At 42.9% G+C, this 119,637-nt stretch overlaps 4 protein-coding genes across 4 annotated transcripts in view; 3 read left to right on the top strand and 1 right to left on the bottom strand.

The window, feature by feature from the left end:
• Window positions 1–2,963: 2,963 nt before the first annotated feature.
• Window positions 2,964–60,628, top strand: LOC310774019 (zinc finger MYM-type protein 4-like). The gene is made up of 28 exons (XM_083634075.1): window positions 2,964–3,393; window positions 4,519–4,574; window positions 4,701–4,850; window positions 7,313–7,373; window positions 8,556–8,764; window positions 8,917–9,041; window positions 11,906–12,104; window positions 12,898–13,110; window positions 14,596–14,746; window positions 17,817–17,932; window positions 18,889–19,236; window positions 21,632–21,782; window positions 22,557–22,732; window positions 25,691–25,868; window positions 26,190–26,303; window positions 26,743–26,786; window positions 27,101–27,239; window positions 35,871–36,016; window positions 37,989–38,103; window positions 42,076–43,146; window positions 51,675–51,751; window positions 52,837–52,966; window positions 53,070–53,212; window positions 53,412–53,526; window positions 54,539–54,799; window positions 55,635–55,746; window positions 55,951–56,019; window positions 58,488–60,628. The coding sequence occupies exons 1-28, from the start codon at window positions 2,997–2,999 to the stop codon at window positions 58,642–58,644; spliced, it is 5,223 nt and encodes a 1,740-aa protein (XP_083490201.1). The 5' UTR covers window positions 2,964–2,996; the 3' UTR covers window positions 58,645–60,628.
• A 3,255-nt stretch (window positions 60,629–63,883) lies between these two features.
• Window positions 63,884–88,466, top strand: nrde2 (NRDE-2, necessary for RNA interference, domain containing; the record flags this gene model as incomplete). Its single annotated transcript, XM_083633364.1, has 19 exons — window positions 63,884–63,944; window positions 66,015–66,120; window positions 66,247–66,447; window positions 71,772–71,909; window positions 72,094–72,359; window positions 73,895–74,121; window positions 74,576–74,797; window positions 76,656–76,845; window positions 76,959–77,092; window positions 78,140–78,260; window positions 78,456–78,628; window positions 78,796–78,976; window positions 79,335–79,555; window positions 80,741–81,221; window positions 83,086–83,507; window positions 85,505–85,644; window positions 86,941–87,082; window positions 87,191–87,262; window positions 88,037–88,466. The coding sequence occupies 19 exons, from the start codon at window positions 63,884–63,886 to the stop codon at window positions 88,160–88,162; spliced, it is 3,624 nt and encodes a 1,207-aa protein (XP_083489490.1). The 3' UTR covers window positions 88,163–88,466.
• Window positions 88,467–95,204: 6,738 nt separating this feature from the next.
• LOC310772834 (calmodulin-1) lies at window positions 95,205–108,323 on the top strand. The gene is made up of 6 exons (XM_083632763.1): window positions 95,205–95,267; window positions 104,643–104,673; window positions 104,881–105,024; window positions 105,128–105,234; window positions 105,829–105,964; window positions 106,422–108,323. Exons 1-6 carry the CDS (start codon window positions 95,265–95,267, stop codon window positions 106,448–106,450), a joined length of 450 nt encoding a protein of 149 aa, XP_083488889.1. The 5' UTR covers window positions 95,205–95,264; the 3' UTR covers window positions 106,451–108,323.
• Window positions 108,324–115,094: 6,771 nt separating this feature from the next.
• Window positions 115,095–119,637, bottom strand: part of LOC310773095 (tetratricopeptide repeat protein 7B-like) — a 42,422-nt gene continuing 37,879 nt past the window's right edge. The window contains exon 16 of the mRNA XM_083633013.1: window positions 115,095–115,499. Within this exon, the coding sequence (XP_083489139.1) occupies window positions 115,352–115,499 (148 nt within the window). The 3' untranslated portion in view covers window positions 115,095–115,351. The remainder of the gene's footprint in view (window positions 115,500–119,637) is intronic.

Genomic DNA, 119,637 nt, shown 5'->3' with positions numbered 1-119,637 from the left:
CTACATCCACAACCCATAAAGGTGGGTGGGTGTTCGTGTTCCAGTTCCAAAGCGCGGCGTTTGGAACATAACGCTAATTAAAACATGGCGGAGTCGGAGGAATTTCGACTTAAACGATCAAAGGTACGTTAATGTAATGCAACTAACGCTAGCTACTGGTGGTGGATATTAAAACTATAAACCAGATATGCACAAAAAGTTTATGAGAAAATAACTAAGCTAAATAATGTAGATTTTCTTGTGATTTGCCGACTGAAATGTGCACATTTGAGCTAGCGGCAGCTAGCTCACAACCACATAGCTAGCGTTAGCTACCTTTAGCACTGATACATACTGATTACATGCGGCGTCGTCAATATGCCAAAATATATTTAAAAAAACTATCCATTGTGGTTTTGCTAATCGGCAAACGTAACGTTAAGTTGCCCACTATGTCTCAAGACGATGTTCAGATTGTAACGTTAAGGAGCCACTCTTTAAGTGAGTACACACGATACAAGGAGCACGTAACATTATTTGAACAAAATTTGAAGTTTTTAGAACGTCCCCCCCCCTGTTATTTACCATAAAGCCCTTCCATGAACACACCGGGAAGGGCGGTAAACTTTCAATCAATGCGAGGCCGTTCTAAAAACGGAGATTTTGTTGAAGTAAAGTTCTGCTTGGTCAAACTTGTATGCTGTATTTACAGGCACTATGCAATATAATCAAGGTATCCTCTATGAGGCACCTTACACATGAGCAAGAACACGTTCATTTGTCAGATTTTCGAATGGGGTTTGGTTGGACGGTCTCCAGAACGGAGAGCACTGAGGCTATGATTGCAAGAGATCTCTTCCAGTGTATGCTATTGTGTGTATTCGCACAAACAATGGAATCTTTGCTTCTAAATTTGAATATGGATTTTGGCAAAATGTAGGGAGCCAACTGCCAAGAATGAATCTGCCCATATCTCATTTGTTGAACGAATTTCCCACTGACTGGACCAGGGGGTGGCCTAGCCCCATAACGTGACGCTGCTACTGTACTCCGAGATATTCTCGTACAGCAGTCAGCATCACACAGCGTTCAAATCATCAATAGGTGGAAAACGCTGTTAAAAAAGCGCTCCTACCCGTATCTGACCTCCGATTGCAGATCCGAAGATATGATAGTCCGCCTAGTCAAGCCAGTAATTTAGCCGGCGCTGTTAAAACGATACTGCTTGCGTGAAACAACCGTTTAGAAGCAGTCTTTGCACAGCCTGTGCCATATTGAGGACAGGAGAAGCTTCCTAGTGCCGACAGGAACCTTGGGAGTTTGAGTATTTCATGACATGTTTTGCTTCCCAGGTGCGCTGGATTAGCGTTGATCACTGACAGCCGCATGTGTTTGCTCGCCGCGTGCAAGCGGTGCACCATGATAGTGAGATCAAACACACCCTGCTGTAAATTCAGTGCAGGCTGTGCAAAGACTGCTTCTAAACGGTTGTTTCACACAAGCAGTATCATTTTGACAGCGCCGGCTAAATTACTGGCTTCACTAGGCGGACTGTCATATCTTCGGATCTGCCAATCGGAGGTCGGATATGGGTAGGAGAGCTTTTTTAACAGCGTATTCCACCTATTGAGGATTCGAACGCGACTGCTGTACGAGAATATCTTGGAGTACAGTAGCAGTGTCACGTTATAGGGCTAGGGGTGGCCCAGATTGCTAACGTTAGCCTATAGGTTTCTGCAGTACTTTTGGTGGTACCCCCACCCCCACCACCCAATTTCAATTTTTTGCGAAATAGCTGAATATTCAGCTATACTATACCCCAGTGAAAAATCAAACATTCAACATCATTGGATTTAGATGCCCAAACAAAGCCAATGGATTGGCCAAGCTTGATGGGTGTAAACTTTAAAGTTGACTTCTGTGTCAGCTGACCATGTCTTTTTGTGTACATGTACATGAACAAGTGAATAAGTATGTAGTTGTTTTTTGCTTGATGTTACCTACTCTTTGTGTATTGTGATAGCAGCTATGAGGAACATTCATTGTGTTTATTTTAGCGGCCCCTGTGGACAAAAGCGCTAATGTTTTCTCCAGAATGGACACTGCATTTCCTGAACAACACCCAGCCTCTTCCCCTTGTCTCCACCCTGCCGGTGTCGGTGCAATCTCAGCTCGCCTACCAGATCGGCTCTGGCATGCATTGTGATTGGCTGTACGTTGGGCATGTGGAATTAACGTGGGCAGGCTCAAGGTGCTTTCCTGAATTCCATGTCGTCGTGAAAATATTTATGTATTGGAATTTTCAGATGAGATGAAGTTGAAAAATGAGAAAGTTTTGTGCTCTCTCTTCTCGTGCACTGCTTCGCTACCAGCTGAACCAGCCAATTGGAGAGATTTCTCTCACCAATTGCCCATCCCAACACCGAAAAAAGCCGCCAACAAGTACAACTAGAGTCAACTGTGCAGGGCACTGCAAAGACTAGGGTGACAGACGCTCACCGACGGCCATGAAGTTGCAGACGGCCGAAAATCGCCTTGGTGTGTCAGCCCTTAAAGATACAGTAGTTTCTGAACATGACAAAAGAATTGTGGAAGCCACGAGAAAAATGTAAAGTTTTGAGAGTCATAGTTAAGGTTAAGTATTCACAGCAAAGCCTTTGTTCCCTTATAGATACAGACACCACACCTGATATGTGGAAAATCTTTTTCTCAAAGGCTGCAAGCACAGATGAAGTGTAAAGGCGCACTGGTTTACAGGATTGCTGCCCTGAATTTGTTTCTTTGAAACACTTTTAATCAGTCTTTTGTGTCTCCAGCAGAATGAAGAGCGCCTGTCCAGGGTTTTTGACGAGGTGATGGGGCTGGGAGAGTTCGCTGACTCCTCCCAGGGCTCCACCACCTCCTCCAGGAGCAGCGTCCAGGAGGAGACAAAAGGAGCGGAGGAAACCTCTGGGCAGGAGGAGCAACCGCCGCCGGGCGAGGAGGATAGCAGCGGCAGTCGGCGAGAAGAAGAAAGGATGGACGAGGGGGCGGCAGAGTCGTCCTTTCCTCCCCTCGCCTCCCCTTCCCCTTCCCCCGAGCACTCCCCCTTTACCATGGGTACCAGCGGGGGGGGAGGCGGAGGGGCGGCGTTCGATGATGCGCTGGACGGCCTGCCTGTGTACGGGGCAGAAGAAGAGGACGAAGACTGGCACTTCGCCCTGCCGATGGGCACGTTGGAAGATGTCGACGTGGACAAGGCCAACAGGAAAAAACGCCTTCCGAATGACAGGAACACAGAAACCCGGGATGCCCCCTTTGCCAGCAAGCCGAGAGAGGAGGCGGAGCGAGAGAAAGAGGGAGAGAGAGAAGTGAGCAGTGGGTCTACAAACACCTCCCACTCCTCCCAGGACCACTCGCGGGAGAACAGCCGAGGTAAGGCTGCACACACGGGAATAGATATTTTAACGAGCAGGTATACAACCACAGTGTTGGCTTGATTTCAGTACCTGTTGCAGGTTGAGACACATACTGTATATTGAATAGATTTATATTCTCCTAACATATATCCTAGGTCTGATTTCTCTGTGGAAAAGGATGGAAAATGAAAATGCTGTGGAAAATGTCCTTAGGGTACATTGTCTGAGGCCACGTTTTAGACGACAACGGTCTCGGCATAAAACGGCAAACTGTCGTTGCATTCTGGCCTTTGATACCGTGTTCACCGAGGAAATCGATGCATCTGTCCATGAGTTGAGGGTCGTTCAATTATATACAGATCCTTTCCAAAAAAATTAGAATATCATGGAAATACCATGGATGACCGTGGGCTTCAGCGGATTGTCAAGCAAAGACGATTAAAAAATTTGGCGGAGATTCAGAGGGAGTGGACTGAGGCTGGAGTCAGTCATAACTGAGCAGTAACTGCTGATTTTCTTCACACTATTCTAATTTATTGAAATACTGTTTTGTGGGTTTTCTGGAGCTGTAGGCCAAAATTATGAAAAATGAAACAAAGGCTAGAAATATTTCACTTTGTGTGTAATGAATCTATAATCTATGAAAGTTTCACTTTTTGAAAGGAATTATGTAAAAAAACTAACTTTTCCATGATATTCTAATATTTTGGAAAGGATCTGTATGCACAAGCAATTAATTTAATAGCGGGCACTTATAGCAGATTAGCAACTCATTATCAGACTCTGATGTCATGATAGTTTGTTGAGTGCTAAATTGATAGGCTAGTTTTCACAAGAATTGCATTTTGCCACTTTGCACGGTGATGGTAAGGCCTGTGATTTCCACCCTGGAACGTGGTTTCACTTTTTTGTGTTTCAAGGCCCCAATAACGCCGTTGCCATGTTAATGGAAGGCCCAAACGCACAAAAGTTTGCCATTTTACGCAGGGTGCGTTGTTGTAAACTAGGCCTGAAACACTCGTCCCAGCACCCATTATGACCTGTTTTTGTGTTGGCCTAGTCAGAGCCCAAGCCATTTGCATAGAGTTGGTAGAAATGCAGAGTGGTTTTTACAGCATTTATTTTCTCTTTCGTCTCTCAGATGGACCCATCCTGAACCACCAGACAGGGGTGATGGAAAACAGTCAGCAGGGAGAGGTGGGGATCTGCTTTGCAAATGAGATGTTAAATGAAGTTGTGGTTGGATAACTGGATGTTAAGGCATTTTTAAGTCCCTTGCGTCCCATGCCCATTCATGAATCAATAATAGTTGTATTATTTTAGAGGACAGAGGCAGCGCCGGTGGAGGACCGCAACCCCCCCACGCCTCCAAGCATCAACATTAAAGACGAGCCCATAGACGAGGGCTATGATGCTGCACTGCTGCCTCAGACCTCCATCAGGCAAATCAAAGAGGAACTTGAGCATCAAGAGGTAGGCATACCAAAATGTACGCACACACACACACACATTACATTACGTCATTTGGCAGACGCTTTTATCCAAAGCGACTTACAATATCACACATTTTGTCAACAGTAGAGAAATCAACTTTGCAACACAATCTAAGACAGCTACAACTTTTGAAGGAATAGAGTAGCACCTCTAGAAAGTAGATTGAGGAGGATTTTTTTTTTTTTTTTAGAAAGCGAGAGATGTTAGTTCAAGAAGGGCCCAGGTAGAGCCTGAAAAGGTGTGATTTTAGTCTTCGCCAAAAGATGGACACTGATTCAGCCGTCTTGACCGAAGGGGGGAGCTCGTTCCATTGTGGTGCCAGGTACGAGAAGAGTCGCGATCGGGATGAGCGACTTTTGAGCCCCGTAGCGGAGGAGGGGCAAGGCGATGCATTGGTGCAGGTGTGGTGGGAGGTTTGGAACCTGACCATAGATTGTAGATACGGAGGAGCTGTCTGGTGTACTGCCCTGTAGGCCAGTACCAGTGTCTTGAATTTGATGCGTGCTGCTGAGATGGGAAGCTAGTGAACGTCCCGGAAGAGGAGAGTGACATGAGAGAATTTGGGTTGGTTGAATACCAGACGGGCTGCAGCGTTCTGAATGAGCTGGAGCAGCCGGATGTCAGAGGCAGGTAGGCCGGCCAGAAGAACGTTGCAGTAGTCCAGGCGGGAGATGACAAGTGACTGGATCAGGAGTTGTGTCGCTTCTCTCATGAGCAACGGACGGATTTTGCGGATGTTGTACAAGGAGAACCTACAGGAGCCTGCTGTCGCTGTGATGTAGGCTGAGCAGGACAGCTGGTTGTCAAGGGTCACCCCGAGGTTCTTAGCTGAGAGGGAAGCACAGTAGTGTTGTCAATGGAGATGGAGAGGTCAGTGAGAGGGCAGTCTTTCCCTGGGAGGAAAAATAACACACACACACAGAGTGGAGAATTTTGTTTAACAAAAGATGCCAGGACAAGATAGATAGATGGAGATAGATAGAGCACACACAAAAAGAAAAACTCCGGTAACGTTGTGCTTCTCGGCTGTGGCGATGACGCTGTGTGGTGCCTATCACTTATCAGACAACAGCAGCGCTGTGACACACAGCAGGCAACACACTACAGCCAGAGGAACAAACAAACAAGTAGGCTACCCACATTGGGTTGAAAGTAGGAGCTCAGCACCGTCCACGACTCATAGTAAACTTTCTTCTAGGCTTACAAACTTGTGACAAAAAGCTCCTCGTCTGTCCTGATTTTCATCCAACTGCTCTTAGTCCGACGCAGCCTTCAAAGTAGCGTTAGACACAGAGTGCGGATATTATTTTTTTGCCACGAAATGTTAATTTATTCAGGTGGGCTCAACACGGAATTCCAAGCACCAAGCAGAGCTACATGTATCTGTCACTGCTGCTATTTCATAACGTTATAAACAAACGAGTTGAATTTAATTAACTTAAACACTTGTAACCTTACCCACACTGGGTTGAAATTAGGAAAGAATTGTACGTTAGTTTCATGTTTACAACACAAGCTCTTTCAGGTCCACAGCTCACTGTCTGTGGCTGCTGTCTGGCTGGTGCCTGCTGGCCGTTTGAAAGCAAGGTGCGTATGCGTTTTTTTGTACGCACGGCGCGCGCTCGTGTGGAGTAAAGTTCCCCGTGTTAAAAACAGTGTTGGCCCGAAGGACCTCGCCCAACCAGAAAACTAGAGACTGTCTCACGAGTCACGAAGTTACACCTCATGTTAGACGGCTGTGCATATGGAGAGAGAAAGAGCTAGGGGAGTAGAGGAGGGGGGGGAAAGCATCAATTGCTGAGTTGAGCGTCGATTTCCATGGCAATGATTGAAGCTTCGAAACACGGATTTTTTTGGGGCGTCAGCCCTATGTGGCACCCTTTACATACAAATTTGCAGTCTGCAATCCTTGACATTACAGTTATTTAACTTGATCGATCAAAGTAATTATTAAAGGAACACCAAAATAAGACAACAATATGGTGAAATGCCTTCGGTCACTGTGCTTTTGGCAGTTTTTTGCAGGTGCAGACAAAATGTCAGTAACTAATGGTATATTTAAAACACTAAAGGTCTTTGCACACACAGTCTGATTGTTTTCGTATGCGTGTTTTTTAATCCATCATCTGAAAACACAGACGGGTCCCAGCTCGCAAAAATCTATTGACTGATGCGAAAAACGCAGAAAATCGAACCTCGTTCGAAAACTTAAATGACGGACGTAATTGTCGGACTCGGTGTGTCAATCATGATTGACACAAATGAGGTCGTATTCTTTTTTTTTCCCGTGCGTCAATTTCGGACGAAAATACGGACTTGGTGTGCAAAAGCCTTAACACACACACACACACACACACACACACACACAATGTTTTAGGCTAATCCTCCATGTAGCTTAACAAACGCATGTGGAGAGTTTTTATTGTGTGTCGTTGTTCCAGGACGAGCTGAGGATCAGCTCTGTCTACTCTGTCGGAGGGAACACCTTTTCGTCGCCTACCGGTGAGTTGACGCATTTATCTGTTAATTCATTATAACATGTCACATCACAGCAGTCGGTTTTGCAGCGGCAATATGGTGTACCTGACTAAGGAGTCACCGGCTTCTACCCTTGCACACACTGTGTAGCATGTAAATATTCAAAGAAAATGAACACATTCAAAAGTGCAGTGACTAACAAACAATACACTATCAGACAATTTGTCAATTGTAGTTCATCTAATGTAGTCTACATGATTTCCTGTAAATGTAATCTCCAGTATGTAGGCAAAACTTCCAGACCAGTTCGCACACGTATTATAGAACATATGAGTGCCATCAGACGTAAGGACATTAAGTCTCCCATTGCCAGACATTTCATGGAAGCCGGTCACTCCAGAGCAGATCTGTCTTTCATAATAATTGAACAAGTTAAGAAATCTAGAAGAGGTGGTGATCTAGAAACTAAACTCCTTCAAACTGAATCTAGATGGATATATCATTTGCAGTCTGTTAACCCAGGGGGCATGAATGAAGATCTCTCCCTCCAATGCTACCTATAGGACCTTTGTATACTTATTCATGATGACTATGTTTTTGTACTAAGAATATGAACTTATCAATGTAAAACTTCCTGTTGAAATGTGTTTTGTGTATTAAGAATGTGAACACATATACATGTACAATTTATTTCATGATTTGTATAGCCTGGGTCAAAAACTGCATAGCTTTAGTCTCTTTGCAATTAGTCCACACCCCATCTCCATGGTGATGATTTTGATTAATGATTCTCAGCACCTGAGCTGAGTCTACCTAGAACTCTACAAGAGCCATTGTCTGTCTGTGATCCACATACCAAGCACTGACGAAGGTCCCAGGACCGAAACGTTTGCTTTTTTATTTTCACTATGAGCACCGAGCACTTTATGGGTAAATAAAAGAAAATTATATTCTTGCAAGTCTCAGTCTAAGGAGTCTTCCTTAAATTATTATGCAGTGAGCGAGTCCATTCTGTCAGCTTTCCTACATATTCTCTGGACCACCGCACCTGCAGCCAAACTAGAACAAGGGACAAACAAAGGCGCAACAGTTTTCTCCAAAGTCTAGTGTACCTGACTAAGCACACATTTCATAAATGTCAAATACTACGGTGATCCGTAAACAGACTATCTTGCCCTCATAAGCTCTTCATCTTGCCCACTAAAGTGCCACCTCCAGGCCCGGTGCCTCAGCCAACGGCCATCTTCATCCCAGGTAGAAGTGCTTTGCTGCAGGCTACCGCAATGGCTCCCCTCGCTCTCAGACCTCAAGCTCCAATCCCAGGTTCACTCCCAACTCTGGCTCCGGCTCCATTGGCACCACCGCCGCCTCAGCCCGCCATCCCCGGCAGTGTCCGCTGCAGTGGCTGCTCCAAGGTACCGTTGTAATTCAGTGCTTCAGTTTTTCATACTTTTATGCAAGACACTGAGGGTTTGTTGTCTTTTATATGAATACATTAGCTTTTTTTCAGTTAATTAAATGAATTCAACCAGTCAAATTAAACATGCAATCCATGGATGTACTGTAGGTTCTGCTGAAAGGCCAGACGGCGTTCCAGAGAAAAGGTTCCACACAACTCTTCTGTTCCACAGTCTGTCTGACCGGCCACCTGCCTCCAGCCTCCAAAGCCCGATCCTGCTTCCAGTGCAACAAGTACGTCTCCGTGGCCTTCTGTCCGTCCACCTGACATTAACATGCATCTTACCTGGATTACATTTACACCTGACATAAACTATTTCTGGCATACACATTAAGATCAGATATGTTTCCCCCATCAAAACAGATTGGAGCACACGTCACTTGAAAGTGATGCCCCGTCTACTGATCATGAGTTAAAATGAGGAAAAATGTTATATTGCACAATTCACCTTATTCACCACGCCCACTTTTTCTCTCTTCTGCGTTCGACGCAACGTATTTGTTCTTCCGGTTCAGCGCTAGTTGATGGCCATTTTCAAAATAAAACGTCAGTATGAATGAAGTTTGGCAACATTCAGAATTAAAGCCCCAATCAGTAATTTTTTTGAAATTTTTTACTGTAATATAAGATCTTTTTAGTCATAGGACGTGGTAGATTGACTTGTAATAGGGAGACTCTCGCCTTTATTTATCCCACACCGCCCTCCATTGGCCAGCCCTGGGACTAAGCAGTTTGTCTACCACGTCCCGTGGCAAGATGCGCGCATGTGCTCTACAGCGGCAGCGTTGAGTTAGTAACTCAATTTGGATTTGCTACGAAAATGATGTTTCACGGAACTATGGATTATTATTTCATCACGTGGTGAGTACCCGATCTCACAACATGTACATAGAGCTTTCTGGCGCTGTGTTTTGTTGACTTTGAACGGCGATATCGTTATCGATACTATTGCATGCAGAGGGCGCAGTTTCTCCAATAGCAAAACTTGGAAAAGTTGCTGAATGGGGCTTTAAGCTACACTGCGGCCAACTTCAGTTACATGTTCATAACGTTACTGCTGCGAGGAGCCGATGGCTGTACCCGGTCGGCATTTAACGTTAGTTACAAAAGAACGTCGACAATGTTTTCTCACTGCCAGTAGTAGCTGGGTTGACAGATAGCTAGTCCGACCGGTGTCAGCACAGTCTCCCGGTCCTCGCTGCTCGTTAAGGATTTCCAATAGCCGTTATTCTGATAAACTGGTCACTATGTTACGTTCTTCTCACCCGACAAATATTAAAACTTTAAAACAGTTTGGGTTTTTTTTTTAGCTTGAAAAAAGCTTTTTGGCTAGTCTAAATGACTGCGGTAGGCGTACTCTACTTCCGTGTTTAAAACCGGAAAGACGATTACGAAATGACGTCATGCAGAATGTTGTATGGGCAAAGAACAAGGTGAATAAAGTGCACTAAGTAAAGTTAGATTACTTGTCTCTTCTTTGCTGACTGACCATTTCCTGCAAATGGCTCCACAATTGACCTATCGCTAAGCCCCACCCCCCGTGCTCACTCGGACAAACACAGGGCACGCTGACTAGAATAAATGGCAGCCGTCACTGTCAGTTATATCCCAAGATGCTCTTCACAACTTTTTCAGGTCTGATATCGTCTAGAAGCCATCAGAAAGTACTTATAAAAATAAATGCGATACGTGCATGGAAACGGCTTTAGCGAATTTGTAATGAAACTCTGAGGAAGACAGCGGGATAACCAGTGGGGATAACAGGCGACTCACATCCAGAATTGACGGGCCAAACAATATTAAGCGCGGCAGTTTTCGCGGCAAAATTTTTTGACCAGAAAACCCTTGTGCCATCAAAAGTTTAATTTCTACCTAAATAAATATATGACACATAGTTTATTGATGTGCTCACCTATTACAATGGGTATTTCTGTATGTTTTTCAAATTTTCTTTTCCTGTGCCAACAGGTTAAGACAGATAATTTAACATAACAGTATTAAACATTCATTCAGTATTTTCTTTTTTTTTAATAAATAGACAAGGTCAGGGTACTCAAGTATAACCCATTTTCACTGGTTTTAAATTGAAAAAAAATTATATATATGCCGAAGAGGAGAGATTTTTTACCCCCTTTTTTTCTCTCTTTTCAATATTTTATTTAAAAAATGTCAAATGTTCAAACAATGCACAAGTAAGACAAACGAACACGCTCAGACACGAGAAAAGAAGAAGAGGAAGAAAAAGAAAAAAAACAATACATACCGGTATATTATTGACATTCAATATTACGAGATTACCAGCCGCATAAGGTGCTCTGGTACTCTGTAGCACTCTGAGATTCTTTCTGAATGAAGAGTGCACTACAAATAAAATGAATTATTATTATGTGCTTGTGAGAGATATTGTTCCTGTGGTCTCACAAAGGGGGCCACACCTTGCAACTCCAGACAGACGGACAGACAGACAGCTCTCCAATTATAGTAGTAGGATCCCCCCCATCATTAGAGATGGGCCGATACCGATACTGGTATCGGTACTCGGCGCCGATACCGTACTCAAGTACTCGTATCGGTATCGGGAGAACGTCCCGATACTCTGGCCCGAGTACTGTGTAATTTACAATTAATACAAAAACTCAGAGAGTTACAGAGAGAGTTACAGAGAGTGACCACTAAGCATTTATTTGACTGTTTACTATTATTTAACATACTGTTGTACTCAATTCTGTTTTGGGTTTTGGCTGTGCTGGTGTGTGCTGCTTAAAGAAGGTAAAGAAACAGTAAACAAATAAACAGTATCTTAAGAATCAGCAGTGTTATTATTTTCATTGTGGTAATTGAACATTACAGTATCATTAAAAGTACAAGGCATGACAATGAAACGAAATTGGGGGAAAAAAGGGGGTAAAATAAGTGGTTACTCAACAAAAACAAAAAGTACTCGTATCGGTACTCGGTATCGGCGAGTACCCAAAATTAAGTACTCGTACTCGTACTCGGTCTGAAAAAAATGGTATCGGCCCATCTCTACCCATCATCATCATTTTGTGTTTTTACAATTGTGTTGTTTTTGTTCTTTCTGTCATTCTGTGTGCAGGGAGATTGCAAATCCTAAGGATATGATCATGATTCCAATAGACGCTACCAACTACATGCACTTCTGTGGCCAGTTCTGTCTGTCTGTGTTCAGACACAAAAGGAAACTGCCGGAGAAAAAGGCAGAGAAACGCCCGGAGAAGAAGCCAGACAAACCCCCCGAAAAGCCCTGCTGCATTGTCTGTAGAGCCAGCAGCAAGGTAAGAAACAACAGTTTTTAGGTCAGTTTCTGCTAAACCAGGCATGTCCAAAGTCCGGCCCAGGGAGCAATTGCAGCTTATCTCTGAAAATATACTATATGTGGCCCTCCACACAGTATTGGTTAATCAAGCAAGTTCCCTTTGTGTTATTTCCGTTCACCTAACGATGACAGCAGTAGATGACCACCAAGTAGGAACAACGCAGGTGGAACTAATGTTTTCAGATGGTAAACAAAATCCTTAGAGTACAATTGTATTTGTAAGTTATTATTATTATTATTATTATTATTATTATTATTTTTTTTTTTTTACCCATATGATGCAAGAAGCAGCTTCCCCCTCCCCTGGTATTTTCACATGATCTAATCTGGCCCCCAATCAAAAAAGTTTGGACACGCTTGTGCTAAACCAATTCAGCAGTCTTCTTTCAGAATACAAAGAGCATTCTCAGTCAATACTGTGTACATTTCAGTTATATCATGTTATGTACACATTAGTACATGAATAAATTGAATGGTATTGTAATGTCCTTGCCAAAGCCAACATTTCCCCTCCCCTCTCTACTTGCTGTCTAAAGAGATTCCCTCTCCCTTTAGGTCTGACTCTATTTCTTTTCCTCGTAACTCAGTCTTGCTTGACAGGAATATTTCCAAAACACTTTGGTTGCTTGTCATTTTTGATGATCTAGGAATTGAAGCTTATTCTACTGTTGCACTGATTGTAAGTTGCTCGAGATAAGCACCTGTGCTGCACGCCTAAATTGTAAACATTTAAATGTTTCCCTCTCCATCAGATTGAACACGAGGTCACCCATCAGGGTCGTCTGCACAGACTCTGTAGTGATGCCTGTTTCCTGACATGGCGCAAGACGCGACAGCTAGCCATGAACTGCTGTGAAGGCTGTGGCCTTTACTGTAATAGCAACTCAGGCTCCTGCCAGACGCTCACCATCGACAGATCCCAGCTCAACTTCTGTAGTCCTACCTGCATCAGCACTTACAAACAGGTAGGCAGTGTTGTGCAAGTTCACACTTCACAAGAGCTATCTTAAGGTTCAGTTCACACAGCTTAAAATTAACTAGTTCACCTTCGTAGATGACAATTTGGAACTTAGTTCACAGTCCCAGAAAATGAGCAGTTCATCCCCACCCCCCAATTTCTTTTAGCTGCTCCAGCAATAGAATCACCAATGTCACTGTTTTCAAATCAAGTCCGGCCTCGTTCAGGTTAATTGGCCCTCGTCTCTCCAGGAACTCACCGGAGCTGTGGAGTTTTGGATTTGAAACCAAGTCTGTTTGTGGAAGACATCCTCGTAGCATTATCACACACACCGCTGTGTGTCTCCCTCACACTGTCGCTCGCTGTGTGTGTGTTTGTATCAGCAACGAAGAGAGAAGGATGAGCAGTGCGGCGAATTGACAGCAAAACCAGTTTTCTCTTATGTAAATTACCACACGCATGTAATCACAATGGGCAATTATCAAGGTCAGAAAAGAGCGAGAAACGAACGCAGTTAAATCTCGCAGGAGTTAACAACGCTCACTGTCACATTCATTAGCTGTAAATGGAATGTGCTCAGCTCACCGTTCAACTCTGGGCATCAGAACATCTACAGCAGTGGTTCTCAAACCTTTTTGGTTTCAGTACCCCCTTTCCCTGATTTCTGAATCCCAAGTACCACCTTTACAACATTTTGCTCAGAAGACTGCAAGAAAAAACTAGCATATGATGGAATGAATGATAACTCACCTTTTGAAGAATATAACATTATAAATAAATAATAAATAAAAAGAGTTGCAATCCGTGCCTCCTGAGCAGATTTATTTTAACGTTTAATTTATTTTCATGATTTATTCTTACATTTTTAAGTGTACCATAATTACCATCTGTAGTACCTCAACGTATCCCTAGGGGTACGCGTAGCCCAGTTTGGGAACCACTGTCCTACAAGAAAGTATCCTTCTAAAACATGTCAAACAATAGATTCATAAAAGCAGACCAGTTGAAAACTGTGGTCACTGTTGTGAGGCAGCAATCCCAAAGTGGAAAGGTGGTGCAAAGTATAAACAGGATATCCATGGGTCTTGAAAAGTAATAAAAGTTGATAAATAAATTTAGACAAAATTAAGGCCTTTAAAAAGTCTTAATCGCCATTTGATGAGGTATAAAATGTTGTAGCTATCATGCCGATTGTGTTAAATGGGCATATGATATCTCATATCGATCAGACTCCTGATTTGCATCAAAATCGTATCGTGGCAGACTTTGTGATATCTGCAAATATTGTATCGTCGTCCAAAGAATCTATATATGGTAATATCGTATCCTGATGAAACTTGTGACCTCAAAGTGCCGTTGAGGTCTTAAAATATCGTGAAACGGTCTCAAGAAAGCTCTTAAAAAGCATTGAATTGAACTTTGAGATTCCTGCATATACCCTGACAAACATCTATTCTGTTTATTCTAAGTTATTGCTTGTGTTTTCTCCCAGTCCTGCAGAAAGATGATTGAGTGCGTCAACTGTCATAAGACGGTTACAGTGTCCGGCACGATCATGGAGCGAGACCAAAAGGGCAAAGTTCAGCTCTACTGTTCGCCTGGCTGCATCGAAGAGAGCCGACCATTCAGACACCTGCTCACTGGTAGGGCAGCCCACTGTAGTCTAGAAACTCATAAATGCACAATTGCATACTCATGCATTTGCAACTTATTATGATCATATGCAGGGGTTCCCAAACTTTTCAGACCAAGTACCACTATTAGGGATGGTATCGTTAAGGAATTAATGATACTACTACTCTTATCAGTACTGCTTATTGATCCGGTACTTTAACGGTAGTTTAACCGGTTCTTTTTGTTCTTTTTAAGAGAGAGAGAAAAAAACTAAACAAGTGGGACTGAGTTAGGCTCATTGTAGCTGCAGCTTTAGCACACACAAAAACAGCAAAATCTTTGGGTGTGTTTTTATTATTCATTAAAATATCCAGCATTATATAAGAATTAAAATCTCATTCTACCACTGCCAATATAAACATTCAGTTAGAAAAAGCATATAAACAGTGGTGTAGTGGTAAATACAGAGGTTGGTAAACTATCCAAAGTGAGCAGTTTACCTATACCTTGTTTCCCCTCATTAATTGATACGAGACGATATTGAGATGATTTATTTCAGCTGGATATTTACTCTTAATCCATGTTCGCATTTAGTTAACTCCGTATGTGGCTGCTAGGCTGCTCGCTGACATAACATTAAGATACCTGAGGAGGTGAAATGGGTAACCGGGTCGCGTATTGACAGATGAAATGCGAGTACCGGTAGCTTGTGGAAAACCGTACATTTCTCAGTTTGTATTTGATGGGCTTTCGCTAAGACAGATTGCTCTTGATTCCACCCTTACTAGCGAACAATTTGTTGCACTTGTGATAACAAGCATCGTAAGCATCAAGTCTAGTGAAGTAATCCACACTTTTGATAGCTTCGTTCTCTGCCATCTCTTTCTTTTCACTGTGACTCGTTTGAGTGAAGAGGGGCAGGGCGGGCACACACACACATGCTGCATTGAAGGCAGGGCAGCTGCAAGTAACACAGGGAGACTCTCGCTGTTGTCTCGTCTCGAGATGGAGAGAAAGCGAGCGATCACTTTATAGGCATATCTTACCGAGTTGGTGAGATCAAATGTGCGAGATAACGTTTATAGCAATTCTAGGAAATCAATTTTCTTAATTTCTCCAGTACCGATAAGAGAACCGTTAACGTTAAACTAAAGCTTATTGATCCTCCAGTGTTTACAAATTTGGCCCCGGGGCCCGTTTGATACCGGGTTTTGGTACTCATCCCTAACCAACCACTATGTACCAAACCAAATTTCGGAGGGACCACCTCCACTGCGGATACCAACATTTTTCCCTGTTAAATTAAAATTGCAGATTTAACCATACAATAGCACACACACACACACACACACACACACACACACACACACACACACACACACACACACACACACACACCTTCTAACATCAGGCTGTGAAAAAGAGGACCCCTTTGGAAGAAAAAAAATCCCATGCCAAAATTTAGCCACCTTCCTGACAAGCTAGCATGACATGGTTGGTACCAATCGATACCTTATGTCTTCTAGTTTCATATGGTAACAGACACTTCACTCTGGCTTAAAACTGAGCCCGCTACAGCCATTGAAAGCAAATTTTTTAAATCATGATATTCCCAAAATATCATGATATTTCCAAAAATCGGCCCAAGCCTACCCTCAGGATTATGGGTTATTGTGTATATATAAAAACGGTTGTCTGTATTTATTTATTATTATTTTTTGCAAGGCCCTGGCCGACACAGTTTGGGGACCAATGATCTAGTGTTTTCCTTGTATTTCTTCACCAAGGGCATCCTATCACACACACATGTTCATGGCGTTGAGGGGAAAAAAAACTCTGTGATTTCCTGATTAGCGAAAGTATGTGTGATGGCCCAAACTGTTGTGACGGACCTAATTTGTGTTACACATGAGACCCCAAATGATTAAAGGATAACTTGCCAGTGATGTCATTTGTGCATGACTGACATCACTGGCATCAACTTGAACTCAAATCAACTCTCAATAACTGTCAAACTAAAGGAATGACTACAAAACTGTTAACAGTTTTCAGTTATGTGTGAGATCATGTGCACAATAAATCAGTATTGTTTTTCGGGAAAGTTCTCCTTTTAACACGTTCACTGCCATTGACGAGTTGACTCGTCAAGCAGAAACCAACGGTTGACTGCCAATGACGAGTCAACTCGTCAAAAAAAAAAAACGTGTACAACCCATTCCACCGACCCACTAAGTGGCGACAGTGCTCTCCAGACTAGAAAAAGCCGAGCCAAAACTGCAGGGGAACACGCGATGAAACCATTCTCATACTGTAAAATGGATTGGCGAAAACGCTTTCGCTTTCGCGCTGGTTGCTGGCGGTGGGGGATTGCAAATTTGCATAATAGATTATGGGTGCAACACACTTTGAAACACGCAGCATAAATAAGACCAGAATCGCAAAAGCTTCATCAAAGCTCTCAACCGAAACCCCAAGAAACGAGCGAGCCCATCCAGACTCGCCCAGCGGCCGCCAGCAGACAGGAGCAGCAGCAGCAGCAGCAGCAGAAACTCGCTTGTGACACGCCCGCTGCAGCCAAGAAGAACACACACGGAGGGAGGAGTTTGAAGGAGAGGGGGGTTTCCTGCTGTTATGGAGGAAATTACTGTTCAAAACTATTGTTTAGATGTCTGACGTCTTACTGATGCCAAAAATGAATGGTTAAAGTGACTGTTCTATCGAATTTCACAAAAAGCTATTTATCTCAGCTTAAATTTTCAGACGCTGAAACCATGCTGTATTCAAGTGCTAATGCCTACATAACTACTAACTCTACAAACTAACTCTTTTAGACAGAGAAAGCACACATTCTATTAGTTCTTTTGAGATATTTTGTGTTCACAAAATCTTAGCAGAAAAGAATCCTCGGGTCTTGAAAGATGAGCCAGAATCCTCAAAAAAACCCTTTGGCAGAAGCTACCTACAGTAAAAAAAAAACGGCTAGCAGTGAATGTGTTAAGTTTAACTGCACATGCATGCAACACACAGAGAAACATGAATGTACACCTCACCTTCTCAACTTTTTTTTTTAACCCTTGTCTCCTGCACTCTGCTCCTCAGGTACACCATTCCCCTGCAGCTTGTGCAAAGTTTCCGCTGTTCCCCAGTACCATCTGGCCATGGTGGACGGCACCATTCGTAACTTCTGCTCCTATGACTGTGTCTCCATATACAGGGTAAAGGAAGCACCAGGATGGGAAAATAGTATGAATTCAGGATCTATGGTCTGAAATATATGTGACTCTTTTCTGTCAAAATGGAGTAGGAAATGTGAAAGTATAAAATTGGAATAACAGAGACATCTAATTTACAGTACTCACTCCTCACTCACGTGGATTATATTGTCACTCGCAAAGACATTCCATAGATTAGCATACTGTATATTATTCATTCTTAATTTTTAGGTAATATTATTACCTACGGTTTTAATTACCATATTACCTAAAAATGAAGAATGAATAATATATAATAAGCCATTTTGAATAGTTTACGTTCAAAATTGCATATAGCCAGGGCCCTTTTATCATATCTTGATATTTTGGGGAGTAGGGATGATTGTGCTGCATAATGGAATACAGCAGAGCATGGATTAAAAGAAAAAAAATGTCTTCCTTCCATATCTATGTGAAAGTACACAGGGTGCACAAAGAAATTTAACAGAAAAAAACGACTGAAAACCAATTGTACAAAAAGTCAAGGGATTGAATAGCTGCTGTAGATGAATGGGAACAGAGGCTGTAGGTAAGAGGCTACACTTCCCCATGGTCATGTCATTCCTGGAATATCATGGAATTTTGAGGTGTAATCCAGACAGGGAAAGGTAGGGAATTTGATGAATATTCTGTGGAAGTCAGGAAATATCTGAATCTTGCAAATATGTCACTATACAGTGATACAAACAAATGTATTTTTATGCTTCCGCCGGCAATAGCCAGGCCAGATGCATAAAAACCTCCGGCCTGGAAGGAATAACCTTTTCAGGTCATAGAATTGCATTGACTTAGTTATGGAAAAGTCATGGGATTTTACATCAGGGCCATGAGATGGTAATTCTGGCAGTTTTACCACATTTGTCTCGAACTTGCCGTCTCTTAGATTAACCATGCTGTAACTTTCCCTGTGCGTCTTCCAGAAAACGACAGACCTGACCAACGGAGCCTCCGATGTCAGGGAGCCCTCCCTCCGAGACGCCCCCAGACCAGGGCCCACCACCGGGGCCAGCTCAGTCCCTCCCGTCCCTCAGGAGAGCTCGTCTCCTGTTCCCTACCATGGCCACCACCCTAGTCACAGCTCAGTGCCCCCCCTGCTGCCTCACTACCCCACCCTGTCCTCTCCTTCAGTCCCAGGCCAAGCCCAGGCCAAAGCCCCTCGTGGGCAACAGCCGAAGCCAGGTGAGGGCGTGCACAGTGACCCCTCCAAACTGGGCTGTCACCAGTGCAGCACACAGTTCAGCACCAAGCCCCTGCTATTCAGTTACCAGGTAAGGATCAGAAGTGACACACACACACACACACACACACACGCACAGTAAATTCAGCTATTTCTGTACTACTGTACATTTGTTTATTCAATGTTAATTCCCTAACTGTAACCCTCCCGCTACCCACCTAACCCTACTGCTACACTAAAGCCCCTTCTAAACATGCAGTGAAATCTGGATTATAACCAGCTGCTAGCCGGTCGGCCTGCATGTTTAGAAACAATTAGCCGCCTTATGCGCACTCCCGCAAGTGCGGATCATTACCATCTGAGCCCCTAGTACAGGATCCGCATTATTGGAAAAACGGCTGTTGTTTAACTCATTGAGTGCCAGCCACTTTTGGAGAACGGACGCTCCCAGTGCCAGAGTTTCAGAGCTTTTTTCAGTGATTTCTCGAGGCCCACAGAATATTGTGTGATATTACTATGTAAACAATGAACACGCAAAAAGAACGATGAGACTCTTTTCTATCATCAGCAAAAACAGGTTTATTGATATCATTTTCCGTTCTTTAGTTATCAGCCGGAGAAGATAGCTTGATTTAACAAAAAAGAGCAGTTTTTTTCTAGAAGCTGAGATAATGGCCCTTTTGTGAAATTAAACATTTCAAACACATCACTGACTCTGAAGCTAATTTTCTGATGTAGTCACACCTCAAAAATAATTTCCTTCAATAAAACAGTGAAGGCCAGGGAATTTTGTTTGGCAGAATAATATTTTTAGCTGCAACCAGCAGCGCTGGCCCCTGCGTGCGCTGCTGGTTGCAGCTTCTTTGCTTTCTTGATTTGCTGCTGGTGGGCATCGGATATTCTGGCTTGCGTTTGCCAACCCTGTCCTGCTGCCTGGGTCTGTCTGCGTGTTGTGTGCTGCTCTGCGTGCCCCCCCCCCGCCCCGCCCCGCCTCGCCTCAACTGCACACTCCTCCTGTATGGGAGGTGGCTCTCTGCTGAATTTGCTCTGCACTGTGAAGGGTGCGCGACATCCAGCTTTTTTACAGCCTTCCGCGTGTGCTTGTCACCGGCTCCTATGCTTCCAGTTGAGAATAATAACTCCACGGCTGATCATGCGAATGGCCTGGGCTGTCGCAGCGGACATGGAGGAGCTCAATTGTGGGAGCAGATTGGCTGCTGCGGGCACATCTAACGTTAAAACGCTTCATGCATATCGATGCATACGGATGCGATGCGATTTCCGTTTCCCCAACGACTTATTCTCTGTTTTTCTCTGCCTTTCTGTTAACCTGGAGAGCACTGTCGCCACCTAAGGGTTCTGTAAAATAGGTTATAGACCTCCAATAGCTACAATAGTTGTACAGGAAATGCGGAAGGCTTTGATCGACGTCCCACCGTCAAAAAACGCATTGGACGTCGAAAGACGTCCGTGGCACTCTACGTCACTATTTAATTGGACGTCGAAAGACGTCCATGGCACTCAATGAGTTAACACCGGAAGCTCATGTTCCGGATCATGTATGTCTGAGTGGGCCACTGGGCGGGTGGTTATATGGCACTTTACAAACCATTAATGTCCCGGTTATCATTATTTTCATGAATGGACTTAGCGTTAGTTACGTGGCTGGATTATTTGGAAGAGAGCCAAATTAGGTGAGTAAACAAGTAAAAGTTGAATCGTTTCTTTCTCCCCCATCTGCCAGTTTAAAAATACAACAAGGAGATGATAGCCTACTACTTAGCCTACTACATAGGCTAAAGTACCCGCTAACATTCACGTAGCCTATTAATGAATTAATCGTTCAGGCAATGCTTATATCAACGAATTAAACGAGCAAACTCACGGTTTCCTCAAGTGCTGCAAACGGCTTGAATGGTTTATTTTCCTCCCGACCTGTCTGTCTTGTAGGCTATGTAAAAATGCAAGAGTTGCATCAGCCTATATCGAGACATATAGCCTAACTTTTGTGGGGAGAAATAAATCGAAAACTATAGTCAGATATGACTTGAATGCCACTTGTAAAATCATCCACAGTGTAATGTTAGTGTGACAGTGCGACCACTATTTTGACTGGCGGCTTTTGGGCCATGTAACAAAGGCAAGCGCTCACTTTTTCTGGCACATTGCCACCCCACGTTGTCGCCTGAATGCGTCGGAATGCATCTTCCGTTAAAACTGCATGTTTTTTAATCGAGTTTGGTTACAGATTCGCTAAAGCCGTTTCCACATCACATTTCTTTTTATTGATACACCCTACCGCACCCCCTCCCCCCGCCCACTCTACTCGCCATCGGCAGAGAGAATACGGACCAGGTAAAATCGGAAAATATCCTGCTCTGGCTAGCCGGACATGGTCCAGACTTCATGTTTAGAAGTGGCTTATATTAACCCCAAACTTAACTGCTAACAATGATCACAATACCAAGAATAACTTTCCCCTCCAGGGTCGTATATCTATGTTCTGCAGTAAGGCGTGCTGTGAGCAGTATAAAACCCAGAGAGATATCCTGGTGCTGTGTGAGTACTGTAAAGTGGAGAAAGTGCACTGTGACGTACTCCGCTACAATCAACAGGACCTGTGCTTTTGCAGCGAGAGTGAGTAACACCACACTGAACTGAGCTATTGCACATTATTTTCCTCAGGACTCACCAGAATACCTTGATTTTGCTTGTTATTATATCCAAATGATCATTTCAGGTCTCAAGCCAATGTTTTTTTAAGGTGTGTAGACTTTAGTTAGCCACTGTATGTTTTTAACCAACGAGCCACCAGCCTGGTGCCTTTTCTCCAGCCTTGTGACAGAAATAAGTGTGTGATTGAAAAGTTTCTGGTTTGAACCCCTAGATCTGTAAGGAAATGTGGGATTTTGAGTAAAATTTGGAACCTGGGGATTTGCTTCTGTTGCTCTGTAACAATCAGCTCATTTATGACTATGGGCAAAGTAGGGACGCTTCAGTCTATAAATCCATCAGATCAGCACTAGCAACTATGGGAAGACTAGCCCAGTCATAACACCGCAGAATACCGCAGGTGATTGGAATAGGGCAGATTTCTTTTTTGTAGATGTTTATAGTTTTTATAGTTTTCTTTCTTTATGTTGGAAAATCTAAATCAATAAAAAAAGGGAATAGGGCACATTTCATTCTGCTTCTATTCCAACCTTTTAAAATATAGTTAATTCACATTTTGAGAGATTATTTCATGTAATGTACTAAGCCAGTCTTTTTAGTTGTCCATAATTAAAATTGTAACGACTTGAAACCCCCAAAGTTAATATTTCATAGCGTGGGCTGAATTGTACACTTATCCGATCTTCTTAAACCAACTACTGATTCTTCCCTCGCCCATCCTGTCCGTCTCTTCCCTAGGCTGTAAGCTACTCTTCAAACACGACCTGACGTCTCGTAACAAGGATCAGCCATGGCGTCACTGCAGCTACTGCTTTGGCATCGGGCAGAAGATGCTGCACAGCCACTACGGTGGCAAGATGGAGGAGTTCTGCACACCCCACTGCATGTCCCAGTACACTGTACTCTACTATGGGGTAGGCAGATACACAACCTAGTAGGGCTGCACCAAATAGGCTATTGTTTCAGCATCGTCATCATCACGATGTGCGCATGCGCAATAGAGACACTGCGCAGCGCGTCAGTTTGAAAGCCACGCCCACCGTTGGGGTAACCTGGATCGCTAGTTCACAGGCAAAAGCGGCCGTCGGGCGCAAATCTGAACAGATATGACAGCCTGACAAGGTTTTTCCTGTTTTCAAGTAGACAAATCTGTCAAAGAATTATTTCACCACGCTGCCTCTGTCAGAGAGGAGAATGTATATTGGGGGAAAAAATTATTAAAATCTTATTGGCCTCCATCAATGTCCTTTTTCATTAATGTTACTCCAATAAAGCTGTGAACTACAGGTACTGTACTCCCTTAGCATCCTGCAACTCACTCTGGCTCCAGCTAAAAACACACTCACTTCCTACTATGTCACCCACACAGGTTACCCACAAGGCCACCTTCTTAAAGGGGCAAGGCTTGGTAGAGCTATTAAATTCATTTGGTGAAAATTCCAGTATTTTTTCATATTGCAAATATATCACAATAAAATATATTAGGGATCGACCGATATGGGTTTTTCAGGGCCGATATCGATATCGATTATCGGCAATGAAAGACACCGATAACCGATATTTTGGAACCGATATATGTTTGCAGTAAAAATTTAAATCTTGGTGTCAAAATTTAGAATAACACGACCCGTTGTTGAAATTCATTTTCTTCAGTTTATCCAACTACAATATTATTTGAAAATATTCACTCTATTAATATTGATATGAATCAAAGTGTATGTGTGTGTGTGTGTTTGTTCAATCTAGTGGAGACTTGGGCACATTATCAAGATAAAGCTGTGTAGGCTACTTTAAACAAACTAACAGCTCACCACAGAAACAAAATAATAAAGAGGGTTTCCCTCAGCTTACACTACTTGACACTAACCTCGCACCAGGCTCTTTCAAAGGAGAACACAGACAGGTTCATGCGGGCATCTGCTGACCAATGTCTCATCCTAGTTTATTCGGTTCCCTTTTTATTGCAAACGAGTCCGCTGACGTACTAATGTCTCATCCTACTTTATTCGGTTCCTTCTTCCTCCTCCGCTCTGAAAAGTGGTTGCCTGCAGCAGTCTGCTTGCGCTGCGTTACACATGCGAGTGGATTGGAGATATATATTTTCAGGACGCTACAGGACTATTGATTAATAAAACAGCTTCGCGCTTGACAACCATGGCCATTTGATTCAAAAAGAGCGACGCTACACCGTGGACGCTATGGAATTAAAATCTTGTGTCCTGCCCCAGTTTACAAGGTACACCAATCGTATCGGACTTTCTCCAACACACACGGACAGACACAGACAGACACGGACGGACTGCTATGGCACACCAAACGAACATTTGCGAACAATCTGCGTTTGTGTGTGTCTGTCCGTGTTGTTGGAGAAAGTCTAGTGAAGGCAGTCACACTCGCTCACACAGCCGCACCAGGCAGAGTCCACTCGCTTATCAACGAGCTTTGTGGGGCAGGCAGCGTCTCAACTTTCATCTCTGAGGAGCCCTCTGATAGGCTCTTGCTCAATATGTAACCAATCAGATAGCGCTGTGGGCGGGACATTGCCACAGGGCAGACAGGGGCTGCAGCAGAGAGTCACACAGGCTTCTGCAGCGCTTCATGGCGAAAGTAAATAATTTTTTAATAAATGTATTATATCGGCAAACAGCCAATGAAAATGCCGATGCAGATAATCGGCAAAATGCTGAATATCGGCCATAATAATCGGCCAAACCGATAATCGGTCGACCCCTAAAATATATATATATATATCAATGTCAGTTTTTCCAATTTCGTGCAACACCGTACAACCAAGTACACTTTACTATGGAGTGGGTAGACAGATGGCAAAATGTGTGCTCCTGGTGCGTCTGTGCCAACACAGTCAACTGAGAGACAGTTTGAAATGTAGTCTTAAATATAGCCGCAAGCGGCGATGGGTGGGGTTCAAGCCTTGCGCAGATGACAAAGCTTCTGATTCTGACTAGGACATCCTCCTTGATATATCTGACAAGTTTCGCGATCATTGGACAAACAGGTGTGGAGTTACAGCCTTTTTTATGTTAAGCCACGCCCATTTCTGGTGTTTATGGCGCCCCCTTTTGGTCAAATTGCACAAAATTTGACACACATGGTCTAGGATGGTCTCCGAAGACCTCCTGCAAGTTTCGTGAAGATTCCTTAATCGGTCATGAAGTTATGACAATTTAGCTGTGAGGCCACGCCCTCTCACAACTTTAACGATCAATATCTCCGAAACTAAAGTAGATTTCAAAAATCCACCAATCACGATTGTAGAGCTTGCTCCATAGATGCTTCCTGTCGATTCTAGTGGAAATCGGTCCAACGGTCTAGGAGGAGAAGCAAAAAATGTGTTTTCCAAACTTTTCCAAATATCTCAAAAACTTTCCAGGCGGACATTGAGGGTCCTTATGGCAAATTTGTAGAGCAGGTCCACCTGAACATCTGGAAAAAAAAAGTTTGAAAATCGGACCAACGGCGTGGAAGTTATGGCCTTTAACGTAAAACTGTCGATTATAGCGCCACCTTCAGGCCGATTCGAAAAATCTTTTTTGAGCACCTACCAGCCAACAATATCTGTCATTGGGCCAAATGTCAGGTCTCTACCATTTACCAACTCACGGGAATTTGCGTCGGGGCAGATGGAAAACGACAACGATAATAATAATAAACCAGAGCAAAAACAATAGGGTTTCAGCCCCTTCGGGGCTTGAACCCCTAATAATTAGTTGGAAGTGTAATAGCTAATGTTGCAATGCAATTAACCTACACTACATTAACTAGTCGCACACACTACACGTTTCTGTTCAGCATGAATGGTTTATCTCCCTTTGTGTCTCATTTGTTTGTTCCTCCTCTCATCTCCTGTACAGATGGCTCGGTGTGACAGTTGTAGGAAGCAGGGCTACATGGCTGAGAAGCTGCAGTGTTTGGGGTCAATCCGTAACTTCTGCACCCTGCCCTGCCTGGTGCAGTACTGCTACCTGCATTTTCAAGCCAGCCAACGGATCAGCAGCAACGGGACTGGACCCATACCGCTAACACCATATGGTAAATGCATAGTATGAAATTGTCACATCACTGCCATTTTCAATCATAATACTGTATATTTACGCAACTGGAAAAACATCATCCCTGGCCGAGGATGAATCAGTGAAGATTTATGATAAATTACTGAGTGGAGTCCTTGACGTCTGTCCCTATTTTGTTCATGTTTTTATCATCAAGAGCTCAGCCAGTCAGTTTGAGAGTTTTTAATCCATTTTAAATTAGCATAAATAAGTCAGCTGTGGGCCAGTCTTGGTGCCACAGTTGGAACTCTACTTAAAATCTGGATTGGGTGGTTAAACAATTATTTTCTCTCCTTCCCAGCTCCAACCCAGCCCCACCACTCCTCAAAGATGAATCCTGCCATTGCTGATGTTGTGTCATTGACCAGCGGCTCTGCCACTCAGCCTCATGTTACTGCAGACACTGCTCTCACTGGTCAGGTTAAACTCTGAGCATAGGATTTTGTTTATTTATTTTTTAAGTTCTGTGTTACTGTGAGGCGGATGACATGCGACAAAGCTCCTGGGTCAGACTTGAACCCAGCACATCATGTTACATGGCATGTGCCTCAGACCACTGAGCCACCCGGACACACCATAATGAAATATTCTAGGACCGTAGGACCTTTGGGTCTAGTTGCCTGCATCACAGTAACTGACCCATGAAATCCTATTAAAATGCTGTTTGCTGAGGGCGGTTTACCCTGTCCCAGATTGAAAACTGCTAGCCGTAGCCTGAAGTTCCATCTCTTTATATACATTTCCATCCCTGTATTTTCTCTGTATTATCTATATATAGATAAACCACCCAATATATAAATATTATTTGTCAGTGGGGTTGCCTGTATTGCTGTAATATTTTTGTCTCTTTGTAGGTGCGCTTCCAACCTCCAACACCTATGGCAAGAACCTCGACAATGTAAGTGCAAATCTCAGTTCACACACACACAAATGTGTGTGAACTGAGATTTTAATTTTTTAAAGTATGATGCAGTAACAGCCTCGTTATTTAAACTCTGGGTCGGGACTCCTATGTTTCACAGGACGGTGGTGGGTCCCACATGACAGGAGTCATTATTCTTTAGTGAGCCTGGATCCCAGGATGACTGACTAAATATCTGATTAGCAATGTGTGTATAATTATCTGGACTTTGGAAGAAGATGCTATGAAATCTATTTTAGTGTACTTGTCTTCATTGTAGTACAACACATCATGTTTGTGTGTATGTCCAGGCCAGTACCCAGACTGACAGCATGCGTGGGCCTGTGTCCCGTCGACGTCAAATGAAGAACAAGGCAATTCTGTGTCGCCCCTTCACTATGGACCAGGAAAGCCTGTGCCAGCTGCCAATACAGGCCGTTGAATCAGCAGGTAACGGCAACAATTATTTTAACAAGCCCGGCCCATGCACTTTGGCCATGTTAAGTCCTCTATCTGGCATCTCTCTTACATAGCATTACATCAGCCACAGAGAATAGGCATATTGTAAAAAAAAATCTTTCAAACCAGCCTAACTTGCCCTTTATGCAGGCTGAAAAATGAGAAGCAGCTCTTGGAACAGTGGTCTTTTTCCTCTGAAATATATCCAGGAAAAACTTACTTTGTACAGCTACAGTCTCTGAACTCTTCACATTACCCACATTAAGAAACAATCAATGAAAAATGAAAAACATAGGAGGCTGGAAAGGATGGTTGTTTTGGCTGCCATAAAACCTTGGACTGTGTTATCAAGGAAATAAGAATTGGTTTGCTATATGAGAATCAGAAGGTTGGGGCGTCCGGGTAGTGAATCCCTGCCTACCAACACGAGGGTCACAGGTTCGAGCCCCCGTGTTACCTTCGGCTTGGTCGGGCATCCACACAGGCACAATTGGCCGTGTCTACGCGTTGGAAGCCGGATTAAAGGTATGAATCCTGATCGCTGTACTAGTGCCTCCTCTGGTTTGTCAGGGTGCCTGTCCGGGGGGAGGGGAACTGGGGAGAATAGTGTGATCCCACGCACTACGTCCTGCTGGTTAAACTCCTCGCTTTCAGGTGAAAAGCCTGGCGACTTAGCATGTATCAGAGGAAGCATGTGCTAGTCTACCCAGATCTGCAGAGAGGGTGGAGCAACGACCGGGACAGCAGGGAGAATTGGCCAAGTACAAGTAGGGAGAAAACGAGGGGGAAATCAGAAAAAAAAATCTATAAAAAGAGAATCGGAAGTTTGATTTGTTTCCACAGCAAACGCAACATTTCACAGAACAGGGCTCCAGACTAACTTTTTACCTTGGGTGCACTGGTGCACCTTACTTTTTAATTTAGGTACACCAGCACATCATTTAGGTGCACCCAAAATTTTACACCGTGCCTTTTGCCGCCGCAAAATACATTTTAAGCGTTACCTTTTTTTTGTCAGTTCCCACATTGGTCAATCTTACCAATCTTAACACCTTGTGTAAATGACTGTAAACAGGAATAAAGCTGCCACACTGTTACCCGAGAGCAGTGAATGCCTTTTTTGTTGTATTTTTTCTTTTTCTTCTTTTTTTAATCTGTGTAACACATTCAGCTCAACAGCCTAAAACCAGGTTTCAGATAGTAGTCATTATCTATACTCCACATTAAAACTGAAAATTATCATGAACAAATAAAACAGAATAATAAATGATAACAGATTCTATAGTCAGGCCCCTATACAAGACATGCAACAAATTGTAATATTCCGATTGATTCAATCGATCTGAATAGCTTAATAACTATTTGAATTTGTTGCATGTTTTATTTATGCTTAAAATATCATTACCCCAATAATAACGTTATTGTATTGTACCTTGTGCATGCGCAATTTGAAGAGACGTCCTCTTTTTTTTAGAATGTCTGAAATGACTCCAATGAATTGGGCACAATCCCAGTGTCAAGATTACTGTAGGTTGGATTGACGTCTAACCCACTTTTCTTCAAGAGGGATTTGACACTTATACTTTGTAAACGGCAGCTCCTCTTCTTTGCCTATATAATAAGCCATGTTAAATTTGAGAATCATTTCAGCCTCCTCGCTGGCTCTGTTTGCTGCTGCCTGGCGCTGAAACGCTGCGGGGATGGGAGTGGCTGGGCGTGCCACACACCTGTCATGGCATGTGATGTGTTTTTGGGAGGAATTGTGTTGCTTCAATGACTCGATTCGGAACGCCGTTGCTCCGACAGTGACAGGCACCGCGGCACCCTTCGTAACGAAAAAATTGTCTATAGGTCTCTTCATTTTTGAAGTATGGTGTTGCTGGAGGAGGAGTGGGCTGGGCACTGTCTGCGTCACGTTTCACACACGCGGTATCGTTTTCCTTGGCAGAGTGTTAGAGCCAATCAGAGGCGGGGCGGGTTTGTGCAGAATGGACATCCTTTGGCATTCAATAGGAATATGAGACAGAGCGGGGCGGATCTTTGCACATGCCAAAGCACATGGCTTAGGAGGGGGGGGAAATACGCTATAAATTCCAGGGCGCACTGGTGTGTGTTCTAAAAATATTTACAGGCACTGGCCAAATTTAAGGTGGGAAAATGTGTATATTTTCACGCACTCTGGAGCCCTGCAGAATGCACCTAATGTTGCCAACTTTCAGATTCCTACGTCCACACTGGTGTTATTAGGCCAAGATCGACCTTGTTTTAAAGTCAATGTCATCCGCTGTTATTATGATGGAGACTCCTCCCTGATCAACCCACAACCAGTCTTCAGGGTGTCAGGTTTTAAAATCAGCAATGAAACCTGCATCCCCACGTTTTGAGAAATTGTTAACCTGCCTACAACATTTCTATTAGCCTTTTTCACTTCCCACCCAATTCACCCATTTTTGTGTCTAAAATGCAAGAAGTAACACAGGTGCAACCATACCAGTAACAAGGGCCCCGTCACTGGATCACCAAATGGATTGGAAGTTGGAAACCCTCATTAATGTTCTACTTGCACCTGTTTTACTTCCGCATCCGCACCCCTCCTACGAGTGAGCTTAGCACTACAATGGTAGCCAACGTTACAGCATCATACCCCCGTTCAGTCACCAAAAATACACATTCCAACAGCGCCAAAATGCTCATATGTACATGTTGTTCTTTCCAAACATGGACACCTGGCGCAGTGATATGCATACAGCGCCCCAAAAGCCGTAGACTAGCAGCATGCTTCCTCTTGACACATGTGCGCAGTTGCCAGCCACTTCTTTTCACCTGACAGCGGGGAGCTTCACCGGCAGGACTTAGCACGTGGGAGGATCACGCTATTCCCACCAGTTCCCTTCCACCCCGAACCAGAGATGGGGACTTGGACTTGAGAGTTTGACGCAAGTCGCACTTAAGTCGCACACACAGTGACTTGAGACTTGACTTGAGGCTCATCCTCAAAGCCTTGAGACTTGACTTGGACTTGAGATTTGAGACTTGTGAACAATCAATTTTTTTTGTGTGTGCATTAACATTAAGGGAATGTCTACTAATAATGTCAACTAATCAATGCTACTGTATGCTAATAAAGGAGTGAGCTTTAGCTCTGCAGTGTTCTAAGCAGACCAGATGGCATCCAACAGATGATAGAAGGCTCATGTCCATAAGAGACTTGAGACTTGACTTGGACTTGTGACCAAAGACTTGAACCTGCGACCCTCTTGTTGGTAGGCAGACAATCTACCGCTACACTAGTAATGATAATGTACTGCACAGTAGCAGCATCTCTTTGTTTTTAGTCTCAGTTAAGAGCAGACATGTAGAGATTTTCTTTGTTTATCGGCCAGGAATCAGCAGATGCTGACCTAGAAATGGCTACAAAATGGCATTAATCGGCCGACTGATTAATCGGGCTATCACAATTTTTTTATAAAACGACAACAACAACAAACATTACAGTAAAAGGTATTGAATTTTGGCACAAAATATCTGACATTGGCCACATACATGCAAAAAGTTATTGGTATGAGGTTCATAAATCCATATCTATCGACTTACCCTAGAATAGATTAATGCGTCAAGCAACACTCATTCCCACACTATTATCAGAAATACTATGGCAGCCATTTTAGTTGCACTGAAAGAGCTAGCCAGGCTGTTCCAGTCAGTACCAAACCTATCCCCATTTTAGATCTTAGTCATAACCCTCACCAACATTTCTTCCTCCATTAATTACTCATGAGTCATGACCCACTATTTCAACGATTGCTCCAGCTCAGCTAGCTAGCCCCTCGCAGCCTGACCAGCCATCTTCTGAAGCTTGCACTTCTACATCGCCATCACCAAAACCTCAGGCAGACACCCAACCATGGGATGGCATACCATCACGCCTAACTGGACGCCATTTCCTGGGCAAGAGGGAGATGGGCAACTCTGACTGTAAGGTCTGCTCGCAATATAAGAGGAAGAGAGTAGAGGAAACGGAGGAGGAGAAGAAGAGGAGGGAACTGGAGGAGGAGGTTGGGGAGAATGAGGATCAAGAGAAGGAAACGGAAGCGGAGGAGATGAATGGGGTGAACTCAGATGGGGAGAAGAAAGAAGGAGAGAACCCTATAACCAAGAGAGACTCTGAGCAGGAGGTCGAGACGGCGAGGAGGCAGACATCTTATTACTGTAAGACGTGTCCAGGAGACCCTGGCCTCTGTCCCGTCCCCTGCTTTGAGCTTTACCATACCAGACTGATCTACAGGTTGGCTCCTGGACTGGAAACGCAAGGTGAGCTTTCTAAATAATACTATGCAATAGTAATAATTCCATTAATAGTCTCACCTTAGAATAGCAAGATGAAAAACTAAATGTCACTGTTCTTAGCACAGCAGTATGTCTGCAGTGTGTGTATGAGCATGATTGTGTCTACCACAATATTAAATGCAATCAAAATCTTAACTTTGACATCTATGTGATTTATGGAAATTTCTGTGCATTTTCACTTGAATGTGACTCTTAAAAAGGGTCGAGTTTATCACCAAGTGTTTCTCTCCACAGCCTCCTGATGTCCTGACATGAGGAGTAAAAATCTACCATCACCCTGGATAAAGACATCAGGGTTAATTGATTGTGTCCCCACAACCACACCCCTTTATTGACCTCAACTGCCTTTTTGTAGTAGTTTACTAAGTTGACCTAAACCTCATTCTTTATTTATATAAAAGTGAGCAATGTTTGTCTGTTTAAATTTTTGTCCCACTGATGTCACACTCTCAATGACATCACCAGTGATCTCATCAGTGCCATCATTATGGACCAAAATCATCTCATGACATGGCCTTGTGACATCAGTGACAGTGATGTCATCAGTGATGCGAAGTTGAGCAATTGTGCGCTGCTCATGCCAATAGAGCAGGCGAGGCCACGCAGCAGCCGAGCTATGTGTGGCGTGCCTGTGCACTGTGCAGCGGGCGAGCCTAGGGTTTTGGCCCAGTGGGGGCCGATACATTAGTTTTTGACAAGGGGTGAATGATCAGATCTGCAGAATCGACCAGAATTGGAAAGTTAAAATCAGACAGTGTGGAAGTTATGGCCTTTCAAAGTTTGACATTTTAACCTTTAGTTATAGTGCCCCCATCCGGCCTAGCCAAATTTCATATCTCTGCGATGTACCAACTGATGGGAATTGGCATCTCAGAAGAAAAATAACGACGATATTAAACCAGCACAAAAACAATAGGCTTCAAACTTTCATCTTCTGATGATGGTCATTTATGGGATTATGGATTTATTTTGTGTTCATGTATTACAATGGAAAAAGTGAACAGTGAGCACACTCCCCAAAAAAAAAAATAACTTTGGTGCAGGTCACAAACAATATCAAGTCACAGCAGGAAACGCCAGCACAGAAAAAAGTATTTTTGAAGGTTTAATACCTGTAGTCTGGGTAGGGCAGCAGCACAGCACAAACAGTTTCGGCACACAGGCCTTCCTCATGACATGTATTACAATAGCTCAATAACCACAAGGACTGAAAGACAGAAGGGCCGACAGTCCTAGTCACAGTTGCGAGATGCTTCCCCAGGGGCTGTCTTTGACCTGCACAGAAAGTGCTGTAACAGACAATAAGAAAATAAAGTGGACCTCAAGGATCAATATCTACATGTTGATATACCTGAAGAAAGAAAACGCTGATTCAATACAGCACATGTGCCATTTAATGGCTTTTAGTCAAATATTGTTAGTAATTCTGTATGCTGTATACATTAATTGACAAATGAGGTTCATTGAATTTATGCCACTTAAACTGTTGTTCAGGACCTGGAATGGGTTGCCACCTTATTTCTGGTGGAGCAGATTGAAGAGAGACATAATATATTGATTTGTAGGAGGCCACTTCTTCCCCAATTATACAGATTAATACCAGATGGCACTAAATTCATGGTCAGAAATATCCAGAACACAAGCTTCAGAGAATGTAAACACCACTACTTCGGCTGCTATTACTTCTTTTTAACAAGGCACACCACGGCCATTAGTGTTTCGGTGGTATACGCGTGCAATCACGGCACACAATCACAAATGCTCACATCACTGTAGGCACCTACATAGTTGCTACAACAGCAATTTGATGTAGAAATATAATTTTCCTGTAACTCACTATTCATCCATTTCACTAGAAATAACAAACCAGATCATCTATGCAGATCATGCAACTTGATTTCTTCTTTGTATGAAGGTTACTTGTGCCTTGCTGCTTGCCTGGATGCAGCCCACTGAATCATTTTTGCTCAACAATTTTGGTTTGTAAAGACAATGCATTTCATTTTGAAATTCACATAACTCATTAGTCTGTTTAAGCTTGTGATGAGGAGGCGAACATTGGGATTGGACCAGTTTCCCACTAGTATCACAATAACTATGGGTTGATACATTTCACAGAAAGCAGCTCCAAATTAACCTTGCAAGCCAGCTGGATTCTCTCGCGAGATCGGGATGAGATCGTGTTTTGTGAAAACAAACCAGCCATCTGGCAGCTTCTGGATAGCTCCAAATACCACCAGGGAAAACCCATGAATTACTCAATTCACAAATGTGGTTTAAAATCAAATGCAAGTTCATGGGGCTGGATCCAGACAATCTTGCTGCTGAATTTGTTTTTACTTGAATGAAGGGCTTATGTAAAAGTACTGAGTTAGCAGTAAATTATTTCATTGGAAGTCTTTATCAAAATGATGGCCCTATTTATACTGTTACAAATAAAATATGCAATATGGGGATCCATGTTGCATTTCATTATTTGGTTAAAGATTCTGTGTATTCGGACAGGAAAAAAGTGAGAAGACTAGTGAAAAGTTAAATTAATGTGTTTGCGAAGGCAGTTTATGACCACAGTCATAGTAGCTCCAGCATGGACAGAGAGCGATATTGGCTGGGTAACCTGAGTGAATTTGTTTTCGGTTATATGATCAAATTGATATGGGTCAGGTCAATATTTGGTTTCTGTATGGGTTTTTTTCTTTTTCCAAAGAATATTGTCCCCACCTTGTGAAAGACATTGTTCTGTTAAATGCAAAAAGGTGTAAATAAATGTAATTTGTGAATCATTGTCTTGATGGTTGACTGTTTTTATTTAAACATACATTTCACATGACTAGCTTAATATAACTCAACATAATGCGCATGGGAATAGCGTAATAGTAAATGCATTTACATGTATACAGCACATGGCAGAGAAAATTCAGGTCAGCTTTTTTCTATCTTTCATATACCATGGATGAATACATTCATAACTAATGCCATAGAAAAGGAACGGACTACAAGAACCAACAAGACAAAGTTTTTATGTATGTATGTCAGTATCTTGATTGTTATTAGGTAATATAAAAATTGGTTTCTCATCATTTGAATAAGAGCATTTGATGCATATGACTTGACAAAGCCTGTGTCCTCAAAAAGCTGACTACTAGACCTGGCCAGTGCAGTTGGCATTTGGAACCGACCACTGTTTTTAATCCAGTGCTCAGTGGGGTGGTAAAGCTTTCACTGGCGACATACTTCCCTTTCCTAGTGACTTTACATCTAGTCTGCAGTTTCCACAAAGTCAAACAAAGCATGTAATTAGAAAACATGAAGGGTAGCTATGAATGTAAATGTATTAACAGAAGAGGAATAATATGAGAAACAAACATTCAAAGTTCATAATGACTGATACCTTTCATGCATGCACACATTTTCTGGTAGGTGAACAATTACAAAAGGATAGGCAACTATCATTAAAGCAGTGGTTCTCAATGTGGGGTCCGAGGGACCACCAGGGGTCCTTGAAGGGCGTTCTGGGGAGGTCTCCAGCAAATTGATGAATTGTTAACCGTCACCATTGTTTAATTTTCAAGAAGTTAACACAACTAGAGAATGTAGAACTGTTTTGATCATAGTTTCACTGTTCTCTCTGCTTACAATACAGATATTCATGGAATCTGGACAAAATCATATCGAACAATAAAAAAAATCCTCAAATTTGGGTCTGAGAGACAAAATCTCATCAAATGGGGGTCTGTGGGTCTTATGTGGACTAAATTATGAAAAGGGTTGTGAATCATATAGTGAAAGTTTCAATTGTTTACTGCTGTAGATGATGCTTCCATGACATGACATCCAATATCAGAAATGTGTGGATTTCTTTGATCTGCTCCAATTGTCTTACCTCATTTCAATATCACAAATTAAGATGAGTGTTAATATTCTTGTTAACATACTCACATTTTACCTTTGATTTTATTCTCTGCGTTAGGTCTATTTAATTTCCCTAATTTGTCATTAATGCACTTTCTATTCTACCATTTATTAACACAATGGGATTGTTGGTAAACATCTCTGTGAATTATTGGCCTGTAATTTTGAATTAATTTGTCATTGAAAATGCTTGAAAAGGCCTTGAAATCTCTCATTACAAAAGAGTGGCAGGCTGGCAGCCCTGTTATGTTCTCTTGCTATTTTTGTCTCCTTGTCTTTCTCTCTTCCTCTTCTTGCGCTCTGCCTCTCTCCATCTTTCTCCTAATTGTCCCTCCTTTGTCTTCTGTTGCTCTTTTCCTGCAGGTCTTCCTCGGATCTCGTACACCACCTCAGAAGAAGGGGAGAAGGTGAAGGTGGTAATGGTGCCATTCCCAGTACCAGTCTTCATTCCAGTGCCCATGAACATGTACTCTCAGCTCACGCCTGTTCCAGTCCCTATGCCTGTGCCGGTACATCCCATTAGATCATATTGCCTTATAATACTGCATGAAAGTTTAATGATTAGATTAAACTTTGATTGGGTTCATTGCAGCAGCACATAACAGGATATAGCAAAGCAAACTGGGACGTATCAGACACTGGTAACAAAAAGATTACGGTATTGCATCTGTGGTTTACTTGGGTGCGTCTGTTGAGGAATTCAGCATTATGTGAATAAAAAGTGCTCACACACCATCTACCTCTACCTTGGGCAATAAAGCCTAAATGAATGAGTACGGTACATATCCTGAGATGTAAGCAAAATGATTACCGTATTTTAGTTTGACCTAAGTGGCAAAAATCAGAAAATGCTTGGATGCACATACTTGAGACATTTTCAAGAAGCACTGAAACACTGAAGAAGTAAATCTCACTTGGAGACACACACGGGCTGGCCGGCTGAGTTCCCCAGTCTTTTTAAACAGAGTGGAAAAAGTCCAAGATAGACTGGGGCCTAGTTTATGATTGGGGTACTGAGTAGGGATTTCTAATTGTGAAGTATGTGCAATGTATTGTCATCACAGTTCCTATGGAGCCAGAACAGTCTCATATAGAGTGAACTCTCGCAGGGTTTTTCACGAATGCACATGCTTTGTTTCGCAGTTGTATTTCGGACTCAGTAATGCACACGATCTGTTTTACAAATGCACATTCTCTGGTTCGCAGTTGTATTTCGGACTCACTAATGCACACGATCTGTTTTACAAATGTACATTCTCTGGTTTGCAGTTGTATTTCGGACTCACTAATGCACACAATCTGTTTCGCAAATGCACATGCTCTGGTTCACAAATATAATTTTTATGCAAACTTGTAATATAAATTCGGAAATGCACACGCGCTGCTTCACAAATATAATTTTTATGCAAACTTGTAATATAAATTCGGAAATGCACACGCTCTGCTTCACAAATATATATTTTTTTTTTTCAATGATTTTTATTGAAGGACAGACATGGCAAACATGAACAGTCAACATTAATTATTTCCTTCAGATTTTCTTTTTTGACAGCAGATGCCCCTTCCCTCCTCCCACCCATTCCCTCCCACCCCTACCTTGAAAAACCTGACTTGTACAGGTTCAGCGAGTGTACATTCAATTCTGATTCCGAACAGCAAAGTAAAGCACATCAATAAATCACAACAGCAAAATGTATGCATACACACCATAGCAAAGGATAAGAAAAATAAATACAGTTATACAAGTAAAAGTTATTTTCTCATTCCGGGGGGAGTGTTTGAAGGTCAATAAAGTAGTCTATCAGGCATTGCCATTTCTTAAAGAAACGGTCTACGGAGCCCCTGAGAGTGAATTTAATTTTTTCAAGCTTAAGAAAAAAGACAAGGTCTCTAAGCCAAATAGTGGATGATGGAGGCTTAGGGGACTTCCAATCTAACAGTATTCTGCGACGAGCCAATAGTGATGCATAGGCCACAATATCAGCTTATTTAACGGTTTGAGTAGTGTGGTCTTCTGGAGCTCACAAATATTATTTTGAGGCACACTTGTAATATAAATTCACAGATCATGCGAATTGCTGAATGTGCATTTACAAACTGCTTCTCATTTGTGAACCTCTTTCTACATTTGTGAGAGAAATCTGTGTGGTGAATTTTGAGACTCCCCTGACGTCGCAGGTCAACGAACGTCACCATTGGCCGATAAAGCTGTCAATCAAATGTATGATTCTGATTCACAGATTCATCAGCCAATCAGGTGTGATTGGCTGAAAGCAATCTAATAAAAAATAAAAATAAAGTTGATTGAAAAAAGTTTTCTCATTTACAATGAAACAATACAATTTATTTTTTAACAGAAAATGAATGCAGATGTGTACATTATGTAAATATATGCACGGACCCTATTTTTGCCACATTTGCCTGATGGAGTATTGTTCAGGATACAATTAAATCCCACCAATTATTTATATTCTTCTGCAGGTTCCAGTACCTCTGCTGATACCGCCACCGAAGGAAGTGAAAGATGTCGCTGTCCAATCAGAGCCCTTGGCTGAGGAGGAAGAAGTAGAGAAGGATAAGCCGGTTTCCCATGCAGGTGAGACATTGAAAAAGTTGTAGACTTGGGTCAAGGTCAAGAAAAAGTAAATTATTACAAGAGCAGGAAGTATTCAGCCAGGTTTGTCTAAAAACAAGAACAGGTTGTCGAATCTGCATTCATAAATCACTTGGAAATGTATATATGAAATTGTGTGACATTTATTACAATTGTTTGGCATTTGTGAGACTCACAGTAGAGCTGCTGCTCCTTGGCATAGAAAGGAGCCAGTTGAGGTGGTCTGGGCATCTAGTAAGGATGCCCCCTGGTCGCGTCCCCAGGGAGGTTTTCCAGACATGTCCTCCTGGGAGGAGGCCATGGGGCAGACGCAAGACCAGGTGGACTGATTACATCTCCACACTGGCCTGGGAATGCCTTGCCCCAGTCAGAGCTGGTTATTGAGTGCCAAGGACGTCTGTGGACGTCCTAAAAAAAAGTAACGAGAAGTGCCAAGGACGTCTGTGGACGTCCCAATATCATAATTCATATTATTCCATAATTCTGCTGTTTAAGGTCGTACCCAGCCAGTGAGCATGAATCCCTTCAAGGGATCACACGGCGCCACCTTAAAAATCTACACGGGAGCTGCGCCACCCTAAAACCTTGGCGCTCAGATCCTTTACTTTGTGCAGGAGAAAGCCGTGATCAAAGAGACACCGATGCATGCTGCAGCCAGAGCCATATAGATTGCTCTGTCTGCAGCTGACAGTTGGCTGCGATCCGCGCCCACAACTGAGCTCCTCTGCCTCTGTCTATCTGTCTGCATATAGTTTCTCCACACGATTCCCTGCCAGAAAGGCAGCACCCGACGCCGAACAGCCAAACCTTTTCCTTCAGTCCTGTTTGGCATTTCCTTGTCGCGCTGGGATCCGCCCGGGAGCCGCTCGGCGCAAAAACGGAGGCTGCGAAAATAGACTGTGTGCGTGTGGGGAGGAGTTTGCAGCTCAGGGGGGGGGGGGGAGGGGGGTGGGGCACGCAGGCTGCACAGAACTACACCACGTCACTACATCAGAAAATATTAGCTAGAGTCAGTGAATGTGCTTGAAATTAGAGTGCAAAAAGTATTCATAAAAGTGACTTTATCTTGAAAAGTAAAAAAAGACAGCAGAAAACCCTTGAAAGTGCTCTTCTTTCAGAGGCTGTCATTTCATAATGGAACTGTCTAGAAACAAAATTTCTTCTTTGAAAGAAGCAGGAGTGTCCAATGTTTCATTAGAGTCCAGCCCTGTCCATATAGCCCTAATAGAAAAAATTCTATAGCTGTTTTCAACTGAATGGAAGTGAATCTGGCACAGGCTCCAGACAATTTTACTGAAGCGCTGTGGCACTCAATGTGTTAATGTGGGCAGGGAAAGGGACATTTGGGGTCCCCTGCTGGATCTGCTACCTCCATGGCCCGACTCCGGATAAGCGGCTGAGGATGGATGGATGGTTGCGTTTGTTTGTGGACAGGAAAATACATCTGTCATCATTCCTGTTTATTTATGATGAGTTGTGATATACATTTGTAAAACTTTTTTTGTTTTGTTTTACAATTCTGACTACATAATGAAAAGTTTCAGACAGATCAAACACAACCCTGGAATGTTCTACCTAGCCTTTAACGCATTCACTGCCAGCCGTTTTTCAATACTGTAGTTAGCTTCTGCCAAGTTTTTTTTTGAGGATTCTGGCTCATCTTTCAAGAGCCAAGGATTCGTTTCTGTTAGGATTTTGTGAACACACAATATCTCAAAAGAACTAATAGAATGTGTGCTTTCTCTGTCTAAAAGAGTTAGTTTGTAGAGTTAGTAGTTATGTAAGCATTAGCAGTTGAATACAGCATGGTTTCAGCATCTAAAAATTTATTCTGAGATAAACGGCTTTTTGTGAAATTCGATAGAACAGTCACTTTAACCATTCATTTTTGGCATCAGTAAGACGTCAGACATCTAAACAATAGTTTTGAACAGTCATTTCCTCCATAACAGCAGGAAACACCCCTCTCCTTCAAACTCCTCCCTCCGTGTGTGTTCTTCTTGGCTGCAGCGGGCGTGTCACAAGCTTGTTTCTGTTGCTGCTGTAACCTCGCATCACCAGGCTCACTGCTTTGCTGCTACTGTGCCTGTCTGCTGGCGGCCGCTGTGCAAGTCTGGATGGGCTCGCTCGTTTCTTGGAGTTTCGGTTGAGAGCTTTGATGAAGCTTTTGCGATTCTGGTCATATTTATGCTGCGTGTTTCAAAGTGTGTTCCACCCGTAATCTATTATGCAAATTTGCAATCCCGCACCGCCAGCAATCAGCGCGAAAACGAAAGCGTTTTCGCCAATCCATTTTCATGAGAATGGCTTCCTCACACTGCTTTTTGCTTGCCTTCCTCTAGTCAGGAGAGCACTGTCGCCACTTAGTGGGTCGGTGGAATGGGTTGTACACGTTCGGTGGCTCCAATATTTATATAAGAGATGTAAAAGGGTTAGATGCACATCCCACGGTAAAAAAAAAAAAAATCTTTTTTTGACGTAAAAACACGTCATTGGCAGTCAATCGTTGGATTTTGTTTGACGTAAAAACACGTCATTGGCAGTGAACGTGTTAAAAGTACATATTTCAGGGATTCAGTCTACTATGAGAGTCTCTGGTTCTGTATCTGCACCCAAATTTCATCTCATCCAAGGCTTTCAAACCTAATACACTTGGCTAAAGTCGAGCTGAAATGAAAAATTACTTTTTTCTCTCTCTTTTAGACATTAGATCACATCCCTGGTTCTACAGTGCACCTATTTAACAATGTAACAAAAATCAAATTTCTTGGGTTTTTCCACATTTTCCCCACATCAAAAGTTAATTCAAGAGTTAATTCATAAGTCATCTACAGTTTGCTAATGTCAGGTACTATCACATTTCTACCCCATTTCAACCAATCATATCACGACATGACATCTGTCAATCAATCTTCATGGCTCAGAGAAAATTCTGAGCAGGCAAGATGGTAGCCCCTTTCAGAACTGCTTCCGGGTTATGACTTCATCATCTCCCCTCCACAGTCCCTTATCCGTCAATAGACTTCCCCGCCACTCTCACTCCCAAGCAGTCTAAATCAGCGATACGCACGTATTTACAAGTGTCACAGAAACATTTCAAAGACGCCTACTAGAGCAGACGGGTTCATTGCTTCTCTGCGGCGGGGTTTGAAAGCTCGATGCTGCTAATAAATGCTTCTTATCCGAATTCTGTGCTGGTGATATTATTTTTTCACAAATGCCAAGATGGCCGCCGTGCCTTCTCTATGTGTTCTTCCGTCTGCTTGCGACCGGAGGGGTGCTGTGGAGTGCTATGATGGCTGGGCGCAGCAGCACAAGACAGAATGATTGGTATATTAAAGTTATTTATTAGCAGCATCGAGCAAACCCCGCCGTCGAGAAGCAATAAACCCTTCTGCTCTAGTAGGTGGCTTTGAAATGTTTCTGTGACACTTATACGTGCGTATCGCTGATTTAGACTGCTTGGGCCTCAGAGTGGCGGGGAAGTCTATTGACTGATGAGGAACTGTGGTCCGGCAGATGATGAAATCATATGTGGACAAAGTTACGAAAGGAGCAAGCAAGATGGCTGCCTAGCAGACTGGCAGACTTTTCTAGCCCATAAATGTTAATATACCTGGCCAATAAGTATGTAACATACAAAATAAACAGCAATGTCTTAATTTTAAGGGATACTCCACTTTTTCGGGAATTTAGCTCAATTTAGGAGTTTAGCTCATCCAGAGGTAGCTGGCACTACTTTCCAAACATGGCTGCCGACCTCTTTTCCTTCCAAAAAGACTGATTATGTGCATTTTGGATGAATATTTCATCGTGTGCCGCATATGGTTCATATGTCCAAACCTGAGCTTGCCACCTGGTTGCAATGTATTGAAACTTTGGCGTCACTAATTGCTATACAATATACAGAATGCTATAACAGTATTTTCGTGTTCCTTTATGTGTTCCTTCCAGACCAGGGCAGTTCTTACAGTGGAGATGTGGAGTCAGAAGCGCTCACGCCTATAAGCTGGGAGTATGAGGAGACTCACAGAGAAGGTTGCACAAGTCAAGCCGATCTGCCGGTTACTGTTGAAGGGAGCACGGAGTCAGCAGAACATTTAATGACATCCCGGAAAGAGGGGAGAACAGAGTCAACTGAACCTTTGATAGCATCCCGGACAGAGGGGACAATGGAGTCAACTGAACCTTTGATGACATCCCGGACAGAGGGGACAACGGAGTCAACTGAACCTATGATGACATCCCGGACAGAGGGGACAATGGAGTCAAATGAACCTTTGATGACATCCCGGACAGAGGGGACAACGGAGTCAACTGAACCTTTGATGACATCCCGGACAGAGGGGACAACGGAGTCAACTGAACCTTTGATGACATCCCGGACCGAGGGGACAATAGAGTCAACTGACCCTTTGATGACATCCAGGACAGAGGGGACAATAGAGTCAACTGAACCTTTGATGACATCCCGGACAGAAGGGACAACGGGGTCAACTGAACCTTTGATGACATCCAGGACAGAGGGGACAACGGAGTCAACTGAGCCTTTGATGACATCCAGGACAGAGGGGACAACGGAGTCAACTGAGCCTTTGATGACATCCAGGACAGAGGGGACAACGGAGTCAACTGAACCTTTGATGACATCCCGGACAGAGGGGACAACGGAGTCAACTGAGCCTTTGATGACATCCAGGACCGAGGGGACAATGGAGTCAACTGAACCTTTGATGACATCCCGGACAGAAGGGACAACGGAGTCAACTGAACCATTGATGACATCCCGGACAGAAGGGACAACGGAGTCAACTGAACCTTTGATGACATCCCGGACAGAGGGGAACACGGATTCAACTGAACCTTTGATGACATCCCGGACAGAGGGGAGCACGGAGTCAACTGAACCCCAAATTAGCATTCAGAAAGAGGGGAACATGGGTACATGCGAACTACCTAGCACCAGTGCGGAAGATCAACCTCCCTGCTCTCCTATGATGGACTTGGAGACTGACTTCCCTCCAGGTGAGACACAAAAAATGTATACTGTAACTGGATAAAATCCCTGGAACCTCAAAATTTGATCAATTTGAATATTGAAGCTAAATTCTAGTTTTATATTTCTAGTTAAAGGTTCTAATTAAACATCAAGATATCATTGTCAGATTAATTGGTGTAATTATCAACAAGAGGTAGTCAACCATGTGCTATGGAGAGCCAAGAGTATGTACATTTTCAATCCAATATAAGACTACACCATATAAAACTAGAAGCAGTGAAAAGAAGCAGCTGGCTACTGCCCATGTCTCGGAGGAAGCATTGAGCCAGTTTCGGCTCTCCCCAGATCGGCAGAGGGTGGAGCAGCAACCAGGATAAATAAATGAATTAAAAATAGCACTAATGGGGGATAAAAATGGGATAAAAAAATCGGCTTTAACCAATTTAGACTTTAACCAGGTCTGGTGTTTGGAGCCAAATAGACTCTTGGTTCCCAGATTGCCCCATGAGTTACGAGGGCGATGGCAAGAGTGGTGGATAGATAATCAATGGTATGTTGTATCTGCTACATGAGAGCAGGTTACAGCAGTGGGTGTATCTCAAAACATGTCAATTCATTTACGCTGACATCACCCCACTGTGCCAATAGGTGGAACTAGACGAAAAAACAAGAATGCTGCAAACTCTCGAATATGAAACCCTAACGACAATACTAAAGTAAAAAAGTAACAAAAAAGGCCATACATTGTTAGTTTTATTTTAAAATGAATGCAAATTCTCTGACATTTCTACTTTTTTGCTGTATTGAAAACGCATAGACCCATGACACCACTGTGTTGTATCGAACTGTGAATTTTGGGAACCGTTACACACCACTAATGCTTACACACCACTAGAGTTTAAGATTACTAATATTAGCTTGCTGCATCCAGATCAAGTAGCTAGTTAGCTAGTATTGAACTTACCCCTGCAACTAGCTTGCTAGCATTAGCTAGCTTGCTAGCATTAGCTAGCTTGCTAGCATTAGCTAGTTAGTTACTAGAGATGCACCGATCGATCGGCCGAAAATTGCAATCGGTGCATCTACTAGTTACAGAATTAAACAGAGACATTACATTACTACTTTACAGAATGTCAAAAAGAGAAATTAAAAAGAAAGAAGAGAGATGGGCAAAATGCAGCCAGAGGCAGCTTCTCACTGAGTAGTTGGCTCCAAAGGTACAAGGCAGGAGATGAAGAAGATAAAGGTATGGTTGCAATTGAGGTCAAAAACCTGTGATGGCAAACCCCTGTAATAAATGAACTACTGTAACATAGTATGTACAGTGTTCATGGAGATCTATTAAAACTGCTATCTTGTCATCTTTATGAGCATTCTACTTATGCCCTCCCCATCCCACATCCCCTCAACCCAGGTGGATTAGGGTTGGTGCCTTTGGAAGAGGTGCCCCTTTTGCATTGTTTTGCCCTTGCCCTTGCTTAGAGAGTCTGCATGCCACTGCGTTACAGTTTGCTTTAAGTTAAAGTGTAACTTACCCCCAAAACACTTTTTTTCAGCTTTTAACCAATATATATGACTTTGGGGGTGGTGTGTGAAGAATTCTGGTCAGAATTTCCACATTTGAGACCAAACTGTTACTATTGTACCATTTGTATCATTTTCAGCAGCATAAGTTCCCTCTATGGGTCCTGCTTTTTTTTGTGCCCTCAAATGAATGGGAGATTTGGTACATCGTGACGTCACGGTGCGCGTGCCCCACTCATGTGAAAAATTGTTTTTTTCCCCATGTGATTATTACTAGGGGTGCACCGATCACGTTTTTTGCCACCGATTGCCGATCGCCTATGGGAAATATCTGCCCAACCGATAATCGACCGATCACCGATTACCGATCACCGATATATAAACTCCTCAAAAAAAGTTTGGAAACGTTATTTTAGGTTGATGATTTCTTCCCTTTAATAATACCAATTGGCATTGTATTTTATATCGTTGGAAAGCCTGATTAGTGATAGGGCTTTATAAAAAAAATATATATATATATATATATATATATATAAATATATATATATATATATATAAAATATCGGCAATCAGCCAAAATATCGGCAATCAGCCGATCACATATTTGAGGTCAAAATCGGCCGATACAGATTGCTTGCCGATCGATCGGTGCACCCCTAATTATTACTGTAGTTCACGCGGCGCGAGCCCTTTAAGAGCAATGCATCCATGGGTAATCGCCTACTGTGGCTAATATTAGCCACTAGTTATGTTACATGGCAGTAAAACGCCACTGAATGACCAAATTGATATAACTTTTAACCATTTCGAGTAACACTGTTTCCATACGGATCACCAGCGTTAGTTTGTTGTTTATAACGTGGCTGTATTGATCATTTATCGTTCTCTGTCTGATACACTGAAAATACTGGGAGGCGGGCCTCTGTCGATTATTTGATAGTTCTGGGCGTTGGCGTTGGCCAATCCTGGCGTGTTCCACCCCCAAATCGATTGTGTTCTGGCACAAAGCGAGTGCGTTTCAGGACGAAACAGTCTCGAGCCACTTCCGTTATCTTTAGAGCAGCGCAGTAAATACAATATTCCTGGAATGCGAGTTTAACTAAACATTTACATGTCCTCTGGATTCTACAACAAATAACGACATTACAATTTGTTTTATTTTGTATCTTACATACTTATTGGCCAAGTTATGATAGTTTATTCTGCCAGGGTACAGAAGGGAGTATAGGCGGCCATCTTGCCTGCAGAGTTTTCAAATCAAGTAGAATACCGTTTTGCAAGAAATCTGGGGGGGTCAGTCCCCCTTTAAGGACAATTTTGGATTTTTCCAACCTGGACGCTATTTCCGTTCACTTTTTTGTCTAACTGACTAATATGAACTACAAATTCTGAATTTGGTCTAGTATAGAGGGACAGCGCCTCAGCTGCAAGGGCTGCAATGTAATCAAATGGGGCACACAGAACTGTCAATGTAGGTCCACGAAACCAGCTGTTTGTTTTTGCCACTGAGAGGCTCACATTGTTATTTGAAGAGAGGGGGGAGATTTTTAACGTGACTGAGATGAGCCAGGAGAGGTTTGTTGTGTTGGAGTACAGAAAGCGTAGCTTATTGTTATCTGAGCAATTTTGTACGTAATGGCTGAATATTTAGGTGATTTCGAGAATATGGACGAGGCCTTGGAATTCGATGGCCATCTGTATTTGTTTGAGCCAGAATATATGGATGGAGAGCTCCTACAAATTGAAGAGAGGACATACAGTCTATGGCGCGGACAAGGAGAGGAAGGACCAACAGGCAGAGAGAGGGTGAACAAGCTGCTGCAAGGTAAATACGAGCATACATTTTATCTCTATGTGGCAAATGCAACCTTATTTAATTAACCTACATGGATGCTTTGCGCATGCCCCGCCTCCCTCCACTTCAGCCTGTTGCGTGGCTGCGAGCTGAAGTGTTCTTGGTCAATATTGGACCACTTAGACACAAAAAGTTAGTACCGTAGTAAGAAAATATGGTTGACAAATACAGACATTTTCCTTGAACTTTCCTAGCTATGATAGCTTACTAGATCATTTATTATTTCTACATTGCAATTGACATAATCATATCATATTATGCAAGACAACATTAATAAATCACATTCGATCTTTCCATAACATTAGCTAATGTTATCGCCTGAGTTGATTTCATCTGGGTTTTAATAGCCTCTTACTGTTAGCTAGCTACCTACAGTGTATGACATGTTACAGTACTAGATAGCTACTTGGCTGAAGAAACCTAGCAAGCTATAATATTAGTTAATTAAAATGTATTTGACTGACATACAAGTATTTTAGATTAGATTACTATTGTTATCTTTTTCATCATTATATTTACTGATGTTTGCTTGTTCGCTCTCCAAATTTGCTCACTCGCCAAAGACACATTCTGTGTTAACAGTAGGTGGCGCTATGACTATGTGCGTGTCCACATTGCACCAAGTTTGACACTTCCTCAGGTTCCCAGAAACACACTCACCAAGTATGAAGTCAATCGGACAAACGGTTCTTGAGATATGCGAAGGAAACACGTACTAACTACACCACAGCTGTTACTGTCGTGATGTTCAGGAATGTTTCAGTCATGCTCTCTAAACATTTAGGCTACATTTTCTATTTAATACACAGTAACTAATCAGATTACAAAAGAGGAATTTGACTTAGTGCAAGTAAGCAGCACAGCATTCACATCAATACTAGTAGAGGAAGCAATCACAAATTATACAGTGCAATAATATAAAGTACTTTAAAGTGGCATATGACCTCATGTTTGACCTCAGGTACTCCCTTTGTATAACTTTAGACCATACTTTTGGGAAAAAAAAGGGCCCATATGAATTCAATCTTGGGTGGAATTTGATCAAAGGCAGAGAGAACCTTTTGAATTTGTGAAGTAACTTGGAGGTAAAATCTTGGGCTGCTCCATAAACAATGGGGAACTGACGTGGAGCTATAAAATGTTTGTGTGGGATCTTACACCCAAATGAGGTTTAAATTCTGGTTCAAAGCCATTATCATTACTAGAACATAAACCTCATTTGTGCATAAAGCAGTGAAGCACTCTACAAAATAAGTGCCCTTCATTGTTATAGAGCAGCACCAGGTTTTACATCCACGTGACATACATTTTAGGGTTCTCTCTTGTTTTTATAACTTTAGTACAGAGGGGTGCATATATCACCAATATTGACTGAACTGTCTTGGGGCACAGGAATAATATGCAATCATATAATGTACATTGTCTTTCTTATTTAAATATCCCTAAAATCAATTCTTAAAATGAAAATGTGTGAGGTAGGATTGTATATAGGTATCGTTATTTTTTATTTATTCCAGTAGAATACAGCTTGATATATTGTGCAATTTTAGCAAATGTATCTATGGTGGGCATGTCGCACACTGTTGTAAAGTTTGTAAACCACTGTTTATGAGAAACACTAAAGTCTTAACACATCTCTACTCCAGCAGGTGACTGGTGGCGTTTTCCAGCTAGACGAAGGGCAGGAGAGAAAGCTGGTTTAGGGTGGTACCAGTGTAACGACTGGAGGAGGAAGACGAAAGCCCAGTCCTCAGACATGTACACATCAAAGCAGTCAGTCACCAAGTCATCAGACCAGTCTAATGTGGAGAGGCTGAGAGACTTGGCAAACACTGCGGCTAAGATGAGGAGCATTGCTAAGGAAAATGGAGCAGTCCATGGCATCAAGCTGAAGGATGGAGTTGCCAACAACGGAGCAGGAGACTGCAGCCTCGAGACTGTGCTTGACCAAATTCACTTGCGGCCAGCGCTGTCTTCAGTCCCAACACGAGATCCTGACAGAGACCCCGTCTACTGGAGGCAGCGTCTAGTCTCTGTTTTGGAGCAGACTGAGGTGGCTCAAGAAATGCTGGGCTACACAGAACAGGAGTGGAGGCAAGTGCTTGAACCTCTCCGGCAGTCTGGAGTTTACGCCATAGAAGGAGGAGACCTAATCCTACCAGGCCTGGCACATCTTCATAGGGTCAACATCCTCATCTTCAACACAAGGCCCGGCCTGGGCCATGGACAACCCATCACAGTGCAACCTGCAGATGTCTTTGGCGCTCAGCCCTGTACTCAAGTCCCTGTCGTGCTTGCTTATGACGGAAACCACTATGAAGGCATGATCCCTGTGGGTGAAGATGATGTCAGGAGAACCATTGAGTTGGTGGATGAGTGGAGGAGCTACGCCTATAACCTCACCATCCATGACATCCCCAGCCTGCACATGCAGTTACAGGTGGCAAATGTAGAGACAATGGGGAAGGCGGATGTCGACGCACAAGAAGCCAGCATAGAGGAGACTCAGCAACACACAGTGAATGGTCCTAAAAGCTGGACTGTAGAGCAGGATCTCCTGCCTCACCAGTGCAAGGGATGCAAGAACACATATGCCCGTCTCACATCACACCTCAACTGTAAAACTGCATGCAGACAATATTATCGTGAGGATGAAATTGAAGCCCACAAAACATCTTTACAAATTCTACGAGAAAATAGGTATTGCATCAAATTAATTAGCAGTCCTGAGAGGAAACACAGAAAAATGCTTAAAGATGTAGCAGCAAGTAGAAAGCGTAGAGCTAATCCAGAATTAAAAGCCAAGATTGCAGCCCAGAATAAAGCAGCAAGTAAAAGGAGGAGACAAAATCCAGAACTGAAAGCCAGGATTCTAGCTCAAAATAGAGCTGCAAGTAGGAGGAGGAGACAAAATCCAGAACTGAAAGCCAAGATTCTAGCCCAAAATAGAGTAGCAAAGAAAAGGAAGAGAGGAAATCCAGAACTGAAAGCCAGGAGTCGAGGCAAAAATAGAGCAGCAAAGAAAAGGGGGAGGGAAAATCCAGAACTGGCAGAAAAGATTACAACCCGAAATAATGCAGCAAAGAAAAAGAGGGAAGCAAATCCAGAAATGCCAGACATCATTTCAGTCCAAAATCAAGTAGCATAAAGAAAGGCAAGAGCAATCTCTAAATCAGAGGTTTTCAGTGGGAGGCGGGTCTCCAATTATTTTCAGGGGGGGCTCAGTGAATGGAAATGAAAGAATATTACATTAGTTATTATTAAAATGACATCTCATAGAATAGCTTAAATGTGTGTGATTTGGTTAAAGGGGTAGTTCAGAGATACAGTAGTTGACAGTGTTTCCCACTTTCCAGGAGTCAAAAACAAAGCAATGCCTTCAGACAGACTTTTTATGTATTTGGTGTAGTCTGAAGTATGTCAAAGAGCAAAATCAGGCTTTGGTTTGACTCTGAGGAAGACACTTATATCAGGCTATCTTGGCTGAATTGTTGGGTGTCTATGGGATCAAATAACATAATCAGGATCCGGTTGGCCAGTGATTCTCAAACTTTTTCACGTCAAGGACTGCTAAAACCTCCAAACGACACAAATTAGACCACGTACCCCCATTTGATAAGATGTCCCAGGGACCCTCATCTGATACGATTTTTCCTTTTAGAGGTTTTATTGCAGAAATTGTATGAAATCCATTCACCAAAATACATGACATTCTGTCATTGTGTTACTTATGAATGGAATTATAGTGAAAATAAATTATTATTCTTTTTGCTGGAGACCCCCTGGAATCCCCTCTCTCTCTTGCCTGTCTGACAGTGTGTGTATCTGCAGCTGTTGCCAGGTTATGGAGCTGCAAGTGTATTGCCTAATACAGTATTTCCTTCCCTATTTTGATTTGTGTATCTTTCAACCATGCTCTCTCTCTATATATATATATTTATATATATATATACAGTATATATATATATACTGTGTATATATACACACACATACACAGTGTTGTGTTCTGCAGTGTTGTATATATATATATATAGATATAGATATATCTATATATATATATATATATATATATAGATAGATATTGTAGAATATGAGAGTTCAATACACTGCCTTTTCTGCAGTATTTCTATTGTGTATAACTTTTTTTCACCAGGTGACTCCAATCTCTTTTGCAAGGGTGCAAGAAAGCAGCAAGCTGATATTACAAAGGAAAAACTATACAAAACCACAATGTACAAATTTAAATGTTTACATAGTAAACGCATAGTAAATATCAGATAATAAAACGAGGTCCCATACACATTACACATTTTGATGATATGTAATACTCTTTGTCATTTTGGTATATTTTCTGGTATTCTGAATGCTTCCTTCTTTTTATTTTGCATTGTACTCTTGGGAGCTTACAAGTCCACCTTTCGTTGTACTTGTCCATTGTACAGTGACAATAAAATGTAATCGAATTGAACAGTACAGGCTCTTTGCTTGTTTTTGTAAGTTGCTGCAAATCATGAGATAAATTCATACTTTACATAATAGGAAGTTGTAACAAACTGATGTAAATTATATGATGTGATCCTTTTAAGGAAAAGAACAGCATACATGTTTTTCTAAAAATAAAAAATAACAGTTTTGTAGGTGGTCATTTTGACTTCCAATGATCACTGATTGAAAGTCATTGTTTCCCCACCTTTTTATTTAACCACTACATAACTGCTTACAATGTTGTTGTTTTTTCTGATAGCAGTACAATAGAATTTATGTTTTCTGATAGCAGTACAATAGAATGTATCAGTGTATTGGTAAGAGGCATTATGTTGTTGTGAGAGTTGTGTTGTACTAGTGCAACATATGCACTTTGCTTCACTAATTCCTTTTCTTCATTAGTATTGTTTAAAATAAATCGCCAGTGGTTTTGGGAGCTTGGCTAAAACAAGGTGTCTATCATTGGTGGAGGATGATGTGTTTTGTGAAATGTAAATGAATGTAATACTGCTTATAATGCTGTGCAAACCCTTGGTCTGGATATGGTTGTGTAAGAGATGGCTGCCCCAGTCCATGCAGGTTTGACGTAACAGTGGAGATGCTGATTATGAACCAGACACAGACACACACTCTCAGATAGATAAAGCACACACTTTATGTCACACCCAGGTGTTGTGTGTGTTGTTGCAGAGCTGATGGATCAGAAGTCACCTACCCCACAGCGAGGGGTGAAGAGACCCAGAGAAGGTTTCTCCAGCCGGAAACGGGTATGACAGCCCCGCCAGATAGGCAGTCTCATTCAAATAACCAATGCAAAATCATCTGCTGATTTTAACTTTTCTCCACTGAATCTGACTCCAGGCAGAGCAGTTTCTACCAAATCCAGATCCATTCAGGGATCCAGAGGAGAAAATTGTCCAAGGACACCCTCATAATCGTAACACTGATTATGCATGCGTACTACCACATTTGTAGGCTATCCTTACATGCCATTGGAACTATTTGAATTCTAAAACTTTTCAACCTAAATACTTCAGAACTGTTTCATGGTGATAAACGAAAACACATTACAATATGAATCATGTTAACACCACACAAGCGGGCAATTTTATTCAAATCGCATTTGGACTTAACTTGACAGCATTTATAGCCTACTCTTCACGTAATTGATCTCAAAAGCTTTCAGAAAAGCAACAGTAGCAAGACTGGCATAGTCCTAATAAACACACATTTAAAATGACCAGTCTAAAGGTGCTTCAACTTTAAAATAATGAACTTTTTGCTCCTTATTCAAATCATGTCAGAAAGCTCTGAACAAATCATAAGTTATCATAACCTTATTATAGTCAATAGGCCTGAGATTTTAAATGACTGCATGGGATTAGCATCAAGGGGGCATGTCTGTAATAGGGAAACTCGTGGGTACCCATAGAACCCATCCTCATTCAGATATCTTGAGGTGGGAGGTCAAGAGAGCCCTTTGAAAATGGCCATGCCAGTATTCCCTCGCCAAAGTTTAGCCCAACTTTGGAGCTATCTACCTTCCCATCAAGCTTAGCATTAGGCCTTCTAGTTTCATCATACACAAATCTTCACTCTAGCTTTAAAAATGAGCCTAGTATAGCCTCTGAAAGACACTAATGTCCACCGTGGATGTGGACAGCCGTTTCCATGTACCCCCGGTAAAATCGCAAGCACTATTAAATATATATATATATAATTTTTTTGTAATAATTTCAAGGACCCCCTGGACATGCCTCGTGGACTCCACTTTAGGAACCACTGGTCTAGATTCATGTGTATGTCCTTGTGTGTGTGTATGTGCATGTCGATCTTTTCTTCGTCCATCCAGAGTCGAAGGCGGACTGGTTCGTTGGACCGTAGTGCCGTGGTCCCTCCAGCCCATTCCGAACTGAACCACCAGTATGGGGTGAATGCCTGGAAGAGCTGGGTCCAACAACACAAAGCACAGCCACAGGACTGTGAGGCTCTATTTTGTCCTTGTTTTATTCTCCGGTGTCTCTTCTAGCCCATTCAGTAGTTCTATTGTATTCTCTTCTAATTGTATTCTCTGGTCTCATCCAGTGGCCCTGAAGGAAGACGTCCTTCAGTGTGACTCTACTGAACTGAGCTTTGCTCTGTGTCGCTTCATCAGAGAAGTACGACGGCCCAACGGAGAGACGTACTCACCGGACAGCATCTTCTACCTCTGTCTGGGGATACAGCAGGTACCCACACACACACACCATAGCCATCTTCTACAGATTGATAGACGTTTCCCAGTTTCTACTGGTGTCATTGATTGGTTTTTCAACTTTGTCAGTTTTACTTAGTTCTCCTCTTGTCTTCCATTTTGCTTTTCCATTCTCTTTGCCTCCCACTCTCTCCTTGTGTCACTTTCTCCTCTGTCTCCCTCTTTCTGGGCAGTATCTGTTTGAGAAGGGCCGCATAGAGAACATCTTCACAGATGAGCTGTACAGTCCCTTTGCCATTGAGATCACTGGGATGCTGCAGCACTGGAGGCCTAAACTACTACCCAATGGTATGATCACTGACATTCATTTATCAGGGTGTCTCCATGCTTCATAAAGTTACATTTATAATAAGACGTTTAAAACCCTTTTTAATGCCAGTCAGAATGAAATATAGAAACAAAACCAATTTTGCAGAGAATAAAAAGTCAGAGGCATCGATGAGCAGTGTGTACAGCCTTGGGTGCGAAGCCTGGGTGTGTTTAGCGCCCATGCACACAATGTACATCGGGTGCTGTTCCTTGCCAGAAATGACTGCTCCGCATGACGCAGGGCACAGGCAGAAGGCCCGGACCCTTTGGTGGGGGAATCCGGTGTAGCCCTGCCTAGATCGGAGAAGAGGTTTATCTAGGTGTTAGCCTAGACTGATACAAAACATGGCTCGTCGTTACATGTGAATTGGTTCTCCCGATTATAGTTGTTATTAGCTAACTACAACTGTGCTGGAGGAGAATAGCCCGCCGCAAAGCGAGTTATGCGATAGCTACGCTCCGGGAGTCAGTTAGCCAACAAGGATTTAATGTTAGCCAACCTGACTGGGCTCAGGTGTTAGCCTTAATCTTTAAGCTACGTAGTAAGCAAATATACGCAGTAGCCTGAAGGAATAGCTCACCACAATGTGGACGCTATTCCAAATGGAATTCTTCTTTACACAGCTAATCAGCACAAACCAAAGTCGTTGTCGGGCAATATGCTAGGCATTGTGGCTCCTGGACGGGACAGCTAGTTGGCAGGTATTCAACTTGTCTGGATGCACTGAACGAGCTTAGGTAATATCTCCACTCGTGAAGAAAGCGAGAATGGCCTTGTCAGGGCAGTCGACCGTGTTATAGAGGAGGGATGGGACCTTCCCACGGGTCGACCTGTCTGTCATTGTACATTGGCGCTTGCGTATTTGTCACAGCGAGAGTGATTCCCAGAGTGAAACACCAAACAAAGTTAGAAAAAGACTTGGTGTATTGAACTTGTAATATCATGATTGCTTTGATTTGATTCCGTCTCCATGCCTCCCTCCTCCTCCAGGTGGCGTCGCTTCCTCCCGTGTTGAGCTGGCCTACCTGTGGGAGTGTAAGCAGCTGGGTGCCTACTCCCCCAAAGTGCTGCTCAACACGCTGCTCTTCTTCTGCACCAAGACCTTCGGCCTCACCACGGTTGCACAGCACCAACGCCTCTCCTTCGCCAACTTCACCCGGCGCTCCAGACCCTGCGGCCGAGCCGGGGTCCGTGCCCTCTACCTCCGATACCAAAGAGCCGGCGCCGGCCCGTCCACCCGGGACGACACAGGTGGGTGTCCGAGGATTAAATTCCCTGTTTTCCCCAGAACAACCAAATCAGATTCCACTACCTATGTTTCATTCAGGTTTTGCACAAATTCTAAGTGAACTTTTGAAAAGTGGACAAACAAATTTCGAATCAGGTGCGTTTCCATTAACGGCTGTTAAACGAATAGCCGAAATAGATTGGGTGTGTGGGCCTGAGGGGTGAGACAAGATAGCAACAGAGAACTTTCCATTACTTGCCATAGGAGATGTAATAATTAGATTGTAATTGTAATTATGTTGTCTAATCTGCTTATGGCCGTATTTCTTTCTTTCTGGCGGTGATGCGCATTCTGCAACGCTCGCCATATATCTGGAAACAAGTCACACAAAACAGCTCTGCAATAGGCATTTTAGGGAAGGTGGGAGAGTCTTTGGGTGCAACACTTTAGGATCCAGAACAACATTTGATCTGCTGCAGGACTATCAGGCTGTTTATGCCGGTCGGGCGCCGGCTCCGCCAGCAGAACGCATCGACAAGATGCCAGCTGGACACAACACAGGGTCCAGCTAATCAGTCATGCGAGTTAAATGTTCACTACGTCAGAACTTATTTGGTATTTGGAAAAGGTGTTTCCATCTCCCATTTTGAGCATGAACTGTTTTTCAAAAAGGCAAAAAAATAAAATAAAATTAGGATGGTTCCCCAAACCTCCTTCCCCCCCCAGCCCCCGATTTTGATGTTTCCATCAACCTTTTCTAATGTGATACTTCAAAATGTGCCTCAAAATACGTTGATGGAAAATGATTATTGACTGTCAGTCAGTCTGTGACTTTCAGTTTCTTCCTGTTGTTTCTAGAGCGGCTCAGGAAGAAGCAGGAAGAGGAAGAGGGAGATGTGGAGATGCCAGAAAACATCACCAACCCTCTACACTGTCCTGTCAGACTCTATGAGTTCTACCTCTCTAGATGGTAAGACACACACACAGACACACAGACAAAAACACACAACCACACACTAAAACCAAGAATAGAATTATGCTCAAACTATCACAGATGAAGAGAAACACTAAAGTCTCACATCCAAACCATCTTTTACTTCTAAATTTAATTCTAAATACAGATCATAAAACTGAATAATAGACCCTTTTTCTTTGTCCTATTGCTCTCCTCCAGCCCAGAGACAGTGAAGAAGAGAACTGATGTGTTTTACCTGCAGCCTGAACAGACTGTCCACACAAACAGGTCAGAGGCAATCATTTGTCTTTAAAGGAGAATTGCTGTATGTATTTAATTCAACCTGGACCCTATATTCCTAACTGTTTGTGTCTTATGGCTCATTCCCACCACATGGAACTGCATAGTACGGCTCATCTCCACTCGGCTTTACTCGTCTCGCCCTGAAGTAGTCTCTGCTTCCACCGCAAGTAGTACTCGCTCAATCTGCCCTCCGCCCACAACTGGTTGTCATGATAGCGACATCACACATCTGCCCTCCGCCCTCTGTAACGTTAAAATTAAATCCCTACACAGAACATTTAAACTAGTTATGAAATACTTGCCCTTCCTCAGACAGTGTCTGAGGAAAGGCAAGGTGCTGCCCGAAACGCTGCCACCGGTGTGAAATAAAACACTCAAATTTGGAGCCCTGCAGTGTGCGAACTTCTTTTCCTTTCCAGTTTCTACCTCTAGCTCTGCACCTGCCCTATTCAGGTTAGGATGTGCGCGTCTCTACCTTTTCTCATGCCTGCGTACCGCACTGCATAGCGGAGGATGGGGGTTATGCTACAGGAAGAAGAGAAGCCGGCTTCCCGGCCAGTTGCCAGGAAAACCGCAGACTTTTCTCTCTCAAAACAATTGAAAACAACGCAACCGTCATGTTAAAGCTAAGCAAGGAGATCGGTTTTATTTCACCAGAGGCTGAAGGCAGCCAGACAAAACACTGCTGTAAATAAATAACAGGAGAGTTTAGGAAAAAATATTACACACAAGAGAAGGTAAGCGCCACTAAACTGGTATCCAGCATTGACAGTATCCAGAGACACAGTAAACACGATTCTGCCTGACCAATCAGTCGTCTGCAGTGTTTTCACGTCACCGTGTGGTACCGGGTCCACAGCTCTGGAACCTCGACAGAGGTGGTAATAGAAATAGTAGGACTCAACCTGGGTTGTCCCGGTTTTTGCCGGTGGAAAGCTACAAAAAAGGCGAGTCGAGCCAGGCGGAGCTGCGCCAATACCAGCGATGGAAATGGGCCATAAGTGACTAATCTGAACAACAATTTCTGAATTTGGTCTAGTATTGAGTGAGAACATGTCAGCTGGGCGGCAGCTGCACGGGCTGAAATGTAATCAAACGGGCCACACAGAACCATCAATAGGTCCAATAAACGAGCTTGTTTTTGCCACTGAGGCTCACATTGTTAGTAAAAGAGAGAGAGAGATGTTTACCTTTCGCTTGATCCAAGCATAGATATATATAAAGGCTAGATAGCTTACCCGCGCTGCCGGCCAATGGAGAGCGACGTCGTCGCATTGCGGCCATCTTGCTACAGGGAGCTCAGCTTTAAATATATCTATGGGTTAAAAAAACGCTAACATTTTATTATTATTTTTGGCTCCAAATTACACCAAACTTAAACCGAAGCATCATCATCATGAGATGAATTCACGCACCTAGTTTCATGCAGTTTCATCCATTTTCCTAAGAGTTATGAGCATCTGTTGTTGGGTTAGTATGGCAACATCAGATTATCATAACTCCTAGGAAAATGGATGAAACTGCATGAAACTTTGTGCCTGAATCCCTCTCATGGCATAGATGCTTCGGTTTAATTTTGGTGTAATTTGGAGCCCATCAAAAAAATAGTGTTTTTTTTTTTTTTTTTTTTTTTTTTTGGCCATATCTCGTGAACGGAATATGCTTGTAATAAACCAAACCGTTTGTAAATCCGTCAAGATTTCAGCGAGTTATGAGTATTTTTGTCTGTGCAGGTCACTCACCCTCCAACAGCTACCATAGAACGTACCAGAAAGCATACTGTAGCAAGATGGCGGCCGTTCAACGACGCTGGTGACTCCGCCTTAAGCCATCTAGCCTTTATATATATCTATGGATCCAAGTCCTGTGAGAGTTCCCTTTTTGCAGGAAGTCAGCTGCTTATTGTTATCTGAAAGATTTTGTAAGTAATGGCTGAATATTTAGCTAATTAAAAAAATATAGTAAAGTATATTATGTAGACTATACAGATTAACAGCTCCTACATACAGTCTATAGAGCGGGCGAGGAGAGAGGGAAGAGCAACAGGCAGAGAGAGGGTGATCAAGCTGCTGCAAGGCCTGCAATTTAAATAAGAGCATTCATTTTCTCTCTCTCTCTCTCTCCCTCTCTCTTACAATAACAATCTGAGCCTGTCCGTTCAAAATAACCTTTTTTAGTGGACGTACATGCATGCTTTACATATGCCCCGCCTGCCTCAGCTGCGCGGCTGCCAGCTGAAGTGATCTTGGTCAATACGGCACCAAATTCAGAAATTTTTGTTACTTAGACACAAAGTTAGGAAAATAGGGTCCAGGTTGAAAAATACCCAAATTATCCTTGAAGTAATATCAGATAAGGATTCACAGCGGGTTTCCCCATATAATCTTTTTTAAATACCAGAAGCCCCTGAGATTATAGTAATTGTATTAAATGTCCTTTTCTGACCCCAACAGTCTCCGCTGGTATACCTCCCAGCCACTGGAGGGCAGCACCTTACAGAATATGCTCACACGCATCCTGGCTGTGCGAGAGGTTCACCAGGAATGCGTAGTGGCCCAGCAGCAGCAGATCTCTACAAATGTGGCCTCCGACGACGACATCTTACAGTGACGTGGAGCTTCCAGCCCCGCTACATCTCTGTTAAAGAGCAGCGGGGGGGAAATCACAGAGTCGGTGATTTGAAGCTGTACTCGCACCCATCCAGCCACAGGCTTTCAAAGACAGAACAGAGTGGAGAAAGGATGACAGGATTTTTTTAATGCAGACTTTCAAAGGATGGGGTTGTTGTTAGCAGCCATCCCCTCGACACAAAGACAATGACTTTACATTCATCCAACACTGTCCAATCTGTAAAAGGGAGTGATATAAAAACAGGGATATAAAAAAAATTAAGCTATAATAACACCCATCCGGTCATCCCAGATTGATGTTAATGCCCATCAACTGTCTACATCAGACATGTGTTGGGTTTATTTTCAACCAGCGATGGTCCCCTCCAACCTTGTCAGGTGTCTGCTCCATTACCTACACAGACTTCCACAGTATTAGATTTAAGCAGCAAGCTCCCCTCATGCTGATCTAGATGATCAGAATTTACACCCATCCAGCACTTTCAGATTTGTCCAAGGAGTAATGTTAAAGATTGGGCGCTGTTTATCTGTGTCTTTTCTCCTTCCATATGCCCTTGTTTCTGAATCTGAATTCAAATGAAGTGGAAAAGGAACCGTTTCGATTTGCAGCATCCAGTTGCATACTTAGAGGCAATATAGGCCTCATAATTTGCCCCTTAATCATATTTTTTGTCTGAAATCCATATTCCAATTAAGAAGTATTAGATGAGTCATCAGCAAAGACAAAACCTAAGTTTAAAGGAATACACTAAGTTACCCCACATTCCATTTGCACTGGGAATTTCCCAGTTCACAGATGGGAACGTGACGTTACCTGATCTTTGATTTCATACTCCGAAACTCAGTGGAACCTCACCAACCCCCGACCTCAAAATCTAAGATCGCAGCTCCCGCATCAACGGTAGTGAAAGCTGTAAGTGGTTATTAGCCCTTCTGTATTAAATCAGTCATACACACAATACTGTATAACTTCTATCTGTGGACATGTTGCTATAGGGTTTGTATCTGCAAAATACCGTGAGAAGTGGTGTTATCAACTGATATTGCTAATATAATATAATATTGCTTGAGAGCTAACCCTTCCTGGTTTTCTGACTGTTTTAATGGAACGCGGTGAGTGCAGTGGTGTGTAGAGTAAAAAAAACTATTCAAGTGAAAGTACAGTTACTTTATAATATATTTACTCAATTAGAAGTAAAAGCTGCTCATAAAAGTAATTATTTGATTAAGAGTTTAAAAAAAAACTACAAAAAAAAACCTACTCAAGTAATGAGTAACTTCATGAGTAACTAGATTCAATTCGTTCCGGTAAGCAGTTAGAAATAAAATTTTACCACATGGGTCAAGAAATGTGGTCAAAACATGGCTCATTGTACTTGGCTACTTCTTCATTTAATTTCTCTTCCTGTCTCTCCCTGCAAAGCGGAGCAGTGCGGCACGGCGCGCTGCTAGAAAAATATGGCGACACGCGCTTACAGCTGCGGTGGCCTCGCCCCCACCGCCATGACGTCATATTGGCAGCACGGCCCTCGCAGTTGGAAGCGTGCGTGGACACTGCGCTGAGCCAGGCGTGGGGTGGGGTGGGGGGGCAAGGGCCGCGCACCAAAAATGACGTCAATGCCCTGGGCACGCCCGCCCTCCTCAACTGCACAGCACGTACCTGAAGATTTGAGCCAGGCAGCTGTGGAGTGGTGTCAGGACTGTCCCATTGTCTTTCAAATCGACTCATTCAAGTTTCAGAGTGGGGGGGTCTACACACTTCTCGCTACTCTACCTATTAATGGCCCAATGTAACTGAGTTAAAGTACATAATGGTATATTTTATCGAAAATGTACTTGAGTAAGAGTAAAACGTCTTCTGTAAAATCGAATCTTAAAAGTACAATTTATTTAACAAAAAATACTCAAGTACATGTAACTGATTAAATGTACTTGTCGTCACACCTGAGCAGAGCTGGGTAGTACCCCAGCTCTGCTCAGGTGTGACGACATTCAACTGGAAAATTCCTAGTTCCTCATTTGCAATTATGCTGTTCAAGTTAAAGTGATGAGAACATGGACACCAAATGTTCTCACTTTTGACATAGTGGCCTATTATCACTCTACATTTTGTATGCTCAAGTAGAGCATCAAAGACAATGATGTAGCAGGGACACATGGAGGATTTTAGTGTCCATGATCTCTCCACTTAATGGGTAAATTGACCAATTGCCCAATCCTCCAAAAACTTTGTGTATTCCTTTAAACTCAGCCCTAGAATATTTTGGACTGTATCCTTGACGGATACCACATGGGCACAATAACATTACATACTGCCATGGCCATTGGTGCTAATTGAATATTGCAATTGTTATGAATGTTGTTTTAAGATTAAATATTGTTCTGGAAAAAAGTGTTCATTGGCCCTAAGACAGTCATGCTTTATGATAAAATGCTGTACCACGTATTAACAGTTAATCTGATTTCTTATTTTCCTTGGTTAGAAGGCAATGAATATACGATGAAAGCATGATGGAAATGTATCTTTGAAAATGTAATCCAACTTTGTGTAGTTTTGAAAAATCACTTTTAACAAAATGTTGGTGTCCTCTGTGAATTTAAGCTTTTAGTGTGAAGGTGTGCGAGTGTGGATATTTCAGATTTATCAGTGTTATGTGTATTTATCCATATATCAGTGGTTTTCACAGGGCAGGAAATTGACCTGCCTTCAGCGATGTGATTTCTTTCATGATTTCCCATCCCAGAGATCCCGTGCCTGAGAGGCAGACCAACTCTGTTTCTCATGGGAGTATTTATTTGGCGGCAGTCCAATAAATATCACTAACGTTATTTGTTTCTGCGATTTCCAAAAAAGGTAAAAACAATAATTATACCTTTTCTGAGATACAAAAAGGGATAATATCAACTAGGCATCTCGTGCTCTACGCGCACTCGATTCCTAGGCTCGCCCGCCTGTATGCAGCTCAGCCACTGCGTGGCCTCGCCTGCTCTTTTGGCATGCGCAGCACACAATTGCTCAACTTCGCATCACTGATGACATCACAATTGCTCGAGTGACCATCACTGATCATCATGGGTTGCTCGAGTGACATCACTCAGTGCACAATTGCTCAACTTCGCATCACTGATGACGTCCGCATAGGTGATGTGACCACTGATGAAATCGAGTGCTGATGACATCACTTCCAGTTGAGTGACATCACTTCCGGGACAAAAATTGAAACAGCCCACTTCCTCCCTTTTATATACAGTATGATGATAATGCTGAAGGTTAATTTAAGAGGTTAAGTAAATAAATATTAAAATAAATTAATATACTGTATAATATAAAACTCGGTAGTCAGTAGAGTGCATGTCTCCGCCAACCTTTCTATGAAGTGTCGTGTTTTTTGTGTGAATCCTTTTGGAAGTGATTGACCACACCCATTACCATGCCCATGTTTGACCAGTGGGCATGGGAAGTTAATCAGGGGTGTGTTCAATCTGAAAACGGTGTGCTTTTGAGGTACGTAGGTTAATTTGGTGGGTATGTCAGAGGTGTTACCCATAATACCCAATCAGCAGTGACATGTATATCAACCCCACCGTTTAAAAAGGCAGTGTGCACAGTGGATCCCACAGATAGGTGCACGCTTGCATAATAACGGGGTGTTCAACGCTCCACTGTTTTCAGTTCGTGTTGTCTGGGCTGAACTCAGCCCTGTTCTAAGTGATCAATGATCTGCTTCTCTACCAAGTTTTGTGCAAAACCATAACTTCAAACGACTGAGCAGCAGTTTACTTTTTTGTTTTCAGTCATTGTTTTATTCCCCCCTAATTAATTTGCGCCAAGACTGGGATGGGTTTATTGATTCATTGCTTCATTTATTAATTTATTTAGCAAAATATCCATGTACAAACATCATAGCTTTGCATCTTTGCAACAAAAAACAAACAAATAGGATCAGGTGCATATCAAATAATAAAAGTAAAAACAGACAAGACATTGAAATAATAGATAACAAAAAATAAAAAGTAATTTAAAGGGCTAGGGCAAAAAAACTTAAAGGGCTACAGCTTTTCTTGTAAATCATAAACTTTTCAATGCATTGTTATTTTTCATGACTAAGGAGAGTGGGTTGGGCATGAGAAGTGATTATTGGCATGGAAGAGGGATGATTACAATATAAATTAAATATCAGGGCAAGGCAATCCACTAAAAGTGTCCTAAACGAATGCTGGGAATATAGTTTTTGGGGTAATAGTTTTGGATGGATGATAAAAGATAAGTCAGAATATGACATTAAAGAATTTAGGTTTAATTCCCCCACTCCGATAAGTAATGTTCCCCCATGGCTATTTCCTAAAGCTAAAGTTGATCTCAGTATAATGGAACTATACGTCCCACAATTTCAAATGCATATAGGAAAGAGAATTTCAGATAAATTATCGGTTTATACAGCTGAGATGATGGCAGCGATTATTGACCTTCAGTGGGTGGAAGAAGTGAGACCAGACAGGGTGCTGCTGTGTAGGCCTATTGACTGCACCAGTGAGTTTACACAGTCTATGGAATCAATCAGCAAAGATCTTTTGTTTGAAATGTTTCAATGTTTATTTCGAATTCAGATGTTGGGAATGATGTAGCATTTTGTTGGGTACCTGTACGTGGGGTTAAAGGGCAATGAAGCTGCAGACAGGATGGCAAAAAAAATCTATAAATATGAGGCACATGATGAATGGAATAGGGGAAGGTAAAGCTCTAATTAAAAATATATCAGCTTTGGTAGAAAAGGTGGGATGAGGACAGTAAGGGCAGAACAAGACACAATTAGAGTACAGTATAGAGTACAGCATCTTAAAGGGAGCTTCTCCCCTTCTGGGAGGAGGTAGTTCTCTGCAGAAAAGGTTGAGAGGCTGGGTGAGGATGAGATTTGGAAGGGATACTAGGAACAAAAGGACATAAGAGGTATGGAGTAGGATTACACAGAGAGGCAGAGGGGTAATAACATTCTTAAAAGACAGGGTTGTTTAATATAATTTAGTAGTTCATTAATTTTTATTTTATTTCTTTCCTAGACTAAACTTGGTCCTGTTCTACATACTCCGGTACTTTAGGTGGGGGTATACACCTAAAGTTGGATTGCAATCCGCCATAAAATGCAAAGAAGATAGCTGTCAGTGATGTCACATTCAGGCGACTGTTTACATGTTAGCTCTGTTAGCTACATTATATCAGTATGGCTCTGTTTCCAGCTTTTGCCGAAGTGACAAGTAACAAAGTCGATGATTCTTCTAAAGGTGACCATTGTTTCATATGACATTATCATCCGCTTTCTGTTGTTTTCAGTCTCATTTCGTGGATATCGTTACTGAAAACCGACAAAGCTTGCCAAAAGTCTAGTTAGCTAGCCTCGGCTACCAAACGGTTGCCCGTCGTTGAAGTTGAACCAGAGAGACAGTAAATTCCGTACTTCTTTGATTGATTTCTAACCATAGGGTTGAACGAAAGACATTTTTCTTAACTTACAATTTCAGTTTCTGAGATAACAACAAACAAAAAAGCGATTAGGACCTCTCAAATAGTAAGAAAATTGCTTACGAAAAATAAACAAGTGGCATAATATGTCTAATTTATTCCCTCCCTCTTCTCTCTCTCTCTCTCTATATATATATACCGTGTATATATGTGTGTGTGTGTGTGTGTGTGTGTGTGTGTGTGTGTGTATGTATGTATGTATATATATATATATATATATACCTATGTGTGTGTGTGTGTGTGTGTATATATATATATATGTGTGTGTGTGTGTGTGTGTGTGTGTGTGTGTGTGTGTGTGTGTGTGTGTGTGTATATGTATATGTATGTACTGTATGTGTGTGTGTGTGTGTGTGTGTGTGTGTGTCTGTGTTTATTACTGCTTATCTCACTTCAGTGTTGTGTCTTTAGAAAGCCAGGATATTAGCCGTTGGGCTTAGTTGTCCTTTCCTCTCTGATGTAAGGTTGTAGCACAGTGATCAAAACCCATTAGCCTACTTTGTGTTGAATAGTCGCTGTAGATTAACTAAACTGTAGACCAATTAACATTAGTCTTATCCAATCGACATAGCAAGCACTTGATCCAGTTACATTTCAACCTTTGCTACTGATTTGCCTCCCATAGTCTTCTCCTGTGCAGTATTAACTAATTGTAAAGATTAAAAATTGTTGAGATTATTTTGTGCTGCTTGTCAATCACTTGTATGCTGAAGTCCCAATCTGGGAACCCAGAGTTTATCAGTCTGACGACTAATATCACTGAGACAGACGACCCAATATTTCGGGGTTTCCTCTGTAGAGGGACGTCCTGCCCCTTCCGTCAGTGTTTACAGTCTGACAACATCTCATCTGCAGCTATAATTATTATTATTAGCCGAAATGTCGTCTGGAACTACAATCGATCAGCTCCAACTCCATTCTCGCGTCAATTGGACTGTAAACAATAATCGCAGTGGAAGTCTTGGACATCCACTATACAGCGGAAACCCCGAAATATGGTCTGTCTGTCCCAGGTGAGGTCATACAGTAGTAGTCATCAGACTGATGGACTCTGGGTGCCCAGATTGAGAAAGTCCCAACGATTTGTAAAAGGTCTTAAAGGAGAATTCCTCTTTTTTACAACCTGGACCTTATTTTCATCTTAGTTTATGTTATCCTACTCACCCAGAACATAACTTTCTGAAAAGGACTCTGCTTAAAGATATTTAAGTCACATTTGTTTGCCATAGCAAGGCCATAGTGAAGTGGCAGATGTTTTTTGAATGGCGTTTGGTCTGTGTTGTTCTCTCCATATCACAGAGAACAAAGTATGGAGCTTTGTAAAAAATATGGCAACTGCCGTCGATCTGGTTATTTCTGCTATATCATAGCAGACAGTTACTCAGTGATCATGTATAACATGAACCCTAAACCCTCTTGGTGACTATTCAAATTAGGGATGGGGCCGATCCGATCCAATATCGGTATCGGGTGCCGATATGGCACTAATTCACGGATCGGATCGGATCGGAATTGGAAAAAAAAAAAAAAAAAAAATTGCAATTCCAGCGCACAGCTGGCCATAATTTGTATAATAATGTATAATAGTATCCTTCTTTGCCTTGTATATTTTCTTAATTTTGTCTGCTTTTTGCAAGGTATATTAAAAAAAAAACTTTAATTGGCCAAATCTTTGCCTATACTGTATATTCAAGAAAAATATTGGTATCGGCATAATATCGGTATCGGCAGATATCCAAATTCAGGTATCGGAATCGGATCGGAAGTGAAAAAAGTGGATCGGTGCATCCCTAATTCAAATACTGTATGCTTTTTGCACCCTCTGCCCTCAGAATTAGACTGGCTGACCAATAAAAGTTTTGGCTCTGGTGATGCCCTCTCTCTTCACCACCGGGCTTTAGAGAAGACCAGCGAGAGGCACAACGAAAAAGAATCAAGGTACAATCTGAGCATTGTATTTCTCAACACTGCCTTCGCTAACTGCTGCCTTTTCTCTCTTGGTCCCTTGGCTGCTTGTTGAATCTGTAACTCTTTTGAACATTGACTCGACCCTCTAATCCTCAGTCAAGGCAGGGAGGCGAGCTCTGAGGAGGAGGAAGGTGAGGAAGAGGCTGATGTGCCACCCAAAAAGAAGAGAAAAAAGAAAGAGAAGAAGAGGAAGAAGAAGAAGCACAAGAAGAGGAGTGCGAGGTCTTCGGACAGCAGTGGGTCGGACTCTGAAACCGTCTACCCCAGTGACCTCAGAAGGGAACAGGAGGCAGATAGGTGCAGACAGTCGACACACACACGCGCTCACACACACACACACACACACACACACACACACACACACACACACACACACACACACACACACACACACTTGTACAGCTATCTTAGTGAGGACATTAATTGACATAATGCCCCTAATTCAGTGGTTCTCAAACTGTTTTGGCTTCAGTAGCCCCTTTTCCTGATTTCTGAGTCCAAGTAGCCCCTTTACTAGGGGTGGGAATCACCAGATGCCCACAATACGATACTAAAATGATACTTGAGTCACGATACGATAGTATTGCGATATTGCGATATGCTAGTATTGCGATATATTGAATATTGCGATATTTCGATATATTGTTCAACTCCTTTTCCTACCTTTTCCTTGACCTCACCAGAAGTAAAACATGCAGTGTTTTTGTTTTGTTTTGTTTTTGCCCCACACATAGGCTACATTATTAAGCTTCTCTGGACTCAATACGCCACTGCAGGCGCGGACTGCAACATCGGGCAGATGTCTGGTGGCCTGGCATGGCATGGCCTGCAAAAGAAAAAAGAAAGAAATTATATCGATACTTGGCGTCCAAATATCGATACAATATCGTCAGGCAAAATATCGCGATACTATGGTGTATTGATTTTTTCCCCCACCCCTACCCTTTACCTGACTACATGTTGCTGCAAAACTGCAATACAAAACTATATATAGCATATGATGCAATGAATGAATGATAACCCACATTTTGAACAATATAACATTACAAAATAAGAAATGGAGTGAAAGAGTTGCAATTAGTGCCTCCTGAGCATTTTTATTTTAACGTTTCATTTATTTTCATGATTTATTTTTACATTTTCCCATTTCTCTCAAGTACCATCTGTAGTACGCGTAGCCCAGTTTGGGAACCACTGCCCTAGCTCCTAACCTTAACCTAAACCCAATTCTAACCTACCCCTTAATTCTAACCTACCCCACATTCAGTCCCCCTTTTCTCCCTTTCTCTCTGTCTCTCTCTATTGTTATGATTGTTCAATCTTGTTATTAGGGGTTCAAGCCCTGAAGGGGCTGAAACCCTATTGTTTTTCCTCTGGTTTATTATTCTTCTTCTTCTTTTTCATCTGCCCCGACGCAAATTCCCGTGAGTTGGTAAATGGCAGAGACCTGAAATTTGGCCCAATGACAGATATTGTTGGCTGGTAGCTGCTCAAGAAAGATTTTTCGAATCGGCCTGAAGGTGGCGCTATAATCCACGGTTTTACGTTAAAGGCCATAACTTCCACGCCGTTGGTCCGATTTTCAAACGTTTTTTCCCCAGATGTTCAGGTGAACCTGCTCTACAAGTTTGCCATAAGGACCCTCAATGTCCGTCTGGAAAATTTTTGAGATATTTGGAAAAGTTTGGAAAACACATTTTTGACATCTCCTCCTAGACCGTTGGACCGATTTGCACCAAAAACGCCAGGAAGCATCTATGGAGCAAGCTCTACAATGGTGATTGGATTTTTGAAATCTACTTTAGTTTCGGAGATATTGATCGTTAAAGTTGTGAGAGGGCGTGGCCTCACAGCTAAATTGTCATAACTTCATGAGTGATGAATGAATCTCCACGAAACTTGCTGGAGATGTTCGGGGACCATCATAGACCATGCATGTCAAATCTTGTGCAATTCGACCAAAAGGGGGCGCCATAAACCCCAGAAATGGGCGTGGCTTAACACAAAAAAGGCCGTAACTCCGCACCTGTTTGTCCAATGATCGCGAAACTTGGCAGATATATCAAGGAGGATGTCCTAGTCAGAATCAGAAGCTTTGTCATCTGCGCAAGGCTTGAACCCCGCCCATCGCCGCTTGCGGCTATATTTACTACTGTAATTGTTACTGTTGTCAGTGTTGTGTCAGCTAGATTTTTAAATTGGGAAAACCTGATTAAATATACTGATTCCTGTCTCAATATTTTCCATGAACTGGCTCCACCTGTACTGAGACAGTTTGTAAACATTGGATCAACTGTATATAAATCTACACTGAGTGCAGTGAGAGAGGACTGCATTATCCCGTTAAGAAAAAGTGCTTTTAGCCAATCTGCCTTTTCAATTAAAGCTGCTCGTGAGTGAAACTTAATTCCAAAACACATTAGAGATTTGAAAACCTACGCTTCATTTAAGCTTAACTTAAAGAAGTGGATAACCAATAGTCAGCTCTGTCAATATTAAAGTACTTAATTATTATGCTGTCATCTCTGCTCTTCTCTGCCTGTCTGTGCTCATTGTGCTGTGTTTGTCATGTGGTCTGATAGTGCCATTTGTCTAGTTAGGCTGACATGTCTTGCCTGTTTGTTGCTTGTTGCAATGTTGTCTTCCTGCTATGTCTACTAACATCTGTGCTATTTGTGATTTGTCTGTCATGTGATGTGATAGATTGCTAATTGTTTAGCTAGGCTGAATCATTTTGTTGCTTGTTGCTGACTGCTGTCTCGTTTAACTGCAATACTGTCCTCATTTTATGTCAATTAACTTTTTATGCCTCCGCCGGCGAAGCCAGGCCGAAGGCATTATGGATCCGGGTTGTCCGTCCGTACGGCCGGCCGTCCGTACGGATGTTTGTTAACGCGATATCTGAGGAACGCCTTGACGGAATTTCATCAGATTCGCCTTAAACATTCACTTAGGCTCAAGGATGATCTGATTAGATTTTGGTGGTCAAAGGTCAAAGGTCAAGGTCACTGTGACCTCTCGAACACCATTTTCAAGCTTGTTAACGCGATATCTGAGGAACGCCTTGACGGAATTTCATCAGATTCGCCTTAAACATTCACTTAGGCTCAAGGATGATCTGATTAGATTTTGGTGGTCAAAGGTCAAAGGTCAAGGTCACTGTGACCTCTCGAACGCCATTTTCAAGCTTGTTAACGCAATATCTGAGGAACGCCTGGACGGAATTTCATCAGATTCGCCTTAAACATTCACTTAGGCTCAAGGATGATCTGATTACATTTTGGTGGTCAAAGGTCAAAGGTCAAGGTCACTGTGACCTCTCGAACGCCATTTTCAAGCTTGTTAACGCGATATCTGAGGAACGCCTGGACGGAATTTCATCAGATTCGCCTTAAACATTCACTTAGACTCAAGGATGATCTGATCAGATTTTGGTGGTCAAAGGTCAAAGGTCAAGGTCACTGTGACCTCTCGAACACCATTTTCAAGCTTGTTAACGCGATATCTGAGGAACGCCTGGACGGAATTTCATCAGATTCACCTTAAACATTCACTTAGGCTCAAGGATGATCTGATTATATTTTGGTGGTCAAAGGTCAAGGTCACTGTGACCTCTCGAACGCCATTTTCAAGCTTGTTAACGCGATATCTGAGGAACGCCTGGACGGAATTTCATCAGATTCGCCTTAAACATTCACTTAGGCTCAAGGATGATCTGATTACATTTTGGTGGTCAAAGGTCAAAGGTCAAGGTCACTGTGACCTCTCGAACGCCATTTTCAAGCTTGTTAACGCGATATCTGAGGAACGCCTGGACGGAATTTCATCAGATTCGCCTTAAACATTCACTTAGACTCAAGGATGATCTGATTAGATTTTGGTGGTCAAAGGTCAAAGGTCAAGGTCACTGTGACCTCTCGAACACCATTTTCAAGCTTGTTAACGCGATATCTGAGGAACGCCTGGACGGAATTTCATCAGATTCGCCTTAAACATTCACTTAGGCTCAAGGATGATCTGATTACATTTTGGTGGTCAAAGGTCAAGGTCACTGTGACCTCTCGAACGCCATTTTCAAGCTTGTTAACGCGATATCTGAGGAACGCCTGGACGGAATTTCATCAGATTCGCCTTAAACATTCACTTAGGCTCAAGGATGATCTGATTACATTTTGGTGGTCAAAGGTCAAAGGTCAAGGTCACTGTGACCTCTCGAACGCCATTTTCAAGCTTGTTAACGCGATATCTGAGGAACGCCTGGACGGAATTTCATCAGATTCGCCTTAAACATTCACTTAGACTCAAGGATGATCTGATTAGATTTTGGTGGTCAAAGGTCAAAGGTCAAGGTCACTGTGACCTCTCGAACACCATTTTCAAGCTTGTTCACGCGATATCTGAGGAACGCCTGGACGGAATTTCATCAGATTCGCCTTAAACATTCACTTAGGCTCAAGGATGATCTGATTAGATTTTGGTGGTCAAAGGTCAAGGTCACTGTGACCTCTCCAACGCCATTTTCAAGCTTGTTAACGCGATATCTGAGGAACGCCTGGACGGAATTTCATCACATTCACCTTAAACATTCAATTAGGCTCAAGGATGATCTGATTAGATTTTGGTGGTCAAAGGTCAAAGGTCAAGGTCACTGTGACCTCTCAAACCCCATTTTCAAGCTTGTTAACGCGATATCTGAGGAACGCCTGGACGGAATTTCATCAGATTCGCCTTAAACATTCACTTAGGCTCAAGGATGAACTGATTCCATTTTGGTTATCAAAGGTCAAAGGTCAAGGTCACAATGACCTAACAAATGCCATTTTCAAGCTCGGTAACGCCATATCTCAGTAACACCTTGACTAAATTTCTTCACATTTGGCTCAAATATCCAATTCTGCAAAGAAACGCCTTGATGCAATTTCTTCCAATTTGGCTCCAACATCCACTTGGACTCAAGAATGAACTAATGGCGGAGGCATAAGTCCGCGTTGCGGTCGTTCTAGTTTTTATAATAGCTCTTATATATATATCTATATTCCTAGAGTGTTCTTTTTTATACTGCATGTTTTGATGTTTCTCTTTATAGCTTTACCATTTTTTTTTATATTTTCAGGGTGACCTCTTAAGACCAGTCCAGGGACAGCAGATGTAAAATAGCCTTCTGGCTAACTCTGGCGCATTTACATTTTATGTTTATTAATGTGCATTGTCCCTGTTAAATAAACCTGAAATAAAATAAAATAAAATAAATTTAGCTAGACATATTATCTGTGAAGTCCTCTTAGACATGCTTGTAAATTAGGGCTATACAAATAAACTTGACTTGACTTGACTTAAAACCAAGTTTCAACCTTCAAACAGCCCTTTGAAGCTGTGTGAGAAAGTGAGGCCTGCCGAAAATGACCTCACTTTCCCACAATGTCCTCAACTCCCAGGTATAAAACTCAAATTGGTTCTCACTAACATATAGTAGCTGTTCAAGAACACACGTCATGCGCGCACGTACGCACACTGTTGGCTGAAGTGTGTGTGTGTGTGTGTGTGTGTGTGTGTGTGTGTGTGTGTGTGTGTGTGTGTGTGTGTGTGTGTGTGTGTGTGTGTGTGTGTGTGTGTGTCTTTAGTACCCCGGCTCCGTTAGCCAGTCGTTTCTCCTGGTTGGACGACGTCCAGTCTACCACAGAGCAGCCATTCTGTGTGGACCGAAAACCAGACCCAGCCAACTGGACATACAAGTCCCTGTACAGAGGAGACATAGCCAGGTAACAAACAACACACACAGTCTCTCTCGCTCTCTCTCTCTAGGGAAGTAACTCACACACATGCAAGCAGTTTGTCTTTCAACCTCTTTTCTTATATACTGACTCCTCCTCATGCTTGTGTGTGTGTGTGTGTGTGTGTGTGTGTGTGTGTGTGTGTGTGTGTGTGTGTGTGTGTGTGTTCCAGGTACAGGAGAAAAGGCAGCTCAGCCTTGGGCCTGGACCCTCGCAGCCAGGGCATCATCTGGGAGGAGTCTGAGCCAAACAAGAAGAAGAAAGGCGGGGACAAGAAGAGAGGCGCGGACCGATACTTCTCTCCAGCCAGTCGCCACCTATTGCGGTCTGAGCCCCCGGTTCAATCATTACCCCGAATCCCAGAGTGCGCTGACATCATCAGCCCCATCCCCTACCTGCCTCTGGGTGGCGAGCAGGGGGAGGGCAGGAGAGAGACTGGTAAGAGCCCAACATAAAGGAAGGTTTTGCCGATTCACAACCCGCTTTAATCTCTGCAATATCTGCAGATGGACAGTGTTTACCTTGTGTATATGTTTTCTCCATAGAGAAATCCACATTCGTCTGCCTGCAGAAACTCCGCTCCTGCCAGCTGGTATGGCTCATTAACGCTCGTTAAGGCTCTCCATGGGCCGTGGATGTGCACATACAGAAAGAAAAAGAAATAAACAACCTGTAGTTAGCAGAACAGTTGTACACTTCCGTGTCCAGAATAACACGTTTTGTGTCATTCTGGACATTCTAACACGGAAGTGCCTGAAATAAATTGCAGAACTCTTGGCCCAGGAAAACACGAAGACAAGGTAAAGGCTGTCCATTTACATATATTAGCGACATTATAATGGTACAAAGAGGGTTGAAAATCGGCAAAGCCTTCCTTTAAAGGAGAATTAATTTTTTTACAACCTGGACCTTATTTAATTAATTATGATTTTTAACTCACCCTGCAAAGTTCTTTTTTTATATCAATGCACCACAAAGCGATAATGCGCCGAGCAGTGACCTGGAAATGAGGCATGTGTAGGCTAATGCCTGTATTGACATCGTGTAATAGCTTATTTTCTGACATAGAGCGGCTCATATCCTTATTATATAATACTGACACAGAGCGGCTCATATCCTTATTATATAATACTGACACAGAGTGGCTCATATCCTTATTATATAATACTGACACAGAGTGGCTCATGTCCTTATTATATAATACTGACATAGAGCGGCTCATATCCTTATTATATAATACTGACATGAATGTGACCGTCTGTATTTACCTCTGCCAGCCATCCATTGCTCTGTTTCCATCCGAGGACTGATATCCGTGGACTCAGACCTCAGACTCAGTTGAGAGACCTTCCATGGCAGGCTAAACACACATAGGATGGCTGAATATTTATCTGATTTCGATAATATAGAGTAACATGATGCAGCAATTCGATGGCCACACGTATTTATTTGACCTGGTCCCGGACTAACGTCATTAGGATTACAAACTAAGGAGTGGGGAGAACGGGAGCTGCTATCTCTACCAATGTGACGGACAGCAAACCCCAGGGTGAACACGCTGCACCAAGGTAAATAGAGTCTTCATTTTCTCATTGTCTCTATGATATAATAAGGATATGAGCCGCTGCGTGTCAGAAAATAAGCTATTTACAGCACGTAAGTACATGGATTACACATGCCCCGTATTCCTAGTTTCCAGGCCGCTGCTCGGCACATTATAGCTTCGTACTAGTGCATCGATATATATTTTTTTTAAATCAGGTTGAGTTAAAAATCATAATTAAAGCTGGAAATAAGGTCCAAGTTGTAAAAAAACAGAATGTTCCTTTAACCTTATTTTTCTAAAGTCTACGACTCACTTCATAGAAACACCCTTGGCCACCGGTTGGTCCATAACGTCTCTGGTACATATCTTCATCTTATCCCCTTTTAATCCTCTCGCCTAACTTTGAACCTTCTACGCGTCGACCCAGGTGAGAACGTGCAGACATCGTCGGTGAACCCCCTTGGTGTGTACGACGCCTCCACGGCCCTCTGGCTGCAGGGGAAGGGGCAGCAGGAGCAGACAGACAGCCAGAAGCAGGAGACGCAGACGGGGCAGAGTGGCGCCCTTCTGGTTGGGAGGACCGAAGAGTTCAACAGGCGGCTCAGAGAACAGCCAGAAGACCCTCAGCTTTGGATTGAATTCATACGATACCAGGTAGGGAGACTCCCCTTTTACTCTAGTAGCAGTAAGCTATATAATCGAGATGCTGTTTTAATTATTTTAGTAATCATTGTCGCAAAGATTTATGTTTTGTCCCATTACTCAATGTACACTTTGTCCCTTTGCTCACCATGACAAATGTTTTCGCTAACCCTCTGACAATTGTAGGGCTTTTATATTTAGTGGGCAGCTGCATAGTTACGCTGCATTCCTGTCATATCATATGTGGGAATAATAGCTTCCTCCATGAAAATGCCATTCACCACAGCTTTCAGGTGCTGAGTGAATACTACTTGAAAAACTTCAATTGTGGCATATTGATGGCCTCAATGGAGTACGAATGCAAGAAACCGAACCAAGTCATTGCTTTTATATCATATTGTCAGTCCAACGGTTATTCCCATACGATGTGAATGCAGCATTATATCAAATATCCCTCACTCCCCAGGATGAGCAGAGTGTGGCAGCGTTTGGAGGCGAAGAGGAACAGCAGGGCAATTTCCCTGAGCGTCGTAAGTCCTCCTACCGGGCGGTGCTGGAGAAGAAGCTGAGTATCGCGGAGCGCGCCGTGGCCGCCAACCCCGGCTGCATTGCCCTGCTGCTGGAGAGACTCAGGATCTGCCAGGATCTCTGGGAGCCCTCGGCCCTGGCTAAAGAATGGAAGAAACTGGTCAGTTGAGAGAATTTTTTGTGTGTTTCCAGTCGTCGCTCAAAGTGCAGCCCTGCACACTCCGGCTAGGATCACACCTACTGTTTGTTTTCATTGGTCAGAAGAACCAGAGGGAAAGTTGACTTTGTTGCATTGTTGTATTTGGGTTCATACTGACAAGTGAACCAGGGCTTGTAAACAAAAGTCATATGGACTCACAAGTCGCTATCGTAATGGACAGAATCCACTAGTCATAATTGTTGTGAGAATTTGGAAAGTCTGTAGTTTGTATTCAATTCAGTGTAAAATGAAGTGATTAATGAATATTATGTATGAATTTTGCACTTTTCACACATATTTTTAAGAACTGGATTAATTCCTACACATCTTTCTTCTCCCATTCCATTACTTACATTTTTAACCATTTCATGCTATAGCCCGTTTCAACTTGACAACATAAACATTCTAAATGGACCCTAGCTTATTTCCTGTTGCAGTGTTTGCTGGCAGGAAATAAACTAGGGTCCAAAACTGTTCCCTATAGTAGCAACACAATTCTGTGAAAACTGTCTATAGACTGAAATTTCCAAGACCAACATTGTAATATCTATATTCAAATATATATATACACGGTATTTCTTTCTCATTGTTTAATCAAGATTTGAATGTATCATGTCCAATGCTAATATTGACTGTTTTTGCATTCGAGGGTTACTCTGTTATGCATTTATTTATCTATTAACACATTCACTGCCAGCCATTTTTTTTTTACTGTAGGTAGCTTCTGCCAGAGGTTTTTTTTGAGGATTCTGGCTCATCTTTCAAGACCCGAGGATTCTTTTCTGCTAAGATTTTGTGAACACAAAATATCTCAAAAGAACTAATAGAATGTGTGCTCTCTCTGTCTAAAAGAGTTAGTTTGTAGAGTTAGTAGTTATGTAGGCATTAGCACTTGAATACAGCATGGTTTCAGCGTCTGAAAATTTAAGCTGAGATAAATAGCTTTTTGTGAAATTCGATAGAACAGTCACTTTAACCATTCATTTTTGGCATCAGTAAGACGTCAGACATCTAAACAATAGTTTTGAACAGTAATTTCCTCCATAACAGCAGGAAACACCCCTCTACTTCAAACTCCTCCCTCCGTGTGTGTTCTTCTTGGCTGCAGCGGGCGTGTCACAAGCTCGTTGCTGCTGCCTGCTGCTGCTGCTCCTGTCTGCTGGCGGCCGCTGGGCAAGTCTGGATGGGCTCGCTCGTTTCTTGGGGTTTCGGTTGAGAAACCCCAAGAAACGGGGTTTCTTTTGCGATTCTGGTCTTATTTATGCTGCGTGTTTCAAAGTGTGTTGCACCCATAATCTATTATGCAAATTTGCAATCCCCTACCGCCAGCAATCAGCGCGAAAGCGAAAGCGTTTTCGCCAATCCATTTTACTGTTTGAGAATGGTTTCATCGCGCGTTCCCCTGCAGTTTTGGCTCGGCTTTTTCCTAGAATGGAGAGCACTGTCGCCACTTAGTGGGTCGGTGGAATGGGTTGTACACGTTCGGTGGCTCCAATATTTTTATAGGAGACGTGGGGGGCGTTGATCCACGTCCCACCGTCAAATTTATTTTTATTTTTTGTAAGCCGAGATATCTCGTCATTGGCAGTCAACCGTTGGATTTTGTAAGCCGAGATATCTCGTCAATGGCAGTGAACGTGTTAAGGTGGATTCTGATGGATTTTTCATTTTGTGGCTTTGTGACATGAGAATAGCGCACGTCACCAAAAAAACATGGATCCAGATAGAATCCAAAAGCGCTAAAATGACAGGAACACTTGAGAGGGCAATGTTCCAAAGTGGCTACAACTCTTGTTGTGTTTGATCTGTTGCATCTCAGGTGTTCCTCCACCCAAACAGCGCCCCCTTGTGGAGGGAGTACCTGCTATTCACCCAGAGCTACTTCAGCACATTCACTGTGTCAAAGGTCAACTCCGCCTATGGGAAGTGTCTGAGCACGCTCAGTGCAGTGCGCGACGGCGGAATGGTGTCTCATCCTGCCCTGCCAGGGACTGAGGAGGACATGCTGGGTAACAGAGATTTCTTGGTTTACAAGATGAACATTGGTTTATCCAGCAATGTCATGCTGTATGCGGGATATTTTGGTTTTCTGATTGTCCATTCTTCTTCTCTTTCTGTCCAGATATCTTCAACCAGCAGTGTCACTTCCTGCGTCAGTGTGGTCAGTCCGAGAAGGCGGTGTCTCTGTTCCAGGCTGTGATCGACTTTACATTCTATAAACCTGACAGCGTACAAGGACTTTCCACAAGGCAGCAGGTACACACACACACACACACACACACACACACACACACACACACACACACACACACACACACACACACACACATTTGCATTACTATATTTGTGAGGACCTACACTGGCCACATTTTCCTTAAACTATCATCTTAAAGGTATAGTTCACCCAAAAATTTAAATTCTGTCATCATCTACTCACCCTCATGCCAGTTGAAACACAGGTGAAGTTTGTCCATATAACACACAGAGAGCTTGCCAGCAGAACCCATAGCAGCCCTCTCTAAAACAACTGAAGTCAGTGAGGACCAGTTCTCAGAGTTCCAAAAGACCTATATTTACACTGTAGAAGGAGTCTCTTGTGTTTCAGCACCTCCAGAGAGGGAGGTCAGTGCTCTCAGAAGAGGACAGTATATATAAAAAAAACAGTTCAAAGGTCCACTTCTCAGTGACTGAACCCAAAGAAGATGACTGAACCCAAAGAGGATACTGGAGCACATGTTTCACAGGAAAAGGTTTAATAGGTACAATGACTAACAGTTTGACACACACAGCATCTTCATCAGAGTCAAACTGATGAAGATGCACACAGTGTCTTCATCAGTTTGACTCTGATGAAGATGCTGTGTGTGTCAAACTGTTAGTCATTGTACCTATTAAACCTTTTCCAGTGAAACATGTGCTCCAGTATCCTCTTTGGGTTGAGTTGCTGAGAAGTGGACCTTTTGAACTGTTTTTTTTTTACCTATATTTACACCATAATTTAGTTCAAATCTTAACTGTAGCTGATTAATTTGCAAATTGCAACAAATAATGGTGTATAGGTCTTTCTATTCACCGTGTGATTGTTTGGCTGTTTTTGTTTTGGAACTCTAAAGAACTGCTCCCCATTGACTTCAGTTGTTTTGGAGAAGGCTGCTTCAAAGTTATGCTGGCAACCTCCCTGTGTGTTATATGGACTAACACATTTCACCTGTGTTTCATTTGTGTGTGTGTGTGTGTGTGTGTGTGTGTGCGTGTGTGTGTGTGCGCGTGTGTGTGTGCGCGCGTGTGTGTGTGCGCCTGCAGGTGGAGTTCTTTGAGCCGTTCTGGGACAGTGGGGAGGCGAGGGTCGGTGAGGCAGGGGCCAGAGGTTGGAAAGCCTGGATGCTCCAACAGGAGAGAGGAGGGTGGCTCCAGCCTAATGCAGGTAGGTACCCTCTGATACAGCAGACCATCATGGGATGCTCAAACTCTCCATTGAAAACCAGACTAATGAAACTATTCTAGGTGTGTCAGCAGCTCCTTAAGGCAGGGTGAGGCAGGTTTTACACACTGTTCAATAAAATGCTCCCACAGCATTCCATCTGGAAACTGAGCTGAGTGTGTGTTTGTATGTCTTCAGAGGAGGACGACGAGGAGGAAGAGGAGGGGGAGGAGGTGAAGGATCGGAGCCAGCCCAGATGGACACTCTGGCTACATGTGGAGTCGTCCCGCGAAGCAGCTCAGTGGCTGCCCTGGAGGCCTGACAAGGCCAAGGGCCAGTCAGAGGAGGACTGTGATGACCCAGACAGACAGGTACTGGGTGGGTGGAGCGACAGATGGAGGGAGAGAGGGAGGGAGAGAGTAGAAGACAGCAATCCAACTTATCTTCCAAATTAGTTTGGAGCCCAATGAATGACAACTTTGTTTTACAACCGTCTTTCTCTCTCCCTCTCCCTCTCTCTGTGTCCCTCCTTCTCTAGGTGTTGTTTGATGACATTGGTCCATCTCTAATTTGTCTGTCAACACCAGACCTCCGTCTCCGTCTTCTCCTCCACTTCTTGTCATTCCTGGGTCTGCCTGTGGACTCCTTACTCTCTGCTGCCCCCTGTCATTCTGGCCTGCTGCTGGAGGACCTATCCCTGCTCACTCAGGGTAGACCAGGTAGACCTGATTCATCAGAATAATCAGAATTTAGAATTTATTGTAATTTTACTCAAAGTCAGTGGAATTTGTCTTTCAGCATCTAATAATAATAAAATAATAATCATAACAATAATAACAATGAGACATTCACATCATCTCCTTTTCTCTGTTCACCCCTTCCATTACTGAACATAATCGAACATTGATTGTTCAACACGGTAGCATACTTACCGTACTACCCAAAATAAAATAGAAATAAATCTTTGTAAATAATCACCATAATCCAACCAATATTGTACAACTTCAATATAATCAACTTGAAGCATATAATCAAGGTGAAGAAAGTCGGCGTTCTCACTCTTGTGTCATTTCCCAGGTAATGACCTTCAGTGGCCCTTGACCTCACATGGCCTACCTGAGACCGGGGTCAACTCAGTGGGTCACATGACCACTCTCCAGGAATCCAGGAAGTGGGCGGGGCTGGGGAAGCAGGGGGAGGGGTTTGTCACCAACGTGCTCAGTATGGTCCAGCCGCTCCTCTCCGCATGCCACCGAGCTGTGCTGTCACTCAGCTGGATGCAGTACGAGAAACTCAAGGTAGGCGTCTGTCTGTCCAAGTGTCTTGCAATTTCAGGTTGGGAGAGATTACAAGAAGCTTGGGATGGGAAAAGAGGACAGAAAGAATCATAGAAAACTTTCAGAGTTCCCACTGGTAATGGAATTCCTGGAATATCATGGAGCTTTGAGTTACTTTTTTTTTTTTTTAACCTCACCTCATTTGTACTTGGCCAATTCCCTCTGCCATTCCGGTCATTGCTCCACCTCGTCTGCTGATCTGGGGAGAGCTGTAGACTAGCACATTCTTCATCCGATACATGTGCAGTCGCTATTCCCCCCAGTTCCCCTCGCCCTCAAACAGGCACTCCAACCGACCAGAGGAGGCACTAGTGCAGCCACTAGGACTCATACCCCACCGACTTCCCACCTGCAGACACGGCCAATTGTATCTGTACGAACGTCTGACCAAGCCGGAAGTACCAGTAGGCGAGTGCTTTTACCTTGGAGCTTTGTGTTACTAATATTCATTGTTTAAGAATTTTTGAAACTCTCCAAACCTGCAGGTTCCATAAGTTTTCACAAGGCTTGGAGCGATTCTTGACATACTCGAGTCTGGTTTAGGTTCAAGGTTTTCACAACTGGGATGAAGCAAGTATGTTAAGACTAGGAGAAAAAGCAGTGAGGTCAGCTTGGTTTCGGCCCGGGTCAGTTTGAATGTTATAATGCAGTGGTTTTCAAAGTGGGGGGTGGGCCTCCCCAGGGGGGCTCCAAGCACTTTCAGGGGAGGCTCAGTGAATGGAAGTGAAAAAAAATATTACATTCGTTATCAAAAGGAGATCACATAGAATAGCCTAAATGTGTGTGATTTGGTTAAAGAGATAGAGTAGTTTGGGGGAATTCGACAATTTTCCCCTCTTTCCCAGTCAGAAACAAATAAATGCCTTCAGACTTTTTTTAATGTATTAGGTGTGTCTGAAGTATGTAAAACAGCAATATTAGGCTATCTTAGATCAATTGTTGAGTGTCTATGCTCTATGGGATCAAATAACATAATCATGATCCCATAGGCGATGGCATCCAGGAATTGAGCGAAGAGGGGGTGCCTTTTTCCAAGCTTTGTCTGGGGGGGAGGCCCACAGTCTCAGACTTCGAAAACCCCTGTTACAATGTTTTTCTCTCATCACCGCCAATTAATGTGTGTGTGTGTGTGTGTGTGTGTGTCAGGTCCTGCGCTGCTTGCGTGGTGGCAGCAAGAAGCTCCTGCGCTCTCAGGGTAAGAGCAGCAAGCGGGTGGCCAAGCGGCTGCTCAAGGAGTCTGACAATCGCTCGTCGCTGGAGCTGTGGCGGGAGTACGGCCATCTCGAGTGGCTGCTGGGGAACCTCGACGACGCTCGCAAGGTGTTCTCCACGGCGACGGGGATGGGGGGAGCCAAAGGGCTGAGTAGCCCCGCCCTCTGCGAGCTCTGTCTGCTGTGGGCCCAGCTAGAGGTGGAGGAGGGAGGGAGCGGAGGACAAACTGAAGCGACTGCCTCCCCTGCAGTGTGTGTGCTAACCAGGCTAGCAGAAGGAGCCTCCTCATGCTCCTCTTCATGGCAGTCCCTCTCCTCAGTCTCCATCCTAAAAGCCAGGAGGTCATATGAACAGGCTGTGACAGCCAGCCTGTCTGCTCTGGACCAAGACCACAGCTCTCAGGCCAACGGCAAAGGTACATTTTATCAGTAACTAACTTCTGTGTGCTTTTATCTGTCTGGATGTGAACAAAAGTACTAACTCTACTAGCGTTTTACCATTAATAAATCACTAGCACAATCATTTTTAGAGATTAGTATGAACAAACCTAAAGAAATAAACCTAAACAAACAAGGCTGCCCGACAGAAATGTTGTAGCCTCTACTGTGCATTTTTCATTGTGTGACACCATGTCCGATTTTGCTTATTGCTTTATGGCACAGGAATATTGCTTTTACAGCATAAAACAGGAAGAGGGCACTGTTCTTCCAGCACAAACTGAGCTAAAATGTTCAGAGTTTCTGGTAATAGCAGATGGTAAAACAGGGCAGTAGCAACATTGTCCCAGCCATGGTCTTGTTTCTTAACACCTTAATACTTCCCTAACACTGCTGCACAAGTGTTGCTGTAAAGTCTAAAAGAGAACAAAAGGCCAGCACTCAAAAAAGTCCTTTAGGTTTTTTTCTGTTGTGCTGTACAAGCTAAGTATTAAAAAAACCTAAAGGACTTTTTTGAGTGCTGGCCTTTTGTTATCTTTTGTACGTTTCTACCTTGGCCCTGCACCTTGACTGACTTCAATTTTGAAGTGTGCTCGCTACTGCTGTTTTTTTTTGCTGTAAAGTCTGACATGTCAAGCTAGAAAATTACACTACTGAAGTTATGAAATTATATTTTTGTTGTGCCTTTTTTTTAATTCCCATTTTAATGCAGTAGGACCACGCAGCAAGCTCAGGGATGGACAGATTATGCCTACTGTTATGCGGAAGTAATACAATCTGTAGCTCCTCGAATGGCCACTTGAGGCTGGCTCGAAAAAGGGAGTTGTTCCACGTTGTTAAAATGCCTGACTTTACAACAGGATTAAACGTGTTTACAACCTGGTTAAAAAACGGTTTTGGGCTCTATAGCTAATTTCACCTTTAATGACAACTGTACAGGGGGTGATTCTTATGCCTCCACCGGCTTCAGGTTGTCCGTCCGTCCGTCCGTCCGATGTTCGTTAACACGATATCTGAGGAACGCCTTGATGGAATTTCATCAAATTTGCCTCAAACGTCGACTTGGACTCAAGGATGAACTCATTAGATTTTGGTGGTCAAAGGACAAGGTCACTGTGACCTCTTGAACGCCATTTTCTAAGCTCATTAACGCGATATCTCAGGAACGCATTGACAGAATTTCTTCAAATTTGCCTCAAATGTCCACTTGGACTCAAGGATGAACTGATTAGATTTTGGTGGTCAAATGTCAAAGTTCAAGGTCACTGTGACCTCACGACCGCTCATTTCATGCACGTTAATGCGATATCTATGGAACACCTTGACGGAATTTCTTCTAATTTGCCTCAAACGTCCACTTGGACTACAGGATGAACTGATTACATTTTGGTGGTCAAAGTTCAAGGTCACTGTGACCTCACGAACACCATTTTCAAGCTCGGTAATGCTATAACTAATGCCTTGATGGAATTTCTTCACATTTTGGCATATATCCGTCGTGCGGTCGTTCTAGTTTTGACATAACTCACCCTTCTAGAATAAAATAGACAATAGAAAAGACTTTGGGCATGATTGACAGCTCGCCTGTCCAGTGATCGCGCAGCTCACCGATCATGGACCAATAGCAGGCAGTTCTGTGGGAAAACCCTGATCTCGCCCGAGCTGCACAAGAGCCAAGATGGCAGCAGCCAAAACGTCAGCAAACTGGCTTCAAAACACAAGTTCACAATGGGTGGCGTCACGGTGACTCAGTCCATATTTTTTATACGGTCTATGAGCAGGACCCAGCTGAATCTATTATTAGAGTATATTTCATCTCATTGCTCATCACTTCACCATCAGGTCAAGAAGACTTGGTAGGAGAGCTTCTGAGGCTGAGAGGGTTGGTGGGTTCCTGTGCTCTGTTCCAGTACCTCACCATGGGCGTCCATGCCGCCAACGTGGCCTACAGCCAGGCTAAGGACAGACTGGAGGGGCTGCACCGCACGCTAACGCTTGACCATGCTAAGCACCCAAACATTAGCGACAAAGCAAACCTTGCTAGCGTTGACGCAAACGACACCACAACTGACTCCAGCCATGCTAGCAGGCTCTATGCTAACTGGCTAGCTTGTGAGTGCGAGGCATTAGCAGTGCAGCACACAGCATTGTTAAGATACCATACCAGCATCAGTGTGTTTCCCCTGGCGATGCTGAGACAGACGCTGACCTCTGCCCTCTCCATCTGGTCCAGCAGCGCCCCCCTTTGGAGCATTTACATACAGGTAAGACTCAGGTAATTTACCAAAATTCAGTTCACTTTTTTTTTTTTTATCCAGTTTGTTTGTCTGTCTGTCAAGATTCACTCCTGTAGATCAGATGCTATCAAACTTGATGTTGTACAGTTGTACAGCAATTGAGAAAACCAGTAACAGCAATTTTCACATTGCTGGCATCTCCATATAGAGTGCCAAAGTCATGCCCCTATAATTATTATTATTATTATTATTATTATTATTATTATTATATATTTTTTCTTTTTTTAGGCGGACGTTTTTGAATGAATACAAACTACCAAATGAACCATACTTGACTAGAAAGTGTGAATAATACACTAACAAACTAGGTTAGACCACCCAAATCTTGGCGCTAATGGTGTTAGCATACTCCACCCACATACTGTACGTGAAACGGTTAACATTTGAGCTAACGCATTGTAACATTGTAACTGCAACATTACTAATGTGATTTGGGTGATGTACCCCAGCCTGCGAGCTTTCAAACCATGTCAGGCTAATTTGAATTCAATCTAGCTAAAAGCAAAGAAAATTGCACATTGTTTGGAGTTGGTAGGAAGTGAAATGCGTGTGCATTTTCTTTTCAAAGTCACCTGCCAAATCTCACTTTAACCCCTGTGCAGGCAAATATTTCTGATGAGTAAGGGGGAGAAAATGTTGGCAATCTGGATTTTGGGTATTTTGCCGAAATGTTTTGTATGTGGTGGATGGATTATTAATTTGCTGTATGCCCAAATTCACATGCTCTGTTAATGAAATAAAAATAAAAAGGGAAATCCATCATATTAGTCGTGTGCTGATCAGAGTTGTGATTAAAGGGTTTGGTGGGCCTCGGAAAAGATTTTGAGATTTCAAAGTGGGCCCTGGCATTCTTAAAGTCGAGCTGAACCCAAAAATGACTTATTTTCTTTTAGTTCAAATACCTGGGTATGCATGCAGTGCACCTATTTAATAATGTATGCAAAAAAATCACAACAATCTAATTTCTTTAGTTTTTCACACTTTTTCACATCAAAAGTTCATTTTTCAAGATTTCATTGATAACAGTAATGTACAGTTTACTGACGTCACCTAGTACTATCAAATATCTACCCCATTTCAACCAATCATATCACGACATGCAGCTGTCAATCAAATCTTCATTTCAGGATAATTTTCTCTTCCAAATGAAGTAGAAAATGGCACCTAGTGCCTGTCATCTGGCAGAATTCCTATCCCATAAACTAACTACTAACTTGGCCAATTGTTAGAAAGATGAACAAAAAACTAAAACTATAATCTCTAAGAATGCAAAGAAATGTAACTGGCTCGTTAAAACGCGCATTCCAGGGATATCATATTTACAGCACCGATAATGGCGCACGCATCCGAGAGCTTGGTTGTCAGGGGGTCACACTTCGGAGATTCCAGGCCGACGTACTGCACTCTCCGCTCGGCAACACGAAGGCAGCTGGCTGCCTGCGGCTCGCTGAGCTCCACTCAGCCACTAACCTCGCGTCACCAGGCTCTTCCCGAGGGGAGCGCCACAACACACTGAATCCCACTCGATTTTGAGGCGGAACACGCCAGGATTGGCCAAAGCCCAATCCAGTCCCCAGAATTGTCAAATAAAATCATCGACATGATACTATGACCCGCCTCTCAACCTGTCATCTTAGACAAACTATGTTTTCAGTCTGAAACGGACTCATATGCACGTGACGAACGGGTTCAGTTCGACTTTAACTTTGGAAACCCCTGTTCTATGGTTTCTCCTGATTCTGAATATAGCTAAACTTTTGATGATGATTTTTCGAAACATCTATGGGAAAATGAATGGCCGATGAAATCTCTTAGGTCCTCTGCTGAACCCGGAAGAGGGCATGACTTTGGCACATTATATGGTGTCTGCCTGTCCAGTTGCATCCCTCCCTCCCGTACAGAAGCTGTACTTGTTGTGCCAGTTTGATTTTGGCGTGCTGTCCTTCATACCAGCCCTTTTTCAGGTGGAGAAGCGTTACCACAGCGCCGGCCGGGCACGCCGCTTCTTTCACTCCGTAACCAGGGGTGACAGCAGCGTGGTGCCACGCCTCTTTGCCATCGTTGCCGAGCAACAGAGGAAGCAGCTGGTGGACGCTGCTCAGAGGTAGGAGCAGAAAGAATGATGGGTAGATGGATAGATACAGGGTTATACTGCATGCATGTCGCATTAGAAACGACACAGACATTTTCACATGGTCAAACTCTTTAAAGTCCTCAACATGCCATGATCTGTAGACTTTGGCTGCTTGTTCACACTTAACATACAGTACATGCACTTAGTGATGATGCATTTGATGTGCGTGTGTGTGTGTGTGTGTGTGTTTGTGTGTGTGTGTGTGTGTGTGTGTGTGTGTGTGTGTGTGTGTGTGTGTGTGTGTGTGTGTGTGTGCGCCTGCGTAGGAACTACCACAGAGGCGATTTTGAGTACTTTGCCAGGTGTTTATAGAGAACCAAAGTCACGCCCTCTACCGGTTTAGGCATACGCACCAAGAGATTCCATCCGCCATTTATTTTCCCATAGGCATTTCGTAAAATCCTTATAAAAATTTGACCAAGTACCAAACCAAGATATTCAGCTTATATTTAGAATCAGGAGAGACCATAGAACAGGGGTGAAAAAAGAGTTTCTTTTAAATCCGTTTTTTTTTTACGTTTTGGTCCGAGTGAAATTTTCTATGGTCTCTCCGTTTTCTAAATACCGTATAGCAGAATCGTTTGGTTTGACCAAGTAAAACTATTTTTATTAAATTTCTATGGGAAAATAAATGGCCCACATAAGTTTTAAGTCACAGGCATTGCGACTGGTGTGATCTCGTCGCGTGATGGTCTCTAGTTTGTTTTGGTTTTATTTGAAATGTATAGTGAAAAGTTAATTGAATACCAACCAATCATTATAGCATTATGCTGCATTATAATGTTATTGCTGCTATATTATTATTATATTGCTATATTCTTATTGTACTGCCTATCAATCTAGTGGTGCAATTTGGTGCTATTGATGAAACCTTACTCGACTCTACTTGAATTTGCCTGACCGACAATGTGAGGCCAATATTATGGCCGGTGTGAACTTTTACTTTTAACTTTTAGCTTTAATTTTCATTTTTAACTTTTATCATGTCTTGTTTGTCCCTACATGTGCAAATGTAGCCGCAGTCACAGCAGTGGCTGCGGCCCTAATTTCACTGCTCATTACTACTATGATGCTGTATGTGACCTTGAACACAAATATAAATCTGTAGCAAAATTCCTATGATGTATTAAAAATTGTAAGAAAAAGAAAAAAAAGGCACTAGAACTGTGCTGGTTAAAAACAATCAGAGCAAAGTCACAGTTAAGTTATAAATTAGCCATTAACATTACTACTAGAATGTTGCTCCTTCCTCTTGGGTCTCTGTAGGTCTGGTTGCCATGACGCTGCGCTGCCCGTCCTGCCAGAGAATGGCCTTAGCAACCGTATCCGTGGCCTGTTTGAAAGCACCATAGCAACAGAGATGGGTGCTCACTGTCCATTACTTTGGAGGATGTACATGCACTTCCTGGTGAGACAGGAAACACACACACACACACAGCCAGTCAATCTCTGCTTGCCTTTAAGCTGACATGATGAATATGAGTGGAAAATGACGAATTAACGTGTGTGTTTGTAGGTTTCAGGAGGGAACGTGGATAAGGCCAGAGGGATCTTCTACAAGGCTTTACAGAATATTCCCTGGGCCAAGGTGAGATGCACAGCTTTCACAGATAGCTTCCAATCAGATTATCACTGTTTATCCCCTTCCGCTGCATTTTTAAGTGGTACAGCCGCTTCTATACATGTGTGTCTGTCCATTTGTAGCATGAGATGTTTGTAGCATGAGACGAGGGGGCGGAGCTAGGGAAAAGGGACCATAGCTAGGGATAGGAAGGTGGTAGAGCGTTGGGATTCGAGGGGTGGCTACGGGGTGTGGATATGTGATGTGGGAGGGTCAAGGAAGGGGGTGGGGCTAGGGAAAAAGGGCCATAGCTAGGGAGGCATAGAGGTCATCATTTTTGCACAGATAAACGACACATATCGGAATTAATGTTTTTCTTTTTTTAATCAAGTCGGTTTTTCTCATATTTTCTCCCAATTGTACTTTGCTAATTACCCCTGCTGCCCTGGTCATTGCTCCGCCACCCCCTCTGCCGATCTGGGGTGGGGGTAGACTAGCACATTTTTGCTCCGATACATGTGCAGTCACCAGCCGCTTCTTTTCACCTGACAGCGAGGAGTTTAACCAGCAGGATGTAGCACACCTTGGGAAGATCACGCTATATCAGAAATAATGTGATTTCCCCAGATGACTGCTCCCAAACCTGCACCGCTTACACCTGGGTGTGATTTTTTTAAATCTGCAGTCAATTAATTTTGTGTGTGTTTGTCTCTCTCCCTCTCTCTTCTCTATGTACTCTATGTGTATTTGCATTCATACCTGTGCGTATGCATACATCTGCATTCATGTGTGTGTGGTCAGGGTCTGTACATGGACGCGGTGCAGCTGTTCCCTGAGCATTTGCAGGAGTTTGTAGATCTGATGACAGAGAAGGAACTACGGATCAGACTGCCTTTAGAAGAGCTGGATATACTGCTGGAGGACTGAACTCACACTCAGGGTCCAAAATTAACTTTTTGTCTTATCTGCCAATGGCAGGTGACCTGAGACAATGTACTGGCCAAAAATGTGTTTTACTACCCATAAAACTGCATCATGCATTATTTGACTAAAAATAATTACCTCAAATCAGACATCGGCCTCCCCTTCCTCCCGATAGCATGGACCGTGCTAAACATATTTTTCATTTTGGTTGCCGTTTGTTCTGTCATTGTTGTCAGACCTTCATAGCAGGGGACGATGACACAGGGTAAGCATGTAACATTGGCCTGTCTGTGCGAGGCAATTTTGGTGGCACCTTGATTTTTCGTGATCCTTGATGTTTTCAAGTTGTTAATGGTTTTAAAATAAATATGCTTTCTTAAACTGTAGTTTTGATTGTGAGAGATTTTTTTGCTTAGGTTTCACTGACTTTAATGATCCTCTTGTATTTCAAGGTTATCTGCGGCGATTATTAATGATCGCCCAACGAGTAACGCTGAATGTTAATTATTGCTGGACGCTGATTTTGGATGCTGTCGCTCATAAAAAGTATAAACACTAGGCCATAGGAGAACGCATCGCAGAGGCGCAGTTTCTTTTCATTTTCTTCATTTTCATTTTCTCTCAAGACATGGAGATAGAAAAACAAGAGCTAGCAGTACTTTCTTGAGCCAGCATTGGGGTCAAAGTTGAATCCAAATTAAGTCTTGGCGATGGTCGCAACCATCATTGCAAAGAGGCCATATCGCCTGTCGCTGTAAGTATAAACATACCGGTATATCGTTGCCACCGACAATGGAATATGATCATGGTTGGTCGCAACGACCATAAGTCGCTGTACTATAAACTGCCCTTAACAATACAAAAAAACAGTGTACTGCAATTGAAAATGGTGTGCATACATAATAAGCTTATATTGGTTTGCGATATTGTCTTTTCGTGTAATATTAGAGCCAGTCATATCTGCCTCTGATGTGATGGAGGTTCCAACAGGCTGTATAACCTGACATATTTTATTTTCTCTGTTTGTATTCTTTGTACTGCAATTATTAATTTAATTGTTTAGTTATGTAAATTAATTCTGTATTCAAAGTCCTGATGTATCAGAGTTGCCAGTGAATAAGTGCAGTGGGGAGTTTCCAATGATAATTCAGAGGCTTCTGGTGAAAAAACTTTAAATTTGGAATGTGGTTTTCAAAACTAAAGGCAGAGATTAGGAAGAGTCAGGTGAAGTAAAAAAAAAACATTCCCTCTTGTCTTTTTGGCCTGACAACATGCTGTAACATTATTTGTCCAGCAGATGGTGCGAGAAGCAAAACATCATTATGGCATTCTGTATCTTTATCTGGACCAGAACAATCCTATATGAAAATACTTAGAAGAACCAACTCATAATAATCAATCGATCGATTTGATCTCAGACTGCAAAAAAGAGGATTAGAAAGTCTGTGTAAATCTGATCCATATTCAAAGTAGCCTAAAATTAATGTGAAGTAATGGAGACTGTCTAAGTCAATCTGATATCATTATGCAAATGTAGAGGCATAACTGTTACTGGAATATATGAAGTAGGTGTATTGTAAATTGAATTGATCTTGTTTTATTCAAAATGTAATGCGATCTTTCAATCAGCTGAATGAGCATTTGATATCATCTCTCATTGGTCACAGGCCCCTGAATTGAATCAAATCAAAATCGTATCGTGGCAGACTTTGCGATATCATCAGAAAATATTCTATCGTCCAACGAATCGATAGAATATCGTATCATGATTAAACTTATGATTTACACCTAGACAGAAAACGAATAGGCCTCCAGATGTTTGTTTGATGCAGAGAGTAGGCTATCTAATGCTGCTGCAGGTGTCCCTAGTCAACCAAAGTTGAATTTGCCCAGCTGTCCAAAGCGACAAATCAACAGAGTAATTCTGCCTTGTTTCTGGATTGGAAACAAATTTAGGTAACACTCAGCAGGGTGGGTTATACCACTTTAACACAAATGACCAGGGTTAGCCTACTGGACCCATTTTCAATCCTTATTTTGTTAATTCACGTAATCCTGGTTGGACCCTTGGTGTAGGTTATGGTTAAGTGTTTGCAGTTATACTACCTTCTACCTATTATTTATTGTTGTTGTTGTAACTACTGCCGTATTTTATTAATATTATTACACACACACACACACACACACACAAATAATTTGCGCCGAGGCCCACCATACTCTGCCTCTGATTGGTTTACCCTGATATTTTACCCTATTAAACCTCAATCTTGGAACCACTGCCGAAATACTGTTCCCAGATTACCCTAATTTTAACCAATCGTCGCTATTCATGCTTAAACCCAACCAATCATCACTCCTCATGTCAATACACAACTTTATCACGCCTAAACCTAACCAATCATCACTCCCCATGGCTAACCTGAGGGCGGGACTTGTCGTAAATGCGTTGGGGGGAAATTAAGCCATTTGGCGCATTGCAGATCCGGCCTAGCCAATGACCGGCCCCTGTACAGCGTGAACAATATTGCAGTTCTGCGCTGTCCTATCAGAAACAGTCTCTCAAAAATAAAACCGCAACTTTCACAGCACCGTCAGCCGCCATATTTACAATGTATACTTCCGCCTACAGTGTATGCACAAAATAGTCCGCCGGCGCCAGTGTTTACGCGGAAAACATACTTCTGCGTCGGCTCGACTTGGAGCCTTGCTGGGGGCAGCTAGTCCCATTTATACATGTCTTGAACGTCAGCTTGATGAAGGGTTGCAGGGGAGTCCCAAGCAAAATGAGTAAATTGTGTGATTTCACTAGGATTTCAATGACTATAAGTTGGTCCAAGGAGAGAATGTAGTGCATATACTTTTTTTTTTTTTGTAATAGCCTGTTTCAATTGTTGTCCCACTGATGATGTCACCCCATCTATGACATCACCAGTGAAGTCATCAGTCACATCATTATTACCAAAATATTCCTATGGCATCACTGATGAGGTCAAGGCATTGTGACATCATCAGTTATGATGTCATAGGTGTTGTGACATCATCAGTGATGTCATAGGCATTGTGACATCATCAGTGACAGTGATGTCATCAGTGAGCAGCCAAGCTGCAGGCGAGGCCTCGCAGCGGCCAAGCAGCATGTGTGCAGTATACTCGCTCTGTTCACGTCAGCTGTGTCGAGTCACATTTTCGAGGAGCTGCACGCAGGCTGCGCTGGCAGGCTTGCCAGCTGCAGCCCACCCCTGTGTGGTGATATCAATCATGATATGCCAGACGCATTTATATTATCAATGATTCAAACACAAATACAGACAGGAGTAAAACTAACTAAATATAGGTTAGTTTACTCACCATTTAAATACTAAAGTTCACCCACCTTTTTTAATCTGACCTATACTTTAAAATGTAATCCAATACAATTACTGTAAAAAAAAGAATATCTGTAATGCAATCCAAGTATTACAATATGAAACTGATTCCTTTCCGTTACATTTGGATTACTTTTGAACAACATTCTGCATTAGCCGGATTGCACAGGGGGCATTGGGGGGAGGGTGGCAAAGTCCTGATTCTTTGGGGGATTTTGGGTCACATTGAAGAGGCAGATAGCAGTTGGTAAGCTTTCCTGTGAGGTTCTGGTAAGGCCTACTGCAAGACATGTATTTTAAATGGTCATCCTGCTAGTAATCCAAACATTTTACTAAATGTAACTAATCTTGATGACATAGTTTTTCCGTAACTGTAAGGGATTACAGTTACCTTTTTTGTATACTGATTACAGTAACTGGATTACATGTAATCAGTTACTTCCCAAGCCTGGTCAGTAATCACTATGAGGCCAACAACCACCACTATGAGCACAAATCAATGCTAAATTTTAGGAATCCTTACACATGTAAGGTTAGAAGTCAGTGGATGTAGTTAGGAGTCAGATTACAGTTGTTATTTGGTGTAGTATTACACTGACGCCATCTGCCTGCATTGTGATTTTGATGCCAGGTAACAAGAGGCTTGCAGACTTTATTGTTTGGTGCCAGGTGGATGAGACGTATTGCCCCCCACCCCAAACACACACACACACACACACACACACACACACACACACACACACACACACACCTGCCTGAGAGTGGAGACAAAAGGAAAGTCTAGAATGTCCATTTAAAAAGGAACACCATCACTAAACGTGTGTTTTTCCATGGACTAGGACAGTGCAATCAATATAAGAAACTGCAGCCATTTTGACGTGTCATAGCAGGGTAAACAGAGGTGTAACCAATAACAGTAATGAGGGCCCTGGCACTATAGGAACACCTACATGGAATGGAACCATCATTAATGTTATTGGTTACAACTGTGTTTATGTTTACCCTGCTTTGACAAGTCTAAATGGCCGCTGTCTGTGAAAAGTTTAAGAAGAGAGATATGCTCACAAACATTGATCAGATTGTATTACTAGTTCTGATACCGTTTGGAGCATGCAATCACTGTCTGTACTGTCTGTCGGTGTATGTGTGTGTGTCAACTGCTGGCTGCCGTTGGTAGTGCTACGTGTGTGTGTGTGTGTGTGTGTGTGTGTGTGTGTGTGTGTGTGTGTGTGTGTGTGTGTGTGTGTGTGTCACCTTCTGGCTGCTGTGGATCGTGCTACAACTAATACATATAGGTCTGCCCTTTTATGCGTTATATATCTATAGGCCTATTATATTATATTATTTTATTACCATTATGTAATTGTACCTAGTCTGATGTACAGCTGTAAAAGGACTTTATTTTGTAGATCAGAGGTTTTCAAAGTGGGGGGCCGGCCTCCACGGGGGAATCGACTTTCAGGGGAGCCTCAGGGAAGTGAAAAAATATGACCTTAGTTATTAAAAGGAGATCTCGCTATAGACCCATAGTGCTCCAGAACTTTGACAGAAAGGTAATCACCAAAATGCTGGCTACCCGTTTGAATAAGCATTTGTCATCCATCATTCACACTGACCAGACAGGGTTTATCCCGAATAGGTTCTCTTTCTTTAATGTCATGCAGTCGCCTTCTTAACACCATATACGCAGACCACAGTAAGACCCATGGTGCAGCGATTTTGTCACTTGACGCACAGAAGGCATTCGATCAGGTTGAGTGGCCTTATATGTTCGAGTCACTGCACAGGTTGGGATTTGGCGACTCATTCATATCTTGGGTAAAGCTCATATATGCTAGTCCAACATGCTGTTATAACCAATGGTAATGTTGACCAGGTTTCCACTAAGGATAGGAAGGATTTAAGTTTTGTTGTGAAAAACTCAGTCAGAATCCTGAAACCAGATCAGGAGAGTTCTGAATATACCAGATTTTTCTGTTCATACACCAATTTGTTTTAATCACTCCTTTCTGCCCGCACGGTCAGACAGAACTTATCGTGCCTGGAGTGAGAAAGGGCTGTTTTCCATCAGAGACCTATACATAGATGGTCATTTCGCATCCTTTGATCTTCTGAGGAGGAAATTTGAGTTGCCCAACACACATTGGTTCAGATACCTACAGGTCAGAGATTATGTTCGGTCCAAGATTCGTTCGTGACTTTGAAATTCTCCCAGATGAACATCTTTTTTTGATGTCTTGTTGAGCCCTCCCCCACTCCAGGCACCTCTAGATTTGTATATCTGTTTGATGGCTGTGTCAGAGCCTCCACTGAGAGGATTAGAGAGGCATGGCAGGAGGAACTTGGTGTTGATTTGTCTGAAATGATATGGGACAGGAGTTTGTCTGTGGTCCAACTCTGCTCGATTAACAGCAGACACCAGCTGATCCAATTTAAAGTCTTCACCGTCTTCACTATTCCAAGTCAAGGTTGCACAAGATCTACCCTTCTGTCTCTCCATTATGTGATAGATGTCAGCTGTTAGAGGGTACACTCTCACATGCTTTTTGGTTTTGCCCTTCACTATCTGGATTCTGGGCCAAGATATTTGACTGGTACTCTAAGGCCTATAAAATAACCCTCCAGCTGGAGGTAAAACACGCCATCTTTGGCTGCTCGGAATCCTCTCTGCTCCTCCCCACGGCTGTGCAGCAGTTTCTGACGCAGGGGATGACTGTCGCCAAAAGACTCATTCTGAAAGATTGGAAGTCCCCCTCCCCGCCTTCTTTTCAATTGTGGCTGGCGGACATGGTTTCGGTTGTACGTATGGAAAGACTCAGGTTCTTGAGGACCAACTCACTCGGGAAGTTCTCAACTATATGGGACCCGTTTCTGGCCTACTTGGATGAGGTTAGAAACGATGAGTAACTTTCCCAGTCGATTTCTTTTGTAAGCGCATAGGCCGCTTCTTAGATAGCTGGTAGCACCATGTCGCAATGTTGGTATGTTTTTTGTTTGTGTTTTTCTTTCTTTCTCTGTGTTTGAGTTTGTTTTGCTTCTTTATGTTTTTTTGTTTATTGTTTTGTTTTTCATGTTCTAAAAGTTGAAAAATTGAAAAATAAAAAAATTGAAAAAATAAAAGGAGATCTCGCAGAATAGCCTAAATGTGTGTGATTAGGTTAAAGAGATAGTTCAGAGATACAGTAGTTTGGGGGAAGTTGACACTTTTTCCCACTTTCCCAACGTCAGAAAAATAAATGCCTTCAGACAGACCGTTTTATGTATTTGGTGTAGTCTGAAGTATGTCAAACAGCAATATCAGATTATCTTGGCTTAATTGTTGAGGGTTTATGGGATCAAATAAAATAACATACATAGGCTAATCATGATCCCATACAGTAGCATCCAGGAATTGAGCAAGGGTGGCTCCTTATTCCCAGCTTTGTCTGGGGGGAGGCCCACATTCTCAGACTTTGAAAACCCCTGACATAGATCATCAAAAATGGAGTAGCTCAAACGTGGAAAACTCAAAAATGTGTATTTTCAGGTAACTGCCAGGGGGTGCACGGTGCACCCCCTGGCAGTTCTGCTTCTCGCTCTTGGTTCTCGCTCATTCAGTGCGGAGGAATATAGTAGAGCCATGATACAGCGGTGGTTCGTCCTCTCTGCTGCTCTCTTCTAACCAGCCGTGCTGTTCACTGGCAAGTGGCAACCATCCATTTCCTCTCCCTTTAGCATTAGCAAACCAGCATCAAACAGACATGGTGAGTATTTTATCAGCCACGTTTGAAAATATCTACGACTTTGAAATGTATTGAATTGATTGCATTGCCATGGATGCTTCAGACTTGCCTGGATATTCGTCTTGTCGAAATCTTGCCGCCTCCGTTGCAGAAGCTGTGTGGAATGGACTCACTGCACCGATCAGATAGCTAACGTTATGCTATTAGCGCTGTTAGCTCTCTTTAAACAGTCTATGCCATAGACTGGCTAACGTTAGTCAGCCACATCCATTAGCCTGGCTTGTCGCCGCCGGTGAGTGATAGGTTATTGCATATATTTCGCATTAAACATCGCGTAACGATAGCGTCCAGCAGTGAAATATAAAAATAATAATACGTGACGCTACAGATGGCCCCATAATTGGTAACGTTATTGGCCATGGCGGACCAGTTCTCGGCTAACGTTAGCCTCACAGCTAATTACATCTCAGTAGACGCAGTTATGTAGGATTAAATTATGTCCATACACCGTTTCATTACAATAATAACTATCTAGGGAATAACGCCGGTTTGAAGTCTGGAGTTAACTGGAAATCATGGTTATAACCTGAATGAATAATATAACCTACTCAATCTCCGCTGCGCATAATTTGATTTTTGGTCAGCCTCAGCATACCCTGCATAAAGTAGTGACCATAATTTGAACGTGACTTTGTGTGTTTAATATTTGAATCATGATTCATGACCATTCTCTGTTAAGGAGGATGTGATTAGTTGTGTGTTCTCGTTGATAATGCATGTTGAAATATACTGCCAAAACCACCTCTGTACATTTTGTTCCGTTTCTGGTCTTGACTGTGATATTAAGCCTGGGATTGATGGGAAAATACTCCACCACAGACAACGCCGGTGTTCCTCCTGTGTTCTTGAACAGTTAACCATCATGAACTTTTTATTGCTCCCCAGTTCTGGTTCACAACTGTCTCCACAACTGAAATCTGGTTTGCTTTCAAACACATTGTCCATGAGCAGGGTCCAAAATTAGCACCAGCAACCAGCCAAATGCTGGAAAATATGCAAATGGCTGGTAGATTTGCTTCACTCACCAGCCAAATAAAACCCCCAATGTTAATCTATTGAGTGGCAGGTAAAATTTGAGCAATCACCACTAGCCATTTGCCTGGTGGACAAAGAAGTTAATTTTGGACCCTGTCCATAAATCCATGATGTCAGCTTATTAAGTTGTTTACATCAAAAGTCCCACAAATACATGTTTTTGTTATCCATGAAAGCAGCAGGGGGTAGCAGCAGCAGCATCGCCTTTTAAACTTTTAGATCGCACTCTCAACCCGTTCGCCTGCCCAGTGTCAGGTCAGCAAAAAGAAAATGGAGACTTCCGGGTAAAGCTTCGAAAATAATGTCATTTAAACAAATAGATAGCCTTACTGATGCATGTTGGAGGAGTGAAAAAGGGTGGAGCTACTTGGAGTATTTTTATATAGCAATATTTAATACAAAGTAATATATCTGTGTACAAGCAGTTACAAATCAGAATATATCTTCAAAGTTACTACGGGCAAACAAAACGCAACGCGTTTCAACCACGCAGGTCTTCCTCAGGCAATGTTAATGTTAATGTTCTAACATTGCCTGAGGAAGACCTGCGTGGTTGAAACGCGTTGCGTTTTGTTTGCCCGTAGTAACTTTGAAGATATATTCTGATTTGTAACTGCTTGTACACAGATATATTACTTCAAATTAAATATTGCTATATAAAAATACTCCAAGTAGCTCCACCCTTTTTCACTTTGAATACTTTTGCCTTTTGAGCTGCTTTGGTCCACACTTTCTGTGATTTCCGCATGAGAAAATGGTGTTTCAACAAATGAAGCAGCAAACCTTGTATCAGAATTTGATGTTAAGATTACATATGAGTGAAACTGGCTGTAAATCATGACTCAAAATTTAAATTAATGTTGACGTTACAACAAAGGTTTTATATTTAAGAGCTTTTTGGTCCATGGCCATCCATCCAGATTAATTTTGGCCCTTCATATGAAAGAATTTTGTTTTTTTTGTTTGTATTGTCTCGCCAAAAGTAACCAGGAAGATTCCCACTATGAGATCAGTTTATCAAAATGACGCCTGTAGGAAAATCTGATTTACGTTGTCGGAGATTGAGCTTTATCAGCCAGACAAGTCAAACCTCCGGGCTGCTCTCAGATGAACTGATCTTTGCAGCTCTGTGTTGATTAGCCTAATGTTTCCGTGGCATTTTGATTAACTTTATGATTTAATTCCTTTTGGAGCCAATGTTGGTTTAACAAATCTGACTGTGACGCTTTAGGTTACGTTGTTTACTGATATAGTGTGTGGTAGGGCAGCCAAACCTAACGTTAGCCCAGTGCGTTAGCCAGGCTGCCTGGTTCTCTGACTCTGTATATCCCACTGATCTATATCTTATTTATGTCAATGGTATATCATTACAACAGCTGAGAGAGGAGCTTGTGAAGAACGAACATCCCCACAGTCAAAGCATTTCCCTGAGATATCCATATAAAAACCTTTGTTGCTTTAATACCAAAAATAAAACCTCTGTTTGTATGTGACGCTAACCCGCTAGCGATTAGCTAATGGCTGGTTGCATTGGAGAACCAATCATGAGTGTTGTGGACGGGCCTGCTTTCTGGGGGCAGATCTCATGCAGAACCGGTGTCTCGCAAAACATCGCCGCACTTAGAAACAAACATAACCTGTTAATAGGACGTGTTTCATCCGGCCCCGGCGGCTAGAGGTCTTTCCCCCAGCGATAAGCCAGACTCCCGAGGCTACGTTACAGAGCCTGCTGATGACTCACAGTAGCAAGCGGACCACTTCCGGGTAGGAAACATTATTGTAAAATAAACAACAGGTATAAACTCTCTTTGCAGCACATCGGTGTCTTGCTCTATATTGGAACTATGAAACATTGCATTGCCGCTACCAAATAAAATTCTAATAATAAATGTAGGCGTGTCTGCTGCCGGCCGTTCTCGCCAGGCTCTGACAGACAGTTTCTGACAGTGAAATTCCCAGACGTTTGGTGGCGCAGCTCACCAAACGTCTGGGAGCCGAGACTAGGTAAGTTCTGAAAATATGTGTCTATTATTGTGTTATTCCAGCTATCGTTATCGGTTGTTAAGTTATAGTAATATTAAGCCGATAAATGATGAAAAACAGCCGACTAGCTAACGCTAATGCTAGCCTGCATGTTAAAAACCATTGTGTACCGATAACGTAGCTGGAGTAACTAATAAAACACATATTTTCTGAACTTACTTCAGTCCCCAACCAACGTTACTTCCTTGCACACCTTTCTCAAAACAATGTCCTTTTTATTGCGGTCCATCGATATGTCTGGTAGATAACATGAAAGCAGCACTGTGTCCTGTCTATGTAAAACTAACGCTAGCTCTATAATATGAAGAGCCTGTCCAGCCAATGACGGCTTGAGACTGGCTGCCACAGCTGTCAATCATCCCTTTTTATATGTCAAATAACTACATAAAAACAAACTGATCAGAAAAATGACCACTTGCACAGGCATTAGCATGATAATAATAACTATCTAAAATGATACAAACCACCTTTGGAAAAAAATTATCTGACGTGTACTGTGATTATTTCAGTTGTCCATTTCCCCATCCACTAACATGGGGAGGCGGGCCTTGTGACCTATACTGGCACCTGCCGCCAGAGCGGCGATCTAACATGCAACGGCTTCACTAAAGGGGACCAGGCCTACACGCCTGTGTCAGACGCGTGGAAAATGCATTTAAAAACTTTAATCACAAAGCTAAAACAAGCCCGTTAGAAACAGACAGAATAGGGGAAGCTAGGCATTTTTACCTTAAAAATAAAAGCTATATTTTATAACTAAGTAAATAAAAATCAGCGTCGTCGACTCACTGCATGTTAAAATTGACTTTTAGTTGTCTGTGTTCTATATGTCTTCTGTGTATTTCGGATCACACACAAAAAACGTTGCCACATGCATCAATAAGACTATTAGTTTATTTAATTACCATTATTGTGAAGGTTTTAACCAGAAGTTTCAATGTTATTCTGGCTCACTTGATGCTTTTGCGGCTTCAGTCAGCCTGACAGTCTGCACGCAAATCGTTATCACACCAGCTGTGTGTAAATGCGAAATAAAAGGTGAGGTTGCAACGCTAGTTTGCCGTTTTATGCAGAGACGGTTGTCGTCTAAACATGGCCTTAGTCACAACAAGCAGTTTTCTGCTTGCTACACCGCTGCCTGAGGTAACGTTCAGGCGAGCTAAGAGTCCGCCCTCTAATGTGTCCGACCAGTCATCTGTATTCAATCAATGTTTGTTCTGCTCCGTCAGCTTAACATTATAGACATCGGAGTGCAAACAATTGCGGGACTTATCCCGCATTAGAAATTGCAAATCTGCGGGAATTGGCAAAAATATGCACGATTCTCGCAATCCCGCTCTGAATTTTTAGCCCTGTGTGGATATTAGTGCGATTTTTGTCCCATCTAAAAGGGGCTTTTACAGATCAGTCTTGTTCTTTAGCTCATTAGTTTTTGGAGGAAGTTACCTATATTCAGTGGTTATGTGAATAACTTGTTAATTATGTTGACCTGGTGGAATGAACCTTTTCCTTTAGGCTACCAGCAAGTAGGGATGCAGCGGTTAACCAGTTTCACTATTAACCGTGATTTAAAATGTAAGTTATATAACCGCAGAGGCTCGGCTACACCGAGTGTGTTGCTCTCACAACAGTCCATCAGTTTAAACTGCCGTGCGGCACAACCTGCAGCCGGAATGAGAGGAACAGAGTGAAGCTCTGTCTCTGTGTCTCTCTCTTGCTTCGTTTCCACACAGCATATTAAGCCGGCGTACCACACAAAGCTTGCAATCCGCTTCATACACAGTCTCTCTCTCTCTCCCTCTCTCACACACACTCTCACTCTCACACACACACACACACACACACACACACACACACAGGTGACTTACTTCGTTGAGGAATTTTGTTTCATTGAAATGAGGAATTTTGGTTCAGTGAAATCAACATGTTCTGGAGTCAGGCGAGACCTCAGTCTGTTAACTGAGTCCAGCAGCTGAAAAGACTCCGCTGGCACAGATGTTTTGCAGGCACACACAGATAGCGACTAGCAAGACGAGATAGCTTTTTTTTTTTTTGCTATGGCGTCTTCCTGCACCACCACACAGGTGGATCCTCATCTGGTGGGATGCAGGCTTCCAGCCAGTAATGCTCCAGCTCGTCACCATCTGCAGGCTCTCCATAGCCATCCCCAAAAAAGCCAGCAAGCAACTTTCTTCTGTTTTGGTTGAAGTTGAGTGGATCCAGCCGAGGAAGTGGAAGCTGTGTCCTCGTCGTCTGGCCTGTCACAGTCTCCAGCAGCAGCAGCATTCCTGACCAACATGGACTGGGAGGCTGTTATACTGATCAGCCAGCTTTTCTCTTACTGCCTGTCACATGTCCATTTGGAGAAAGCTGAGGTGCTTGTTGTGGCGGCGGGTCGAGGGCAGAGGCAAGCAGTGGCACACTCCCAGCTCTCTCTGTGTCGGATTTATTCTTCTCTCCAGCGATGCTGCCACTGACTTCTTGAAGTCAGCCACTTTGCTGGGCTCTCCTGCTGACTTGAGATACCTATAGCAGATAATTGAATGGATGCAAATGTATGGAGAGCCAAAGTGAAACGTCACTTCCTGCTTTCTCCCTGTACCAGCGCTGCGAAAAATATGAATGGCGGTGGACGGAGAATAAGGTTACTTTTTGATCCCGTTTGAATTGTGCCACGGGGTGCCAACGTCAATTTTGTCAATTTAAAACATGACTTTGCATATCAAGAAAGTCACCTCTGTCTGGAAAGGCAGATCATGGAGCCATTCTAATTGTTAACAATCGCCCACCCCTATGACCAAGTCCTTACTGCCCAGTTTCTTCCAAATCCGTTCATAACTTTTTGAAATATCCTGCTGACAAACAGACTCTGTCAAACTCTGTTGGCATCTCTATGGCGGGGGTAATAACTGAAATAAGTCCAGTTTGAACACAGTGTATAGTATACATGGTTGATTCAAAATTTGTCAAGAGTGGGATAATTAAGTTAAGTTAAGTTATTCTTTATTTATCCCCTTGGGGAAATTCATCCTCTGCATTTGACCCATCCTCTACTAGGAACCTTCCTAGAACTAGGAGCAGTGGGCAGCCACTGTGCAGCGCCCGGGGACCAACTCCAGTTCTTTTGCCAGTACCTTGGTCAGGGGCACTGACAGGAGTATTAACCCTAACATACATGTCTTTCTTGATGGTGGGAGGAAACCGGAGCACCCGGAGAAAACCCACACGGACACGGGGAGAACATGCAAACTCCACACAGAAAGGACCTGGGACGACCGGGGTTCGAACCCGGGACCTTCTTGCTGTGAGGCAACAGTGTTAACCACTGAGCCACCATGTAGTTATTATAGCATTTTTTAACTGAAGAGTGAATCACTTGGTGTAATTTCATAATCGAGACATTGATTTTCCTCTAATCAAGTTTGTACAGTAGTTGCAACTTACTGTTTCATGTGGTGTCGCTTTGATGAGCAGTTGTGGGGTTAGGCATATTGAAGGGGTTCTTTCTATCTGCAGTGGAAAACCATAAGTGAGTAGGGTAGTGTAGAGGCCATACCATGTGGTTGAAATGCGGCATTGGACTGACTAGTATGTGCCAATACTTGTAAGGAGCAGGACATTGTAGGTTTTGGAAAAAGTGATTTTCCATTTTGTATCATTTTCCCCATGGCGACCTGTTTATAAATTTTGGAAATCCTGATGACTGTGAATTCAACAAGGCAGACTCCTGGGGAAAGGGCAAGATTTTGGGAGTGTGCTGTAAGGTCTGTGTGGAGAACGTGACCAAGCCAGGCGAGGCCATTGGGTGCACGTTCATGACCCATGATGCTCTCTGGGAGGTCAGCTAACCGACCAGCTAACCGATCCTCCCTGGGAGCTGCAACTGTAGCGATGAGATGACAGGCCACAGGTTCTCTCTCTCTCACACACACACACACACACACACACACACACACACACACACCCTGTGACCTCCCCGGGTCTGACTGGACACTATTCTATTCCTCACACACACCTTAAATCAATTGACCTGACACACACATTTGTGTGACCTCCTCTGGCCTGGCCTCTGACACACACACTTGACACTCCATCAGACTGTGTTGAAGGCTCTTCTTGTATGGATAACTCAATACTGTCCAGCAGGACTACTGCAGGAGGCGGACACTTCACCCCACCCATCATCTGTCCGTTCTGATGGAGGTGGACAGACAGCTGAGCCTCTCATTGTCACACACACACACACACACAATGGCACAGCAAGCCAGGTTCTCTACAGTCTCACCTAGTTGGAGGCGGATGCAGCCAGAGAAGGATGCAGTCTGGTCACGTACACTCACAATGCTGCAAGACATAAGGACAGAAAGAGTGATAGGCAGGTAGGCAGACAGATTTATTGAGAGACCAACAGATGTCTGGACAGACAGATGGCTGGACAGATGGACAGACAAACATCGACTTCACTCATCCGGCTATCCTGAAAGAGAAAGACGCAAGACATCGTCCGTCCAGCCCAGGTCATCGCTCATCCACTGAGCTTTACCACTCCACTGGGTATGTGAAGACTTCTGTCATCCATCGGTTACTCACCCCAGGACCCAAAGACGAGTTTACCATTATCTGTGCGTCCGTCTGCTCCTTCATGCATCCATCCAGCCATCTACCCATCCAAGACTAAACGACTTCAATCCATCAATTTTGCCATCTACCAAGTGTGACTGATTCCTATCTCCAATTATCCTTCCATCCATTACCCGCTCATTCAGAGACAGCAGAAACTGTCCATCAATCCCTCCCTCCATCATTACCCATCCAAGTGGGACTGACTGACGTCAATCTATGCCCATCTGACCATTTATCCGGCCATCTATTCTTCCCATCCCAAGACGTGGTGTCCATCCCAGCCGTCTTTCCTCCGGCATGCTGCCTAAGAAAGTGTCTCTGTACCCCGCGGAGGATGATCTGGTGAGCCTGTCCACAGTCTACGACCTCCTGGATGAGCAGCAGTACTTCTACAAGGAGCTGATCCAGCAGCAGGAGAGGAACTACAAGAGCTTCCTCCAGATGCTGGTGGACTCGTCGTCCAGCCGCATGGACGGCTTGGTCAAAGAGCTGCAGGACCTGAAGAACTGCCTGCAGAGCACCAGGGCTGAGCTGGCCGAGGTCCACAAGCAGGGTGCCCACAATGCCAAGCGGGCCGAGTGCCTGGCCCAGGGGCTGGTGATGGTGCGCGGGGCGCTGGACGGACTCGCCACAGTGGAAGGAGGCGGGATGGATCTGAAGAACTGCAAAGGAGGTGTAGGAGGAGGTGGGGCGTTGAGGTTGACTGGAGGAAGAGGAGGAGGAGGGGCGAGAGTGCCAGAGCTGAAAGCAATGAAGCTGTTTGCAGATCTGACAGATATCAACTTTGAGGAGTTCCAGGTGGAGAGTCATGAAGCGCACACACACACACACAGCGAAATTGATGGTGTTAACTAGAGCATAAGAGCATCGGTGTGTCTGTGATGCCATGTGGTTGCGCCTTTAGTTCACACCTGCACTTCAGATGGCTTTCCGTGGTACACCCTGGACAGTAGAGCTGCCGAAAATAATCGATTCAGAGATGCATCGCGATGCTTAATAGGACGATTCTGAATCGATTAACAAATATCAAAAATCGATTATTAATTTTTTTTTTTTTTTTTTTTTTTTTTTTTTATCAAATAAAATAGAATGTAAGTACATGCAGTTGTTTATTTTAATTATGGATCATAATACAATGCAATTCCAAATGCACTTTTATTTTAAAAGTAGCCACACAGTGAGAAAAAAGAAAGTGAGAAAAAATAAATCATGTATTGCGGAAAAAGTGATGCATCGATTTAAGATGCATCGAGATGCATCGTATAATCGAATCGAATCGAATCGTAGACTTGTATAATCGAATCGTATCGAATCGTGAGATCAGTGAAGATGCACAGCTCTACTGGACAGCAGAGAGCACAGCATGCTATTGTGATGTTTGCTTTGTGGTTGTTGTATAAGTGTGACTGCTCTTGCCGGTTGGCTGGGCAGGGGAGGAGACTGGGACGTGAATGAGAAATGTCCTCCATGAAATGTCCTCCATCACCCTGGGACACTATTTGATTAAAACTGTCCATTTGGGTCCCGACCTCTAGCTGAAGGACTGTAAACGACTGTCAGACTTTAAACACTTTTTATCTGTCTCCCTTCCTCCCCCCTCCCCCCTCCCCTCACTCTCTTCTCATTTCTTCCTAGGCTGACCAACTAACAGAAGAACAGATTGCGGGTAAGGCGACCCCCTCCAGACAGCAGTGCTCTGTATTGATTTAAATATGTATGAGTCAACATGAACAGCACTTGTTTGTGGTTTCATCTCATGCTGTTGCTGACATTCTCCTCTCCCCCCAACCTCCACCGCCCCCCCCCCCCCCCCCCCCCATCACCACCACCTCTCCCTATCTCACTCTTTCCTTCCTCTCCTCCACCTGTCCAGAGTTTAAGGAGGCCTTCTCCCTGTTCGATAAGGACGGGGATGGCACCATCACCACTAAGGAGCTGGGCACCGTCATGAGGTCGCTGGGTCAAAACCCCACCGAGGCCGAACTCCAGGACATGATCAATGAGGTGGACGCCGATGGTACGATGGGAAGACTTTCACTCTGGGACCACCCCGAGCTTCTCAAACATTCAGGCAGTAGTATGCAAGTTTTCTCACACTTTCTGACCTTTTGTCTTCCTAGGCAACGGGACTATTGACTTCCCAGAGTTCTTGACAATGATGGCGAGGAAGATGAAAGACACCGACAGCGAGGAAGAGATCAGGGAGGCCTTTCGGGTCTTTGATAAGGTAGGCCTGGGTGTGCGCGCGTGTTTGTGTGCGAGAAGCTCTGTGTATTACTCTGTTGCATAATGAAATGTTTATCTTGTCAAAGAAAAAGATAGGGAAACCTAGGAGGAACTGTGAACAGAACTCATACAGGTTTAACATTTGATCCAGTATTTTTTGAATGAAGCCACTGATAGCTGATGGGCCAACATTCTATGTCTTTAAATTTGAGTATTGAGTATTTTCCCCAGAGAGCAAAAGTTTCTGAAACGTAAATAGACCATTATGGGAAACTAAAACTCCAGTCAAACCTAGGAAGACGATGTTGATGATAATAAACGTATGTGTGTAGAATCCAATCAAATGTCACATTAGGATCCATTCAGGGTATGGCTTCCCATAGACAACCAGACTATAGATCAAATTTACAATAAATACTGTAATCAAACAAACTGCATCATATCAGAGGTTCTGACTGACCAATACCGTGTGTGTGTGTGTGTGTGTGTATATATTTCGGCATAGCGATATCGGTCTAGCCCTACATAAAGCTCTTTGTGAGACTGACTGAATTGTGCGTCTGTTTTTAACTGAAACCTGATCTCACGTGTCCAGGATGGTAACGGTTACATCAGCGCAGCAGAGCTGCGTCATGTGATGACCAACCTGGGAGAGAAGCTAACGGACGAGGAGGTGGACGAGATGATCAGAGAAGCCGACATCGATGGAGACGGTCAGGTCAACTATGAAGGTACGGGACATTTGGAATCTCACAACGCAAAAACAAACAAAAAAGCCTCACTAACGATGGTAACACAGACAGTCGCAGGCATAGATAAACACGCACAGATGCAGCTGCACGCACACCCCTCCTTTCTTCCATCGTCAGTATTATATAATTACTTCCTGTTTGGCTGCTTATATAACAGTGTCCTGTTACACACAAACACTCATCAATGAAAGACTAGAGCTGCATGGTAATTGCCTGTGTGTCTGAGAGATAATGGTGAACGCCTTATGTCTGTTTGCCTAAGGATCAATAAATGATGTTCTACTACAAATGCGAGCGCTCAATTTTGAGTACCGGTAGTTGTGATCGTATCAATTTGATTAGTTAACTAAAAAGAATGAAAATGTCATGTTTGTACTGTTTCAAAATGATGAATTGATTGGTTCGTTAATATTTTCTCTCTTGTTTATCTTTACAGAATTTGTGCAGATGATGACTGCCAAATGAAGTGGGCCCTCATTCAAAGACAAAGAATCAGTCAAATGTTTCACTTACCTCTTATCGCAAAAATCTACATTTATTCATACTGTTCCTGTATAGAAATCTTAAACTGAATGTCGGAAAACTGAAAATCTGTCCATATAAACAAGCTAAAAAAAAAGTTGTAAAAAGAAAAGGAAAGAAAAGAAAAAAAACACCTCAATGAATGCATGTACTGGCTCGTATTCCCCGCCCGGCAGTGTTTCCGTCACTGTCCTGGAAGATTTCAATGTGCCAGACAAATGGGAGAAATTCCGGTCAAATATCTGTTTATTGAGCTTAAAAACAATGGATAGTATTTGATCAGCGTCATCACAGTCACAGTGGCCATAGCAATGCAGCTGTCAACTTTTCATCTAACTTAGTGACAGTCCAGGTTACAGCAATGCTAATAGGAAGCTAGCAGGCATTAGTGCTGTCTATTACCGTTTCTGTTGCGTTAGGATTTATTACAAAATAGTGATGGTGGCCTGCGTTATACACGGCTATACTGTAGTAATGACAGCAATTTAAAAAATGCATTTGTATGTCTCTCTGCTGTCTGCAGACATGAAGGGAAAGTAGGGTGAGAGATGTGTGGATAATTAACATCAGCAGAAACAGGCAAAACTTTCAGCCAGCTCCTCACAGCAACGTCTGTTCACCTCACTTTGCGACAGGTAACAGTGGACATTGTGTGGTGTAACTTCTGCAAGTTGTCCGCCCCCCCCCCCCCCCCCCCCCTTTAGGAAGGGCAATATTAATAAACAATCGAGATCACGCTAACAATGGTTAGCTTCCTAGTAGCGCTATTACCTGGCTGGGCTGTGATGACAGCTGCAATGCATGTCAACAATGTGGCCATGCTACCATAATGACACTGATAGGAGGACACGTGGAGATCATCGGATGTTGTGACTGGAGATGTTTAAATGTCGGACTTTAACTGATTTTACCGGTGAAAGACCGGCAATTACCGGATAATAGAAACCCTGCCATCCCGCACTGAGCTGCCCAATCAGATCACAACTCGTCAGCCGAGCAGCCTATCTGCAGTTTTGGCCTCGGCTCCTCTGCTTCCTGGCTCCATCTGCGTGACGTCATGACGATTATTTGGGCTGGCCAATTGCATTTCTTCTATTCCTTCCTCTTTTCTTTCTGTTGTTCATGCATGCAACTTTAGACGGGTTATAGTGGCGAGCCTGTGGGCAGCCAGGATCTGGGATCCACAGAGCGGAGGGACGGGGTGGGCTGACAGATTAGATACGAGTGAGAGTGAACCGGCGGACCCTTTGCAAGTTTGCTTATCTAAATGGACTAAGCAATGACAGAGATATTTTTAAGAAAAATGGCAAAATTATATTTAAAAAAAAACATTTTAGATTCTATGTTTCTGGCATGTCAGGAAACTCTATTCTTTGTGTGTTTACCTTTGCGCGGGTTTGGGGGGTAGATTTGAGCCCCTTGGGCAACGGGTGTCTTCTAGACTGGAGGGTGATTGGGTGGGCTTTAAAGGTGATGATACATGAGAGCCATTTTTGAGGCAACATAAGAAGTCAATGTTGCCTTTAGCAGGGTTGGCGTTTGCAAAGGAGAAAATATTGTTTGCCCCAGCTGTTAGCAAATAAGCTGCGGTGTGTTGCCTCCTATGTCGCCAGCGTATCATGGCTTTCAGATGGGTGGGGGTGGGGTCGGTGCTTTGCAGAGTTTCTATCTTGTGTTTGTGTGTGAGAGTGTGTGTGGGTGCGGCGAGGCCCGGCCCAGTCCGACTGTTCTGTTCAGTTCAGTTGATCTGCATTCCAAGTTGTACATGCTAGTCTTTACATTTTGTTTTTTCCAATAAAACACCATTGAATTAAGATCTCCTATCTGGTCTGCTTTTTGTGTGTGTTTATTTTCCATATACAGGGTTTCCACAGTCATGGAAAAGCTGGAAAACTCGTGGGATTTCAAAATCTCGTTTTCTAGGTCTGGATAAGTAATCGAATTAGAAAAGTATGAAATTTTGTTGTGTAATGAAATAAAGTAATCTTCGGTGGATAACCTTCCACATAATGTAACATGGCAAATTTATTTTCTGTAGCTGTTGATGTAACGTAGATTGAATATTTGGATTTTTAAAATTCAAATATTCAGTGCTTTAAAGTCGCACTAAAAAAAATTGTGCGAGTTTAAAGCACTAAACTCCAATATAAGGTGTGTCCTATTTGTCTACTGTTGTACTAATTTCTGGTAGTGATTCAGAGTCACTGCCTCACATTACATGGGAATTATATTATGGAAGTCGTGGATAAGTTTTGAAAATGTATTCGTAAAAATGTCTGGCACCCATCTTTGTATGTGGGGGGGCGCAGACCCAAGTTACAGAGGGGGCCTGCCCCTAGCTTGGGGGGGCCAAGCTACCCAAGGGGATGGCCGGGGGGATTCTCCCCCGGAAGAAGATTTTGTACATTTTAAAGTAAAATTCGTCAACCTGGTGCATTTGAGAGCAAAATGAAGAGGCTAAATCTATGAAGAACTACACACATCTCTAATGTGTTGTGACTTTACAAATAATTAGGCCTAAACAATTAATATTAAATGTATTTACACATTGTGCACAAATTGCATTCATTGTGACAAATTTACAATAGTTAATATTCAGCCAGAATCATTGCAAATGGATGTTCAAAGTAACAGCAATAGCATTCAGTTAATCAATGCCTAATGACAGCCAGATTCCGTTTTAAACTTTAAAACTTTAAAACGGAAAAACGTTTTTAGCCACAATTTTTTTTCTTTTTTTTTTAATGGGGGGGCCAGTTTGGGGAATGGGGGGGCCCAGCCCGGTCAGGCCCAGCCCGGTCAGGCCCCCCCTGACGCTGGGCCTGGGGGGGCGTGTTTCACAAGGGCTTCTCCACATCCTTGAGGTCTGTCTTAGGAAGAGGTGTTGCTAGGCAACAGAAGCAGGCATGGGATGGGTGGATAGAGAGATTGAGGAGAGGACAGATGAAGAGGTTGAGAGAGACAGTAATAGAAAGACAGGCAGGATGTGTAGGAGAGGGAGAGGAAATCAAGGCTGCGTCTTAAAACTCATTCAATCTTAACTTTCTCTTGTAACACACCATTTTAGCTTATTTTCGCTACAGATCCCTCCCCCTCTAAAACACACATTCAGTATCTGGAGTTATATAACTGTCTGGAGTGAAATGCCGCTATGCTATTAGTGAGCGCTGCCACTCCGACGCTATTAACAGGGTTAATAGAAGATCCTCTCATACACCTATACTACACACACACACAGTCATCGACTCATCCTATGAGACACAAGACAGTCACATGCTTACACACAAAATCCACCACTCTTGGGGCAGCTTTCACCCACATAAATTTCAGTTGCAAATATATCAGGAGAGAGAGAGTGTGTGTGTGTTGTTGGGGAAGTTGAACTAATCCTAGTGAATTAGAATGCTAGAAAACGAAAGTTGTCATATTTTATGTACACGAGAGTCACTATATAGCCATTATGTTCACATGAAGAGCATGAGTTGAATTGTATAATGGAAATGCATTGTGTTGACGTGAGAAATTGATCACTTGCATGATGAAACACCATGGAAAGTTGGAAAAGCATAATGTAGGCTACTGACTAAGGGTTGTGAAGATGTGACAATAGATGACTGAGTTTAATGCTGCTTTTAAAGTGTGGTAAATGTAATATTGGCTGTATATTACATGTGAAATGTTTAAAGATAGGATAGGGTGAGGAGTAGTGTGATATCTTGGCTGATTATAATTTAACTGCGCACATCAGTGCACACACAAACATGATGGCTGATTCATCTGGAAATGGGCAGGGCTGATATCATGCAGATAGACAGTGTAGCCTCCAATTAAGAGGTTAGGTCACCGTGTCAGCGGTCAGCGTGTGGGATTTTGTTGCATGTTCTTCTCTCTTCCTCTCCAGCTTTATGTTGATTGACAGCTGAAATGAAACATTTTTTTAAACCAGACAGGTCAAACTTTTTATAGCAGGATTTTGGCTTAACTCTCTCTCTCTCTCTCTCTCTCTCTCTCTCTCTCTCTCTCTCTCTCTCTATCTATCTCTCTCTCTCTCTCTCTCTCTATCTATCTCTCTCTCTCTCACACTCTCTCACTCTCTCTCTATATGTCTCTCACTCACATGAAAGCGAGGCTTCCTTCAGGAACATTCAGTACATTCAAGCTTGGGGGGGTGGTGGTGGTGGTGGTTGCGTAAACCTGTGCTAAACCTCTGTGTCACTCCACATTACTCTTGGCAAGGTGTCGCAATAGTCTACTGGAAATTTCTTCGACCCAGTAATGTTGTTTCTTATGAACTTTTATGATTGAAATGTCATATGTATGCCTAGTGGATGAAATTCAACATGGTTGCTAAAACACTGTTATCCAGTCATCATTATTATTATTATGAATGCCTTTTCCTTTTGAAGGGTTAGTGAACTCAGATGTGATCTTGCCTTTCTACAAACCAGAACTATGACCCCGCTTTTATTTTGGTAGATTCCTTTGATTTTTAAGTGCAACAAGCTTCAATGCCTCACATGATGTCATGCAAGACTTCACATTCCTCCTGATGGACTAACTTCCTGTTCCAGTTAGAACCACTTCTTGTGCCCTGTCCTCTGTCAGCTCAAGAGCCTTTCTGAGTATTAAACTTGAATTGTAATCACACAGACAATAGGGATTATGGGCGTCAATGGGATGCCAGGTCTCTGGGGAAATCAGCCGATGAGATTTCGGGGGACAAGACCCTCAAAAATTAAACAAGCTATAGTGAATGAATGATGCACATGGATTTAGGGGTTTGTGTCTGAGGGTTTTCTTTGAGGGCGAAGAGATGAGAGACAAAAATTTTGAAGGCAACTTTATTTTCAAACTGGCTGGATTTGAATGGCATCACAGGCACTAGTACTGTAATATAATCATATCATTTGGGCAAATAAGATTGGCCACAATCTAAGATGGGATGTACTTTTTTATTACTTTCTATTACAGATTTAAAGGTCCCATTCCGTGCAAAAGCTGTTTTTACTTGTAAATGCATATATACTGCTGTCAGCCCTCCCTGTAATGAGTGGTCACACGCTCAGAACTGCCACAGTTGGATTTGTCCCTATCCAGCGTCCCTCTGCAGTCTCCTCCAAGCCACACCCCCAAACGCTTCGTTTGCCCAGAGGGGAATCTGGGGGAATCGGGACGTCACTAGCTTCCTCCTGCATACTGCGCGGGTCTCTCTCACACAAGCTACCTGCACCATTTAGTCTATAGCCACAAAATTAACACTTCTAGCTGGAGCGACGCCAACTGTACGTGATCCAGCAACTGCAGAGGTGCATTCGGTAAGTCTAGGCATTTTGAGATGTCCTCTTTAGCGTAGTACCGTTTAGTTAACGATAACTCGCAACCTAGCGTGCTGGTCCACAGACGCTAATCTGATTGGCCGCTGGGAGCCTGGGGCGGGCTCTCCCTCAGCGGCCAATGGGAACTGTTAGTTCTGAATATATTATAGAAACAGGCCGTTCTTGGGAAGCTACCAGAAGAGGGAGTGAGAACTCCGTCACAACAAACGGGTTTGCTATATTTTCGACAGATTAATCCAGAATCATGTTTTATGGACCAGAGACACACGTTTTTAAGAGGTTACAGCTGCACGAATTGGGACCTTTAAATTTGACCATATTTGTCAGAAAGATCCCCCCAAAAATGTTCAAGATTCAAGATTTAAAAAATATATAATAATAAATTAATCATTACAAAAATAAATTCAGATAAAGGGTTTTCCATAGACAAGCAGTGTAGATTTGTGTTGCGTACGTGACCTCTCAGAGGAGCTGTTACCGATACCAGAGAATTCACCAGGGAACTTTATGTGTGGCCCATAGTGGGGGGGTGGGGTGCGGTGTGTGTGTCCCATAGTGGGGGGGCTGTGTGTGTGTGTCCTGTGGCTTCCGGACACTCTGGGACAAAGCCTGTCATTGTGGCGAGAGGCACGCTAATCTTCTGATGACGACACACACTCAGACAGCTGTAACACACACCTATTGATGGCACACAGACACAACACACCTATCCATGACAGGGTTTTTCCTGGCAGTAAGCATGAACGGTCTGCGTTCAAACTGAACTTGTGGAGCATTGTGTTTTTAAAGCATCACAAGTTTCAGACTTAAACTCATTTCAACGTGTAAAAAAAACTAAAAAGTTGGGACTTTAACCTTGAAGGTATCTAAAATGATACAGTAACAATGCTTTTGGAGTTAGTGTGTAGTAGAGCCGTGCACGGGCCTAAAATGTAGGCCCTAGCCCGGCCCGTGACAATTAATCAAGCCCTATCCAACCCGAGCCTTAATTGTTTATTTAGAAACCATCGGGTCTCGGGTCCCGTCGGGTAGCAGACCTCTGTGTGTGTAGTCAGGCTTATCCTGAATGCAACCACATCAGTCATTAAAGTCAGAACTTATGGAGCAATGTCCAGTTTCAGATAGGAAGCCATTTGAAGGTACAAACTTTGAAATTCTCTATAAAAAAAAGAACAAAGACATGTCACTTATTTCAACCTCTTTTATTATCTTCATCATCATCATAATTTCAGTCGCTCAGTTACAGCACAAAGGACATCCCCACTGAGGTGAGCCAATATCAACCAATTGAATCAGCCCATCCTCACTCCTCCGACAGCATCTAGATAACATAATTCTCCAGAAAATAGAATTATAATTTACTTTTTTTTCTAAAATAATAACAATGATACATGTGGAACAATCAAATATACAATAATCCTCTGTATTTATAACCAAGTCATGTTGGGGAAAAAACTACCGTATATTCATCTGGTTGGATCGACATACAACAGTCACTGCAGTTGCATTTACACATGACAGAAAATCTGATTTAAAAAGTTAATAACTATAAGCAGAAGGGAAAGTAATCAGATTTAAAAAGAAAAGCAGATGAGAAAGTCTCCATATTTGTTGCTCAGCCTCATTGCTGCACTGCTCTTTCCACAGATCACCTGTCAATCAAACAGTGTGGGCGGGACTGTGGCGGAAATCGGCTAAACTAGGATGATCTACATTAAGTAAAGTCTGATTCCATTTAGAGAAAACAGCAAAAATAATTCTCTCTCATATGATGAAAGTGCAACCTGTGTTTTGGCATTGAGACTGTACAGAAGGTTCGATTCCTCAGTGATCTGTTGATCATGTCTGTCGGTGCTCCGGCGGATTCTCAGTGATCCGTCCATCGCTTACACTAACTACAACTATGGTCCTCTTTGTATAGACAGCAACAAGTGTGTGTGTGTGTGTGTTGTGCTTGAGTGAGAATGAGAGAAAGTGTGTGTGCATTGGCCACTTTGAACTGGGATGAAGGCAGATGATTGGAAATGTTTGGCTTTTAGAGGAAAATGCCCATTTTCCCTCTGCCAAATTTGCAAGAATGACACTGTGTGTGTGTGTGTGCGAATGAGAGAAATATTACAAAATATTAAGAAAAAGATGTGTGCGAATATTTCCAGGGCTAAATAACAGGTAAATCAAGTGTAAAGCCTTTTGAATGGTAACAAGACAAAACAACATACTGTACCACAAACATACAGTAGCCTATATGTAGACACACACACACACGGTATATACAAATCACATACAAGCGCATACAAATATGCACAGGCAAACTGTTAGCGCGCTCGCACGCACGCACACAGACATGAGTTTACATGCACAGAGAAACAGGCACACGTACTAAAGTGCATACAAATACACACAATTAACATGTCAATATGCAGGCGCATGCGCGCTGCGCACACATCCGAAAATACATGGGTAAAAAATAAAAAAACACACTCACACACAGAGAGCAGAATGGGAGCATTGACAGGCATGCCGAGGGTTAATCTCCTTGACGACGACCGGTTCATCAGCTGCAGTGTCATCATGGTCACAGCAAGGCATTGTGGGAAGACTGGGAGGGGAGCAGTGGTGTCGGTATGGCAACGGTCCCATTGCAAAGGGCCCGTGTGTGTGTGTGTGTGTGTGTGTGTGCAATCCTTATGCAGGTATTATTTGTATTTGTGTCTAGCGTTTTGTGTTTCTGAAGGTGTGCCAGTAAAATTGTGTGTCAAGCCTCAAACTACGTTGCTGAAAAATTAGGCCACTGCGGAAGTACCAAAACTGCAGTTCCTCGAATGGCCACTTGAGGCTGGCTCCAAAAGAGAGTCATTCCACGTTCACCCCCATGTTAAGATGCCCGACTTTACAGCAGAAATAAATATGTTTACGGCCTGGTTAAAAAAAAAGTTTTGGTCTCTATAGCTAATTTCACTGTTCATGACAACCTGTACGGGGGTGCATTTTTATAATTCACCCGTTTATACATTCTATGGCTGCAAACAGAAGTCTGATTGTATAGAAGTGAAAGGGAGATTGACCCTACTTCACACTTGATTTATGACCTCAGTAAACACTTTCCTAATAAGTTTATGGTCTCACTTGCTAGTTTCAAGCCTTCTTCAATACAGCATGATATTCCTTTTGTTAATTGTGGTCTCATATTAGAGTAAAATAGATGATAAAACTATGTTTTGGGGTGTGATTGACAGGTCGCCTGTCCAGTGATGGCACAGCTCGCTGATCATAGACCAATTATAGTAGGTGGCACTATGGCTCTGTCTGACAAAAAAAAAAAAAAGGCGTCAAAATGCCAAACTCCAGGCTTCAAAAGGGGAATCCACAAACCAATGGGTGACGTCACGGTAGCTACATCCATATTTTTATACAGTCTATGTTGTGTATAAGTAGCATGCAAGTGTACTCTCTGTGTGTGTGTGTGTGTGTGTGTGTGTGTGTGTGTGTGTGTGTGTGTGTGTGTGTCTCATAGTGCTCTGGGTATGATGGTGAATGGCAGCACGGGGCTGCTGGCCTCCAGCTCCAAAGCGGTGAGGAAACACTCTGTGGCTGCAGCAGCGTTGCCCTGAGCCTGCAACACCTCACCTAGACTGTTCCATACATCATGAGCCGTACTGAGGAGGGGAGAGAGGAGAGCAGAGGAGAGAGAAAGAGATGAGAGATGAATCAAACCTTAAAGGAGAATTTCGTTTTTTTTAACCTGGACCCATCTCCTGGCAATAATTATGATTTGGCCACTCACCCAGCGATGTCCGCGGCGTTTCTGGCCGTCCTAGCGTTGTTTTGAGATCAATAGCGTCCAAGTCAGTTGTAAAATGGAGCTGATTTGGGGCCAAGTGTGAGCTTGTCTTTCCTGCATCTAAATAGCTATTTTTATTCCCGTTTTCGCCACATATCGTAATAATGTGATCCCTCAACATCCACCAGAGTGATATTTCGCCCCAGGCCATTTCCTGGAGTCTCCCAGGGATCAAATTGCCTCAAACGTGATCTCGGTCACCAAGTCTCGTAAAGTCCCGCGATACTTTCCTGCCGACTGGCCAACTACAGGTAGGACGCTTTGCGGTGGTGGTTTTAGCGTAACCTATGTGGGGTTTGGCATAACCTTCGTTATTTCGAATCCCACATAGGTTACGCCAAACCCCACATAGGTTACGCTAAAACCACCACTGCAAAGCGTCCTACCTGTAGTTGGCCAGTCGGCAGGAAAGTATCGCGGGACTTTACGAGGCTTGGTGACCGAGATCACGTTTGAGGCAATTTGATCCCTGGGAGACTCCAGGAAATGGCCTGGGGCGAAATATCACTCTGGTGGATGTTGAGGGATCACATTAGGACGATATGTGGCGAAAACGGGAATAAAAATAGCTATTTAGATGCAGGAAAGACAGGCTCACACTTGGCCCCAAATCAGCTCCATTTTACAACTGACTTGGACGCTATTGATCTCAAAACAACGCTAGGACGGCCAGAAACGCCGCGGACATCGCTGGGTGAGTGGCCAAATCATAATTATTGCCAGGAGATGGGTCCAGGTTAAAAAAAAACGAAATTCTCCTTTAAAGTTTATTCTCGGAAACGGGTCTAAACTTATTGTCAATGTCGACGACAATGTTATTAAAAGCAGACTACAGCTGAGTGACGGGTCCAACATCGCTTTCAGAACGAACAATAGGCTCATCAAACTTCACAAGCTCAACTGGGAATATTTGTTTAAACTTTGAAGTGATGAACGAAGAGGTAATAGGCTATTATTGTACTCTGAAGAAGACTAAGTGTCGAAACGTCAGTGTTTGATCTGTACCTTATAATAAACCCTCTAAAGATGACCTGAGTGCTCCAGTATTCTCCTTCTGAGGCTATTATTGTTATTTACCTGTACCTTCATCCGAGAACTGAAAGCACTTACGATACAATAGCATTTATTGATCCCACAAGTGGGAAATTCATTCGTTACAGTAGCTTACACACACATAGATGATTGACACATTAAAAGAGCTCTAAAAATTAACACAAAAATATATCCGCACAAAAGATCATCGGCCTCCCCCTGCCCCCCCTGGACGACATCACCAGTTCACGCTACCGCCGCAGAGCCATAAACATGACCAAGGACTCCACACACCCCGCTCACCATCTGTTTGAACTCCTACCATCAGGCAGACGCTTCAGATCGGTCAAATCACAGACATCCAGATTCAAGAAGAGTTTCATACCCACAGCCACTCTAAATTCACTTTACATTCCCAACTGCAATAACCTTTTCCTTCCTCCAGCTGAAACACATGAACTCTTTTTTTAGACAATAGCACTTGCACTTTTGGCTATACCTGCACTTTAACAATGCTTTCTTTTTTCTGTTTACAGCATTCGCACTTTGGTATCATATTCAGCATTTGCACTTTGGCCTTGGTATCATACAAATACAATTGTTGTGGCTTTTTATTGTTATTGTGAATGTGCTCATGGTGCAGATTTTATTGATATTGTTTTTTACTTGTTTTATGTTGCACCATGTGGGTTGCACTATGAATTTCATTGTATGCTTGCCTACAATGACAATACAGTTATCTTATCTTATTATCTTATCTTATATCCAATATACACACTAAAAATACTCAAAATGTTGTGACAAGTCGCATCGCATAGGAAAGAATTGCACAGTATATTATATTGCACCAATAAATGAATGTAGATTACCCAATATACAATAAAGATAAATATGATATACTGTATGTAAATATGATCCAAGTTATGTAGTGCAAATAGCTAGCAGCATAATAATAATAATAATAATTACTGATAGAATAATAACAGTCTGATCTGAGTTATGTTGTGCAAATAGCTAGCAGCATAATGACCTTAACAGTGACCTTAACAGAGACCTGCACACCCCAAAGGTCCTCAGTCTCCTCAGAAGATGAAGGCGACTTTGGCCCTTCTTGTAGAGGACATCTTTGTTATTTGACCAGTCCAGTTTATTGTTAAGGTGAACACCCAAGTAGTTGTACACTCCTACTACCTCAATGTCCAATCCCTGGATGTTCACCGGTGTAATCTGGGGCCTCTTCATTCGGAAGTCGATCACCATCTCCTTTGTCTTGCTGGCTGGCTGGTGGTTGTGCTCACACCAGTCGACAAAGTTTTTGATGACCCCCTGTATTCCTGTTCGTCCCCCTCTGATACGCACCCAATGATTACTGTATCATCGGAGAACTTCTGGAGGTGGCAGCTGTCCCTGTGGTGTCTGAAGTCTGCTGTGTACAGGGTGAAGAGAAAAGGAGCAAATACCATGCCCTGGGGGTGCCCCTGTGCTGTACAGCACCACTTCAAACACAGTTTTGCAGCCTCAGGTTACTGCGGCCTGTTGGTGAGGTAGTCGATGATCGATGATGATCCAGCCATACTCCTGCTTCTTCAAGCTTCACCCTGAGCAATGATGGTTGGATTGTATTGAATGCACTAGAAAAGTAAAAAAAAACATGACCCTCACAGTGCTCCCAGCATTCTCCAGATATGAGAGGGATCTGTGCAGAAGGAAGGTGATAGCGTCGTCGACTCCAATGGCTGGTTGGTAAGCGAACTGCAGTGAGTCCATCACTGAGCTCACCAGAGGATGGTGTTTGAGTATAATGCTCTCCATAGTCTTCATGAGGTGAGAGGTTAAGGCAGGGGTTCCCAACCTTTTTTGGCTTGTGACCCTACTTTGATGTCACAAAAAACTAGGGACCCAAGACATTCAAATTCCGGGAGACCATCGATAATATCATCAGTGACATCGCCAGTGATGTCACATAGTATGCTTCTTTTCCCCCGCAGAGTTCTGACTTTAATCTCAAAATTCTACAGTAACTCGGAATTCTGACTTTAATCTCAGAATTAAAGAGTCACTCACAATGTTGATTGAGGCTATGGTCCTTTGATGGAAGCCTTTGCAGTATATAGTGACATTATGTGACATTAGTAATGTCCATTGACTGTAAATAATGGGAATGTCACATAATGCAACAGTTTGGATTTCACCGGCAATTACCACTCATCGCCATGGGCAGGGACGTGCACAGAACATTAGAGGGGCAGGGGCTCAAATTCATAAAAGGGCACGGAAATTTTAGGCAATTTGAAGGCAAATTTAGGGGTATAACTCATTTTAAATATTCCGATTTTAACCAGATTTAGAGGAATATCTCATTTTAGGATGAGACTTGTCACGGAAAAATAACTCCATAACTGAATAATATTAGTATATAAAAGTTGCATGCTGTTGCAATACTGTTGTGAAATCATTTAAGCATCAATATGTATTTGCTCCTTTTCTCCCTTTAGGTTGTTGTACTACAACAGATAGCAACACAGGCAGAAACATTGAACGATACTGAGTGAGGCTTGCATTTTAACCATAATTCTAAAAAGCAAGACAGAAGATTTAGATAAGGTGTATTAGAATTTTTTTTATTTTTTGCGGATTCAACAACACAACTTCCCTTTCCAATAGTGTAAAGTAAAAAATATTTTCAAGAGCAACAATTCTGCATTTGTTCCCTATATTTTGGTTATTTATTTATTGGGTGGTTTATTTATTTATGTATTTATTTATTCATTCATTTTTGGGTTCATTTTTGGGTTGGTGCCTTCAGGGGCAGTTTAGAAAAACACTGCTCCATGCAGAGGCCTATTACAAATGGTGCATTCAAGGCCAAGAGAGCTCGGAAAAGGCATTTCTCTTTGAATGCTGCCTTCAGTGACGGCATG

This window comes from Poromitra crassiceps (assembly GCF_964638095.1).
Source record: "Poromitra crassiceps genome assembly, chromosome: 3".
Lineage (NCBI taxonomy): Eukaryota > Metazoa > Chordata > Actinopteri > Beryciformes > Melamphaidae > Poromitra > Poromitra crassiceps.
The sequence above is the reverse complement of the archived record's forward strand: the minus strand, read 5'-3'. Positions and strand labels throughout refer to the sequence as shown.

Coding starts and splice junctions, on each gene's coding strand:
- LOC310774019 (XM_083634075.1), top strand. CDS start 2,997: ATGGACGAGGGGGCGGCAGAGTCGTCCTTTCCTCCCCTCGCCTCCCCT. Junction 7,374..8,555: donor CACCTTTTCGTCGCCTACCG/GTGAGTTGACGC, acceptor TGCCCACTAAAG/TGCCACCTCCAGGCCCGGTG. Junction 53,213..53,411: donor TCTGTCTGGGGATACAGCAG/GTACCCACACAC, acceptor CTTTCTGGGCAG/TATCTGTTTGAGAAGGGCCG.
- LOC310772834 (XM_083632763.1), top strand. Junction 104,674..104,880: donor AACAGAAGAACAGATTGCGG/GTAAGGCGACCC, acceptor CCACCTGTCCAG/AGTTTAAGGAGGCCTTCTCC. Junction 105,235..105,828: donor CCTTTCGGGTCTTTGATAAG/GTAGGCCTGGGT, acceptor TCACGTGTCCAG/GATGGTAACGGTTACATCAG.